The sequence below is a fragment of the Caretta caretta genome, chromosome 11 (assembly GCF_965140235.1).
Source record: "Caretta caretta isolate rCarCar2 chromosome 11, rCarCar1.hap1, whole genome shotgun sequence".
In the NCBI taxonomy this organism is placed as follows: Eukaryota; Metazoa; Chordata; order Testudines; family Cheloniidae; genus Caretta; species Caretta caretta.
Genome location: NC_134216.1, coordinates 50,849,372 through 50,993,380, shown reverse-complemented (window position 1 = coordinate 50,993,380; position 144,009 = coordinate 50,849,372). Strand labels below are relative to the sequence as shown.

At 40.0% G+C, this 144,009-nt stretch overlaps 2 long non-coding RNA genes across 2 annotated transcripts; both read left to right on the top strand.

Annotated features, from left to right (window-relative positions):
- The first annotated feature begins 61,092 nt into the window (after positions 1 to 61,092).
- On the top strand, positions 61,093 to 141,660 carry LOC142068562 (uncharacterized). The gene is made up of 4 exons (XR_012664399.1): positions 61,093 to 61,191; positions 61,452 to 61,627; positions 85,661 to 85,753; positions 141,513 to 141,660. It is a non-coding gene; the product is annotated as an uncharacterized LOC142068562 (long non-coding RNA).
- On the top strand, positions 101,527 to 110,783 carry LOC142068460 (uncharacterized). The gene is made up of 4 exons (XR_012664291.1): positions 101,527 to 101,625; positions 103,092 to 103,241; positions 103,358 to 103,507; positions 110,652 to 110,783. It is a non-coding gene; the product is annotated as an uncharacterized LOC142068460 (long non-coding RNA).
- Positions 141,661 to 144,009: the final 2,349 nt, after the last annotated feature.

Below are 144,009 nucleotides of genomic sequence, written 5' to 3'. Positions count from 1 at the left end.
AATAGCCGTTGATGGACCTATCATCCATGAACTTATCTAGTTCTCTTTTGAACCCTGTTTTAGTCTTGGCCTTAACAACATTCTCTGGTAAGGAGTTCCACAAGTTGACTTTGGATTGTGTGAAGAAATACTTCCTTTTCTTTGTTTTAAACCTGATGCCTATTTATTTCATTTGGTGACCCCTAGTTCATAATCCAGACACTGAATTTTGACTTACTACAACAATATGTAGCCCGCTAACAATGCCCTGTCCTTTCACCCTTATTATTGGAGGGTTATTAATGGACCACTTCACCTTGAAATATGTGTTAGCTACTTATGCTAAACAATCTGTATATATCCACCTTGTATATAGCTATGACACTCTGAGTACCTTTCCCAGCCGAGATGAAGAGCTCTGTGTGAGCTGGAAAGTTTGTCTCTCTCACCAACAGATTTTGGTCCAGTAAAAGATATTACCTCACACACCTTGTGTCATGCCATCCAGTGGAGGTCAGTATCTAAGATACACTCTTTAACTTATTTTTTAGATGCTGACTGCCATTCCATTCAGGTAATTTACAGATGGGAGTGGCGTCACTTTAAAAACTAACTTAAATTGTGCTGTTCAGAGGTGATGCTTATGTTATGTAGGTGAGCCTGTCTTGTTCTTCCTCAAAATCATGACTGTTTTAATCATTCGTATATTTTATTACTGAAAAATAATAGGTTAATATATCCAACAACCTTAATGAAAATACGACGGAGCTATAAACAGCTATTCAAATGCATTGAATTATTATCTGCATTGCAGTCATCTGTATTTAAGCAAGCCATGCAATTGGAGCTTTAAAGTAATCATTTATATCTTGAGAATTAGCATCATGTCTTTTAAAGACAAGGATAACCTGTTTAAAAAGCCTGGGTAATGCCCTCTAGTTCATCTCCTTCCCCATTTAAAAAAAAAAAGGGCATCTTGTTGCAGAAAGTTCTTAACAAATTTGACACACTACTGTGTTTCCAAAAAAACTAAAATAATTTGAAGGGGAAAAAATGCCTCATTACAATTTTGCTGCAGCAGAAACTCAATTGCAGTGCCTTTTTTTTTTTAAACAAAACATATGTTCAAAGAACCTGTCAGTGAGTTAGAGTTGAAAAGCTGCTTACAAAATGGTATTTCTGGTTTGCTCAGGAGCTGTGTGTTCATAAAGCTGCATCTGCTTATTACAAACTTCAAATCTCCAGCTATGTATGTGTCGTGATCTGTCACTGTTGGGTAAAGAAATGCATAAGTTCATGTCAAAATGTTGTAGATTTACAAGTATTGTAATATCGTTTTTCTACTGTTCTATTTTCATACGATGGACTAGAAAACTTGAGTTTATTGAATCTATCCAGAGCAATACACATTTTTATGAAAACCTATACAGAATTTCTAATGGATTCTAAGTCCCCCCCCCCCCATTAACTGTCTAACACTACATGTTAGGAATATCTATCTTGTTCCCTATAGTGACTTTCCATAGGCTAGACGGTGGTGGTGGTGCCATGAGGCTGAACAGCCATTTCCTAGTTGAGATGCTTAATGTGTATGGAATAGAAAGCATATGTGTATTGTTTTGAGCTGCACACAAACTGAATATTCACTGAGTTTATCAACTGAAAAAATTATAAATTATATAAGAAACCAAGTTAAATGTTCACACTCCTGGTTTGCTACAGTGCTCCCCTGAGATGGCACTTAAACATTCGAAGGATTTCAGACAGCATAATTTCTGTGTCCTTAGAACACACTTTCCCTTGGAAAAATAAATTAAGAGGAAATTGTTACATAAACTTAGAAATAAGCTATGGCTACGTGCAGAGACAATTGCTATAACAAGTAGGATATGAAATTTGTGGCAGACAGAGCTTTTTCCCATCCAAGGGTGTAGGATCACTGCCACAAGAGTTGGGGATGACAACAGATCACATGTAACAGGGTTCAAAAAAGAACTAGATAAATTCATGAAGGATAGGTCCATCAATGGCTATTAGCTAGGATGGGTAGGGATGGTGTCCCTAGCCTTTGTTTGCCAAGCTGGGAATGGGTGACAGGGATCACTTGATGATTACCTGTTCTGTTCATTCCCTCCAGGGCACCTGGCATTGGCCACTGTTGGAAGACAGGATACTGGGCTAGATGGACGTTTGGTCTGACCCAGTATGGCCATTCTTATGTGTAGCCACCTTAGCTGTGCTCAAAAATATTTCTAATAGCAGTTCACCCACCCTGCTCCCAATAAATGAAATGAAAGAAAACAAAACCCTGTGAAACATACTAGTGAAAGGGAGAGAAGCAATAGCTTGTAGCCAACTTTTTTCAATAATGAGCAGTGATTTTTTTTTTTTTTGTGCTTCAGGTTTTAGGTGCTCAGCTGGCTGAAAAGGACTGGATTTTCAGGAAGTGCTGAACACCCATCCTCTGAAAAATCAGTTCTCTTGCAGATGCCTTAAGATAGGCATTCAAAAACTCAGGCACCCATCACGACTCACTATTGAAAATCTTGGCCTGCTTGTCTACTTTACATTTCTTTCTTTGTAATGCGTTCAAATACCACTGAGTGCAGTAGAGAAAGGGGTCTATTATATTAATTTGTGGTTCTGTATGAATCCCCTTAATTACATTTCACATTCTAGGTCTTCTATGCATTTCTACAAATCTACTCCCTAAAGCAATTATACACCTACATTTCTGATGGCTGACTAATGGGATGCTCTGTGCAGTGAAGCTAAGATATAGATGTAACAAGCCAGCCACTTTCTCATCCTGCTCCCACGATTAACTGAAGCCATTCACATTTATTCTAAGTCATTTTATGCACTTCCTTATTGCTACTAACATTATAAATGAGACAACTGAAATCACCACTGGGGAGGGTTTCAAAAGCACAAATGTCAATTCAGCACCAAACCATCATTGAAAGGCCATGGGAATTAGGCACATAACACCTAGTTCTGCCTTTTAAAAACCTTCCCTCATGACAGTAAATGCTCTTCTACAAGAGAAAATAGGATTAAGGGCGAGACTGATTTAGGTGCCTAAACACGCAAAGAGGTGCCAAGAAGCACCAAGGAGCCTTGCTATCATTGAAATCAATGCATCTTTAGGTGCATAAATCACTTAAAAAATCTGGCTCTAAGTCCTATACTCATGGCACGTCTACACTTAAAAACGCTGCATCGGCATAGCCTGCACCAATGCCGCACTTTAATGAAGATACTCTAAGCTGCCATGAGAGAGCTCTTCCGTCGGCTCAGTTAATCCACCTTCCCTAGAGGTGGTAGCTATGTCAATGAGAGAAGTTCTCCTGCTGACATAGTGCTGTCTACGTGGGGGGTGGGGTAGGTTGGTATAACTATGTCGCTCAGGAGTGTGGATTTTTCGCACCCCTGAGTGACGTAGTTCTTCTGATATAGGTCTGTAGTGTAGACCAGACCTCAATCTAAACTCTCATTAACTCCCAGAGTCAACTGATTAAGGAAAGCAGGATGTGATCTCTTTATATCGATTTTCCTCAAAATCACCCTTACCACGATAAATGCATGCATTTTGTGGCAAAGGAGGATTTCCATCAATGTTAGGAAGCAATACATCATGAACGTGTCATAATTAGAGCAGCACCAGGAACTTGCATTATTTATAGGCACAGAAATATTTCTAGTAATTTAACATCCAGGTGGTGTGTATAATGCCAAATATAAACTAAACTATGTAATTGCTAAATTCCCAAAAGAAGCTCATGACTCATAGCAACTGAGAGAATCTGGAAGAAATAATAGCTTCAGATATTTGCTAATTAAAGGAAAATGGCCAAACAAATACTAAATTCACAATTAAAGTAACATTTCTACTTCACTGATAAAGTAAAACTCATTAGCAGGTGATAATGCAGGTCACCTAATGGATCTGACATAACTGCTTCCTCTCAAAATTAGTCATGGGCTGAAGAAAGGCAGTGTTTGGATCTGGGTCTGGAGGAAGTTTAGGCAATGGTTTGAGGGTTAAATCAGAGTTACAGTGGGACCAATGGGATCAATATTTTGTGAGCCTATTTAATAAGACTCCCCCCCCCCCAATTCTAAAAATCTTATCAGATCTGTAGTTCAAGAAATTGTACTAATTTTGGATTGACTCTTATGAGAATGGACATTCTCATGAGGTTTTGGCCACATCCAAAGTGTGTCTTGAGGGGATGCAACTTCTGGTTTGGATTCAAATTGGAACTGAAACTGGAGAAGCAGATTCAGAAGCAGCCGATCAGATCAGAACCACCACCTCTGAAGTTTGAAGGGATTCAGATTGGAGGTTCCAGTTTTCGCCATCCCTATTCAAATTAAGCATAGTTACTGTGAAGTGCATAACATCAGGATTTTTGGTGGGCAGAAAATTATTTTTCCTGGCACACTTTAATGCCAGACTTCAAGAGCTCTACACAATCACTGCAATTAATCATGGGTTACCCGTGCAAGAGGAGGAGGCAAAGATTAATTTGTCAAGCAAAATTCCATTCGTGGAGGATTTATAGTAAATGAAATGCACTTGAGTCCTGATGTTTCATTAAATTCTGCAAAGGCTAGAAATATTTTAAAAAATTAAATATGCAAAGTAGGTTGAAGTAAAGACTAATGCCTAGTATTAAAGTTTACTTATTTGATTCAAAATTAATAGTTTTATTGATTTTTTTTTTGAGAATCCGTAAGTACTGTTCAACTAAAAAAATATATTCTCAAAGGGATGGTTCTTTCTCTAATAGCCTTGTCCTGAGGGCTGTGTTCAGACTTGACCTACTATCTTGGCCTGATCATCTCATCACAGGACAGCAAGCAGTCATTAGTAGAGCTGGACAGGAAACGGTTTTTCCATCCTATGAAAATCTTTGAGATTTGAGACATTTTCCCATTATATATCAGGAGAAAACTGAGACCCTAGTTCAAATTCCTGCTCTACTTGATTCGAGGAACTTTAACCTGGGTCTCCCACATCTCAGGTGACTTCCCTAACCACTGAGCTATTGACTATTCTGGAGTGTCCGTTTCCCAATTCAAATGCCATCCTGGACCTGACAAAGCTTCCTGACAAAAATTTATTCAAAACAAATACATTCCTGGTGGGGTGGGGTGGGGGACATTCCGGGGGGGAGGGGGGAAAGAAAGAAAGACCCCCTCCCGACTCCTAATCCTCCTGTTTCAGTGAATCAACATTTTCTATTGAAAAATTTTGACCAGCTTTAGGCTTTATCAGGCTTGGGCTGTGGAACCTACATCTCCCTTAACATCTATCCCACTTTAGGAAAATAAAGCAGTGTGGTGTTTATTATTTTAAGATGGTCTTTTATGAGATTTCCAACCCATATAAACTAGCTATGTACTGAGCAAAGTGGCTGAAAGAAGACAAATGGAAGAGGCAAAAATCAGGGAGGACAGGAATTGGCAGGAAATGATATAGTTTTTTTATTTTTGACTGAAAACAAATAATTGAAGCTGTCTAGGAGCAAAGGTTGGAAAACTCTTGCACAAACCAGGAAGCAAACACATATTAGAAGCTGCTGTTCCGGAGCAAAGAAAGGGAAAGGAAAATCCCTTTCCGATGCATAGAAGTTGTATAGCCAATGCTTGTTAGTGGCTATTATAGTTAAGGATGACAAATTGTTTCACAAGCTGACTTTTCATATATTCTTAACTCTCTGAAGCATTCACTTTTGGGATAACATTTTTCATGCTTAACCTTTGCTTACATGAGCTTTTCTTTTGTTTTTAAAGTAAGCGAGCAATTTCCTTGCAGCCACTTTTTAAGTTTGGTAAGTATGACTGGTCTAGGTGGAATACTAATTATTTAATGTTGTCATTTTTGTCTCATCCTATGATGTTGTACCGCTGGGGAAGTGGGAGACGGAGAGAAGCTCTTTAAATGTAATTATATTTGTCCCTGGGATTAAACATATTTAATTGCCCAAAATACTGTAGCATCTGAATGATTATTCTCCAGTGCACTTGTGCCAGGATATTTTGGTAGTAAAATAGTGAAGCAGGAGTTCTGCAACTGAACCCACAATCATCCCTTAGAATATAAGTGTGCCAATTTAATTACAAGAGAGATTTCCATAGACAGCGGTCCACTAATTCAAATACAAGAAGTTTTCATGCTATAAAATAGGAATCATGTCAACAGATAACTTCCTCCTCCACTCCATTATTGCCATTCACTTTAGGAGGGATGTCCATGTGTCCCAAAACTTGTAATTCAAGAGAATTTGTAGCAGGAGCGATTAGTGCTGGAAGAGTTATGGAAGAGCTACGACCAGGAAGAGCTAATAGAGTGCCTGCCAAACAATGTTCTTAGTTGCAGTTCCTTGGCCACCCCCTGCCAAGATCACTTAGAATGACCCAACAGACTTTTGAAGATCCTGCCTGAACCTCTGAGTAGTTTTATCTAAGGGTCCAGTTCTGTTCACAGATCTCCCAATATTTGGGACATTTTGAGAATCAAAGTTCTGTTCCTTTCCCTATGCCCGTGAGAAGATATGACTCTTACTGTGTTTTTAGCAGTAGGCTTAGCATTGAGCATGGATAGTTGATGTTATTTCTGCAGCTGAACAATCTGTCAATAGAGTCTGCCAATTAAAACTGGATGTTGATAATTCTTTTCCTCACATAAACTTGTCTTGAGCTGAAGTGTCTCATCAGGCTGAAGTTGTCCCATCATAACAGAGCAAGCCCCTATTAACCTAGAAGATCAGGCTGATTCATTGTTTATAGAAACATGTAAAATTGCAGCGTAGCAACAGAAACAAATGAAGTCAAGCACATATCTGTAGTTAATTCCCAAAGAGGAGAAACCCACTTATCTATAGTCAGCTGAAAAAAAGTAATCACTTCAAAGTGCTAATTAGCAAGGATGGGAGGCATCAAATAATAGATTTGCCAGACAGCATGAATATTAACTCTATTGAGCAAGCCAAACACTCCTGGAAAACATACACTCCCAAGAATCTTGAAGTTGTATGTCCCCCAAAATGGGTGAAGGAGGTAGAGAGAATATTCAAAGTCTCATGAAGTCATTGTAACATTAACTGCTGGAATCAGCGAAGACTGACGCCTATCCTATGACAATGCTATTTCAGAGGTGCTAACTCTCTGGATTTTATCATGAGACACAATATTTGCTGTGGGCGGTTTTAAACAAAACCCCAGCTCCTGAAGGCAAGGGTTTATGGGAGAAATCTCAGCTGTGGTGTTTGTTTGTTTTTTTTTAAAGGCAGGTTTCTAGCCCTTGTGATTTGGGAGAAAGGCCTGAATACATGTGACCCAAGTGTATTCTGAAGTTTCAGAAACCAGAAGGCAAATGAAAAGAACCTAAAGTGGGTTAGTTATTTAAATCTCATGATTTGAAAGCAAGGTGTATGAGTTTTGAATGGTTGAGGATGGCAATGCTGCTGTCAAGCTTTAGAGCTCATGTGACTCAGCTCAGGAAAAGGAGTTCCTTTTTTTTTTTTTTTTTTTTGCCACCCAGCACTCCTCTGTTTCAAAGCCTTATTATCTAGTTACTAAAAAGAAGAGAGACCACTCATGAGGGGAAATAAAAGGTGATCAGCTCAAAGTGCTAATTAGCAGGGATGGGAGAACCAAAAAATAAATAACCCTATCTGACAAGACAAACCACTTGTGCAAAAAGTCAGCTGTCAGGCACTGAAGTAGATGTGGAAATAATGAGAGACAAACACCCATTTGGCTAAATGCAGAGACTGCAACTTTAAGACTATTACCCACTGGGTAACGACCTCACAGTAGCCATCAGGTTCCAGTGCCACTCTCAATGGGAACCAGTTGTCTTGGGGAATGACAGGTTTAAAGGGGTGTGTGAAGGCCATGCCTCCTCTACACCCTCAGTCCTGCCAGGGAACCCTGATTGGAATCTAGAGTCCTGGCCTCCTCCCTCCTCCACAGTGGACATAGAAGCGTTCAGATGAGGAAAGCCACAAGCTGAACAAGACAGACTATGTCTGCACTATGGACAAGAGGCAATGGGTTCAAACTACAGCACAGCAGATTTAGATTAAATCTCAGGGAAAACTTCCTAACTATAAGGACAGTAGGACAATGGAACAGACTGCCTAGGGAGGTTATAGAAGTTCTCTCACTGGAGGTTTTTAAAAGGACACTGGCTAGCCATCTGTCTTGGGTGCTTTAGACACAACAAATCCTATATCTTGGCAGGGGGTTAGACTAGATGACCCTTGTGGTCCCTTCAAACCCTGTGATTCTATGAACTGGGGGTGAGATTAAAGCTAGCGTGAGTATAAATAGCAATGTAGCCGTGGTAGCATAGGCAGCATTCACGGCGGCACAGCTTACCTGGTATGAATATGCACCCATGGAGTTCAGGTGGTCTTATAACCAGCAACTCTAAACTGTTCTGCCCCTGCTTGTGCTACTGCAGCTATGGCCTCCCCTGACACCCGCCCTTTCTACGGCAAGAGGGAGGCCTTGGTGCACATAATGCAGGGTGTGCCAGATGGCAGCCCCTTTTCTGGCTCCTCCAGATCCTCCCCCTAAAGCTCTGGCTGCATTTTCCCCCAACACCTCCTGATCCATACACACCATGTCCGTGGCCCCATAAAGTCATGAGACCTCCTTGTCAGTCTCCTCCAAGCACTGGCCAAGGTGGCCGTCCACCCTACCAGGAAGAGGAATCTGGACAGGAGGAGGCCTTTGCTACTTTGAGGTCTACTTCCAATTTCTCCTTTATTTAGGTATCCAAGCAGAGTTCCTCTGGGCAGTGTCTGCTGCCTCCCTCAATTCTTGGATGCCTTTGAGGAGCAGTGGGCTATATCTGGGGTCCCCTGATTTTATCCCTGTAACCTTCATTCCCGTCCCTGTTTTTTCACTTGTTGTCCTCCAGATGATGAGATGGTGAGATACTGAGATGATGCCTGGGTTTGTGGCTCCTCCCCTTACAATGAGGGGGCCATACCTTTAGTGATGGGCAAGGTCACATCTGCCCCTCCCCAGTGCCTCAATAGGTGCACTGCTATTTATAGTTGCATTAGCTTTGATCGAGCTAAAGTGAGTATGTGTACATGACATGGGAATCACATCCCTAGCTTGGAGTGTAGCTGTAACCTTAGAGACACATCTCTTCACCATGAGTTTCAGTCCCGAGGCAGTCCAAGGGTCAGAGGGACCTGAATTGGACACTTTTCTAAACCATCAGCTGCAGTAGAACCCTCCCAGAGTTGTGACAATTCTAACTTAAACCCCAAATCTAGACCTATTAGACATTAGGTAGAAGGTAAAAAATCCCACAGGGCAGTTTGCCAATTTTTGAATATGGAAAAAAATCCCTTCTAAACCCCCAAACCAACAGTTAACCCAGCCCCAGAGATCCAGCTACTAGAAAAATGGGTGAGAAAGGTGGGACTGAAACAGGGAATCTGTTGGGGCTATCCCCTAGGCAGTAAACTGTATAGCCCTGCTCCTCCTCTACCACCACCAAAAAGGAGCCAATCACCTGGCCCCAGAACCATCTCACCACCCAATGGCAGTATCAGTGGGTGGGACAGGTCCCAGAACTCAATTCCCCAATACAGCATGTGACATCAAAGCTGTATCCCAGCTAGCAAGGTGAGCATTAGCGAGTATATATCCCAAATTGGGGTTAGAGAGAGAATTCAAAGTTTCTCAGTACCTTCATTCTGTTCAATCACTGGCTGGATTTGCCTGTGTGACTCAGCCATTTTGCACTAATCCTGTAATAGTTTTGCTGTTCCTTCTGTTTCTTTCCAGTGTCTAGAAACTAGGGTGACTGGTGTGAAATAAATACCTATGTGAAATAGTTTGGGATATTGGAGTGGAAGCAACTCACTGTTGTCAGTGTCAGAGGAAAAATAAATCTGTTAAACTTCCCAAACAAAGCAATTACAAAATATCACAGCAAAATTACATCTTATTTACCACTTGAGAAGTAGGGGAGAGAGACAGGCAAAGGGAGAGAGATTCTGGCTCTGTTCTGAGTGCAGTACATATACAGAGGTTTGTAGGGGCAGATAAAGGAGGGGTCAGGGAGTGTAGCCACAGCAGTGGTTAGGCAGGAATATAGAATGAATCCAACATCATCTTTACTGAGATGAGTCTGTGTTCTCAGCAGTGTGGCCAGCAGAATGGATAGTGTGGGTGGCTGTACTTAAGTAAGAATCAGACCAAGGTCAGTTGCTACAGTCATCTCATCTTACTTGGGAACTTATTATACTTGTATCTGTGATGCTTGTTAAATCTCTCCTGACTGCATAATTGAGGGGGATAGTGTGTGTATCACTTTGACTGAAATTTATAATTAAGCAGCAACAAAAAAGAGAAATCTCTTCCTCTGCCTGCTCATTTGTTGCTTCCCATCTTGTAACAATTCCCATTTATTCCTGTTGGGGAATCTTTTACTTGTAGGTTTCTCTTTGCTTACAATTTCATGAAATGTATAGACACTCATAATAGACTCTGGGATGTGTGTATCTATTGATAGATGCATGCATTTGTCTATTTTTCTTTGTTTTCCTGCTTTTGTGATGCAGCTCCTGCTGCTGCTTCCCTCAGTCCCCTGCCTATCAGAGTTCAAATTTCTCTCCCCAGTATTTCCATTATAGGATTCTTTTCTGAATGTCTGTTTCAGAGTAGCAGCCGTGTTAGTCTGTATCCGCAAAAAGAACAGGAGTACTTGTGGCACCTTAGAGACTAACAAATTTATTAGAGCATAAGCTTTCGTGGGCTACAGCTCACTTCATCAGATGCACAGAATGGAACATATAGTAAGAAGATTATATATATATAAAAATAATATACATACAGATAAGTTGGAAGTTGAACTTGGGTTTGAATAGAGAGTGGGAGTGGCTGGGTCATTACACATATTGAATCTATTTCCCTAAGTTAAGCATCCTCACACCTTCTTGTCACCTGTCTAAATGGGCCATCTTGATTATTACTACAAACGTTTTTTTTCTCCTGCTGATAATAGCTCATCTTAACGAATTAGCCTCTCACAGTTTGTATGGCAACTTCCAACTTATCTGTATGTGTATCATCAACCCAGTCCCTTGAATCGGTGCTCATGAGTTGAATTCTGCCATCCTTTAAACAGATTATTTTGTGAGACTGATTGAAGGCATTCGAACCCCCTCTCTCTTCTCAGTCTCTAAGCCTTTGACAAGATGAGGGGGAGAAAGGGCACCTCACTTTGTGTTCTGGTTTCAGTCTCTACTCCCACTCTCTCCCGCTCCTTCTGAAAGCAGGAGAGGAAATGCCTCTAAATATTCAGTTTCAGACCTTCATCCACACGTTTCTTTATTCCTTTTGAAAATCTCTTGAAGATTATTGTCAGACACTGGCCCCAGGCTTTTCACCATTGTGTGCGTGTGTACATACACACACACTCTGCAAGAACCACAACAAAAAACATTCAGGGAAAGGTCAGCAGGCAGTGCCATCTCATTTTCAGATTGACCTTTTAAAATGTAAAAAGCTTAAAATTTCCCTGCAATTGGTGGCCCTATTCTGAACTCTGGGTTGAGATATTTTAATTATAGGCTTGAGCACATTAAATATGAGATGAAGAGCAAGTGTGTTACATCAGCGGTAGTGAGCACAAACCACAGAAAGCACAGCAGGTTAAAGAAAGGGACTGGTGTGTTGTAGTTCCTGAAAGTAGAGGAAAGCTCACAGTAGGTCTGCTTAGCACTGCTCATCTTTCCCTAAATAACAAAAGCATAGTCCATGAGTTGTAATGTAATATTGAGAAATATGACCGTTTCTCCAGGACACTTCAAAATTACAATGAAAAAGAAGCAATTTGTTTAGGATCCTTCCTTGTCCGTTGCTGAAGCATTAGCATTTCATCTGCTAGGGGCGGGAGGCAGCCAGTAGTAGCATATCCTTGGGTAAGTTGCTAAACAACTTTTTAAAATAAATAAATAAATAAACAGTTTATAAAGCACTGTAGAAAAACATGAAGACAAGATTAACCTTTTCCCCTTTGACATATATCTGTTGTAATACTTTAGACCCCTGAAGTTAGAGATGATAGTGTCAGAAATTGGAACAAATTTTCCTCTTGAGCAAATGAAAGGAATAGAATGTTATTGCCCTTGGTTACAGAGCAGGAAAACGAGTATTAAAGCAAGTATTCACAAAAGTGTCACTCTGACTGAACCATTTAAGAATTTTTTTCCTTCTGCTTTTTGGATGAGGCAAGGAATCTCCAAATTCTTAAAGATAGTAGCTAAATGTATCTAACATTAAGCACCTAGAAACTCATTAAGCACAGCCTTGCAACTTGCATAGTTATTTACATTTTTGTGAAGTGCATGTGAAAAGCTACAAAGTAAGAACAAAAGTGCTTTTTACCACTTTGCACAGGTGTAAATGACAATACCATGAGCAAGGCAGTGGAGAATGCTTGATGACATCTCAGTTACTTAACTTTGTTTCCTTAAGGTGCTTGAATGTGGCGGGGGGGGGCAGGTTTGTATAATTTTTGGTGGTGTCCAGAATGAGTCCAGGTCCAAGTCCTGTTCCCCCTCACCTCCCACCTGCCTAAGGCTCTGGGACAGAGTTTGGATGCTTGGTGCAGGCTCTGGGCTGGGCAGGATGTTGGGGTACAGGAGGGGGTTTGGGCTGCAGCTTCTGGGAGAGAGTTTGGGTGCAGGAGGGGTGCAGGCTCTGGGCTGGGACAGGGGGTTGGGATGCAGGAGGGGGTGGAGGAGGTTTGGGGTGCTGGATGTGGGCTCTGGGCTGGGACAGAGGGTTGGGGCATGGGAGGGGGTGCAGGGAGTGAGGCTGGGCCAGGGATGAGTTTGGGGTGCAGCAGGCAGGCTGCCCCAGGGCTGGGGTGGAGGGACCAGAAGGGACTCCCCCCCAGCCCTCTCCCCGCTGGGAGCAGCAAGCTCCAGGGGAGAGGGGCCTCTCCCCAGCTCCCCCAGTATGACACTCACCCAAGCCCCCCTAGGCTGCTGCTCAGGAGGTCCAGCCAGAATAAGCCCCCCCTTCCCTCGGAGTTGACTCGGAGTCGTATGCTAGGGGGCAGGGGGCGGGGGGGCTGCCATGCGCTTCCTCCCCTCCTCCCTCCACAGGCACAGCAGCCGCCTCAGCCTGCTCCTGGCACTGCTCCCTTGCAGCCGGCAGCTGGGGGCAAGGGAGCGCAGCGCGGAGCTGCAGGGGGTAGCCGCCCGCTGCCCAGGGCAGGCAGGAACACTCAGGGGAGGTGTGCGGGGCAGCAGGTGGGGCCGGGGGAGAGGCCCGGCCCCAAACAATGGTGGAGCCGGGCACCTCGGACCCTCCATTTGCTGGAGCCCGGGCACTATGGGCCCATACAACTCACCGCCCCTGGGCAAGTGACAAAATAGCAGAATCCAAAATGTAAGAGCCATACTTCAAGCTTGTGAAATGGAGACCTTGTAAACTATTCTAAAAAGGAATTTCCACGTAAATCCAGAACATACCACTTAAAGGGTGTTTGATCAGAAATTGTGATATTTTAAGTTAATCAGTTTCAACAAAATCCAGGTTTTCTGTGTCCCTTGAAATCCTTCATGAAATCCTCTTAACCTTCTGTATTCTTAGAAAAGGCTTTCTTTGGATTATGGTCTCCACTCTCTTCTCTTTTCTTCCTTAATTTTCTTTTTTATAGTAATTCTCTTTGGACCCTTCTCCCCCCCTTTTTTTTTACTCTCCATTCCTTCTGCTGATCTATCTGTAATTTTATGATTTCTCCTTCTCCATTCTGTAGTTAGTCTGCAAACATATTTTCTTGCTTTCTTTGAATCTACATAGGGCACTCCTAGACCCTTTTAAAATATACCTGAAATTGTACATGTACTCTAGCTTTAAAAAACAAACAATAGATCTTATAATATTTTGATATGTTGCATCATATTACCAATGACTTGTGAAGCAAATACTTATGCTAGGCTGGCCATCAAGCAAGATTTCTTCAACAGCTTATAATGCCAAGACCTTCTCTCTAGAAGTGAGAGATTTGCTAGTAAATAGAGAGAACTCGCAAAGTGGGCTTTCCTACTGGCAAATGCACCTGTGGGGAGAGGGGGAAGAAATGATTGTGCACTAATCAAGATGCATTTCCAGAATCTCCATGTTTTTGCTTAAAATTAAAGTATAACACTTGCATGGACATCCTTACCTAAACATATAGTTTGCATGGTCATTTATAATAGTCCATAGTCCTTTACTTTAGAGGTTGAACCACCTTCTCAACAACTAAAGGGAACATCCACTGCCTGGCTCAGATAGTAGGCAAATAAGGAAATTCTCCCATTAGGCCACAGAGAAGTTTTATAAAAGCTACTCTATATCAGAGGTGAAAATAAGAAGACTGCAGAGGCACCTTTTGGGAAGACAGTTTTCAAACAGGAAAACTATAATTTGAAATCTTTAAATCATGATTTGAGGAATTCAGTAACGCAACCACAGGTTAGGTTTCTATTGCAGGAGTGGGTGGGAGAGGTTCTGTGGCCTGCAATGTGCAGGAGATCAAACTAGGTGATCATGATGGTTCCTTCTGGTGTTAAAGTCCTATGAGGAAGAAGGGGTGTGGGAAAAAAAATATGAAATAAATATTAACTATGAACTATTTACTCAGTTCTAATGGTGATTAGTGTCTCTGACAATAGTTGGTCGCCTGAGTTTATGATGGCTTTGAAAATGTTAGCTACATTGATCCGATGTACTTTGAGTCATCTGTCCTAGTGTACAGGTCAAATTCTGATATGTTACAGTAGTGTAAATCTGCCCTTGTACTTTACCATTCTGTTCATTCCCCCCGCTCCCTTTTTCACTTTTGATATTTGAAGATGTATGAGGAAGACACAATAAACTATCAAATTGCCTTAATTCAGGTTTAATCATTAGGCTTAATGATTAGGCACATTTTGATGTCTGTTCCTACATTATGGCTTCTCTTTCAGAATTATTATTACTCCTGTTTATAGACTGTATTATAGAATGTTTTGTAAGCCACTAAATAGAGCAATCAGCTATTATAGTCATGTAGAATGCAGGAATAAATGTCTTTTTTTCTTTAATTCTGTTCCCTAGTTATCTATTTCAAAAGCATAGTCACCACTTACACAAAGTTAATGACTGTTGCTTGAAATCTTTCTTGGAGCATATGGCAAATGGATGCACAATTTACTAGAACTGTGTTTTCCCATTTTTACACATTAGACAAGATCATGTCATTAGCACTTTGCTTTCTATTATAGGTTAATCATGCAGGGTAGCAGAAATACAATGTTAACATTGCCTTATGTCTTATGATTTTTCATTAGTACTTAAAACATTGCAGGTCAGTCTGAAGTCCTTAATGAGGCAAAATTGGTTGGCTTGATTGGTCTTTGTTAAATACATTAAAATGCATGTGCTAAATATTGTATATTCAGTCAAAAACATGACTTGGACTATTGGAAATGAAAGTATCCATATTTCATTATTAGGTTACTTATTTGGATCTATTACAGGTCAGTAGGAATCAAAAGTAAGTTAATATCCTTATGAGCTGGTGGTCTTAGTTTAGTTTTCAGTAGACATGTTGGCATCATACAAAAAGCATCATCATAACTAGAAACAGCTATTCTCAGCACATAGGATAAGTATGGAATGAGTGTAAGAGTACAAGTACCCTCTCACCCCTAAAGGTGGCCCCTGTGGGTTGGAAATGAGACTAATGGGACAACCTTCTGCAGAAGATTTTTTGGCCACTTCCTGAAGTAGGCCTGCTCATGGACAAATTGGAGACTTCAGTTTCTAGTGCCAACTGTAAGATGTACAAAGAAAGCTGAAGGAAGTTTATCAAGTCTCCTAATAGCCCAGCTTGGAATTGCTTGCTCTTTGGCTTGTCTGATACAATTAGTGCCTAGAAATCAAGAGGACCACATTTTGAGAGCTTATCTGCAATAATATGCAGTAGGAGACTCGCCCATGCTGTCTAGCAGTTATAGGTAGTGTTGTAGTTGCGTTTGTCCCAGCACATTATAGAGACAAGATAGTGAGGTGTGATATCTTTTACTGGACCAACTTCTGTTGGTGAGAGACACAAGCTTTCCTGCTTAAATGGAGCTCTTCTTCTGCACTGCTGGGAAATGTACTCAAAGCATCACAGCTAAATACAAGGTGGAACAGATTGTTTAGCATACATAATTAACAACATATTTCAATGGACCATTCAAGGTGAAGGGGCCTGTTAACACTACTCCAATCACGGGACAAAGGTCGGGGGGTGGCAGGTGGGGAGGAGAAAGCTGGTGGGGGACATTTGAGTGGTTTATACATTGTTGTAATAAGCCATAAATCCATTGTCTCTATTCAGTCAATGATTTTTTCAGTATCTAGCAAAGTTATGAATTTAAGCTCCTAGGCTCATCTTTTGAAGGTGTTGTGCAGGTTTCCTTTGAGGATGAGGACTGAGACGTCAGATATAGAATGATTGCTTTCTGAAAAGTATTCACACACAGATTATATGATGTTTTGTCTTTTATCATTTTTCTGGGTTAGTAACTTTTCTAGATACTAAAACCAAGGTCTCTCTCACCAACAGAAGTTGGGCCAGTACTTGTCTAGTCTTGCACCTTGTCTAGTCAAGCAGTGGGCAGACACAACACTGTCAGTCAGTCTGAGTTCTAAATTCAATTTAGAAAATAATGGAATTGATCATCATTTCTCTAACAGATGAAATCTGAGGAGATAGAGAAACTGTTATCCTGCAGCATCCTTAATAATGGACAAGGAAAAAGACATGACACAGGACCACTGCACCAGATACATGCCACTTTGTTTACTGGAAAACAAGAGAAGAGTGTGTGAGGGTTTGTTTTGTTTTTAAATCTGTTTAAATGTTCTTCATTTGTGATGTATTTAGCACAGGGGGTCAGTTTGACCGAGTAGCCTTTTTGAAAACATCATGTGATATCAAGCCTTTCAGAGTTGTAGAGGCAACCAGAGCACATGAGATCTCTTAAAGGCTGTGACACTTAAAGTTTTAAGGTCCAATTGTTACTATACCAGAGGATTTCTGTATGATTTTTAATTTTATATAGTTTAAAGATCCCAAAGTAATGTTAATTAGAAGGCCTTTCCTTTTTCCTTTCTCTGTGACCGGTTTGCAAGGCCAAACTGCTCAGCACATCCTGGGACAGAGTGTCTGTTCTCAGAAGAGATAAGACTTTTCAAAAACAACTGTTCCTCGGAACAGCACACAGAGACTCCCACCCTTCTCGCGTTCTTTATCTTGCTTGTTATGTATGTTATATGGTAAGGGGACTTATACCCAAAGAGTTGTTAAAGTCAGAAGAGATATATGTTGAAATAAAGCTCGAGAATGCATGTGAATGGATGTGGTGTGTAAATAGAAGATGAATGGTTAGGAGTGGCAGCCTAAGAGTTACAGCTTCAGTATTGATTGGCTGAAGAATGCGCTAAGTGGAGATAACCGGATGACCCTTGGAGGGCAGACTGGAATCCACCCAACAACCTCAAGGATGGGAGAACCGAAGAACAAGATAACACCTGGCAGCACAGAGCCATCAGGAATGTGTCATCTGCTGATTGATTCAGCAACAGCATGATGAAGCCACCTTCATAGACTGGCATAGGAATAAACACCTATAAAAACAGACCCTAAAGACTAAGGACTTTGAGTCTGGTTCTGCAACCACCCTCCAGGAGCATCGGATGCGCATCTGACAAAGACTTGGCTCCACCCTCATGCCCAAGTTACCTGGCCAGTAACTTAGCTTGAGCAACCTCTAGGCTGGTAACTATAACAACTTTGCAGAACTTGTATGTGTGGGAGTCAATGGGATGTAGTAAATATGACTGTTTACTTGCTTTGCCTCTTTTGGTATTTTGTGTGAGTACATGGGATAGAATGTTTATGATTACTTGTTTACTGTGCCTCTTTTTGTATTCACAATAAACGCGGCATTTTGTCTTATCCCCTTTCAAAAGATCCTGTTGGGTTTTATTTTATTGGTATAACACAATCTGGGGCCTCAAAATTTGAAAAACTCAAGTGTTGGTCCAGTCCTGAGCTAAAACAACTCACTTGTTTTGTAGCTGTCTTCCAGCAGTTCTAGGAAGATGGGGGTGGGGAGTTTTTGTGGTATCTACTCTAACAGTATATTTTTATGCTAGATTTTTTTTGTCATATTTATAAATATCTCAGGGAGGTTGATATTGATTAAATCTTGTATCACAAAGTATGGTATAGTGTATTGACCAATTCTTGTAATTTGCTTGGTATGTTGCTTGCATGCCAGTAGCTGGAGCAATCTGTTCCATCCCATTCTGTGTATGAACCATGATTCCCTGATCCCTACTCCAGAGTATCCAGTCATTATTAGTTTTGCCTGTCTGTGACTGCCCCTGTCTGTGACTGCCTATCAGTATGCCTCTGACTGTTCCCAATAATTTTTATTGTAGGAAGTATTACTCTATGCACCAGCTATTCACTGTCAAGGTTGGAAGTCTTAAGTTTTACTTCCTGTTTAATGTGGAAAGAATAGAGCTAAATTAATCTGGAGAAAAAGATGCACTGTCTACCTGCTGCAATGTCATCCAGATCCTAACTGTTTTGTTAGTGTCGCTCTTTGTTGCCCTGTCCATGTATACTGCAAGATGACATGTAACATAATGAATGGAACACTATTACACAGAGTTCTTAGTTCAGCAGCGAAGCAAAAATTCTACAACTTTAAGGTACAGACACCATTTATTAAATAGAAACCGTGGGTTTCCAAATGTCCCTTTCAGTGGGGTTTTCTAGAGAGTGGATAGGCGGCAGATATAAGACAGCTATACAATCCAACCTTAAACTTGTCTACCTAAAATTCCACATTTATCTGCGCACCATTTTCTTGAATGACGCTGGGATACATGTGTACAAATGCCCACTTACATACATACAGAAAACATACTCCTAAATGACTAGACAACCATCAGTCTAGATGATTACAATAGTCCCTTCTGACCTTGGACTCTATGAATACATTTTGTTGACACAGTTTAGATCAGTGGTGGGCAACCTGCGGCCTGCGGGCCACACATGGCCCGTCAAGGTAATCTGCTGGCTGGCCGCGGGACAGTTTGTTTACATTGACCGTCCATAGGCATGGCCACCCGCAGCTCACAGTGCCTGCGGTTTGCTGTTCCCGGCCAATGGGAGCTGCAGAAAGTGGAGCGGGCCACAGGGACGTGCTGGCCACGCTTCCCACAGTTCCCATTGGCCAGGAACAGCGAACTGCGGCCACTGGGAGCTGCGGGCAGCAGTGCCTGCAGACGGTCAATGTAAGCAAACTGTCTCGCGGCCCGCCAGCGGATAACTCTGATGGGCCATTGGTTGCCCACCACTGATTTAGATGGTCAGTGAGAGAAAATGCTACCTTTATAACCTTAAGTTTTTATATGGAGTTTGCCCCCCTCCTGAAAAACCAACTCCCTAGTAGTGTTTAACATGGGTGATTAAGCTAATTCCTGCTTCAGTTTATTGCTCCTGTTAGTTCTAAGATCTGATTTAGTATGCCATATCCCATGTCTTTTTTTTTAATTAATTTATAGCCTCTAATATTTCTAAAGTTTTGTATTTCAATTATCTAGATTTGGCCAAGCAGAACAGCTTTCACGCAGTTTATTTGAAGATCTGGGCCCCAAGCTAGCAATCAGAGCCTTTATTTGTACATCTAGCTGGTAGCTCGGTCCACTTCTCATTTTCATGGCCTGAGGGTTTTGACATTAGAAAATGCAGAAGGAGACTTCAGTGTGGTTTTCCATTAGTATTCTTTGCCCTGATATCTCATTTATACTCATAATAGTAGTAGCTTTGGCATAGGTCCAATGAAAAAATCTGAAGTAGAAAATGCAAATCAATCCTATTTAATAATTTTGAACACTGTAAACAAGCCAGCAAGTAACTATGCCATTTACCCAGGAATGTCAATGCCACTCAAAAGACTAGTGCTAATTTGATAATACTCTCGGAATATAAATGATTTTCTTGCCCTGTGGTAGTTACAGGATTTTAAAATGTAAAGCCTACTATAAATAGCTAATGATTAGGCTACTAGTTTTAAAATTTCTGTTGAAAGATATAACACTGATAAGAATCTGAACAACTCAGCTAATGGGATAACACCACCTTTTACATCAAGGCATTTGTTTGATTTCAGCTTGAGTTAGTAGTGGCTGAAAGCTCTCACTTTCTGATGGCTGTTAAGTGTCTTTGTGAATTGTTTGTGGTTTCACTCCAGTTCTCTAGTAGACAGGTGAAATAAAAACACAATGAGATCTGGTGGAACGTTTATTGGCTGCACAGAGTCTCCAGGGTTTGAATGGGCATGGGAACTCCCATTGACTTCAAAGAGACAAGGATTTCACTTCCTGTGTTTAGATTAAGTCCCTCCTGAGTCAGGGTATATGCATAACAATAGGGCACTATGCTGAAGCTTGCGCTGCAGCTGCCTGTACTGTCCATTTCTGAGTATAAAAACGCTTTCAATCTCAAGGACTCTTGATCTGGCACCAAACTGGTATTGATCTCGCATGGTGTAAATCAAAGGTAACTCTATTGAGGTCAGGTTTCAGAGTAACAGCCGTGTTAGTCTGTATTAGCAAAAAGAAAAGGAGTACTTGTGGCACCTTAGAGACTAACCAATGCTCAAATAAATTGGTTAGTCTCTAAGGTGCCACAAGTACTCCTTTTCTATTGAGGTCAGTGCAATGAAATCATTTTAAAACTAATGTGATTTGGAGTTAGGTACAGATTACATATCAGTAAATTAAGGATAAACAAAACATGAAAGAATGTTGTAACTAATAAGAACAAAAGAATGGCCATAGTGGTCAGATCAATGCTACATCGGGCACAATATCCTATCTTCTAACAGCAACCAGTGACAGAGGCTTTAGAAGGAATTAAGAGAAGAGAGCAAATTATTGAGTCATCCAGTCCCAGCTTCTAGAAGTCAGAGGTTTAGGTCCCTGACCATCTTGCTTTAAGAGCCATTGATGGACCTAATCTCCTTGAACTTGTCTAACTGGATTAAAAAAAGAATTAAACTTTTTGTATTCACAACACCCTGACAACGAGTGCCACAGGTTGACTGTGTGAATAAGTGCTTCCTTTTGTTTGATTTAAACCTGCTGTCAATTTACAGTTTGTAATTCTGTTTTATATCTAAAGACTGTATTCATGATTAAATGGATAATACACACAACTAATTCCAAAGTGCCTGAATGCACTTCATTAATATATTACTTTTATTAGTTAGTCACTGCATAAATAGAATAGCTTTTTACAATCTAACTTTATTTTGCTTTTATGGTTATTAATATTATTGTACAGGAACTCAAATTATAGTTTCCTCTCAACTGTGGTAATCATATCATCAAAGATTTCATAAGGAGAATTACAAGGTAAGCCCATGACTCATCTTGGCTCAGTACTAAGCCCAGCATGCTGCTGGCACTTGACATAATCATAATGCAAAATATATTGCCACAGTGAGGAATTTTCAGCTATGTAAACAATTGGAAATGTTGTTCTGATGGGATTGATGTGCCAAAGGATGATTTTTTTTCTCTCTCTCTCTTTCTCTCACACACACTCACTAGCATCAAGGCCCAATGGCCATCTGAGGTACACACCTGAGATTGTAGAAAGGTCTCATTGCTTATTATTGGAGAGCACAGAGAGAAATATTATTGTAGTTTTCCCATTTATTTGTTCCCATGATGAGCCTACAATGTAATGTTCATGAAGATGTTCTTGTTCTGCAGGTTTCCTTTAACCATATTTCTTCACCATAGCTTTTGCTCTGATCGAATCCAATGGGCCCGATTCTGCTGTCTGTTACATTGATACAAATAAAATGTAATTCCAATGAGAACTAAACTGTGGTAAAACTGGTATAAATGAGATCTGAATCAGGCCTAACATTTCTTACTGTGATCATTTCCATGCTATCAAAGCACTTAATTGTGATGAAAATAAATTATATTTATATACATATGGGAAGACTAAGGCTCCTTCATCTTGGATCTCCGTAGGAGAGTTCCTTTAACCTCTGTAATTTCTTGTGCTATAAATTTTAGAGAAAATGGCTACATCTCTGGCCAAGTTAAACCCTCTACTTCTATTGACAACATCTGAAATAAACATCCAGTTCCTGGAAGCAAGTTTCTTAAGTGAATACCAGGGCCAAATCTTGTTCAACTCAGTGAGTCTTGACCTCAGTGGGACTACTTAAAAGTGTTTGGCCCATTTTCCCTATCCAGGAGATGGACATAATTTTCTATTTGTGTAAAATCAGATGCAAGCCGTGTGAGCAATGGTGTATAGCTGGTACAACATACAGCGCCTGGGGCTGGTCTAATTCCATCATAAATCATCTTGTATATTTTATTTTAAAACCTGCAATCTTCCCATACAGTCAAAATAATTGTATTTGGATATATAGGAGAAATAATTGAATTAAAAACAATCTGTAAAAAGAACAAAGTTTGAAGTTTCCTTTATATCCTGCCTGTACAAGGTGTTAGTACATAATTCAGTTTGCTGTAGCCTATTAGATTTGAAATACCAGCCTGTCCATCTTCACATGTACTGTGCATTAGATAGATAGTTTGATTACATTAATTCTTGAGACCCTATTCAACTTATAATTCTAATTAATGAACTTCCAAGCTATATTTGTTTATCCCTTCTCTTTGACGTGCTTGATGCAAATAATTAATTCTAAGCTAAGTTAAACCCTTCAAGTGCAAGACATAAACAAATAACCCCTTTTAAATTTGCACTTCATATGCTACACTATATTCCTATGATATGGATACCTGAGGTTAAATACCTTAGCATATGAATAATTTGATTTTTAGTAATGATACAATAGATTTATTCTATCAGTCAGTTAGTAATTAAGTAAACATTTTTGTGTTCTTTCATATCTGTTCCACTGAAGTGGATATTTCATACTTGAAGTATCCAGAAACCAGGGGCACTTGAGCATGCTGCAGAATTTACTGTGCAATAATCTTTTTTTAAAAGGCTTTGAGTTTTTATTTTAAATGAGTCAAATTAGATTTTCTGTATTCCTCAGAAAATACAAAAGTGAATTGTTTGGGTAAACAGAAGGGGTGGTGATAGAATGCTGTTGGAAGGTTAGAATGGTGTTAGAATGCTGTACTCAGATGCTTAGTATTTTACCTTCCCTTCGTTCTGGCTAATATAGGCCTGCTACAGCTTCAAAAAAGAAAGAAATATAGTGCGCTGAAACAAAACTGGGTATCCCACCCTTCGGTCTGATGCAGACTTGATAGATCACTGAAAGAACATACTAGTGCCCTGGTTCACCTCTACATGATTTCCCACCTTTCAGCACAAATCAGTCAGGTATCAATAAGGTCAGATTCACTTTAGCATTATGAAGTGTGGTTTATTGGTAAGAGTGCAGGACTGGAGGCTAGAACTTCTGAGTTCCATTTCCTATTCAGTCGCTAACCTTGTACAGCCCTGAATAGTCTCTTATCCACTCAGTGCATTAGACCATGAATGCACTACAGCTTTCATTGGTATAATTTACATCGCTCAGGAGTGTGAATAAGCCACACCCTGAGTGACATAAGTTACACTGACCTAACCCACAGTATAGACAGCACTATGTTGGCAGGAGAATTTCTCCCACTGACATAGCTACCTTTGTACACACAGGAGTAATTAAATTGCTGGACAAGGTTCTGGGGCTATGAACTGCCAAGCCTAAAGGTGCTGGGACTTAATCTTGGCAAGTCCTGCCACAAAATAAGCACTGGAGGATGTGGTGTTTAAGAGGCTTCTCTACGAAAACCAATGAGAAATACATTAAAAAAGCATGTCTACAAATCTGCTAAGCATGCATTTTGTTATGTAATAATTGTATGCCCAGTTAAAACTTCTTGGTTGTCACAGTGTGACTATTGCCACAACGTACTTTTGTTTTGAAAACATGGGTTCCTTTCCATTTCAGAATAAGAAGGATCTCTATTAGCATTGACGTTTCAGGGCTGATGGTTAGAGCTGATCAATAAAAAGGGGGGAAATGGGAAATTTTATTCCATTTTCATTGTAGAAATTCTGATAAATTTGGATGGAAAATTGGAAAGTTTAGACTGGTTTTACTTATAACACAGTTAAGTTATTCTGCATCCATCCATCCAGGCAGGCAAAGACAGTAAAACACATACATGCTAGCCATTTTGTTATATTTAGTTAGAATCAATGCTATATTTAAAGTTCATTAGTAGTAGTTCATTAGTAGTATCACAAAATATGACTGATGTGCCATTACTTAAAACAAGATTTCAAATAAGTGTGGTAGTTGAGTTGGGGTTGGAGTTATCACCAGTAGTACCCTCTAAGGCTCTTTCAGGCATTCCTGGCACAGTCTGCTACTTGTGTAGACATACAGCTTGTTCTCACACTCACTTCAGCCATTGCCAGCTCTCTCTGATGCTCAGTGGACCTTTGTGGTCTTCTGACTGTTACCACTTTCTTTAGTTTTTGCCAGCTGTCCCTGGCACTTTCAATGATCCCTCTGAGGCTACTAGTAAACTAAACTGTTCCCCTTGCTACCGTAATTGGCTAATACACCTACAATTAAAATTTAATTGTATCTTGTGTTTAACACCATTTAATATAGCCATGAAGACATATATCAAGGGAAGAAATATCAACGGTTGTGCACCATGTTTCCCTGAAAAACAGGTTTTGGTGTGCACCTACAATAGTCCACCTATCGCCCCCTTAATCTATCTTTCCTCAGTTATGCTCTCCAGGGTAGCTAAGGAAATACTTGGAGGAAATGGATACAGTCTTCCAGTAATTGATTGACATAGGCAGCATTTTTTCCAAAAAAGTCATATTTTTATTGTTGCAAACAATAATCCCATATACAGTATTAATTTAAAAACATAAATCCCTTATAACAGGTTAAAGAGCACCCGAACTGCAGTAACATACAGTTGAGATGATTCTAAGTGGATGCGCCCTGTTATAGTGATCAGTCTGTCACAGGTTGCTGACAGCAATTCTTCAATGTACTTTAAATTTTATATATAAACATTCCCTCCACAACCAACACACACTCATACACCTTTATTAACCCAAACATACACATGTACACGTTGACACTAGACTATATTATAATTATAACTGATGGGCTTACTCTATTTGCTGACTTCGCTGCCTGCGCACTCTGTCTCCCTCTGCTGCTACATTCCAGCAGGGCCTCCTCTGTTGCTGCGGCTGCTTCTTTTCATCCACTATCAGCTGTCCAACCTGATACTTACCATCAGCTCTGCTTCTCTTCCTATCTTCTTCTCTGCAGCAGCAGCTCCTAACCTCTCTCTCTCTCTCCCTCCCAGCAGCTCCTAACTCCCTCCCTTATACTGTTCTGTGAGAACTTTCTAGATGCTTATCCTTACTGCACATGTTCAGTGCCAACATTCCAAGCATTCCATTGGCTAACGTCAGGTCTACTTACATATAAACATAGCCTATCACTGTTATTTACCTCAGTGTTCTGATCTGTCAGTTGTTTACCACTTTTTCTCCTGCCTATTTTATGTGACCTTTAGCCTACATTCAGTGATGGAGTGACCTTTCCCCTACTTTTGACCATATTACCTGAAGCTTCCAATGGTGTAGTGACTCCTGCTTATTCAATAGGGAGGTCAGAAATGCAAAATGGAGACTGGGGAATTTTCCTGGTATCACACCACACCTATTACCTTATTGATTTGTAGACTCCATTATTGTTTTTGAACTTTGAAACGTAATGTCCTTGTCATTCCCGTTATAAGGCATTGACTAATTTAATTCTTAAGGAATCCTCAGCGTTGTGGGCAGAAGACAGATCCGCCTGGAAGTCTTCTTTCCTGAGACTTCATTGGAGACAACTCCATCGAGTTTGATGTGATGTAGTTGGTGTCTTCTACTTCAGACAAATAGGGAATGTTGACACAAGAATGGCTCCTTTATGTATTTAGTATGCAAACTATTTATTCCTTGTAAAGACAGTCTTTCAAAACAGCCTGTATTTTGAAACTAAGAAATATTGGAAAGAGAGAGGTGCTGTGGCCTGATAAGTTACAGAAACCTTATAAATAGGCAGCTGTACCATATAAAGCATCCAGATTTTTTATATAACTATGTTATGATATTCTATATGGTGTATTTATGAGTCAAACATCTGCTCAGTTCTGCACACCCCTTTCATATATTTGTTACAGTTGAACATGTTCTGGGGCTTCTTAATGTGCATGCCTCAACTTCAATATTGATACCGTACCTTATTGTGTATTGTTCTGCAATTGATCTGACATACCATTGCAAAAAAAGTCACACAAAGCAAAACTAGTGAATTTTGTTTCCTTGCACCAATATTATTGCATTGTTTTCATGCTGAGAAGGGGAAATGGAGTACTTGTTTAATAGACTCTGTGTTAAATGATATCTAATAATAATCTAATAATGATATTTAACCTGTCTAATAGACTGTGTGTTAAATGATATCTTTGCAGAGAGGATGAAGACTGGTGCAATGTCCATTTTCTCCTTAATTGCTCCTTGCATCCGATGAAGTAAGCTGTAGCTCACAAAAACTTATGTTCAAATAAATTGGTTAGTCTCTAAGGTGCCACTAATACTCCTTTTCTTTTTACATCCTGGAAATCAATCAGACTCACTAATTCTGTCACTGGCTTCCTGCTTCTGATGCACAGAGAATCTTTGTTTTCATGTCCTTAGTTTAATGGTCTTTAAAATCCCACTTAACTTTCCTAATTTCTACCATAAATTTTATCTGAAATCTCTCTAATTGTTTCAGTTGCTCTGGATTTCCATTTTTCTGAAGGGTTTGTAAACATGTCAGCTGTAGAAGATAATAGTAGATTCAGCTCATCTCTTGTCAGTAACTGGCAAATGTTTGTTTAATTCTTCCCTGTCCTATTCAAATATCTTTTACACAATGCACAAAGGTGAACAGAGCTTTTTATGACTTTTGGTGAACTTTCAAAATAGAATGCTTTTGGACAAAAATTTATGGTTAGGAAGGGTGAAATTCATTATATCATATATCAACTAGACGGCCTAAGTGTCTAAGTTCTGTAAATCTACTGTATCTAGTTTTAGCATGAGTTTTCACATATTGGTAATTCTTTTCCCTTTAGTGCCAAAGAAGATACAAGTGAATGTATCGTAATGGAAAGGTTTTCTGAAGTATCACACTCTTCAATTACTATCCAAATCTCTAACCCAGTGTGTTTCAACACACTCACCATCCAGGAACTGAAGTGCTCAACTATCCAAGATTTTGTCCTATCAACTCTAGACACAGATTTAAGGATAAATGGTAGGGACCATTGTGGGGCTTGTAGGACCTTGGAGGATGACTCTGAGTCTCTGAAAGCACTCACCAGGAGAAGGGTCCAGGAAAACCCAAAGTAGAGATGATAGTCTACCTTTGTCACTTTGGCTGGATGTTAAACAGAATCCTGCTTAAAATAAGTGTCCTCAGTTTAATTCCTGTCCTTCTCTTCCAACCAGTATTTTGGGGTCACTTGCTGCTGCAACTCCTGCCTATCACCTAGTCTGAGCTTTCTAGGTCCAGATGCAGGCTGATTTGGGGAAATACTAGAAGTTCTTGAAATCAATCTAAAGCCTTGAGCTGGGGTCATAAACAGTAACTGGAACCAGGGCTAGCTGAATTAACTGTAAGCTAGTTCAGAAGAAAGAAAAATAAAACATTATGTATTGAATGAACCTATAACAACTTTGTATTGAATTCAGATGTTAATTATGGCAGAAATTCAAAGGTCTGCTTTTATTCTGATTTCATTGTCTCAAGTTGAATATTCAGCAAAGGAGCATTTATGGACTCGCTGACATACGGTACATTAAACAATCTGCGAAACTGTTAAAATAATGGGATGCATTAGAAAGTATGGTTTTGTGTACAGAGGTTAATTTATTTCTGCTGCTGCTTTGCAATGAAAAAATACTAATTCTTGTGCCCTCAAAGAGACGCATTTTATTGGCATTCCATAAATTACTGAGAGAATTAATTTCTGAAAATTAAATTGTTCATCTGGATCAAAGTGCCTCCTTTCCTTTTATTTAAAAAAATGAAGAGCTGAGTTATCATTTGTTCTTGTTACCTCCAGCAACAGACAACTTCATCCTCGACTAGACAGGAAGTGAATAGATGAGTGTTAGTGACTAATTATACGTGGGGTTTTTTTTTAAGTCTTTTATGCTTTTAGTTCTGTGGGACCACAGAAGGACTCAACATCACAGGGTATTATACTGTAAATCAAAGGAGAAGAAAAATACTTTCCCAACCTGCAGTTGCCAAATCACAGAATTTTATTACCTCTGATCAGGATTTCAGGGCTCAGACAAAAATATTTTAAATGTTTCTTTACCAGCAACAGTTCTGACTGTCACTGATCTGTGACCCAGACCAATCTAACCCTTGGTCAGTGGTAAATAAAGCCCAATGCTTTTGCCATGTTCGTCCTTTAGCGTGACAGTTCTCATTGTCTAATACTGCATGTTTGCCTCATTGAATGTGTACAGTTAGTGCTTCTTGAAGAAATGTTTTATATCTAAAGTGGCATTTGTTGTGTTTTAAAGTGACTATTTTTGTTCATTTCTGATATACAAAGCCCTCAAAAGTCCTCAACACAGTCATCACAACTGATGTAAAGATCACAGCTGGGCAAATAACTGACTTTTCAGTGTGGAGGCTAAACCAACCTCCCTTCCCCCGCAAAAATACAAAATCATTTTGAGTTGAACCAAGATGACTTTTTTTCCCCTTGCCAAAATAAAAACAAACAATTTGTTTCAGGTTAAACAAAATATGTTTGTTCAACTTCAAACAAAACATTGCTTTGTTAGAATGTTTTTAACCCATAAAAAAATCTAGCAATATTTCAAAATGAAAGGTTTGAAACATTTTATTTCAAAATGTAAAAACAAAATGTTTCTTCTGCTTGTGATTTTTATTCCCTGGCTGAAACTTTGGCAAACTAGACCTGAATTTGTGAACCGTTTCAGTCAAGCTGAATCTGCAAAAATTGGTTTGGAAACTGGTTTTTGTTCCAAATTAGAACAAAATCAAGACTCTTTGAAATCTCTCAGTAAAAATAAGGGAGGGGAAGAGACAAATGAACAGTAATAGTTTCATTGTTAGGGTACTTAACTGAGTTGCAGAAGACCCACGTTCAAGTCCTAGCTCAACCTGAGGTGAAGTAGTGACTTGAACCTGGTACATCCAAGACAAGTGCCCTAATCACCAGACTATTGTTTATGATGGGATGTGTTTCTTCCTCTCTAGTCTTGATTAGATATTCCATCATGCACCTGAGAAACCCCCTCAACTAAAATTTAGTCAAAAACTATATATTTATCTGAAAAGTTTCAGTTTCAATAAATAAGCATTTTCTGACGCGCACTGCCCCCCCCCCTTCGCCAAAGCTGTTCAATGTATTAAATGAAAACTATTACAGTAGAACCTCAGAGTTAAACACTAGAGTTACGAATAGACCAGTCAGCCACACACCACATTTGGAACTGGAAGTACATAATCAGGCAACAGCAGAGACAAAAATAAATGAATAAAACAAATACAGTACAGTTCTGTGTTAAACATAAACTACTAAAAAAAATAAAGGGAAAGCAGCATTTCTCTTCTGCATAGTAAAGTTTCAAAGATGTATTAGGTCAATGTTCAGTTGTAAACTTTTGAAAGAACCACCACACTGTTTTGTTCAGAGTTACAAACATTTCAGAGTTATGAACAACCTCCATTCCCAAGGTGGTCATAACTCTGAGGTTCTACTGTACCATAGTTCCAATATCTATTGTTATTAAAAGTCAGTCACATTAATACTGATTAAAGGAAAAGAGCTACTAAAATTACTGATTTCGGTAATCGGGCATAGGCCCCACCCAAGGCCTTTGTACCTCTTAACAATCAAATTGTTATCATATTAGCTATTTCTGTAAGTTTGAACTAGTATTTGGGCAGAAAAATCATACCTAGTGTCTAAGTGGTCTTCTTGCAATGGCTAAGATTCCCTAACTGACTTATTCTTTTAATGATATGTTTATTGTTAGCCATAAACCGTTTGCGCCTACAAGGAGCAAATTGCAAATAAGGTAAAAGACTATTTATTTTCTGGCAGTCTACAACTCCCCGTTCAACACAATTATGAAATTGCATCTAACTCATGAATCTGCATCTAATGCAATATTTACAACGTAGAAGTACATTATTAGCAGTTTGCCTTCCTCATGACACATTCAGTGGAAGCTCCGTAGTTTTTTCCTTCTTTTATTCTCTTAATATCATTTTGTATTTGGCTTACAGATCCTGATTAGGATTCTTTAATGAACATGTTTTCATTCATGCTCTATGAAATATTTATATGAAGATGAAATTTCAACAAAATAGAAAACACCTCTGACATGATTACAGTCTTAATTACAATGAGCTACCTTGTAGTTTCATAAAAGCCCGAGAAGCCTTATTTAGCTTATAGTCCCTCATAAGTCACTAGCAATATCTGCCTGGTTTTTATCTTATTTTGCACAATATATTCAATTCTTAATACAAGTCTTGAGGGAATATTATATGATATGGGTGGCTTGTGTTTGACTGAATGGAATTTATAGTACTCTGGAGAATGAATAACTGGTTAGAGGATATATTTCCATGCAATAGGTCTGAAGTAGCATTGGTGCACCTAAAAGCATATTGCTGAATCAGGATGCTGCTTGAGGAAGTGGAATATTTTGTGCTACATCCTTAATGCCACTGGACAAATTTGATGCAGATAACTTCTTTATTTTGTTGGCTGATGTGAGCATCGCCATTCTGAAATGCAAAGAATGACAGGCCTTCAGGTACTAACAGGTACCTGCTAAAATCAAATTAACATTGATTTGCTTGATAAATAATTATATATTGCAAAACCCTATGGCAATATTCAATACATATTAGATATTCCTGCTGAACCATGATGCATGTGGAGAAGCAAGAAATAAAACCAACCTCTGTGTGTGTGCGCACGTGCGCCAGGAACTCCCATTGAAGTCTGTTGGAGTTGTAGGCATTCATTTCCTTTATGTGGAGTAAAAGACGTAAAATGTATGTGCTTGAATTGGACTGGCTCACCAAACACTGTAGCTTGTTTTCTGCTCTCAGAGGTTGTGTTAAAATGTTGCCACAACAGCAATCCAGTTCCTCTTACTTGCTGCAACTAAATATGTTAAAAAAATAGTGCCTATGAAACAGAAGTGGAGTAGGGCTTAGTGGGGTCCTGGGCAAGAGCAAGTGGGGGCCCCTCCCCACCCTTTCCGCCTGCAGTCCCCCCCTGCATCCCTGGTGCTCCTGCCAGGGAGTGGGCTCAGGGTGCAGGGGCTTCTGCAGGATCACCGGGTGGGCAGAGCAGGTCAGGGCACAGAGGTGCCCATTTTTATGGGGCCCCCCAATTGGCCCGGGACCCTGGGCACAAGCCCAATTGGCCCAGTGGCTAATCTGCCATTGCTATGAAAGGTATGCATCATGATAGCACTAGAGGTTGAAGTGCCAAATTCATCAATGGGGTTGTCTATGTGCTGCGGCAAAGCGCACCAGAGTAGCGTGGTTTGTAGAGTGTTTTAATGTGTTGCTCTCTAGCTTCCCTGTGTAGACTCTGCTGGTGTGTTCCGAAAGGTACCTAGTTTGTGTTAACGTAGTCCAGTTTGAAACGTTAACACAAAGTAGATACCTTTTTAGACCATGCCACCAGTGTCTATCTGTGACAGAGTGCACATGTAACATACTACAAATCACACTCTTCTGGCAGACTTTGCTGGCGCTGCGTAGATAAGCCCAATATAACAGACCCAGCACAGCCAGTGGCCCTAAAAGCAGCCCCTCTCCCTGCACAAATGTGCTTCAATCCTCGGCTGCAAGGAACATTTCTAAAGTCCACATGAGAGTGCACTCTATGGGCCCATTCGGTTTTCCTTCTCTCTGCTTAGACTGCCAGCAAGGATGCATATCCAATTAATTCCACACACGATGATTTCTGTGACGTGCACACACATTCCTATTGTGAGTGTCTAGACCGAGAGCATCAGCCTACCTCACAGAGGCTATTGAACGCTCATCTGTGATGATTAAAGCTTTTAGCCGTTACTCACCTAGGCTGAAGCTGAATTAATGATGTAGAGATAAAAGGCTTTTTATCCTATTACCCATGCACTGAACTATCAATAAAGAAAACTAAATCAATCTCTGATCTTTTATTTCTTTTAATAAAGAGAATATATTAGGTCTGATCTCTACTACATCAAGGTAATTCCATTCACTTTGTGCTTGTTTATAACTGTTAAAAACCACTACATATTTTCTTGTTTTTCCAGCTCTCTTTAAGCTGAAAGTCTCACCTTAGAAGCTGGGTGCAGTAGACGATGACTCTTCATAAAATACAAAACTGCACTTACCTACATTTCAGTGCTATGTGGTTATACTGCACAATGCACTTCTAGGGTGTATAAGTTGTATCCTGTAAAATCAGGCCTTTCTGAGGATGTGGGAGGGCTGGTTTCATTGATGAAATACACTTTCTATGGGCATTCTTCATGCTCCAGTATATGGGTGGCACATCAAAAATGATAACAATTTTGTGAAATAGCCATTGCGCTAGTCACTTCATATGAATCTGTACAAAGCACTTGAAAACAGATTTTGGGAACAATCCTTTGTGTGGCAGAAAGTTGGAAAGCATTATTGGTAGGCCCTATCAGTCTCTATGGGTCAGGAAGTAATGGACTAATGTGGTCAGAAAAAAGGCTTCTTTTTTAACTTTTTTGCCAAAAAAAATTAAAAACTGAATATTTTGGCAGAAAACTGAAATTCTGAGTCGGAAATGCTGCTGAAGGACCTCATGCAATTTGTAATTCAGGTGCCTCATTCTACCATTTTTCTTTTTTGAATTATAGAAATGTGGGACTGGAAAGGACCTTGAGAAGTCACCTAGGCCAGCCCCCTGCACCTAAACCTAAACCATCCCTGACAGGTGTTTGTCTAATCTGCTCTTAAAAAACTTCCAAGGACTAGGATTCCACAACCTCAATGCTTAACTATACTTACAGTGAGGATATTTTTCCTAATATCTAATCTAAATCTCCCTTGCTTCAGATTAAGCCCATTACTTGTGCTGTCTTTAGTGGACATGGAGAACAATTAATCACCATCCTCTTTGTAACAGCCCTTAACATGTTTGACACTATAATCAAGTCTCCCTTCCTCTTTTCTCAAACATGCCCAATTTTTAACCAGTCCTCATAGGTAAGGTTTTCCAAACTTTTTTGTTGTTTTGGTTGTTCTCCTCTGGACTCTCTCCAATTTGTCCATATGTTTCCCAAAGTGTGGTGTCCAGAATGGGACACAGTACTCCAGCTGAGGCCTCACCAGTATGGAGTAGGATGGAACAATTACTTCACATGTCTTACATACAACACTCCTGTTAATACACCCCAGAATGATATTAGTCCGTTTTGCAACGGCATCACACTGTGGCTCATATTCAATTTGCGATCCAGTATAACCCCCTTTCAGTAGTACTGATTAGCCAGTTATTCCCCATGTTGTAGCTGTGCATTTGATCTTTTCCCTTTGAACTACTTTGTGCTTGTCTTTTCTTAATTTCATCTTGTTGATTTCAGACCAATTCTCCACTTGGTCAAGGTCATTTTGAATTCTAACCTTGTCCTCCAAAATGCTGGCCACCCCTCCAGCACAGTGTCATCTGAAAACTTTATAAGCACACCATCCACTCCACTATCCAACTCATTAATGAAAATATTGAAGAGTACTGGATCTTGGACAGACCCCGAAGGACTGCACAAGATATGTCTTCCCAGTTGACAGTGAACCATTGATAACTATTTTTTGAATACAGTTTTTCAATCAGTTGTGCATCCACCTTATACTAATTTAATCTAGATCAGTGGTTTTCAAACTAGGGCCACCACTTGTTCAGGGAAAGCCCTTGGCGGGCCGGGCCGGTTTGTTTACCTGCCATGTCCGCAGGTTCGGCCGATTGCGGCTCCCACTAGCCGCGGTTCACCACTCCAGGCTAATGGGGGCTGCAGGAAGAGCAACCAGCACATCCCTTGGCCCACGCCACTTTTTTTTTTATTTCCTGGCCCTCATTTCTTTTTGTCAAAGACTTAAATTATTTGAATAAAAAACCCGTTTTTTTTTCTGTTACCAAAAAAGGAAAAAATGATAAAACTATATTTAGGTTGAGATAAAAAACTCGTATAGTGCCCCCCCTTTTTGTAATAGACTAAAAAGGAACATCTATTACACAAACACATGCAGTAATTATACTCACATTTTGTACCCGATAGACCAAAATGGCTCTTTTGATCTATTGAATAAATCTATGATTAGGCCGTGTATTGAAAGCCATATTATGTATGTAATAGACCTGAATGCCATTATTGTATATTCCTGAAGCATAAGTTACATTGTAAAAATCCTTCAGAAAATGTGTGGATCAAAATATATTGCATACATGCAGAGAACACCCAAAAAGATTGAACCTTTTCACATGTTAATCATATACTTGATTTCTTTTTTTTAAATAGAGGCTTTTTGTATTAATAACCTGTTGCTTCCTCCATTCTGTTTGCCAGAAGCTGGGAATGAGTGACAGGGGATGGATCACTTGATGATTACCTGTTCTGTTCATTCCCTCTGGGGCACTTGGTGCTGGACACTGTTGGAAGACAGGTTAGGCTAGACGGACCTTTGGTCTGACCCAGTAGGGCCATTCTTATGTTCCTGAAATAAGTGAATTTTAAATATGTTTCTGAAACTCAAAAATTGCTTACCCATCGTTTTTGAAGTTGTCTTGTGTAAAAATGAGGAAACTGATCAGGGTTTTAATCTCTATGTCAAATTTCATCCTAGATAGTCCCCCTCCCTCCCAAAGACGGTATAGGGAGAATATTGAAGATTTATGGAATTGGAAAACTTTCACTACAGTGGTATGAACAATGAAGCTTTAATAATGGTTTTTCAAATGAAACACTGTCTGAAGAAATACAGGAATCTCCACAAAGGACACACTACCTACCTCTTCATAAAGTTCCAGGTATTCCCCAACCTCTGGTTGTACCTTCCTCCTTGCAAGTTACAAGGCTATGCTGCTCTATTGCTACTAACATCGGCTGCTGTTGGTTGCTACACTGTTGTGCTGACTTGCCACCCCTTTCCTCTGTGCTGTTTTGTCATATGACTTTAAAGAATAATGTGGTTTTTGGTTTTCATATTTTTCTACTGAGTGTAGTCATGAACCAGTAGTGTCAGATAGTTTTAATCGAGGCCTCTCCTGCTAATTTATGATTTGATGGAGTACTTTATAACCTACCCACCTTTGTCATTAGAAAACCATATCACTCTTTGCAAGAACAGAGTTGAAACTCTCTGCCGTGTCCTTCCCATATTGCAGAACAAGTAATTATGTTCTTCAGACTATCTAATATTTTCCTTAAAAAGTGGCAGAGAGTCCTGTGTCACCTTATAGACTAACAGACATATTGGAGCATAAGCTTTCATGGATGAATACCCACTTCATCGGATGCATGTAGTGGAAATTTCCAGAGGCAGGTATAAATATGCAAGCAAGAATCAGGCTAGGGATAACGAGGTTAGTTTAATCAGGGAGGATGAGGCCCTCTTCTAGCAGTTGAGGTGTGAATACCAAGGGAGGAGAAACTGCTTTTGTAGTTGGCTAGCCATTCACAGTCTTTGTTTAATTCTGAGCTGATGGTGTCAAATTTGCAAATGAACTGAAGCTCAGCAGTTTCTCTTTGAAATCTGCTCCTGAAGTATTTTTGTGGCAGGATGGCTAACTTTAAATCTGCTATTGTGTGTCCAGGGAGGTTGAAGTGTTCTACAGGTTTTTGTATATTGCCGTTCCTAATATCTGATTTGTGTCCATTTATCCTTTTACGTAGGGACTGTCCAGTTTGGCCAATGTACATAGCAGAAGGGCATTGCTGGCACATGATTGGGTATCTTATACCATGTATATTGCATATTTATACCTGCCTCTGGAAATTTCCAATACTTGCATCTGACGAAGTGGGTATTCACCCACGAAAGCTTATGCTCCAATACATTTGTTAGTCTATAAGGTGCCACAGGACTCTTTGCCACTTTTACAGATCCAGACTAACATGGCTACCCTTCTGATACTTAATATTTTACTTGTAGTTCAAACTGGATAAAATATTTTCTGTTCCTGATCTTGAATTGTTGTGTAGTGCTACTGCATGATATTAACCAGGGGCTAAACCCAAAGGTGTCTGTATTAGTTTTAGCAAGTTACAGCTAGAACCGAGGTGTGAATTTGCCTCAGGGTTATTATACAATTTTGATTTTTATCACCTGCTAGCTTCCCCACTCTAACCCTGCCCACACCTCGTCCTAATCGCTGTCTGGCTCTGCTGGTGGCGTAGAACAGTTACTACAGCAGGCCTTGTTTTCTTTGCTTTGCCTGACACAAGGTAATTGACCAGATGGGCATTTGTACAGTGCCAACAGGGGAAGCTACCAGAAGAGCATTTGTTCAGTGGTACCATTAAAAAATCAGCATTTGCCATCAGTACATAGTGATATCCTAGAGTAGGACAGTTTCCCTGCACTTGGAATAGGACTGATCCATGGTAATAACTGGGAAATGTTTACTTTTAATTAGCAATACTGTATGTGTTAAACAGACTTCTTTCCTAATTGATGCTTAGCTTTCTGTCTCTAGCAGAACAGGAAATACTGATGGCTGAAAGGAGTGAAATTAAAAACAGATTGGTAGAGCGTGTGTCGCATATCACTTCATAGTTCATTTGCGTAGATAAAATGGGAGCTTTGCACAGAAGGGAATGTTTACAGATGTCAAATTTTGTTGAAGTCAAGGGTGTTAAATGAGAGTGGAATCAGAGCCTTGTTTTCTTACTGCATGTAAAATTCCATGAATGTTATACAAATAATGGGTCAGAGTCTCATCTGGTATAGTCCATATGGCTGCACTGACATCAGTGAAGTTGAGTACCTGGTCCATATGTGATAGATGAACTGATTCCAATATGTGTAATTTTGAAAATCAGCTTGTACATTTTGCAAAGTTTATAAAATCTTAGCGATCATTCCATATGAAAAGAGAAATGTATATGTAAGTCATTATCATAGACATTGTCTCTTAACAGACACTTGTGTGTCACAGAAAACAAATACCTTGTTAGGTCAGTGCAATGTGTGCAATGAATTAGAGACGATTAAATTCTTGTTTGGTTGAGAACTATGTCTCCTGTGAAAGAAAAATAACTTTTTCTTTAATTATCTGAGGGCAATTTTGATATCTATTTGTTTTTTGTTTACTTCCTGTCTCATAATACTGATATCACACACTCGGAAAACACCCATTAACTGTGATTCATGCTCCAGTAACTGAAGTTAAATCATGTCTGCCCTCCCAATTTTACTTTCACTCTGCCTCCAACAGTTTATTCTTGCTTGCGTTGTGATCTAAGAACCAAGGAACAGTCTAAACTCACAATTAATTTGCCTTGTTTTCATATCCCAATGATTGGTGGACTAAAAATACTGACAATTGTCTTGTATATCAAGAAAAATAACTCAAAGAATAGAGTGTTCTAAGATGATCAGTATATGATTTTCTATTTATAATTGAATTGTAAACATACTTGACAAGTGTCAACACTGGCAAGTCTCAATACCCGAAATTGAGCTTCTGGGAACATTTAGCCATTAATCACTGCTCCTTTCAGCTTCACAATCCTTCCCTCCAGCCACAGCTGTTGCTTTCTTATGCTTCTATTAAATTTTCAGTTATACCCTTGGTTCACCTTGTCTGCTGTCCACCCTTCAATACTGATCAATATAGCTGAGCGAAATTTGGAATTTCCATGAGAGAACCTTCTCTCTTATCCCATGGCTATTTTCTTTGCTAAGGAACCTTTTGTGAGGGATCTAGTCCAAAGACTTTCTGGCATTACCGTTTCATGCCCAGCTCTATTAATAAACATTGCTGTCGATATCAGGGTAATTTAATTTTTTTTCCTAGAGATTTTATTGTAAAACCTCATTCCAGAAAAATACCTATGCACCTATTTAACTTTAAGCATATGGCTAATTCCATTAAACCTCATTAAAGTTCAGGCTGAAATGAGGCATTTGGGGATATGAAACATGTTTAAGGTGTTCCGTTAAAGTTATTTTGATAATTTTTCTGTCTCCGAGTTTTTGTTTCAGAGCTGTGAAACTTTGTCTAGAGTATTCAAGTGGGATATATTCTGGATCTTAATATTATTTTGTTGTATAGTTTTTAGATATTCTGAATTTTAATTGGGTTAATTTTCCAGTGGGATGGAAGTCTTTGGGACTCCACAGCTCAACATTTTCTGAAGGAATTAGCAAATCTATCTAGTGTTTGTTGGGAAGACTAGTAAGACGCCAATATGGCCCCAGCAGGAGCTCTTTAAAGGCTTAAAAATTGAGAGAGAATCCTACAAATAGTGGAAACATGGACAAATTCCTAAGGATGAATACAAAAGAATAGCAGAAGCATGTAGTGGCAAAATCAGAAAGGCTAAGGCACAAAATGAGTTACACATAGTGAGGGACATAGAAGGTAATAAGAAGAGGGTCTAGAAATGCATTAGGAGCAAGAGAAAGGTGAAGAAAAGTGCAGGTCCACTACTTTACAGAGTAGGAGAGCTAATAACAGATGACATCAAGAAGGCTCAGGTATTTAATGCTTATTTTGCTTCACTAAAAATGTTGGTTGTGATTAGATACTTAACACAATTAATATTAACAGCAATTGAGAAGGAACACAAGCCAGAACAAGGAAAGAACAGGTTAAAGAATATTTAGAAAAATTACATATATTCAAGTCATCAGTACCTGATTAAATTAATAATTTTAGAGTACTTAAGAAACCAGCTGAAGCAATTCCAAACAGTTAGCAATTATCTCTGAGAAATCATGGAGGATGGGTGAGGTCCCTGTAACCTTTAAGTATTTGCTAGGTAAGGCATAGGCATAAGTTAAGGTGGTAAAGTTATGATCCTACAGGCCTCAGTCTTAGCTAAATAAGATGTTAGGCACTAGTTAACCAGGAGTCACCCTAGATCATAAGATATCACGAGATTGAATGCTGTAATGACTAAACTGCTGACAGATAACCACAGGATGCTAGTTTATACCAGTTTGGGATATTTCAAGTTAGGAATGTCAGCAGATATCTGACCACAAACGTGCCATAGTTACTAATTGACATATATGCCAATAAACTTGAGGTAAATGGATTAGAAACCTATGCGAGAAGGGCACTCCAACATTAGTAGGGAGGGGAAGTACAAATAAGAAAAGGGGATGAAACATTGAATATGTATTAGGCATAATGGTGTCAGCATAACACATCATACAAGTTATATCTTGGCTTGTGTGACTAACATTTTTGGATCCTTTTTCAAGGGATGGTGAGAGTATATGGATGCTCAGACACACTTTCTAAATTATCTGTCTACTGCTGAGTTGAAGTGTTTGTAACTTTGCTAACTGTGTTAGGAAAAACCTTCATGAAAAACCTATTTGTCATAGTTTTATTAAGTGTGAGTGTTGCAACCATGCACATTGGGGTTCCCAACTGAACCGTAATTTTAATAATACAGGGCCTGATCTTGGAAGAAGAACCTACCAAATCTCAGAGTGTTAAGAATTCTCCCTTAAGTAATCAATATAATTAATACACAACAGACAACATCCCAGAGGACTGGAGAAGGGCAAACAGTATCTATTTTAAAAGTGGAAACAAAAAGGACCTGTAGAATTATAGACCAGTCAGCTTAACTGAAATATCTGGAAAGATACTGGAATAAATTATTAAACAGTCAATTTGTAAGCACCTAGATGATGATAGAGTAGTAAGTAATAGCCAGCACGGATCTGTCAATAACAAGTCTTACCAACTAACCTAATTTTCTTCTTTAACAGGGTTACTGGCCTAGTGCATGGGGGAAAAAGCTGAAGAATTGGAGTAAATCTAAAGGAGAGCTACAGAAGAAAGGTCAAGCTTTCTAAACTTTTAAGATGAGCAAATATTATAAAAAATGGATATGTTTAGTCTGCAGAAAAGCAGACCGGGGGATACCTGATAACAGTCTTCAAATAAGTTAAGAGGAGTTACAAAAAGGAACAGTGATCAATTGTTCTCCATGTCCACTGAAGGTAGGGACGAGAAGTAATCAGTTTTTAATCTGCATCCAGGGACATTTAGGTTAGATAGTTAGACTGTTTTTCCTAATATAAAGATAGGTAAGCACTGGAATAGGCTTCTGAGGGAGATTGTGGAATTCTTGTGATTGGATGTTTTTAAGAACAGGTTAGATTTTAGCTGGTGTATATCTGGTCTGGGTATACTTTGTCCTGCCCCAGCACAGGGACTGGACTAGCTAATCTCTCAAGGTCCCTACCAGACCTATATGTCTATGATTCTATTAATATTTCTGTTTCTAGTCCTTTTAGGAGGCCTTTTTGGGGGAAGAATTATTTGTTATTTATACAGTGGATTTTTCATGTTCTTGGGTGGGGGGGTGGGGCGGTGTTAAATGATGATCTGATGCTTCTGAGTAGCTAACCACCTCACCGTCTTACGCTGCTATGTATCTAGATAATTGTGCAATGCTAATTGTGAAATACCTTCCAGACTCCCACAGGTGATTAGTTTATGCTTTGAAGCAGGGAGTTTATTGTCTCAGATGGCATGACAGTTTTAGATAGTAGTGCTTTATTTTTCCTCCCGAATAAATGAACTTACTGTGAACTTCAGTTCAGTTGTTCAGAAACCTGCTTTGTTTTTCCTCACTGAAGAGTCTTGGTATCCATTATAAAGTTGTGTGATACCTTTTATTATGAAATACACAGACGTACAAAGTTCTCACAATTACATATCTAGTTACAAGTGGAGCTGGGTGAAAAACTAGTTTTTCTGTTCAGTGGCAGTTCCTTAATTTTATATTTTTTATTTTTAAATTCGTTCAGGTTGAATTCAAGCTAAAAATTCAGAAATCTTTTGGCAAATTGAAAAACTCCATTTGGGTCTAACAAAACATGATGTTTGACCCAAACCATTTTGTGTCTGGTATTTTTAAAGGACTAGATTAACAAAAGAGGAGGAGCGGTAGAAAGAGGTCGTAGTGATGTCCAGTTCTGGGTATCACATCTCAGGAACGATGTGGAAAAATTGGAGAAAGTCCAGAGAACAGCAACAAAAATGATAAAAGGTCTAGAAAATGTGACTTCTGAGGGAAGATTGAAAAAACTGGGTTTATTTAGTCTGGAGAAGAGAAGATTGAGAGGGGACATAACAGTTTTCAAGAAGGAGGTAGGAAAAATGTTTTCTTTAACCCCTGAGGATAGGGCAAGAAGCAATGGGCTTAAATTACAACAAGGATGGTTTAGGTTGCACATTAGGAAAAACTTCGTAACTATCAGGGTAGTTAAGCCCTGGAATAAATTGCCTAGGGAGGTTGTGGAACCGCCATCACTGGAGATTTTTAAGAGCAGGTTAGAGAAACACTTCTCAAGGATGGTCTAGATAATACTTAGTCCTTCTCTGAGTTGAGAAGATTGCACTAGAAGACATCTTGAGGTCCCTTCCAGTCCTATGATTCTAAATCTATAACTTTTAGGGAACTCGTGTGTAAAATGTGGGAGACCTGGGTTTACTTTGGAAAAGGGTATTTTAATCTGGGCCTTCCGTTCCTCAGGAGACTGCTTGGTTATGGAGAAATTTGGGGTAGCTCTTTCTCCATCTCGCCTGTTGCAGCTCATCCACATTGTAATAAAATACTTGATTAGTCATTGGGCCAGAGAAAGTGAATAAGAATACTCTCAAGCCTGGTTTCTTAGGGCATTCATTTGGGAGTGGAGGAGACCCAAGTTCAAGTCCCTGCTCCAAAGATTTATTGTTTGTACACACTGGACCAGCTTCAATAGGAAAGACTGAGTGTTCCACATCAGAATATCCCATAGCCCAGTGATTAGAGCTACCTCCTGAGAGGTTGGAGACTCAAGTTCAAATCCCTTCTCCCTATTAACAGGGAGGAAATTGAATCTGGGTATCCCAGGTGAGTGGTCTAGCCACCAGGCTAAAAGTTATAAGGTAGCTCCTCTAAATGTTATATGGTTAGCACCACCACCTCCTCCACTTGCCATTTTCTGACTCTAGCTCCCCTCCCCTTTTATTTTTTTGGCTGAAACTATTTAGTGAATTTCTGACAAATTTGTAAATAGTTTGGGGTTGACCAAAACTGCCTTTTTTTTGGCAAATAAACTATTTGTCAAAAAAAATGTTGCTCAGTTCAAAGCTCAAAATGCAGTCCAGATCTGCTGTCTTTCAAATGGTTTGTGATCCTTTTGATTGATCCTTAGTGCCATCCAAAGTGAATCCTGGACAGTTTGTCAAGGTCAATTAAAATATGGGTTTTAAACACAAAACCAAACAGTTTAACACTGAGTTTCTGTTTTAGTAAAACTTAAAATTCAAAATAAAACTCTCAAAATTCTAAATAAAATGTAGCTCAAACCCAAATAAATTTTTTATGAATCTCTGCTAGCTGAAGGCACTAGCATTAGCCAACCAATCAAAATCATTATCAAGAGATAATATAAGGAACATTTATGGTCCATTAAGTAATGGCGATGTATCCCAGTATAAGATGGAAAGTAATTTGACTTACCAGTTCCTGCTGACCTTAAAATATAAATGAATTTAACTAAGTAGTAATAAATGCTAATGAAGAAGAGGAAAACAAAGCAAACAAACAAACAAAACACACTGAAATTGGTGTCAGAAAATGTTTCTGGTAATACTTGAATATTTTAATGAATAATGTTGGGTTTGCAGCTTAGGATGCAAAACCAAACAAAATCTTGAAAACTTTTCAAAGTTTGATATGCAAGCAAGTCAGTTATTTAAAAATGTTTGCCAGGTTTTTTGGGATTTGAAGGACTGAGATAAATGAGATCCTCAGAAACCATTGTAGATCACTGCATAGTGCAGAAGCTCAGTATTGATAAAGCAGTGGGAGAGAGCCTCCTGGACTAGCATATAGAGCAACTTCCTTTTTCTAAAGAAACTCTGATGGCCTTGGTGGTATTCCTCCTCATTCATTCTTTATTTTTTCTGCATTGCTGAATTTATTCATTTTTTACTTTTGATTAGGGTCATGAAAAATGGATTGCATGAATACATCACATGAATAACAATCAGATTAACATTGTATAAACCAATATTAAACTTTGGCCTTCAGCTTTACTGCATTCAGGCACACGGTACACAATGGGTACACGCATGGCCCCACAGTATGCCAACATTTTTATGGCTGACTTAGAACAATGCTTCCTCAGCTCTCGTTCCCTAATGCCCCTACTCTACTTACGCTACATTGATGACATCTTCATCATCTGGACCCATGGAAAAGAAGCCCTTGAGGAATTCCACCATGATTTCAACAATTTCCACCCCACCATCAACCTCAGCCTGGACCAGTCACACAAGAGATCCACTTCCTGGACACTACAGTGCTAATAAATGATGGTCACATAAACACCTCCCTATACCGGAAACCTACTGACCTGTATACTTACCTACATGCCTCCAGCTTTCATCCAGGCTACATCAAAAGATCCATTGTCTACAGCCATGCTCTAAGATACAACCGCATTTGCTCCAATTCCTCAGACGGAGACAAACACCTATATGATTTCTATCAGGCGTTCTTAAAACTACAATACTCACCTGCTGAAGTGAAGAAACAGACTGACAGAGCCAGAAGAGTACCCAGAAGTCACCTACTACAGGACAGGCCCAACAAAGAAAATAACAGAACGCCACTAGCTGTCACCTTCAGCCCCCAACTAAAACCTCTCCAGCGCATCATCAAGGATCTACAACCTATCCTGAAGGACGATCCCTCACCCTCACCCTCACAGATCTTAGGAGACAGGCCAGTCCTCACTTACAGACAGCCCCCCAACCTGAAACAAATACTCACCAGTACCCAGACAACAAAACCACTAACCCAGGAACCTATCCTTGCAACAAAGCCCATTGCCAACTCTGTCCACATATCTATTCAAGAGACACCATCATAGGGCCTAATCACATCAGCCACACCATAAGAGGCTCATTCACCTGCACATCTACCAATGTGATATGTCATCATGTGCCAACAATGCCCCTCTGCTATGTACATTGGCCAAACCAGACAATCTCTACGCAAAAGAATAAATGGATGCAAATCAGACATCTAGAATTATAACATTCAAAAAACAGTCAGAGAACACTTCAACCTCCCTGGTCACGTAATTTCAGACCTAAAAGTCGCAATTCTCAAACAAAAAAACTTCAAAACCAGACTCCAACGAGAAACTGCAGAATTGGAATTAATTTGCAAACTGGACACCATTAAATTAGGCTTGAATAAAGACTGGGAGTGGATGGGTCATTACACAAAGTAAAAACTATTTCCCCATGCTAATTTTTCCCCCTACTGTTATTCACACCTTCTTGTCAACTGTTTGAAATGGGCCATCCTGATTATCACTACAAAAGTTTTTTTTTTTTTATTCCTGCTGATAATAGCCCACCTAAATTGATTGGTCTCATTACGGTTGGTATGACAACACCCATTTTTTCATGTTCTCTGTGTGTATATATATCTTCCTACTGTATTTTCCACTGCATGCATCTGATGAAGTGGGTTTTAACCCACAAAAGCTTATGCCCAAATAAATTTGTTAGACTCTAAGGTGCCACAAGTACTCCTCGTTTTGGGGTGTTTTTTTTTGCTGATACAGACTAACACAGCTACCACTCTGAGAACAGTACACAACTTGTGAATCTTTGCAGTCATATTAGCTTTTCAAAATTGTACAGACTTACATTCCATTTCAGATGATGTGGTGCACTTTGAAACATTTTTGTGGTCTGTGGACTTTGATACACTGAAAAGACTATACAACTGTATAGAATTTAAGCCTAAATCATGCAAAGTAATCCTTATGTCCATGTGAAGTTCCACTGAAGTTACAGGGAATCCACACAGGCTTGAGGGGTGAAATTCTGATCTCATTGAATTCAATGGGAATTTTACCGAAAAGGTCTAGGATTTCACTCAAGTTCTGCCTGTCCATTGTAGATTCAGAGCATTTAGCTGGACCAACAGCATGATGGAAAGATAATGATGGCTTTTTTTTTTTTGGTAAGCTAAGTACAACGAAATGTGAGGTATAATTCATCTAAATGACTAATCTGCAGTATTCACAACATTTCCAATCAGTTTTGTTTGACCTTGAGTTAAAAGTCTGTGGGTCAACTGACATTTGTTAATCCTTTGGATGGTTTATCAAGACAAGTTTCGCTGTATGCAATATGCTGTTTAACAGGAATTTACATCAATAATAGTATCCTTCCAGCTCTTAAATAACAGGCATTTTGTGATTAGGAGGGGGGATATAGCTGATGTGTAGTAAAATAATTCAACCATAGATCTCAAAGCCCTTTACTATGGACAGTAAGTATAATTCCCTCCAATTACAGATCGAGAATGTAAGACACTGAGAGATGAGTTGCCTGTTAGAGCTGGAAATAGAACCCGATTCTCTAGACTCCAAGTGCATTGCCGTGTAACCTGGACCATGCTGCCTAGTTTAGATTTAAAAATGGTTCTGAATCAAAACTCCTGCATCTGAACACCCCTAAACTTTATGAGGAACTTTGGATCCAGACACAAAGTCAAGGTTGGCTTCTTTATGTATAATGAACCAAGGCAAAATTTGGAGCTGTACACCAGTCAGTCTTTGAGAAGATTTTGATCTGGATTTCATCTTTTGGGCTGGGGCCTATCCTTATTTATGTAGTCATTGTAGCCATGAAAGTGCTATGGAAATACACTAATGAAATATGTACTGACCATGAAACTTAGGTGAGAAGGTTTTGGTATGCTGTTTTTTATTGACTTTGCTTCTGTAAGCATTATTTAGGGAAGGGGTAAAAATGCACTGACTCTGAATCTCATTAGCAAAGTGAGTTAACAGTATGAATGTAATGAAGTAAAATAACTCTAACATTAATTAGCATTGAAAAGCTGATGTGCCATTGAGTTATCTGGCTATGATGAAGGTGTCAGTGGAAAGCTAAATATTAAATATGTAGTTCCCAAGATAATTTGGTTGGTTTGCAATTCAGGTTGAATGAGAAAACACAAATGCAGTTTGTAACAAAATAAACAATTGACAAGCTTTTTCCTAAAGCTTTTTTTTTCTTTTTTCTTTCTGGACTGCCTTCTTCAGACATACCTTTCAGAAAAGAATAATTATGGTGGATAGAAGAAAGGAATGGTACGCTAAGTGTTTTACCTCTGCATCACAGATTCAAATATACTCCTTCTGTGTGACATAACCATGGTCTGGTGGCCTATGTAGAATGTGTTGCTTACAGATGTGAAATTCACATAAACCACCATTACAGCTTGGCACCATTTGACACTCATATTGTCAGTATTAGTGAGGTGTCAGGGTTTGAGTGGAAATAGACTCTTTCATCCCTAGTGGAGTAACAATCAGATCAGCACTGAGGCATATTGGCAGGATGGTGTCAGGTGGAGAAACTTGCTCTGCAACTTTATGCTGTACAGGTTGTGCTAGTAAACAGAAGACTTGAGTTTCCAGGGCTGTCAGTCTGGTACCACCCACGAACACCACATGTATCTGGGACTCTAAGGGAAAATGTTGTGATAGATGCTCATAGATAACCTTTAAATATGGCGTAATACCCCTACAATTGGAGGAGCTCCTTTACCAGCATGTAAGCAAGAGAATGATTCCTTATCAGTATATTCATCTGCAAAGGATAATTACCAGATCTAGTTTCTTTCTCAAATAATCTTCTGGTTTTAAATCTTGTGCATTAGTTTACTGCTGTCAGTGATCCTTAGTCATCTTCTAATCTCCTGGTAGCACCAGGTTAGAGTCTCCTACACTTACTCATGCTGAATGGTAAATACCTTATGTGACAGGTATGACAATATCCTAGACAAACCTTACTGAATTAAGTTAAACCTTATTGATTTAAGTTTGACATCTTTGAAGTTCAGAATATTGAAAATGCAAATGTTTATGTACTATTGTGGGAGTGTATGGAATTTCTTTAGCAGGAAGACAGGATTAATGCAATCTTTGGGAGATATTAAGAACTTCAAAGGACATTTTCAGACAATATGTGTGAAGTGAATTTCATAGGAAATGCTTGGGAATGAGAGGAATGCAAATGATCCACTTGTAATCCATCATTTTGAAGATGCACCCTGGGAAGAGAAACCTATTGTGTACTGCAAAAAAACCTAAAAGACTAACAAATTTATTTGGCTATAAGCTTTCATGGGCTGAAACCCACTTCATCAGATGGGTTTTAGCCCACGAAAGCTTATGCCCAAATAGATTTGTTAGTCTCTAAGGTGCCACAAGTCCTCCTCGGTGTTTTTTTTCTGACACAGACTAACAGGGCTACCACTCTGAAACCTATTGTATACTGATTACCTGCTCCTGAAGACTCCCGTTCAAAGACCTCCAAATTGTATAAAGAAGGGACTAAACTTTGCATGTGTGCTAGTTCTCAGCTAAGGCTGTTATGAACTTGTGACCATGAGAGACCCCTTTAGGGGTTTGAAGGAGACAGCCGGGTAAACTTATTAGCATGCTTGCAGGTTCTTTTATTTTTAATACTTTTTTTTCTGTAATGCTTTTACCTTAAGAATAAAATAGGCTTCCTTAGAAAGTATTGTATGGTAACTTAGAACTGATGGCAATTACACTGTGTACCTGAGGGAGAAGCAAGGCAGGCTTGCTTAGGCAGACTGCACACAGGGAAGGCTGGGATCTGTTCAGCTTGGAAGTACAGTAGTCAGGAGGGAGAGAGGATGTGAGTCTCCACCCAAGAAAGGGAGCCAGAAGCCAGGGGGTGCCCTTGTTGAACCACTTAAGGGAAATAGAGATACAATTGCTCTGAGCTGTGACACTTTTACTCCTTCAGTATTCCCACTGGAAGGAATAGGACTACAAGTGGAACAAGGCGCTATTCCGTATGAGTGAAGATGGCAAAATCGGACCTACTGTCACTCTGGCTGTACAGGCTCTGAGCCTGCATAACAATTTTCATCAATGACATTTGGGTACATCGTTTACTTGGCATTTTTCATTGTAAACGCTATTTTCCCACTGGCATTTGCTAGTTCTCATCATCACCACATTCTACTTGGCAGCCACCATCTATTTGTGTGGGGTGGGATCTGCTAGCTTTGACACTAATTTTCAGGCCCTTATAAGGTGTGTCAAGCTGGGCACCCAACATTTGAGATACCTTACTTTTGAAACTCGTGACTTCATTTCTTTCGTTTTAGCATTTTCTTTGGGGGAGGCAAAATATTCAGTCTAACAACTTTATACTATAGAATTAAGTTTTGTATATATATATATATAAAAGAATAAGAATATCTATTTGTAATTTTGTAAATATCACATCAGAAAATATGTTCTGTTGGCAATTCCATCCATTATCAAGTCATTTAAGGACATGAAAAAAATTCAATCACAGAGTCACTAACACATTTTCTGGCAATAAATGAGCTAAGTGAACACTTGGCACTTTCACTAATCTCTTTAGTCACTTTGCAAAAGCACTGTCAATTTTTTCAATAGCAATTCAGTATTGAACTGCTGCCATTTGCGTGTATTATAACATTTACTAAACAACTAAATAAAGTCCACTGCTATTACATCCCTTAGCTGAGATCCAAAATTAAGGCCAATAATTAATTGGACTTTATTGATACAGAACCTTGTGTCATCTCTTTTGCTTCTGATATGGCATTAGTATCATGGCCATAAATAACAAATACTGGTTAATGGAATGGTCCTGTTAGTAGTCTCCCTGAAATTCTCTGCATACAGAACTATCCACATGAGTGAGGGCAGCAGGATGGGGACCTTAGTAGGAAGATACCCAAATGGTAGAGCTGAATTTGCTGCATTGATTAATGAATATGTCTTCAGAACTATTATACAGGAAGCATGAACTTACTCTTTGCTATGTTTTTATCTTTCTAGCTAATTCTGTGTTTATCACTGATATCCAAGCATCTTTGGGTTTTGTACTGCCTGAGCCAAAAGTATGAAAAAGCTAGTGTTGACTACTGGTAGAATTTGAGTGATTTTTCCCTTTCAGAACTGACCGTTTTGTTGTTGTTGTTTTTTCTATTTTATCATTAGGTACACATTTATCTCCATCCATATGCATAACTTTCACATAGTTCACAAGCTAATTGAGTGACATCATACATACCTTGAATTGCAGTGATGGTAATGAGGTTTCTGGTACTTATGATATCCCATTCTGGGCCATCTTCTGTACCCCAGGAATTTCTGGGAGGATGTTTCATGGGGGAAAGGGAAATGGGTTATAGTGAGGCTAGCGAGAATTTATTTCTTTATTAAGGGAGTAAGTATAGGTCAATTTTTAATGCAGCTGGATCAGGCTTTAAAGTCCTGTGTGCAATATATCTAGTGGGGATATTCAGTACATAAATCTCTGCTTAATTTACTTTTCTGTCTTGCTTTGAAATTAAGCTATTGTATAAACCTAGAAATGAGCCAATCCCCAGATGACATCCACATAGCTGGTTAAACATAACTCCAATCAGAATATTGAGCTTTCAGAGAGTTCTGACATCTCCACCTACCTACCTTTACCAAATATCATGATCAGATGTACTGCATCTTTAAGGCTATTAGATTTGTTAATGTTTGTTCCATTTGTATGACTTAATTTCAGCCACAGAGGATCCGCTGCACAGGATATGTACAGGCTTATATTCCACACCACCAAAAATGACTCTGTTAGAGGAATGAAGAGGACATGGCATTTAATGTTCGTGGACTTACAGATCGAGTTTAGGGCATGTGGATACAGAGACCAGAATTAGCCATTAATTAGCAAGGAATTAATATTAAACGTAGGAAATATCTTGATCTGGATTTGCAGTCATCGGTATAACCAGACACTGTAATCATGAGGTCTCTATGTTTAGTATGTTTAAATCATCTGGGTAATATATGTACCAATTTTTGTTTAAAATGTGTAGTGAATCCACATTCACATGGATTTGATGAATGTGGAGACTTGTAAGTATGGTGCTTGGTTATTACTGAGATGTCAGAACCATGTTGACTATGATGAATGGCTTTCAAGGCGATTGTCACTTTAAGCAATAGAACAATATTGTGAGCCAGATGTATGCAGCTGATTATTATCCTTCAATTGTTACTTAATTTTATATGATTGACTATTTCAATAATTAAAATTAAATTACCTTTGGGGAATTAATTATGATGGGACTGACTACAAGGCAATTATCAATTAATAAAATGAATCATGACCTTTTTTGTTTGAAAGTGATGTGCTTTGCCTTTTTCTCTTTGCAAAATAGACTGCTCCATTGTTCACAAGTTATGTATTCCATTCCATTGTCATGTCTACATTAGATACAAGCCAACCTCAGAAGCATTGCAGTTTGGATTTAGTTTGAATGAATCTCCTCTATTTTGGAAGCTCATATGATTATTAAAACTATCTAAACCTGAGTCTATAAAATCAGGTCCCAGGCCTTCAAGGTGCTGATCACCTCCTGGAAGGTAATGAGTGCCACCAGCTCTCTTAAAATCACATGTAGTTAAGCCAGCTCAGACCTGACCAAGAGGCTCAGGCTGGACATCTAACAAGATGATGGTATTTCTACCTTTTCTATTTCAGATTTGCATCTCTTACATTATTGTGAAAGAAAAGCTAATTCCCAAAACTTCACTGTGTTTTAAAATGTGCTGCCAGAACTTGTACTCAGTTCAAATATAGCTGCGAAAATAGAAATACCTGCCGAGAAGCACATTCCCCAGTGACCTCGCTTTCTGATTTACGTAAGGTGTATGTGAAAAGTCGTGCAATTGACAAGATAAGCTTCTATTTTCATACAGAAACGTTTTAAACGTTAACCGAACCACTCAAAAAAGATGGCTGAGCTATGAATAATAGCAGTAATGCTAACCGCCAAATGGGATAGTAAGTTGTAACGTATAACTGAACTAAGACTTGCAACTCAATATAGACTTTGTTTCATTTTAATACGAGAAACACAATCAGCTCTGTACAATACTGAAGGAATCTATGGAAGGAACTTCACTGTGGGATGGAGAGAATGGTTAAAACAGTACCTCAGCATCAATGCAGTGGGGTGGGTCAAGCTGTAGGAAGGGGACTTTTTTTCCATGTAGGCTCAGGTACAATAACAGAGTTCTAGTTGACCTACCTAAGTAATTAAACAAACTCTGGACTTTATCAGCTGAATTCGTCCTACCTACAAGCAATATATCAAGAGTTGTTTCTTGTTATTTGCATTATTACAATTGCCTTTTTAGTCATTTTTTAAAGCAAACTTGATACTGAAGGTCAACTCTTAAGGATTTCTTTATTAGCATAGTTTTCTTCTTGGACTGCTGCTCACTAGATCTATAAACTCAGATTTATGATAAAGGTCCTGTGGTTACCCTGAAACTTTCATTAGGCAAGTTAATTGTAATTGTTACGTCTGTGTCGTGGTCTGATCACCATCTTGTATAATTTAGGGTTGGGACATTCATCCATTTCATGTGTCCAATACTGTCAAGGTTCCTCCCCCACTCTGAACTCTAGGGTACAGATGTGGGGACCTGCATGAAAAACCTCCTAAGCTTATCTTTACCAGCTTAGGTCAAAACTTCCCCAAGGTACAAAATATTCCACCCGTTGTCCTTGGATTGGCCGCTACCACCACCAAACTAATACTGGTTACTGGGGAAGAGCTGTTTGGACGCGTCTTTCCCCCCAAAATACTTCCCAAAACCTTGCACCCCACTTCCTGGACAAGGTTTGGTAAAAAGCCTCACCAATTTGCCTAGGTGACTACAGACCCAGACCCTTGGATCTTAAGAACAATGAACAATCCTCCCAACACTTGCACCCCCCCTTTCCTGGGAAATGTTGGATAAAAAGCCTCACCAATTTGCATAGGTGACCACAGACCCAAACCCTTGGATCTGAGAACAATGAAAAAGCATTCAGTTTTCTTACAAGAAGATTTTTAATAAAAATAGAAGTAAATAGAAATAAAGAAATCCCCCCTGTAAAATCAGGATGATAGATATCTTACAGGGTAATTAGATTCAAAAAACATAGAGAACCCCTCTAGGCAAAACCTTAAGTTACAAAAAAGATACACAGACAGAAATAGTTATTCTATTCAGCACAATTCTTTTCTCAGCCATTTAAAGAAATCATAATCTAACACATACCTAGCTAGATTACTTACTAAAAGTTCTAAGACTCCATTCCTGGTCTATCCCCGGCAGAAACCAGCATATAGACAGACACAGAGACCCTTTGTTTCTCTCCCTCCTCCCAGCTTTTGAAAGTATCTTGTCTCCTCATTGGTCATTTTGGTCAGGTGCCAGCGAGGTTACCTTTAGCTTCTTAACCCTTTACAGGTGAGAGGAGCTTTCCCCTGGCCAGGAGGGATTTCAAAGGGGTTTACCCTTCCCTTTATATTTATGACAAATACATTTCAGCTAAAGTATCCCTTTGAGCTGTGTTTTAGAGGTGATGAACTGAGGCTGGCTGTGATGCTGTGCATACTGGCTGTTCTTCCAGCGGATGTACAGGGCTGTCCGGTGGCTTTTAACACAATAAGAATGCTTCCGAAGGAAAGTGAATATCTAAGCAGAAGCTGTACTATTCTATAAAAGGAAGTGGTCTGCACTCCCCCATGCTAGCCCTGCTCCCCAGGCCGGTATGGGAGAGGAATAAAGACATGGCTGCACCATCGTGTCCTCCACTTCACTGTGGTGTACACACTGTACTCCTCCACACCTCTGCCACTGGCTTTACATGTACAGGGAGGCAAGGGCAGTGGTGGGCGGGGGGCAGAAAGGTAAGACTCCTTGTGCTTACCTTCCTTTCAGGATTGGCCACACAGTGGTCCAGGTATTGTAACAGTCTGTTGCAATTATGCAGTGAGTTATGCATACCATTCCAGGAAGCAGATCCTCATGCTTTATAAACACATTGCAAACTTGTCAAACTTGTGGTGCCCAGATTGTCAAATTCCCTACCCTACATTTTGCAGTGAACAGATGTTTAATAGTTTGTGCAAACACCAGCATTTAGGATGTGCACTCTCACTCATGCACTGACATGCACACTTGTTTTCTAATGTTTTTGTGGCTGGCTGTCGTCTTTTTCAGACCACTTAAGTAGCTCTTATGTTCACTAGTGTGACACAATGAGCAACCTTTCTTTCTCTCTCTCTCTCCCCCCTGCTGCTTTTTGTTACATGAAATGATAGGCTATTGCCAGACACAGCACAGAACCAGGATGGAGATCACAAGACTGGCTCCAATTCTTGATTTCTTCCAGGTAAAAGTTAGCACTAGAAAAGCTTTTATCATAAGGTGAAGTCCATGCCTGTACAGAAACCTGGCCGCAGACTCTATGAACTATTTACATCCTATTTAAGTCCTCAAAATAGGCCTTGTGCTGGGCTTCTGAACATAGGTGAATTCCACTCAGTTGAGTGAGCATTGCAGAGCTGAACTTTTAGTTGCTGTGCTGCCTAGTGGAATTCACTATCCTGAATTAGCTATCCAGGCTCCTTTATACGATGCATGGAGACAGTTAGGTGTGTAAGCATGGGATTAATGAAACCAACGTTATTTTCCGTAGCCAAGTGATTAAAGTATCCAACCAGGATGTGGGAGACCTGGGTTCAATTGCCTCCTCTGTGTGGTGAACAGCTGTAGGAGTCGAACTTGGGTGTCTGAATGCCCAGGTAAGTATGTTTACCACTGGACTATAGAGTCATAGTCGTGATCTCTCGTGCCTAATGTAGGTGCCTTGGTGATTTTAGTGGCAGAAACTTAAGTGTATGTTGATTGTGGATGCCTGCAGGGTTGGGCAGCAACCGAGTTGGACTTAGCCCCCTGAGTCCCCCTTTTGAATCCAACCCACAGTGTTTTACCAACCCTAGTAAGTGGAGTGGAGAAGTAAGTGGAGAAGCATCCACCATTTTTTAAAAATTTACCAGTTGTTGTTGTTGTTATTCCCAGTTAGGGTTCTCTTCGCTCCAAAGGATGAGCAAAGGTTTGGGTCGGATTCATTTTTTATTAAGATCCATATCCCCAAGTTTGGTGTCTATAAGAGTCCTTTTTAGTCTTCTATAATTCCATCTCCTTTCCTTATCAATCTTTGAGGGCCTCTTTACTTACTCTCCCTAGGCACAGAACAGTTTGACTGCGGCCTGAGTAAATGGCATAGCTACTACACATAGGGGACTCTTTGCAAAATGAATGTTGAGTTTTGAACACAATCAAGTTGAATATTTGTTTTGTTGGTAACTATGGCCTAGCAAACCTGGCATATAGCCTTAAGAGTTGGCACCATGTCATCCTAACAGATGCGTGTAAATACAAAGCCAAAAGAGAGTGCACAAGATTGTGAAGGGCAAGTTGCACAGCCAGAAAAGTCAAAACAGCCCACCCAGAACATATTAGCTTGTGGTCAAGTTAGGTATGTAATAACAACTCTTGTGTGCAGCTGAACAGACTTTAATACCCTGGGCAAGATCCTTAGATAGAATAAATCAGGTTAATTCTGTCTTCAGTGGTTTATATCCACTGAGGATCTGGCCCAACATGTTTATATATTGTAACACTGTGTGTATAGTGTTTTGCCGAGATGAAGAAAAGTTATAATAGGTTCCCACACCTTCTCTGATTCTGAACCCTTGAAAACTGAGCCAAAATATGTTTCCAAATGGTGGCCAGATTTCTGCAGAATAAGCCAAAAGAATGTAAGAAACCTTGTCTGAAATAAAGCTACCATTGACTTCAGTGGGGACAGGATTTCATTCCTTGTTTTACAACTTTCGGCAGCCAGAATTAGAAGATAGTGGCAGTGGAAATATTTGCCCTATAAATTAAAAAGAAAAAAAATCCCATAAAGGAAAATATAAACTACATGGAGAAGCGTGGAGGATGTTGTCAAAAATATATATGCTAATCAGGTTGTCTCTGAAAGCTACAGACAAAAACAGCTATCCTCCAGTGTCAGTTTGTTCAATACTTAATGGATTCCTAGCTCGTAGGCGGTCATAAGTTCTTCTCTCAGTTCAAATGTCTATGACTTAGCAGCAGGATAAGTATCATAATTGGGACAATGAAGAGCAGCTAGAAGACTTAATCTGTTTCCAAATACCACTTTCCACTTGCATGATGTCTCTCTCAAGGCACCCATAATCAATGTGGAAGAGGTTTATTAAAAGGATAAAAAACATTATTCCATTATAAAAAGTCAAAGAGAATCTGTAGCTGCTTTTTTCTCTGCAAGACAGTTGCAAGAACTGTCCTTGGAAAGTCCCAGCTCTAGTTCTCACTGTGGTCATTTCTTTTGATCCCCATTTTTCCAGGTGGGTTGAATGTGTAACAAGGAGTTTAAACAATTTGCTTAAGATCATAGAATGAGTCACGTTGGCTTGTTCAGAGTTAAAACCTACCTTTCTCCAGGAACCTGTGTGTTTTGTTTTGTTTTTTGTTTTCCCACCGAGACCATAGTGCACAAATCCAGAACACAAAGCAGCTGAAGTTAGTGAATAAATATGCAATAAGTCAAACTATTAATTGAAAATCTAATTTTTAAAACATATTGTAAACGTATGGTATTACTACAATAACAATAGAAGAGATCTAACCCTGGATGTTGAACCTTCTCCACTGGAATGAATAGGGCTTGATTTTCAGCTCTGGGGTCTGTGTATGCATCTTTGCTTCTATTTTGTATACACACTACTGTATGCGTGTGCACAAGTCCTTGGTTGTATATCACAGGGCTAACTACACAGTGATTGAACTGTGTGTATGCAGAATGTGTATTTGCATGAATATTCAGGACAGCTTATGTAAAATGGCTGTATATATGTACCTGGACCATAGCACAGAAAATCACGTGTAATATTTTAAACATAGCCTTTGTAGTATAAGGCAGACAAATGTTTTATAGCGACTTGTTAAAAATTCTATGTACGTAATGGTAATTACTACCTGATATGTTGGAACTCTGCTATAACATCCGCAAGAGAGATACAGTGGATGAGGTAATATCTTTTATTGGACCAACTTCTGCTGGTGACAGACCAGCTTTCAAGACGCACACGGCTCTTCTTTACATCGGGGAAAGGTACTCCCAGATCACAGCAAAATGCAAAGGGGAACAGATTGCTTAGTATAAATAGAGGAGGATTAGTGGGTTACAGATTGTTGTAATAAACCATAAAGCCAGTGTCTCTGTGCAGTCCATGATTTTTAGTGTTTAGCAGAATACTGAATTTAAGCTCCCAGGCTCATCTTCTGGAAGTGTGCAGGTTTCCTTTGAATGTGAGGATGGATAAATCGGATATAGAGTGATCACTTTGTGAAGTGTTCACCCACTGGTGACAGGGTGAGGTTTATTTTATTTTTTTGTCTTTTATAATTTTCTCAGACCTGAAGAAGAGGTCCGTGAGATTTGAAAGCTGGTCTCTCTCACCAACAGAAGTTGGTCCAATAAAAGATATCACACCTCACCCACCTTGCGTGTCTAATATCCTGCGACTCACACGGCTACAACTACACTGCATATAACATCTGCAAGAAATTTAAGGTTTGTTTTTATTTGTTTGCTCGCTTTTTTTTTTTAAGCTCACGCATATTTATTTTACAAGTAAACAATATCCAAAGATGCAGTGGTGTTCTAGATCAATTTCTTCAGGTTTTGGTTTTGATTGAACCCATGATAAAGGGACAGCCACAAAATGTATATGTAGATCGAGGTTCAAATTTTTCTGGAGTTCTTCAGGGATAATTGGAACTGGCTTTGTGGACTGGATCCCTCTCCAGCATTAACGGTCTAGAAACTGTGTATTATGTATGTCATAGCAACACTGTAAGTGCCACTGTAGTTAAGGGTTTTAAGAACTGTGCTAAGAGAAACCCCTATTTCATGGGTTTATAACCCGTGTAAAAATTGACCCTTGGCATCAATTTAGCATCTAGTCCAGAATACGTACGTGTCTGTGTTTCCCCTTTAACAAGCTCTGGTTAGCTTGTTTTTATTTACAGAGTAATTAATAACAGTTTTAAAGATTTTTAGCACATGATTTTGATGCATTTTTGTGTCATAGCAAGTAAAGTGATCAGGCTTTACTATTTGATATTGTGACATATTTGCTTTGTCTTCTCTTAAGGCCGTAATAGATCATGGTTTTGGTTTCTTAAGGTTTTTTGGTTTTAAATGATATTTGTCTTAAGGATCCAGCCTTGTTAAAGGTTGCTTTCCCTGGTTGATTTAATAGTAGAAATTCAGTTGCTGAGAGACAAAGTTAGTATGAGCAATGTTTGGCTTCTTTAAATCTCCCTACTGTATTTTCCACTGCATGCATCCAATGAAGTGAGCTGTAGCTCACAAAAGCTTATGCTCAAATAAATTTGTTAGTCTCTAAGGTGCCACAAGTACTCCTTTTCTTTTTTTAAATAAACTAATATCCTAACGGTAAAATCTTCTTTGTTCCTAAAGTCCCACGTCAGGGAATCAGCTAATTAGACTTAATTAGGTCAGTTTGGAGAGGTTGATGAGCATAAGTGATTTAGCCTTCGTACTGGTCCAGGGGGAGGATGATCGTGCAGACACTAGTTGAAATTTGGTGAAGAAGAAGAAGAAACATGTTGGGGGAGGAGGGGAAGTGAGTGCTATAAGAACAATACTGCAACAGGAGGGGAGCTAGATAGCATATTCCCAATGCAGTACTCCATATGTCTTTGAGAGCGAGGTGAGGAGGGCGCCCATTCTTCTGCAGCCCCCCAATTAGCCGGGACCCTGGGCATAAGCCTTGTTGGCCCTGTGGCTAATCTGCCACTGCTTCCTGGTCTTGCAAACCTTTTCATGTTTATTTTAGTTCCCTTAAGGTGCTGCCAAAGGCAAATTGTTTATGTTCTCCTTCACCATCAGATTAATACAATAAATATCTTGGTGTGAACTTCTTACAGCTTTAATAATAACAGTGAAATGGAGACTTCAGCTTAAAAAGTTATTTTTATTAGCAGAAGCAGCAAGCAGTAGATGAATTAGCCCATACAGTGGTCTTGATAAAGGCCCAAAGCTCTTACACTGAAACAATAACTTACATTTTATTTTAACTTACTGGTCACTGTCAAGACTATGAAAATATTCATGAATTTTAGCAAGAGGTGTAGCTGAACATTTTAAGGTGAAAGTGTAGACAAGTACGAACTACGTTTGGCACCATTCCAGAAACCGAGGACTAAGCCTTCCTTACCTGTAAGCTTTGTGACTAACCCATGCTCATGACCTATTTGGATCCAGGTTCCTTAGTTTGAACCTTACCACTAACAATAGGTTTTTAAACAAAAAAACTGTAAAGCTTTGTATACTTGTATCCAATGTATCCTTCCTCTGCAAATCATTCATAGAAGGATAAGGGAAAATGGCACTGAGAAGATCAAGATTGAATGGAAATATATTTGTTACATTGAACATGTTTGAAAAGAGAATATTTTTTAAAAAGGAATTTGTACCCAACAGCCACTTTACAAATTAACTTTCTGCTGAAAATTTGAAATTGTGCTCCCTCTGTAGCTGGTGTTAGTGTCCACAGAGTAACGAGATGGCATGGGTCATTGGCAACACCTCCCACAAGGAGAGTAGTTTTATATTCTCTTAAAGAAGCATTGATGTGGCCTCCCTTGAAGAAGCCATCACTTGACAAAGTGACTAGCTATAATCTATACCTAACCTTCCTTTTTCAGTTCAGATTACTGAAATCTTGTGGTTAGACAACTTTCACTTTAGCTAGATGCCTCGATTGAGGGCTCCTAGATCTCAGGAGAGCATATTTCTGATTTGTTTGTAGAAATCCAAATAAGTAAATAAATGCATTTTCTTAAATTACCATGAAAATTTTGTTCACAAAAGCAGACATCCAGGATCTACTTCAGGAAAAAATGAAATGAACTCTACTCAAAGTTTTGCAAGTTTTTCCTCAAAAGATTAATCGCCAAGGAATCAGGTATGAAAAGCAGCAGTTTTAGCCTTAATAATTTAAAATTAAAAAATGCAAACATTTTATCTGAAGCAGCTGGTACTATCTAACTTTTATCATGTCACTTTATCAATGTCACTCATATGTCACTCATATAATAGCACCATAGCAGCAAAGATGGCATAAATTTGGCAGCAACTCTATCATCATTTTTAAAGCTTATTTCATTTTAATAGATGCATGCCTTTCTTTCTAAACATAGGCAGCACAGAAAATGAGATCAAACCATTTGTACTGGACCATGAAATGCATATTTTAAAATTAAAGAACATGAGATTATTTTCCTCCATAACCACTTTTTCACCTTTTTCGTGTTACTCTTATTTCTCAATTCAATATACTCAAAATCTTCCTCCATTTCCTACTGGAGAGAGAGCCATTTAAATGAAATAATGAGCCTGGTTTCAAACTCTACCTTCAGTTGTAATTATTTAACTCATTACATATCATTCAGTTTGGACAGTTAAATGTTCATTCCTTGTAGTTTCTTACAGTGAAGCTTGTCATTTTCTCTAGTTCTGACTCGAGATGCTGTGCCTTTCATATGGATGCAGCATTGATTTCTTACCTCATTTCATAGCAAAATAGACCATAAGTGCCCGAAGGAACCAACTGTAACTTCAAAATGTTTCACCACTTTGAACTACAGCTCTGTGAATCAAGGACTGTGTGCAAACCTTTTCTTTTCTACCAAGAACTACCTCTGCAGGTACTTATTCTTGGGAGCACATACTGTCCTGCCATGAGTCCTAGAGCCATCTAGAAAGTTGTGAGCGCTCCCCATTACTGATCCAAATGTTCACAGACTCTGACCACCTCAGTTCTTCCCAGTAAGTCTCAGAATCTTCTCCTCCCAAGCCAGTGTAAGAATTGGAATTTTGTTAGCAAATAGTTATTTTTAGCATAAGCATAATCTGTGGGCAGGATTTTAAAGTATTTTTACTGGTCTGTTAGACATATAGAATGATTAGTTAGTTTAGCACAAGATCTGCACCATCTCATACTTTTCAGTGCATTGATAATGATGTGAAGTCTGGTTGCCCAACAGTGTATGTCATGATAGAATAAGAGTGAAATCCTTGTTCCATTGAAGTCAGTGGCATAACTCCCTTTGATTTTCATTGGGGCCAGGATTTCACTCAAAGTATCTGGCAGACCAACTCACCTAATGCTTAAAGTGCCCCAGGACTGGGGCTGCTTAGTGTTTGGTGGGGTTATGTGGTTGGGCATTCTTTGAGCGGGAGCGTCTTCTTGAGCGCCCAACCAAATATGACCATTTAAAAATTTTGGTTTATGTTTTTCCCTCATACTAAAGCACTACAAATCCCTGAAGGTGTTGTCTTCCCTGGGATCACAGCCAGAATGCTTCAGAGTATCTAAAGAGCCAATCTCAAGGAGCTTCATGTGTTTGCATATCAATGAAAATAAACACATTCCTCATTTAAAAAAAAATATGTACAGCTGTAAGACTGAGGCAAAGTCAGCACTTCTCTGGGTTAACACAAGGAGCAGAGTGACTGACCTCAACTGGGCCATTTTAAACTTGAAAGCAAAATGCATATGCGCATAGAGAGAGCTTTATTTGTATAGTCAGCATAACTGAAAGATGCATCTGATTAGCGGGCAAAGTTTCTGTGTTCAGTTCTGTAACATAACAGTGTGAGTCAGGATTCATTGTTAAGCAGTCTTCCCTCTTTCAGGTCAGTGAAATCATTACATTTATCCCAGGGGTAAAATGGGGTAAAATTTGAAAGAGGAATTATTGTGAGGTATTGGATATTTTTCGCTCATCAACAGTAGAGAACCATGAGATTTTGAAGCAGGCAGGCCAACCTAATATGTCCCTTCTTCAGGAGCTTCCCCAGAAAATGTTTGTAACTTTTCATGATAGCTGTTACCATGTAATTCATTTAATTCTGTTTGAAACCCACGTACCTTTTTGATTTGACTCGCATAACAGGAAGGCCTAACTTAATGATCTGAAAAATCTGAGAGGTACACACTAAAAAGCCACATCTTAATCACCTCCATAGAAGGAACAAGAAATGGGTTAGAAAGAGAAAACAAAGAAACATGAGGTGGGAGAGAAAGCAATGCAAGAAAAGAAAATGAGGACCTGGAGATAGAAAGACGAAGGTAGGTTCACCTGTAATTGTCAATGAAAAGTACTGCTGCTTAGGAAGTGAGTTTTAAATATTTACTAATGTATACTATTAAAGCTTGTTAGAAAATGGATTTTTTCCTTGTGGTAAATGTTGACAAAAGAAAAATGTTAGTTTTTATGAATTTCCTCTGAGGAAAAATTGATCTTTTTTTTTAATTGAAAAACAAAAAGTTGTAGATTCTTTTTTTAGTTGAAAAGGTAATTTTTTCCACAACAACCTCTTTCTAAGTGAAAACACAGTTTTTTCCTCTGAATATTTCTACAGAATATTTCTCAGCCAGCCATATATTGTGATCATTTTACCGTGCTAAACTTTAAATCAAGGCAACTTCATTCTTTAGCAAACAAAAAGCATGCCTTTATAAAGAAGGCAATAGCCCTTTCCAGAAAACGACTCTGGATTAGCTGCTTTCAACCATAGGGCAATGAACTGAAATTCAAAAATGAATCAAGTACAAAATAATCGTGTTTCCTATTTTAGTTTGTCAGGATAACCTTAAAGGTCCATGAAGGACATCAATAACGTAATTTCTTTTCAAGTAAGAAAACAATTGCTTCAATCCCCAAACCTCTTTTCACTTGAGAAATATAGTGTAGATCAGTCACCTCTGCAGCATTAGCCATCTAAAATGATTATATCCTTTTAAATTTACAAAACAAATGTAAAGTTTAGCTGGATGTAATCTGAATTTTGGATGACTGGTAGATTATTCATTACTCCTACTGCTCCCTATCTGGTTTGCGTTTTCTTCCAAGCTTTTTATTTTTGTTGGCAGAACAAATATCTATTCTTTCTTAAATGAAAGATTGAGGAAAAAGAGAAAAGTCAAAACTGAGGTAAAACAAGCAACTCCTAAATATATCATGCTGTTGAACATAGTCCATTTATTTCTTTCACTCAAGTTGACTTCAGATTTTTTTTTAAACTGCCATTATGTCTACTACACAGAGATAAATCTCTTAAGTGGTTTCAATGATTTCGTATCAGCATTATTTCTGCTCTTCATCTGACTGCTATTCAGACAATGTAAGAGCATCCAGTAAAGTAATTCAGGATCCGTAGTGATCCTGCATACTTCTAACTCCGTTATCATTAATGGGCATTATTCATGTAAGCCTCCCATGTACAATCATAAGGTTTCATCTCTAAATTAAGGAGATATAATTTGATTAAGCCTTAAAAAACTTGTCTTAAGTATTACAGGTACATCATCCCTCAGTTTCATTCCAAGTGCAGTTTAAGAGAGCTTACATTATGTTATCAAATACTGTATATATCTTCTGGAAAACACAAAGTTTTAAATAGCATTTGAAAACTTCATAACATCCTTTAATACAGTCAAGTGATATAACATTTGGCTTCTAAATTTTCTGCATTTTCCCCTCCCACACTTTTCAATCAGTCTTTAGTATACAGGTCATTTTATTGTTGTTTGCCACATGGAGTCATGGTTCTCTGTTCCTAACTTTTTAGTGGAAATGGTTATGAAGCTGGATGACTCAGTGCAGAAGTAAAGTCCATGATCTCTTTCCTCTGTAGGTCATTGTTTGAAACCTAGACAAGGCTGGTAACAACTGAAAATCTTACCATCTAAAGTTTTTTGTTTCTTTTTTCCTAAAAGGCAGTATATCTGTAATATGTTGGCAGAAGCCTTGCTTCAGCTCTTGGTGGGCACCACACAGCCTACAAAAACTATCCCACATGGTACCCTTATTGGTAATTTTGGCAAATAGGCGAGGACTTAATGGGCATGGAGACTGAACTTCAGTGAAAAATAGATGGTTCTGTGTTCATTCAAACCTTGGCTGAGACTCCAGTGAAGGTCTACGACATATATCCTTTCCCCCTAATCCCTAAAGGACTCCCACTGAGACAAGATCAATAGTAATACTGGCCCAGAGAAGGGGAAGCCTTCTCTTGTCTGATCTGACAAAGGATCCCAGTTTGAGTCTTGGTTGCAATGAACAGGCTGCAATGGCGTCAATGAACATGCATACGCACAAATATGCAGAGGGGTAACTGGTTAAACATGGCTTTTGACTGGCCTCTGTTTGGCAGTTGTAAGATTGTCAATCTTGTATGCTATCCCAGCATAAAATTCACTTCCAATATTTTTTAAAGATGGCTAGGATACCACCAGTAGCTGATAAACTAGAAAGGAATAAAAGAAGATGTTTTTTGTGTAACATCTTTAATACCAGACAAAGAACAGACCAATATATGGCCTGCTATAGAAGCAGATTGGTTTCCTAACGCACTCTTAATTTCAAAGATTTCCTTGAGACAGAAACAGATCTTTGAAAACTGGGTCACAGGCCATGGAAATATATTATTTGCTGCTGCAATAAAAAAAAAAAAAGGAAGGCTCCTACTGTACTGTAGAATGCATAATTAGCACATAGTCTTTGGGCTTGATTCTCCTCTCACATGGGTGCAAATGCGGATTCGCTGAAGTCAATGGAGTAAGCAATGTGAACAGCTGCAATAAGCGAGAGGAGAATACAACCCTTTCTGTCTAAGACAGTTGTAAGGACTTAGACTCTTATTGGAAAGATCTTGGTACATGTTCGTGTTTGTTTCAATATAAGTCCTTACCACCAAACTGCCCCCAAAGACTCTTTATTCACAGAAGAATTCCTCTGAAGTAGGATTTTTACAAGGTTCATTTAGCTGCCTTGTGGCTTCCTTCTTTGGGTCTCTTTCTCACTTCTGCAAATCTTAGTTGAGCAGCCAGAGTCTTTTGAAAGGTCAGCAACTGCTGTAATAAAAACACTTGTGTCATAAATATAAAGGGAAGGGTAAACACCTTTAAAATCCCTCCTGGTCAGAGGAAAAACCCTTTCACCTGTAAAGGGTTAAGAAGCTAGGATAACCTCGCTGGCACTTGACCAAAATGACCAATGAGGAGACAAGATACTTTCAAAGCTGGGGGAGGGGGGGGGGAAGAGTTCTCTCTGTCTGTGTGATGCTTTTGCCGGGAACAGAAAAGGAACAGAGTCTTAGAATTTAGTAAGTAATCTAGCTAGATATGCATTAGATTCTGTTTTGTTTAAATGGCTGATAAAATAAGCTGTGCTGAATGGAATGTATATTCCTGTTTTTGTGTCTTTTTGTAATTTGAGGTTTTGCCTAGAGGGATTCTCTATGTTTTGAATCTGATTACCCTGTAAGGTAGTTACCATCCTGATTTTATAGAGGTGATTCTTTTACTTTTTTCTTCAATTAAAATTCTTCTTTTAAGAACCTGATTGCTTTTTCATAGTTCTTCAGATCCAAGGGTTTGGGTCTGTGTTCACCTATGCAAATTGATGAGGATTTTTATCAAGCCTTCCCCAGGAAAGGGGGTGTAGGGCTTGGGGAGGATTTTGAGGGGAAAGACGTTTCCAAGCAGGCTCTTTCCCTGTTATATATTTGTTAGACGCTTGGTGGTGGCAGCTATAAAGTCCAAGGGCAAAAGGTAAAATAGTTTGTACCTTGGGGAAATTTTAACCTAAGCTTAAAAATAAGCTTAGGGTGTTTTCATGCAGGTCCCCACATCTGTACCCTAGAGTTCAGGGTGGGGAAGGAACCTTGACAGCTTGATTTCCAATCTGGATTGCTTACCTTAACACACAGTGAATCAGTTGGAATATCTCAAAACAAGGCTGTGAAGCTGAGTAATGCTTAGTAATGTTTTTACAAAATTATCAGACTTTGGTTTCCTTAAACTTAGGACAAATGCCAAAAAGCGGTTTACATGTTCGCAGGGTTCATAACTTTGGCTTAGAAAGTTCTGACAGAACAAGTACATTTTGGGATTCTTTAGACATTTGTAGATAGAACTGTATGTTCTTTGTTTTTTTTAAGTCAAAAGTTTAGAAGATTTCCTGGATAAATTCCTTTTGTGATTCTTTTGCTTTGCATTTAGTTTCTTATATAATATACTGTATCTAATTATCTGTTCATTCATATTCTATCATCTTTGTATTCCTGCAAGACATTTCCATGGGATCTTTATTTTTAAGCTTTTTATGCTGGCATTATATTGAAAGAGACACCAGTGAGATTATGAAATGACAGGACAGGTCTCCTCCCTGGAGAAGCAGGTCCTATAATCCTGTACAGAGCTGGGCTCTGCAACCTTTTTGTTTTCTTTTTCCAGTTGTCTGCTGTTACCTGCATGTAAGAACAAATCCAGGAGCCTTGGAATTGTTGGAAGAAATGGCCTCATGCCGTGGTTCTTGGAGGTGTGAAGAGGCATTGCAGAAAGTACTTCAGTGAGGCTAGCCCTTGCTCAGAAATTGAGAACTTTCCACTGATTCATTATTTAGGGTGGCATAGACTGACTTTCGCATAGGCTTGCAGGTGATATAGAGAATACTGTTTCTGTTCCTTAACTCTCTTTTCAATACTGTTCTGTCTTTCTGCCCTCTGACCTTTTGTCCTTTCCCTGCCTTATATTTTCTCCCTTCCATCTTTCCTAAATCTAACCTGTGTTTAACCTTTCCCTGCCATGGCTACTAGAACGCTGGTTCTCACTGAGATGATTTAGCTCTCCTGATGCCAGCAGTTGCTTGCAAAAGGTCAAATTCTACCTCTTACACCTTTTGTGAAGTGAGTGAGGTTGTACAAGGGGTAACTGAAGGCAGAATTTAGCTGAAAGATTTAAAGGTGATGTTACCTTGATGCTGTTTAGGAACAGTTAAAATTAGGAGTGGAAGATGTTTCACTCACAGCTAGAGAGAAGACCAGGAAACCATCTTAAAAACAAAAAATATTGCACATAAATCTTAATATATACAATTGGACCAGTTTCCAATAATTGTTGGAAGGGACTGTCTTACTATATTTGTGCAGTGCCTAGCACAATGGGGTCCTGATCTCAGATGGGGTCTCTAGGTGCATAAAATAGTTGCATATTTTGTGTTTCTTATTTCTACTTGTAAAATGGTTCTTACTGTGTTCATATTTCCTTATAATTGAGTTAAGTTTCTTCTTCAAAGCATCCCAGCATAAGAATAAACCATGACATTGCATTGGCCTTTTCTAGGTTTTCTTCTATTTGAAGTGGCGTATTTGTGGACTAAGGCAGGAGTTTGCTTTTGGGAAAGAGACAGAGAAGAAACTTTATCCTTAAAGTTTCATTGGTTTGAAAGCACAACATCTGCTATACTCTGAACCTGCTTCAGTACTAATGTCACTGTAGGGAGATCTCTTCTTCTAAATCAGTGCTGCTCTTATCAGTACATGTCAGAAAGATTTGTAGCATTTGGGTAACCAAAGGAAAATTGAGCGATTTAAAAGCATGTTAGAGGAAAAAGTCTGAGAAAACCAAGAACTTATTAATCTTAAAAATCTAATACATTGGACCTCAGGAAAGGACTAATTAGGGAATCAAAACAAATGTTAATTTTCTTTGAAGATATGTTTGGTAGCCATGAGGCGGCCTCCAGTCCTACAAGCTGATCCCCATAGACTCTGCAGGGACTGGCCCACATGGAGCAGCTTGTAGGACTTGGGGCTAGGTTTGTATGTGAAGGCAATTCCATGCTATAAAGGGAAGATTTAGGGCCTGATCCTGCCAAATCTCTGGCACGTCCCTTACTTTACTCACAGGAGCAGTCTCATTAATTTAAATAAGAATGCTTTAGTTCTGCTGAAATTAGAGTAAAATTTGAGCTTGTAACAGAAATCTAGTTAGGACTGAGGCTCTGGAGACACTAGAGTTCCTCTATAACAGGGGTGGCCAAACTTACTGACCCTCTGAGCCAAATACGATAATCTTCAGAAGGTTGAGAGCTGGGCGCACCTGCTGGGGATTGGGGCTTCAGCCCTGCAGAAGGGTCGTGTACCTAGGGTCTTCTGCCCTACAGGGAGGGGGTCTTGGGGCTTCAGCCCCACAGGAGGCATCTGCCGGGCCTCAGGGCTTTAGCCCCGCTCCCGCTGAAGCACCCAGCCCCAGCAGGTGTGCCCCACAGGGCTGAAGCACTGAGCCCCAGCAAACTCCTCCTGCAGGGATGAAGTCCTGAGACCACCCTTTCCGCTGGGCACAAGTCCCTAGCCCCACCATCCCGCCGCAGGGCAGAAGCCACAAACTCCCCTCCCACCTATCTGGAAGTGGAGAATGTGGGGGCATGATAGGCTCCACGAGCCACACTTTAACTGTAAAAGAGCCCCGGTTTGGCCACCCTATAATTATGCCCTATAATTATGGCTGTCTTCTTCAGAAAACTTCATTTTTTAAAGTTTCAGATATAGATATTTATAAATATTATTTATGAATTCCTGTATACTTACTATGGTGTTATATATCCCCTAAGCACACATTAGGCCACCTGATTATAGATCTGAGCTTTTCCATAAGCACTATGACTGTGTCACTTATTGAGTCTACTCTAGAGGAACCCAAGGGTACTGTATACAAGTTGTAGTCAGATGTAGGACATGTATTTTTTCTTAAGTATTGAGCTATGCTAAATAACTACTATATTACATAAATTTAACCTTGTACTGATTATACTGTATGTCAAAGGTGATGTCTTTTTATATGGCCAGAGCATAGGTAGTAGCTAAGGAATGTATGCTTTAGTTATCCAAAAATGATTTCATTTGCACTCTTCATGTTTTAGTTTCCAGGATACTCATGATATGAGCAGACATAAGGACGTTAATGTAAACCACTTCTAAGGCTAAATTTATTTACTTCCATCCCTTGGAAGCACCTGTTACCTTGGCCAAATAGTTATGGTTGATGCATTTTGTCACAAAGGCCTATGAATTCACTCCCTTCATTCATAAAGCTGGTCTCAAACTTCAGTGAGCCTCCACTTCCACGATCTTTGTCTTCCTGGAATGGAAAAATCCTGCATAGAGGATCATCCGCAGTCTGAATCTTTGATTTCAACTTTGTTTTCCAAGATCTAACATTCTTGAAAAATACTTCAATCACAAAGACACTGAACCTCACGTTTAAAGTGAGTTTTTATTCACATGATGGCAGTTAGAGTAAATTTGAAATATGAACATTTATAGCTCCAGCAAAGATTTTGCCATACAGCAAGAGTGGTTGGGGAGGAAAAGAATCTCAGCAACCTGTCTCCACTGACCCTACTTTATAAGATAGTCTCAGAGGGCCAGTTCCTGTCAGAGAGGAAAGTGCTGCTTAAGTCAGTGTAAACTGCACCATTCTCAAAGGTTGAAACATGTCTATTTCAAACTGAAGCTACACAATCTCATTGCTATTGACCTATCTCCTCTCATCAATATAGTGTCTCATTATCTTTTACCTAAAAGTAGTACTTCAGTAGAGCAGTAGTAAAAGCCCCCACTATCACCAAGACCTTATACAGCACCGAGTTCCATGCTGAAATAGTGCTGTAGGCAAACTAAACCTAATCAGCTCATAGTAAAACAATCTGATTAGCAAAGAATAAATCCTGGTTATAATAACCTTCAAATTGTCTTCTGGGATTCTCCTTCCAGTGTTGTAGTTTTCCATGCAACTGTATGAAATCTATCCCTTTATTTGAAGTGCCTGTATAATGTTGTCCTCCCCCTTCTGGGGTATAAGGTGTGATCTCCTAAAATGGTTGTCCCAATAACTCTTCTAAAAAGCCCCTTCTTTTGATACTCTCTCTTTCTCAGGCAATTTTCCTCCTTCCTTTTGTCTCTAAACTTTTCCAGTATGTGATCTATTTCCATGACCATAAAATCCTCCTCCCCCACCCCGCCCCTTGGATCTCCTTCAATCTGGCATTTCTCTTTCTTGCTCCTCTGAAACCAAAGATGCTAATGACATTTTACCAGACAAATCTAAAGGTCTCTCTTCTTTCCTTGTTCACTTAGAAATTTCTGCTGCCTTGGATGGAGTTATGTTTACACCCTACCCGTTTCCTTGCCGAACATCTGTCTTGACTACTACAACCTCTGATTCATGGATGACATCTACTCTTTGCCTTACAGTTCATTGAAAATGTCACTACCAAGATAACTTCCCTCCTCCCCAGCTTGGATAACAGCTCTGCTCTTCAATATCTATATTGGCGTCCTCTCTTTTTCTGCACCTATTAACCTAGCTGACATGTTCATAGCATACCATACTAGTCTGAGGGCTATTTCTCCAGCAGCTGTGAAGTGCAAACAAGATTCCCTTGCAAAGCAATTTGATTTTTTCATTTTAGTGCTGGCTATCCATTTAAAATATGGACCTTCACTCCAGTAAATAATATTTTTATTAAGGATAATTATTCTACTATTGATTTTATACTATGGTATCGATACGACTATGATCAATTTGGCTCGAGTGACCAGACTTTTTTACTCCATAGACTTACCCTGCATTCGTCCGAAAAATATGTTACCCTTCAGTCTGCCATTTTCCGCACTGGCCAGATACAGACAGTTGAGAAGTGCACATCCCTTTGGTTCAGGGGGTGTGGGTCAGGTACAACCAATGACACACACACACACACTTGTGCCTTTGCCTTTTTCTCTGGTCTGACGGCCGTGTTTTAGAACAGACCAACCAATCAGGGTGGGCCACATTGTTTATGTGGTTGCCCTCATTGTATAATTGATGCATAATTAATTTTTAGGTCTATCTATTTTTTGTAGCCAATTAGATTTTGAATGTGGGTAATTTTGGATTGATAAGTACATAGGAGTCAGCATAAATCACTATCTGGTCACCTCGTTTCCTGACCATAAGTCACAAGCATAAGCTTTATTTTTGCAAGGCTTGCATTTTGCAGAATACGGAAGTTAGAGGCCTAACATTTGCAATACTTCTATTATGTCAAGCTTGACATGACAGTTGTTCAATTTATTCACACTTAGATTACCTTAGTCTCTTAGATTCACCTCTGAATTTGGCCCACTGTGTCCAATATGGCTTCTTCCTATTGTCTTTGTCTTTAGTGGCTGCCATGAAAGTTGAGCTAAGTGCTGGCAGGTAATGTATGATTACTACATGATGCTAGCCAACATTGTCACTTGTTTGCCTCTGGACAAAAAGATTTTCACTTTGTCACTCTTAAGTACAGAATGAAAATTCATCTTTGAGAAAACCCCTGTTGCATATGAATCAAGTCCTCTTTTTAAATGAATATAACGTAGACAATGCCTTCTTATAAAACAGACTATATACCCCATAAACATTCATTAGGACACAAGAAAAGTAGTCAAAATGTAATGTATTTCAAGCCTATAATATTTCATAATTTTTATTTCATTTTAGAAAAATCCATTGTTATATTGAGACAAATCCTAAATGATTAAACTAATGAACCCTAATGAAACTAATCCTGCTTCCTTCTGTAATGTGTTTACAAGTAAAATTAAAGAACTGCCAACTGATTTATTCTGCCAAGCAAATTGTCCAGCCACAGTGCTATGTAATGAAATACATCAGTCTTGTTTGAAGCAGGAGCAGAAATTGGAGATCAAGCCTGTTGGAAAGACGATGATCTCAGACTTTTCAATTAGTAAACGGATAAGAGAAATATTCCCTGAGGCAGTGGTTCTCAACCAGGTGTCTAGGGATCCCTGGGGGGTTGCGAACAGGTTTCAGGGAGGCCACCAAACAGGACCAGCTTTAGACTCGCTGGGTGAAGCCCCACTGCATGGGGCTGAAGCCCTGAGCCCTGCCACCTGGGGTTGAAGCAGAAGCCTGAGAAACTTAACTTCTCATTGCCCCCTGTGGTTTGGGCCCTGGGCAATTGCTTAATGCCAGCCCTGGCTTTTATATGCAGAAAACCAGATGATGTGGCACAGGTGGGCCATGGAGTTTTTATAGCATGTCGGGGGGAGGTAAGGTGGGGGAGCTCAGAAAGAAAAAGGTTGAGAGCCCTGCCTGTTGTTTCCTCATCTCGGGTGGAATAACCCAAGATGCAGCAAAATATAAATGGTGCTATAGCATGAAATGCTAAAAAAGGAAGAGTGCAAAATGAGACCTAGAAGTAAGTAGGAACTATTAAGAAGAAGAATGTAATTCAAGTAATAAATTAGAATTTCAAAGTAAACTTCATTGTCCCTATGCATTCTGGGAAAAAACATTAGATCATTCTCAAAGAATTAAAAGATAAACCTTTTTTTAATTAAAAAGTTTGTAAACAAAGCGAATAATAAGAACATGAGACTAATAAGAATATTCACAATACAATTAATATGATCATTCTGCTGGAAAGACTCTTTTCAGTTTTAATGCATTTATTCTGTCTTTTGGCCGAGAAATTGGTGAGTATGCACTTCTAAGGATAAGAATATACCTATATTTCTTAATGTATGGATCGCTGTACACAATTTTGTTCATGAAAAACTGATGCCAGAGACCAAGGCTTGCACAAAAGAATCCTTTGCATTAGGGTGTTCTCTTATTTAAGTAGCCACTTCAGAGTGTCCCATTTGAAGCTGGTGGGCTGCTTCATCAGGAAAGAACCGGTGCCATGACTCAGGTTGTTCCAGGCCCTTGTCTTGGGGCACAATTTATTATTCAAAACCCCATGAAGGAACACAAAACAAAACCATTCCCCTGGCTAACGCGGGTGGCAGTCCCAAGAGGCCTTTCCTGCTTTTCCTCTCTCAATGTCCTGAAGGAAGTCATACCTAGGCAACCTTTAATCCTTTCCTGGCTGTTACACCAAGGTTTCTAGTACAACTTTTTTAGGTCTTTGGTTAGGGCTTGATCCTGCACCCGTTGAAGTAATGGCAAAGCTCTCATTGATTAAATGGTGCAAGATCAGGCCTTTTAAGATCACTTTTACCGGGCAGCCAATTTTTTTCTGCATCCTTTGGATGGTTACTTGAAGACAAGTTTCACCATATGTTGCATGCTCATGTAACTTGCATTCAGTTACAGTAATTTAGCCTCAATTTAGCATGTTGCATAAGTTTAAGCATCAGTGGGCCTACTCACTAGTTTAGAGGTAGAAAAGTGCTTAAGTACTTTGCTGAATCAGGGCCAAAGTATGTACAGTATTCTTTCTTCTTTTTCCTTTCTATGTATTTCATAAATATTCAATTGGTTTTGTAACACTGCAAAAAAGTAAACAGTCTGAAGAGAGAGGTGCCTGTCACAGTGTCACAACTTTATAATAACTCTCTACAAAAAATGAGAGCTCACCGTGCAGACAGTTTTAACAAATAATGATGAGGGGGGAGGATTCTGTGACCATTGGCTTTCAGCTCCATGAGGAACTACCTTGTACTGTAAAATCATTGGCCCAAACTCCCTCCAGTTCTCTGTCCCCTTTTTTGGTGCTATAAAACTTCCCTAAATGGGTAGGAGGGATTCCAAGGCAATGTAGAGCTGGTGTAGGCCTCCCTCCAGATTTGCATTTCCTTCCTCCAGTCACGCCCAATAGAGCTATGGATCTAGGCCATTAAGAGTTTATTTGGGGTTGGTGTGTGATATTTGTCATTGACAATTCCATAACTTTTGACTAGCATATACATTTTGATTATCAAATTGATAAAGATGTATTATAGTGCAGCCGTGTCCATTGCTGGCTCGACCTCTGGTGGCCCCTCAGACAGCTTGTGCATTTCCTCTGGTAGGATTGCAACTGGATGGCCCCCAACCACTAATGATAGTAGGGCCAGGATAGGATAGAGTTGCAATGTAAACACATACATATGAGTGTTTAAATTCTACAGTTATGTATCTCCACTTGCTGTAAGTGCTTCAGGGCAGAGATTATCTTTTTTGTGTGTTAGAACAGTGCCTTGCAAAATGAGACTGGAGCAACTAGGTGCTACCACAGTACAAAAAATAAATAGTAACATAATAACAGCTCAGCTGACATGAGAAGAAGCATCAAACTCACTGTCTTATTCATAATATAGTCCACATGAAGGATTGATTTTTATGGATTACTTATCAAAGAAAACCTTTGTCAAATGAATATATCTAGTGTAGAGTGGCAGAATATTCATTTCAAAGGTTCATTTTTTCACTTGATTAGAAATTTATGGTTAGTACAGCTGGCTGATAGATTATTTTGTGTGTGTATGTCCTGTAAAAGCATAAAAATCAGTATTTTCCAGAGCCACTTGAATGATAAAAAGAATTACATCGTGCATTTTATTTCCCAATTGAACTTTACCTTTTAAATGAAATTAGACCCAGTCTTAAAACCATTGAAGTCAATGGGAGATTTGCCACTCACTCCAGTGACCGCAGGGCTGGACCTATCACGTTACTGAGTACTTATCAATTAACAGTGTCTTTTATAATCAGACTGTATATTCAAAATAAATGAAGTTTAACCAGATAATAGGCAATATGTGGTTTTGATCAGAAGGTATATAAAGACTCTGAGTGAAAAATCCTGACCCCACTGACATCAATAGCAAAATTCTTATTGACTACAATGGGATCAGGATTTCATCCTATGTGACGATATGGTATAAAGCCTGTATCATCAGGGGGATGGGGGTGACTGCATTATTCACTATTATTATTTTGAGTAATTGGTAAGCAAAAATGTCTGAGCCATCCTCTTTAATGGACAGGGTAATCTTTTCCCCATTCACTAATGACAAATGCTTAGAGACAAGGTAGGTGAGGTAACATCGTTTATTGGACCAACTTCTGTTGGTGAAAGAGACAAGCTTTTGACCTACACAGAACTTAAGAGATTTGGCTTAAACTTCAAAACAAAAGAATTGCCTTTGGACTGAGAGACCAAGCATGGAAACCTTTGCTCCAAAGGACAATTTCTGAGAAAGCTGTGAAAGATTCAAAAGAGGCGCTTAGAATGGAAGTTAGAATGTAACCTGAACTACGGCTTTCTCTCCAATAAAAGCTATAACAAACTGTCTGGAAGCACATGGGCAGTCCCTCTTGCCTATAGAAATCATTGAGACTCTGCAGGTGCCCATCTGTTCGTATTCAATTGCAGGGTCAGAACTTGTATTGAGAAACAACAACCAAATTTTTTAAAAAGTGGCTACTTTCAAGGCTCACAAAAAAGATGGAAAAGTGAGAAATTTAAACCAGCCTTTTGTCCTAACTGTAATATGTTTGTCTTGTGCTGACGACGCATAAAAGATCAGTAAATCTTATTATTTCTCAAACTTCGCTACAAGCATGCCCCATTGTACTAACAAAAAGTGAACGAATAAATAAAAAACGCACGTTTTCCCCATCACTCAGAAGAAAACCAGCTTACTCCTACCACTAGCAAGCCTTTATTCTCAGCTGCAGCAAATTAAAATATATTCTGTGCTGCTGATCTGCTTGAGTTCTCTTGGTGGTTTTTGTAGAATGAATCTCTGCCATTTGACAAAAGTACAGTCTGCTTAATGCATTTGGAAACAATTATGAAGTGAAACTTGTTTCCTACATGAAATAATGAGAATCTTCCCTAAGTTGATTCAGACTGGAGCTGTGTTAAGACTGGCAGCTACAGATTTGTACAGATCTTTTTTTCCATTTTGGATCTAAAGCGCTTTCACCCCACTGAGATTCAGTGGGAGTTGTGAAATCTGGAAAACTCATCTGAAACACTGAAATTATGCATGGTTTCCACCAAGCCTATAAAATTGGGAGCTTCCCCAACTTCCTTCAGGATCATTTCTCCCACAGGCCCAAGTTTCTGATTTTTCTTTGACTCTCCACCTCCCGTGCCCCAAGACAGTGATTGACTAACCAAATTGAGCCCTGTGATTCCATATTCAGCCAACAATCTCAGCCTTATTAAACACAGAGAAAATGTATCCACTTCTCAGTTACAGTAAATGGGGTAGAAATGTCTCCCCATTTGGCATAGAGTCAATATAAGGAATGTACAAGCTCTGCTTCCAGCCCCAGCATAAAGGGCGTGTCTGACATAAGTACTAGGTAGATGGAGAGGACAGGGCTATTCTCTACTTACCAGACCCCATAGGGAATCATAGGAAGCAGAGTATATATTAGAGTAGCCTTGAGTCTGCTCTGAATTACAGCTGGGCCTGGCCTTTTGTTTCCTGTGTTGTATTGAAAACTGTAAAAACTACAAGCCATCACTTTAAAACCTAAGGAATTTACTGTTCTGCTTGCAGGGTAGGGGTTCTGTAAGAAAGCACACAATCCAGAGTCAATATGCAGAAAGCCAGCAGAGTAAAGTGTAAAGAGTAAAGTGTGTGTGTGGGGGGGGGGATGAGTTCTGACTCTCTGTTTTAGGGAGCAGCCTGCTTTGTCTCTCTCTGTTTTGGGGTTCATGTGTGTTATTCTGAATACTAAGAAATAAAGTAGTAGTATGGTACAATCTCCAGTGGGAGTCTTTTATGTTTCCATCAAAATTCTCTGTGTGTATGCTGTGAACAGAACCCTTCCCTCATTCCATTCCTGCCCCAAGTGCAGGAAAATGATATGCAACAATGTGACCAATCACAGTGTTCACACATCGTTATGATTGGTTCAGCTTATGCACAAAGCTGTCTGTGAGATCAGAGAATTTGCTTGAACAGAGTCAGAATGGTGATAGCAAACCATCACATCAAGAATGAGAGACAGATTTTTAAAAAATCAAATATAAATTCAATGGTCAGTCGTACACATTTCCAAAGAAAAAGCAATATCAGACTCCCATCTTCCTAAGCGTGGGGAGAAGAGTTAAGGTAGTTTTGACTGTTTTAACTCTGAATTTCTATACTTTCAAATATATGTGGGTACCAGTTTCTTTATCCCCACTTCTCCACCTACAACCAGGCACTCACTTCTCATCCCCCTCTTAGTACAAATGCGAAAATTCCTCCATTTGTAAAACTAAACTCAACTTCTTTCTGAGGTTTTGAAATACTCAGCTAAATGTTTTTACCTCCTTCACTTCCCCCTCTTCCGCCCTGTTGTATGTCCTCCCCAATTCCAGCTGGGCCTGGAAGTACACCAAAAGTGTCACTAGGTTTGTTTTTTCTTGGGAGATTTCTAGCCCAGTTTGGCAGACTCAAGAAGTTTGAATAAGCATCTGTATTTCTGAATGTTTATCTGAACCAAACCCTAATTCAGAGCTGTTTAAGTGTTACCATTGCTAGGAAAAAAATCCCTAAAACAAAACCTTATAAGCGTCTGAAATTTGAGATCAGGGTTAATGAAACCATAACATAAGCTGGCTCCATTTCAAATGATTTTAATAAAACTCACATGTTTTGGTGAACAAGTTAGACTCTTTTTTTTTTTTTTTGTAAATAACAAGCCTGTTTTCTCTGTTTCAGTGCAGTTCCTAATCCCTCTGGTCATGTACGGAAAATATTTATGAATGTTGGATGTAGATTTCTGTGCAACATTGTTCTGACAAGTATTGTATGAATCTGTAAGCTATATAACATCATCGGTTAAAAGGTTTGTTCATTTTTAGAGTGCCTTTTTGGGTGTCTTTTTCTATGGAGCAGATAACACATCATTTGTCTTCTCAATAAACTATCACTGATGCAGGATGTGTGTTCATCTTCCTAGAAGATTTTTTTCTCATAAGCTCTATTTTTAAATTTTATATATTTTATTTATTTTATTAATCTCCATAATTATTTATATTATATAAATAATTATGGAGATTAATAAAATAAAACACAGACAGGTGAGCCTCAGTATTTTACATTTCTTTTATTCACAGGAATCGGTGTGTTTTATAGCTCTTTGGATTTAGAGAAAGTTACAAATCTTAAATGATATATTTCTGCCCTTAAGCTATACCACACCATCAGATTTTAAGCAGAACTCACCACTGATTTCAAGGAGTTGTGCTTTAAAACTAACAGCACACTATGGCCCCTTGTTTTGAAAATTCTGGAGGTGAATCTGAATCTTGCACATAGAGAAAATTAAATATAGTGTCATGCAGCATGACAACACTTAGAACAGACATTGCTAAAAAATATCCCATGACATTTCTAGAATCAGATGAAACTGGGTTATTTACAATCAAACTTGAGGCCTGTTATACTTCCAGTAAAGTCAAAAGTAGTTTTGTCATAGAATTCATTGGGAGAGTGGGGTCAGGCTCTCCTGGAAGTGTTCCAGTTTTTCATATGCCATCAGAAACTACGAGGTTACTTTTCATCTGCCCTCATTCTGTTACATGTAACTGAGGTTGAGCAGCTTCCTCTGTTTGTAGCAAAATATTCTCAGAGGGCAAAAAACTGCAGAAATCTACTGCAACAATGGGAGAAGCAAGTTACAATGTACAGTGCATCCATTCCAGGAGGAAAAGTGGTGTTAATAATGTGCATGGATATAACGGATGCTTCTCTGTGTCCAACGCCCCAGCTGTGATAGGGGGCAGAGATACACATTGTACTTCCTTCTAATCCTCAGAAAAAAACTTCAGAGAGAGCATCCATGCAGGGGCCACTGCCACTGGGGGAGTCTTGTAGTAGGGTTTCAATGAAGTCACATTGCCAGGGAGATGAGGGTGGTAGTGGGTGTCAGAGCCAGTGTGAGTCACTGGCCTTCCATGGAAATCCCTGGAAATCCACCAGGGTTGGGAGTACACCCTGCAGCCTTTTCCACAGGGGGGCAAACCCAGCACTATGGTGGAAAAAGAATTTAGCATGAGTGGGGATAATTTGGCCTGATAATCTTAGGAAAAGCCATAAACCAATGGTAATGTTCCCCACCTCCCAGTCACTGTCTTTAAGCAGAGTTTAAAAATGGAAATGACAATCTTCGTCATTCAGCTAATGTTTGATGGCAAAAACTTCTCACCATATGTCAAAACTCTAGCCAGACAATAGTTTAATCCCACCCTTTACACTCACACACACAACAGGTCAGTATCTTAGAAATGAAATTCACTACCATGTTTTTTTAAAATGGCACGAAGCAAAGTTTAAAACAAAAGCCTTGCCATTAAAAATGCCTTTATACTTAATGAAAAGTGAAGTGTTACTTATATTAAACAAACAAACAAACAAACAGAAAGCCTTCCTGGAAAGTACTGGGTCTGATACACTGAGGGGTTAGGCCCTCTCACCTTCCACTGATTTTGGTGGGTGTTGAGGGTACTCATTATCTTGAAGGACTGGGCCTAATGCAGGTATTGAATGGTATGGTGTTGGTACACTTTTCATAAATGGGTAAACAAAATCATCTGGCACCACAGGTAGGAAGAAAAGGAGCCTACGAAACCCCTTACAACAACTTACTTCAAGGATTCTAACCGACAGAGGCTGTCGTGTGTTTTGAATGTGCCTTAAAATTCTAATGAATTCCAATGGTTTTGAGCCATCTCCCATAGTTCCTAGAAAGGACAATATTCCACTACAGTCAATGGGAGTTTTCCTGCCTTAGTATCATGCCCCATAGAGTATTCATTTGGTTATACTAACCCTTTAAGGTCCACCCATTGTTAATTATCAACAAAATCACAATAAGCAGACTCCAAAATCTCCTGATTTTACAGTACAAAGCTATTAAAATCTCAATGTTAGGGAACCTGCCTGCTTGATTTGAAAAGCTTTAAAACAAAACAAATCTCTTCATATCTTCCTGAACCATATGGACAAACATCCCATCAATGAGCTATGAAAGCTAGCTACTTCCCTCCTCTTTCACTTTACCTTATAACTGTGTTAATCTGGTTAGCTAGATCCTGTTCACAGAAGATGTGTGCACTAGTTACTTACAAAGCCATTTGTGATCTAAAAATAGAAGTCATTAACAAGGAAATGATGGCTGTTCTCACAATAGCTTTGGTAAAAATTTCTTGAGACAGCTGTCAAGTTCCAATTTCCCTGACCTTTTTTTAAAAAATCATCTTCCTCACAGATACAATATTAATTCCACCAGCTTTTGGAGCAGACAAGTCCTACTGTTGAGGAAAGGTCTCAGCACAATGAAATTGATTCCTAGTCTGCCTGAAGGGTTGATCTCACTGAGGTGAGAGCAATGTGACAACAGCCTTTTCAGCAGGACATGTATAGTTCAGGCTCTTGAGATCTGGGTTGCAATAGTGCAGTCCTATCTTTAGCCCTGATCCAAAGCTCGCTGAAATCAATAGGAGTCTTTACGTTGACTTCTGTGGGTGTTGGATCAGACCATTCCATCATGAATTGTCAACGTGGTGATTGTGAAGAGTTTTTTCGGTGGATTGCAACCACCCTCCCTTGCTTTGTTGCTTAGATGGGTCCTGCAGCTTTTTTTCTTGTTGCAAAAGTGACAGTACAGAAAAGGAAGAGAATCACTGCCTTAGGCGCAAATCACATTGAAATCCATGTGGATTTTGCCCGACTGAGGACTACAGAATCAAATAATTGATTTAAAGGGTGTGTGTGTGTGGGAGGGGGATTCTCCCCCCACTGATTTTCAGAAATGTCCGGCACCATTTGCTAAAATAAAGAGCATCCCAACAGGCAGCACTACTATAGTACAGGAACGTAGAGAACACTACTTTCAGGAAGGGCTTGATGAGAGAGAACAACATAGGAGGAAGGAATAATGCTTGAATGTTGCTCTGTCTTAGCTCACTCTCATTTTACGCTTGAACAGCGAATGCCATTTTTAAACATTTCTCTTATTTTCCTAGTCTCTGTTGTCTTTATTTACATGCCCCAATAGTCTACTGGTAAGTGAATAGCTCTGCTTACTTCTGCATTATGAGCCCATGGTCTCTGTAATCCACGTAGGAGCATTAGAGGGAATTTTACTTTCTCTTAATCCCGTATGTGGATACGCAATTCATGTCACAATCTAGTCCTAAGCAAATATGAATATAAGAACAGCCATAGATGGTAAAAACAATGGTCCATCTAGCCCAGTATCCTGTCTTCCAACAGTGACCAATGTCAGGTGCTTCAGAGGGAATGAACAGAACAGGAAGTCATTGAATGATCCCCTGTCATCCACTCCCAGCTTCTGGCAGTCAGAGGCTAAGGACATCCAGAGCATGGGGTTGCATCCCTGACCATCTTGGCTAATAGCCATTGATATACCTGCCCTCAATGAACTTATCTAATTCTTTTCTGAACCCTGTTACAATATCCCATGGCAATGAGTTCCACAAGTTGACTGTACGTTGTGTGAAATTCCTTTTGTTTGTTTCAAACCTGCTGTGTATTAATTTCATTGGGTGACCCCCCAGGTTCTTCTGCTATGCAAAGGAGTTAATAACACTTTCTTATTCACTTTCTCCACACCATTCATGACTTTATAGATCTCTATAGTATCCCCTCTTACTCATCCCTTTTCCAGTATGAAAAGTCCCAATCTTTTTAATCTCTCCTCATATGGAAGTTGTTCCATACCCCTAATCATTTTTGTTGCCCTTCTATGTACCATTTACAATTCTAATATATCTTTTTTGAAATGGGGTGACCAGAACTGAACGCAGTATTCAAGTTGTGGGCGTATCATGGATTTACATAGTGGCATTATGATATTTTCTGTCTTCTTATCTATCCCTTGTCTAATGGTTCCTAACATTCTGTTAGCTTTTTTGACTGCTGCTGCATATTGAGCAGATGTTTTCAGAGAACTATTCACAATGGCTCCAAGATCTCTTGCTGGAGTGGTAACAGCTAATTTAGATCCTGTCGTTTTGTACGTATAGTTAGGATTATTGTTTCTAATGTGCCTTGCTTTGAGCAACAAAATGGCAGATGAAATTCAATGCTGATAAATGCAGTCACCCAGTTTTGTGAGATTCCTTTGAAACTCTTTGCAGTTAGCTTTCGATCTAACTATTTTGAGAAATTTTGTATCATCTGAAAATTTTGCCACCTTACTGTTTTACCCTTTTTTTCCAGATCATTTATGCCCATACTGCTCCCAGTACAGATCCTTGCAGGACACCACTGTTTATCTTTCTCCTTTCTGAAAACTGACCATTTATTCCTAGTTTTTGTTTCCTATCTTTCAACCAGTTACAGATCCATGAGAGGACCTTCCCTCTTATCCCATGACTGCTTACTTTGTTTAAGAGTCTTTGGTGAGAGACCTTGTAAAAGGCTTTCTGAAAGTTCAAGTACATTATATCCACTGGATCCCCCTTGTCCACATGTTTGTTGACTGCCACTCAAAGAATTCTAATAGATTGGTAAGGCATGATTTCCCTTTACAAAAGCCATGTTGACTCTTCCCCCACAAATTGTGTTAATTGCCCACCCCATGAAATCTCTCCTTATGGTGTCACCAATGGTTTTCCTGAAAAGCTAAGGTGTGATGCTGTATGATTGAAATATGACCATTATATAATTAATATTACCACTGTTAGACAATTGTGACAAACTTATACAAAATATATCATGTAAGGTATCAACAGAAAAGTTAATATTTGCTAAATATGGTTATCTTGTTTAAATCCATGTATCATCACTGTATCTGAAGTTTTGAATATTGGCTGTGTAATCTATGGTTACATGGTATGGTTCATGGAGTAACACCCACAAGATAATTTACATATGCTCTGGCCACACATTATGAATGACTCTTCAAGTTTGATGGCCCATTAGGACAGTTCATTCTAACCATGGGCCAAAGAAGAAGCCTGTCGCACCTGGTGAGCCTTCCTGTGGATGCCCCAGCCAAAATATGCATAATGGCTGCCCCTATGCATTAGCAAGCCATGTAAGGGCATGTGACTTGCTCATGTGACCCTGGACTCCATCTTGTTTTCCACAAACTGTGCTGTAAGCTCTGTTTTGGGACAGTAAAATTCCAAGTACATGGTAGAGGGTATAAAAGACCCTTGAAACATCTCCATGTTGCCTCTTTTTTGCTCGGATTCCCCGGACTGTGGATTAACAATAAAAGGAGCATATTTGAACTATGGACAGAGGACCATTGGAGTCCATTCCAATCTTTAGGAAGTTACCAGAGATTTTACAAGCCAGCAGTCTATAACATCACTGCTATAATTCTGGTATAAGAACATTGCCATTATTGTTGTACATGATCTATTAACCATTTTAACTCTCTTCTTCTCTTTTAAATAAACCTTTAGATTTTAGTTAGTAAAACCATGTGATTATTGGGTAAGATGTGAGTTATATAATGACCTGGCTATGTGGCTAATCTTCTGAGATCAGAAGCCCCCTTATTTGATTAAATTGGTTTTCAATAACTATTCACCATAAAGTCTAGTGTCTAGGTGGTGAAATAAGTGCTGGAATACCTAAGAAGACTGCATTTTTAACTTCTTGTTAACCAGTGTGGTGACTCAGAAGTTTAGTTTTGTCATTGGCTTGGTATATCTAATGATCGAATAACTACTAGTGTGGGGTAAGTCTGCCATATTTCTCAGCAGTTTGTCCTGAATCTGGCATCTTCAGCTGCGACACACTAAGGCACAATGACACAAGACTTAAGGCTATGTACCAAACATTGGCAGCAAAGGCTCTCTAAGAATGTAAAATCTGGAATATGGTTAGATGATTTTCTGAGTGATATAGGCTATTGAGATTGTTATTTGTTACTGGCTTTTGTTAAAAATGTAAGCCCACATCTTAGCTTCTTAGCATATTGAAGTGGAAATTGACATTGATATATATGATATCAGACATTAAAATGGATCGTAGTTTGTAAAATGTAGTAAGGTGCAGAGTATATTCTTGCCAACACTCAACTCATTTTTGAACTTCTAATGTGTTTAACTTTTAAAAGAAGGACCTAAAGATAATTCAACAATAAGTATTTCAAAGCCCAAACTCCTGCCATTCTTCCAGCTGTTTGCAGGAGTGAAATCTAATATTGACCAAGAGATGAAACATTCTGTTTGGTTTAAAATATGTGCAATTAACACAGACTGCAAAAGTCAGAGCTATTGCACAGCATAACAACTATCTCTTCTGCAGGGATCCACAGAGAAATATTCAGTATGGTACTTTTCCTTAGTTGCCTGAGAGATTTTTGAGGGTGTTTAATAATTAAAGAACAGAGCTTTATTGACTATGGTGCTCAAGAACAGCATCTTAAAAGGGCCAATCTATAAAAAATAGCTTTGTTTGAAAATAACATTGGGCTCCTACTGACTTAACCATATTGTACCTTTACAGTAACTTTTTTTTGTACTGTCCTATTGGTTATAACTCTTTGGAAAGAAATCTAAAAAATATTTCAAGACAGGCTTTCTTGCTTAGTGGCTTTATATATCCCAGGGTGTTTTTCTGAGGATCAGGACTGAGGATCAGGCCTGGAGTTCAATTAGATAAATGTTCTGTCCTTAAAATTTGTCTGAACACTGTGTGAAAACAAATATTAGTTACTGTGCGTAAAGGCATAGGGCCTTACAGATAAAACCTTAAATATTTGACGCTAAAATCTGGCACAGAAAATTGCAAGGGTGAAGTTAATCCAAAATCTGTTTTGTTCTTCAAGGACCCAGTCCAGTAACGCACTTAAGCATATGCTTAGTTTTAAGCATGTCCCATTATTTTTTCAGCTTGCTGCACCCAAGCCTAATTTATCCCTTTGAATCCTTCTACCAATCTCATCTACATGCCTTCTCCCATTCTGTCCCTTATGCCCATCTTGTTTGTAATATAATCACTCCCTCTTCGTTTAAATCCCTTTCTTAAAACACAATCCTTCCATTAAGCTTTCAGTAATGGTCAGTTAAACAAAGACATTTTATTTTTAAAAAGGAAAAACTGCATCATTTTGAGTTTGGAATTTATCAGGGTCTATATGTGTTTGAGTTTGAGCCCTGTGTGGCTAAGATTGTGCATCCTCTCTATCTGTATATCACTGAGACTATTAGTACAATTAATCAGTAATTATAAAGCTGTAGCCCATACCCTAATGTTACTCGAACATAGGTTTCATAAACTGATTTTGGAATAAGTTAAGTTTTACAAGTCAACTTTTGCCCATATGTTTTGTAGGGAGAAAAATGACCCATATGTTGTAATATTGTCGCCATAATACACATCTATTCAATATGTTTCAGTTAAAGTGCCTGAAGTGGTACAGATAAATGAGAGCTGATCCATATCTATCTTTTTAAACAAAGTACATCTTCTGAGTGTTACAGACACTGGAAAAGAGGATATTCCACAGGCCCAGGGCTGCAGAGGCAAAGACACTGGAAATTCCCTAGGTTCCATTCTCCTATTACCTTCCATTTTAGAGGATATATTTCGCTAAGCAAGATATTTGTATTGTAATAACTATACTACATCAGGCAGAGCCAGTCACAGTTCCTGCAAAGGGAGTAAAGTTACTAAGTCTCACTAAAGCATATAAGATGAAGGAAGTCGGAAAAGGACAGGGAAATGTTTAAAGAAAAGTGAAGTGATGAATATGTACAGTTCAAGTGTGGATTTAGGCCAAAGAAGCATTTTCCAAATGTTTTAGCAAAGTAGTTATTAGTTTAAACAGGAAGAACACAAAAACAGGAGCACAATACTAACCAGACATACACTGATTCGTGTTATGCTTGTCAGAACTAATCAGATTAGTTCGAACAGCCTGCTTGGATATGATTATGTTCTGAATCATGAATTTGCCTTGTTCAGATAATGTGATGTGTTCTAGGCCCAACAGAAGCTAAATTAAGAACTTTATTTGAGGGGAATAAAACCCACAAGAGAACTATGAACCAAGCCACTATTTTTAATTGGATGTGTCTGAAACAGAATAATAGTGACAGACTATCACTGAATAATTACAGCTTAGGATACAGGAGTGTAAGAATAGAGTTCATGAAAACAAATCATGCTTGTTTGCCTTAAAGGTGACTTGTCAAAATGTATTGTAGCACCAGGGGTCTCTAAGGGAATCGGGTGAGACCACCTTGTCTAAAATAACTTTAATGTAGCCAGAGTCCACACACAGCATTGCCTGCCTCCCCTAGAACTATTAACAGGCTACTCTATCCCTGCAAAATATACTTTTGTTTAAATTTTTCCATTCCCCCAGCATCTCTTTCAAACCCAGCTCAGCTAATTTGGGATAAAATATCTGTGCCTTTAAAAAACAAAAACAAAAAAACCCAACTAATCATGATGTATTAAAAGGCCGGTGTGTGTGTGTGTGTGTGTGTGTGTTGGTTAATTTGTTTATTTTCTTGATTTCGTATTTTTGTTTTATTTTTTCTGTTTGTTTTTCTTTTAGAAACCCTATATCTCATTTTGCTGAGGTGGTCCTTGGAAGACTGAAGAACCAGCAGATTTATTTCACCACAAGAGACTCAAAACACCTGAGCAAGTAAAAAGGAAAATATTTGTATTTAAATCTTTAAAATTGTATGGGCCTGTGTCCCTGTTCTGGCTGATAGGCAGCTCATACTGCAAAAGAATGTGCACTTCTGGAATTCTGACTGCCAGAAAAAATAGCAGATGTGTGGCTGTAACTTCTGCGACAGTGATTGTCAGTGGAAAAAAAGTATGAGTCTTGTCTTGCTGACCTCCCTCTTCGGCCCTTGTATGAGAAGAATCTACAGAGCGGTGCATACTAATACCTTTACAAATATTTCTCCATATGTACTACAGCATAAGCACTAATTTTGTGAGCATTTCTCTTTTCTGTAAAGCAGTATGTATAGCAAATATATGGAAGTGGGGCTCTACTTTCTGAGGGCCCAATCCTGAAATCACGAAAGGACACGAGTAGCTTTGAATAGTTAATTGGAATCACATGAGTAGGTGTTTGCCAATCTGGCCCAAAACCTTAATATACCCTTTGACTCCTGTCATAAATATAAAGGGAAGGGTAACCACCTTTCTCTATACAGTGCTATCTATAAAAGCCCTCTTGGCCTTTCACCTGTAAAGGGTTAAGAAGCTAAGGTAACCTTGCTGGCACCTGACCCAAAATAGCCAATGAGGGGAAAAGATTCTTTCAAATCTGGAGCGGGGGAAAAAGGCTTTTGTCTGTCTGTCTGTGTGATACCTTTGCCGGAAACAGATCAAGGATGCAAGCTCTCCAACTCCTGTAGAGTTAGTAAGTAATCTAGCTGAAAATGCATTACGTTTGCTTTGTTTTTTGGCTTGTAAATTCGCTGTGCTGGAGGAATGTGTATTCCTGGTTTTGTGTCTTTTTGTAACTTATGGTTTTGCCTAGAGGGATTCTCTATGTTTTGAATCTGATTACCCTGTAAATGATTTACCATCCTGATTTTACAGTGGAGATTCTTTTACCTTTTCTTTAAATAAAATTCTTCTTTTATGAATCTGATTGATTTTTCATTGTTCTTAAGATCCAAGGGTTTGGGTCTGTGTTCACCTGTACCAATTGGTGAGGATATTATTATCAAGCCTTCCCCAGGAAAAGGGGTGTAGGGCTTGGGGGGATATTTTGGGGGAAGACGTCTACAAGTGGTCTCTTTCCCTGTTCTTTGTTTAAATCGCTTGGTGGTGGCAGTGTATCAGGTTTTTAACCTAAGCTGGTTCCCAAGGCAAGAAAGAAATCTGTGCCTTGGGGAAGTTTTAACCTAAGCTGGTAAGAATAATCTTAGGTGGTCTTTCATGCAGGTCCCCACATCTGTACCCTAGAGTTCAGAGTGGGAAAAGAAACTTGACAACTTCAATGTTTATTTGTGGCCTTTAATAATTAAGTAAACTTCACTTTCATTGTAGGATATTGTAATAGGCAGGATTCATGTTAGTAGACTGGCTAACCTAGTGAGGAAGGCTTTAAACTAGGTTTGAAGGGAGCAGGTGATCAAAGCCCACAGGTAAGTCAAAAACATGGAGACCAGGGAGAAGGGTGGGAATTTGGGGGGAGCATGGGCTGTTATAGCAGGGACAAAGAAGAGACCAGACAGAACTGGGGGTCAGGAATCAAATCCGCATCTTAGATATCTGTATACTAATGCGAGAACTATGGGGAACAAGCAGGCAGAACTCAAAATGCTAATAAATAAACACAACTATGACATAATTGATATCATAGAATCTTGGTGAGATAATATGCATGACTGGAATATTGGTATCAAAGGGTACATTTTGCTCAGGAAGGACAGGCAGGGCAAAAAGGGAGGAGGTGTTGCCTTATATATTAAAAATATATACACTTGGACTGAGGTTGAGATGGAAATAGGGGACAGACTTGTTGAAAGTCTCAGGGTAAGGATAAAAGGGATAAAAAACAAGGGTGATGTCACGGTAGGGGTCTACTCCAGACCACCTAACCAGGAAGAAGAGGTGGATGAGGCTTTTTAAAACAACTAACAAAATCATCCAAAGCACAGGACTTGGTGGTGATGGAGGACTTCAACTACTCATACATCTGTTAGGAAAATAACACAGCACGGCACAGATTATTCAACAAGTTCTTGGACTGTATTGGAGACATTTTTTTTCCAGAAAGCTACTAGGGGAGAGGCTGTTCTAGATTTGATATTGACAAAAAGGGCGGAACTGGTTGAGAATTTGAAAGTGGAAGGCAGCTTGGGTGAAATAAATCATGAAATGGTAGAGTTCATGATTCTAAAGAATGGTAGGAGGGAGAACATCAAAATAAAGACAATTGATTTCAAGAAGGCAGACTTTAGTGTAAGCAGAGTCAGGATGAGCTCTACCCTGACATCTGGTGGCAAGTTGTGGTGGGTTGTGGAAAAGAACTTCAGGGGCTGATCTCATTTGCATAGGGACACCCACCCCGCCTAGATGGTCTTTTTGGCTGCTGTAGGAGCCCCAGTTTCTTTGTAATTGGGGCAGGAAGAAAAAACTGTTATTATCCTGATTATGTGACTCAAGGACAGTGGAACTGTACTTGGCCTTTTGTTATGATGGAGGGACTCACCATCAACTAAGCAGCACTCAGTAGGCAAGGGTTGTGGGTTCCAAAACCCAGTGAATTGAGAGCGAGAGAGGCTGGGGATAGGTATTAATGCCTGGTGGTATGGGCCCTGGTGGGTGTCCTACATGCCAACTGTACCTTCTCCACTGTGGAATATCAGAGCTAGTTTTGATTCCACTAGGAGTCTAGTTACAGGCTGCTGAGCTGAATTCACTTTGGGCCAATGGCGCACCAGCACTGAGGCTCCCCTACTACAAACTGAAATCACTAAAGAGCTGAAATCACTGAGTGTTGTGTTAAGTAGTGGGGGGAGGGCTGAAGATATATTGCAGAGCAGTTCGTGGGACAGCTGGAGCAGCTGGCAGAGCAGAGTGGCTGGCATAGCAGAGCAGTTTGCACGATGGCTGGAGCAGCTAATGGGATGGCTGGAGGGGCAGAGTGGGGCGGCTGGTGGAGCAGAGCAGTTTGTGGGATGGCTGGAGCGGCTCATGGGATGGCTGGTGGGGTGGGGTGGAGCAGAGCGGCTGGCAGAGCAGAGCGGAGCACAGCCCTACAGAGAGGTGGGGCAGTTGGCTTCGGACCATGTAAGGTGCCTCTTAACCCCCCCCATTTCCACCCAGGTTGGGAGGTAAAACTCTGCAGATAAACTTTCGAACTCTGGGGCTGCACTGACCAGGGACAGAGACTTTTGGGTTGTTGGACTTTGGGTGACTTTTGTGTTATGAATCCTGTGGTGGTGTTTCCCCAACATGAGGCCACCTTGTTTTCCTCTGTTATTAAAAGGCTTTTGCTACACTCTGACTCTGTGCTTGCAAGAGGGGAAGTATTGCCTGTTAGAGGCGCCCAGTGGGGGTGGTATATATTCCCAGGTCACTGGGTGGGGGCTCGAGCCAGTTTTGCATTGTGATATTGGAATGGAACCCCTAGATATTGAACCCAGCCCTTGTTGCTGCCAACTCGGATGGGCAGAAGCAAACTCTGGAAGTTGGTACATTGTTACATTAGCAAACTCTGGAAGTTGGTAGGTACATTGTTACATTAGCAAACTCTGGAAGTTGGTAGGTAAGATCCCATGGGAAGCAAGTTTAAGGGGAAAAACAATTGAAGACAGTTGGCAGTTTTTCAAAGAGACATAATTAAGGGCACAACAGCAAACTAACCCACTGCGTAGGGAAGATAGTAAGTGTGGCAAGAGACCACCCTGGCTTAACCAGGAGACCTTCAGTGATCTAAAAAAAAAAAAAGAGTCCTACAAAAAGTGGAAACTAGGTCAAATTACAAAGGATGAATATGAACAAATAAACAAGTATGTAGGGACAAAATCAGAAAGGTCAAAGCACAAAATGAAATCAAACTAGCAAGAGACATAAAGGGTAACAAGAAAACATTCTACAAATACATTAGAAGCAAGAGGAAGACCAAGGACAGGGTAGGTCTGTTACTCAATGGGGGGGGAGGGGAAATAACAGAAAATGTGCAAATGGCAGAGGTGTTTAATGACTTCTTTGTTTTGGTTTTCATCAAGAAGGTTGGTGGTGATTGGACATCTAACATAGTGAATGCCAGTGAAAATGAGGTAGGATCAGAGACTAAAATAGGGAAAGAACAAGTTAAAATTTACTTAGACAAATTAGATGTCTTCAAGTCTCCAGGGTCTGATGAAATGCATCCTACAATACTCAAGGAGTTGACAGAGGAGATATCTGAGCCATTAGTGATTATCTTTGGAAAGTCATGGAAGACCGGAGAGATTCCAGAAGACTGGAAAAGGGCAAATATAGTGACAATCTATAAAAAGGGAAATCGGGACAACCCAGGGAATTACAGACCACTCAGCTTAACTTCTATACACAGAAAGGTAATGGAGCAAATAATTGAGCAATTAATTTTCAAACATCTAGAAGGTAATAAGGTGACAAGTAACAGTCACCATGGATTTCTCAAGATCAAATCATGTCAAACCAACCTGATAGCTTTCTTTGACAGGGTAACAAGCCTTGTAGATGGGGGAAAGCAGTAGATGTGGTATACCTTGACTTTTGGTACTGTCTTGCATGACCTTCTCATACACAAGCATGATACAACCTAGATGGAGCTACTATAAGATGGGTGCATAACTGGTTGGAAAATCGGTCCCAGAGAGTAGTTATCAGTGGTTCACAGTTATGCTGGAAGGACATAATGAGTGGGGTCCCACAGGGATCAGTTATGGCCCTGATTATGTTCAATATCTTCATCAATAATTCAGATAATGGCATAGAGTGTACACTTATAAAGTTTCCAGATGATACCAAGCTGGGAGGGGTTGCAAGTGCTTTGGAGGATAGGATTAAAATTCAAAATGATCTGGACAGATTGGAGAAATGGAAGTAAATAGGATGAAATTCAATAAGGAAAAATACAAAGTACTCCATTTAGGAAGGAACAATCAGTTGCACACATACAAAATGGGAAATGACTGCCTCAGAAGGAGTACCGCGGAAAGGGATCTGGGCGTAACAGTGGATCACTGTTGCAAAAAAAGTGAACATCATTCTGGGATATGTTAGCAGGAGTGTTGTAAGCAAGACACAAGAAGTAATTCTTCCACTCTATTCCATACAGATTAGGCCTCAACTGGAGTATTGTGTCCAGTTCTGGGCACCACATTTCAGGAAAGATGTGGACAAATTGGAGAAATTCCAGAGAAGAGCAACAAAAGACTGAAAGGGGACATGATAACAGTTTTCAAGTACATAAAAGGTTGCTACAATGAGGAGGGAGAAAAATTGTTGTTCTTAACCTCTGAGGATAGGACAAGAAGCAATGGGCTTAAATTGCAGCAAGGGAGGTTTAGGTTGGACATTAGGAAAAACTTCCTAACTGTCTCAGTGGTTAAGCACTGGAATAAATTGCCTAGGGAGTTTGTGGAATCTCCATCACTGGAGATTTTTATGAGCAGGATAGACAAACATCTGTCAGGAATGGTCTACATAATATGTAATCCTGCCATGAATGCAGGAGATTGGACTAGATGACCTTTCGAAGTCCCTTCCAGTCCTATGATTCTATGGTTAATACAGTGTTAAGGGATACATTTTCAGACTGGTGCATGTGGGATCAGAAGTAAAGTTTCACTTGACAATAGCAACAGTGGGTGTACAATAAAAATCTGATATATATCCATAAGTGCAAAGAAATTCAGAGTTATGACTGGCACACGATTCTCAATCAGGTCCTCCGAATGAATGGTTCCATTATAAACATATATATCATTATTATTGCGGCACTGTATATGGTCTGTGAAATCACCTACTCCTGTGATGGTCATGCCCTTAATGTTGTTTTAAGTAATCTTTTATTTTTTCTAGTTGTACCATAACACAGTCTGAAAAGACAGTGAAGAGATGAGGATCAGTGTGGTTGAGTGACCAACTTTGTGGGTGTTGTGTAGATGGGCAGAGTACAAGTTGTAGAACACTACCTGTTAGCCCATTGGACAGGGAAAATGGATTGAGTATAAATAAGAGTGCAATAGTGAAAACTCGCACCCATGAGGGTAATGCAGATTTACACCATTTTTATACTAAAGGGGCTTGTTAGTTTCACATCCTACTGATCTCTGGCTTTAGGCTCTGTTTGGACAGGCAAAAAAATGTTTTGTAAATCATGTTAGCCTGTGCTAGTGTTAACCCAGCTAACAGGTCTGAAGGTGTTTGCTATCTATGTTTTAGCCTAGGCCTGTGTTTTAACAGGACTTTTCAGTCATGCTACAGTAGCTCAGCTGAGCTAATATGACTGAAATACAGACCTTTTGTGCAGGTCAAGACAGGGCCTCACTAGTTTTTGAGGTATAGGAGATTAGTGAAAACGCAAGTTTTTTGTTCTTTGTATTTAGTACGTGATACAACAAATTTCAGTTCTGTGGAGCCGAAAGTTTATGCAGATATCTTTTTTTTTTTTAATTATTGCAACCTTTCATGCTTACCTAAATCCGAGTCCCCCTTGAGATTTATAGAGTTGAGCCCTCTTTTAAGGTACAATATATTTTGGTGTTTACATTCTTTTCTGCTTGCAAGATTAGACAGCATTGCATTGTTTTGTATGAATAAACATGGGGAGGTGGGTGCGCCTGCAAGTTGCTTGCTAACGTACTTTCTAAATGTCTTCTGGCTCACAATAGCAAGTCAACTGTATACTTGGGCTGAACAGGGACAGAAAACTGCAGGGACATGAGGAAACAGGTAGAAGGTCTACAAATGTTTTAGGCATTTTGCCTAAAGGACAAAAATCTGAACTAATAAACAATTTTAGAGAGACTCTGACAAGTTAAAATGTGCAGTACTTTATTTTAAGAAAAAATTGAGCCTAGTTTACTTTTCACTGCTTATGCTGTTTCTTTAATTTTGCATTTTTCTCATCCTTGGCATGACAATAGAGTAGCAAGTTTCACTTCTGTTTCTTAGACAATTTCTAGTTAATTCCAGTTTGTTTCACCTTTTTTTCCTTTGTATTTAACAAATTGATGGAAACCTTTTTCATTGGGTCTTTAGGTTTTGTAAAATTTTATTTTTTACAATACCTAAATTTGAGACAAAATTTGAACTTCATGATGCCCCTTTAATTACAGTCATTTCTGAAAGAAATATTCACAGCAATATTTCCAGAAAAGAACTGGAACTTTGGAAAAGGCAGGCTGAAGCTTAGATTTCTGGGACTGTTATAAAAATAAGACATTTCATCATCATTCATTGTACAGGGTTTATGACTATTAAAGAAATTAGAAACCTCCTAAAGGCATTCATATACACGTTATTCCTCTATTACAGCCTCATTAAGCACACTAACAGTAACATTTAAAAATACATTAGTTCAATGGTCAAAAATGACATTTAAGAACCCACAAACAAAAGAGAAAAAAATCACTCTACTTAACCAACCTTCTCAGCAAACGCCTGAATAACTACCGTAGAGAGGTTGTGAAATGAGCCTTCCATTGACAATACCTTCTCCTGATCCCAATGTGCACGAGGGATTGTTAACTTGAGCATCCCAGTTGATCTTAGCTCCCAGGAGATAGGTGGTGTCTAATGTACACAGGGCCAAATCATAAAGGGCATTTTGATTAAACTTTCTTTAGAAAGGTTTCTAAAGGCGGTAAGTGTACCCAGAATAACCAACAGCCTACTGGCTAAGGAACCCGCCTCAACGAATTGAGGCCTAGGTTCAAGCGCTCATGCTGGCTAATTTGTATCTTGTACACCACAGGTGAGTGCTTTTCTGGTGTGGGTGGGCCTTTCTCACTGTTTCTGGGTTTTTTTAGGAATTTTTCAAAGAGTCTCACTTTCATTCTGCATCAGAACAAAATCAATTTTCATAATTGCAGGGTCTTTTCTTTTTTTCAAAACAGGATTGTTGTTTTCCAGACAGACCTCGTTCTTTATTAGCATGAAACACCTCTAAGATCTCAATCCTGCAAGAGGATCTGTGCGTGGGTGTGTCTGCATGAATTAGCTTGCCGGATTGAAGCAGGCAGCTCTATTCTCTACTTCAGCGGTTCCCAAACTTGTTCCACCGCTTGTGAAGGGAAAGCCCCTAGTGGGCCGAGCCAGTTTGTTTACCTGTCGCGTCCACAGGTTCGGCCGAATGTGGCTTCCAGTGGCCTCAGGTTCGGCCGATTGTGGCTTCCACTGCTCCAGGCCAATGGGAGCCGCTGGAAGCGGCGGCCAGTACGTCCCTCAGCCCGAGCCACTTCCAGCAGCTCCCATTGGCCTGGAGCAGCGAACTGCAGCCACTGGGAGCCATGATCGGCCAAACCTACGGACGCGGCAGGAAAACAAACTGGCCCGGCCCACCAGGGGCTTTCACTGCACACGCAGCAGAACAAGTCTGGGAAACACTGCTCTACTTGGTGACATTTCCAAGTGGTCTTCAATCCTATGTAGAGTGAATCCAATGTGTGAGTGACAGATTCATTGGTAAGTATGGAGAGGATCTCATCCAGTAGGAAAGGTCACAAACTACTTGGCAAGCAAAGATTTCCAGAAAATTACTGGTCATTGCTGATGATGAGACAATCAATAGGACTATTACATTGTGAATCATGGTAGCAAAAAATGGGCATCCCTCTTTGACTACCAGTGCACATATAATCTTAGTTCACCAGCATCATCTTTGTCTTCTCTGGACTGAGTCTCCACCATCTAGCTCCTATCCAAGCGCCAAGCTCAGACACTGGAAAAGCATCCTATCTTAACAGGATGATTACTTTAAATATATAAGAATGGCATTTTTGGGTCTGACCAATGGTCCATCTAGCCCTGTATCTTGTCTTCTGACAGTGGCTAATGTCAGATGCTTCCAAGGGAATGAATGGAACAGGGCAATCATCAAGTATACATCTCCTGTCGTCCAGTCCCAGCATCTGGCAATCAGAGACTTAGGGGAACACCCAGACCATGGAGTTGCATTCCTGACCATGTTAGCTAATAGCCACTGTTGGATCTATCCTCCATGAACATATCTAATTCTTTTTTGAACCCAGATACAATTTTGGCCTTCACAGCATCCCCTGGCAACGAGTTCCCCAGGTTGGCTGTGAGTTGTGTGAAGAAGTACTTTCTTTTATTTATATTAAATCTGCCCCCTGGTTCTTGTGTTATGTAAAGGGGTCACTGTCTCTACACCATTTATGATTTTATAGACCTCTATCATATCCCTACTTAATCATCTCTTTTCCAAGCTGAACAGTCCTAGTCTTCTTAGTCTTTCCTCATATGGAAGCATTTCCATGCCCCTAATCATTTTTGTTGCCCTTTTCTGTACCTTTTCCATTTCTAATATATCTTTTATAACTTTGACACAGAAGAGACACACAAGGTGGCTAAATGACATTTTTGAAGGCAATTATTGGTCAAAAGAAATTCTCATTTTAATAGGCATTTCATAAATCGTACAATAGGGTGCTTATAAGAAAATACCTGATGTATTAGTGTTCATTTAATAAAAACTATGATTGCAAATATATTTCAAAATGCTCATGGTGCTGGCTGAGATACACAGAGATTTTGCTTGGCCACCACCGATAAAGTGATTCATTTTAAATCTTATAAAGTGTAACACACTTCATCTGTTTTATCATTGATTAAACAAAGTGATGATGCAACAATTAATGCCAGGTGGTCACAGCCAAAAGTCATCTGGCAGTGTTCCACTCAATGAAGTGTGCAGTTCAGCACTTTGTTGTACGGCTGAGTCAAAACTGTGAGTAAGAGGCACACAAATGCTCTCATGTGTATATGTGTGGAATTTATCTTTTTTTCATTGCTATTTTCTATGGAGAAATAACTAACATATACACTTTGAGTCTCTGATTTTGTTTCTTTTTGTTGTTGTTGCAGATAGGCTTATTTTTATAACCCAATATTGCAGATGTATCTAATGAATGCAATGCTATGTGTGTGCAGTTTTAGCTACATGATCCAGTACTGCTTTTAATTAAAGCTGTGTTGGAATTTCCATTTGAAGAAAATATTTTTGAGTTTCATCAGGAAAAAATTTACCCTGGACTCAAATATAAGAGATTTTTGATGCGTCTAAAAATAATACTAAATAAGGTTCATTGTTAGTGACTAGAGGAGAAGGATGTTCTTGTGGAAACTTCAGGACTGAGAGTCAGGAGATCTAGTTCCATTCTAAACTCTCTCATAAACTACTTGTGTGAACTTGTTTTTTTTCTGGTCCCAATTCAGCAAAAGACTTAAGCTCATGCTTACAATTAGACATGTTCTCAAATCCAACTAAAATAAATGGGATTTAAGCACATGGTTAAATTTAACACATACTGGAGTGATTTGCTGAATCAGAATGGTTTACTGACTTGGGGCCTTAGCTGATAAAATCAGCAGTGAAAAAATTTCGTTGGGAAAAATACACAGGACCAGATCCTAAGGTGATGCATAACTCTGCTTAAATCGGTAAAGCGTTGCCAGCTAACACTAGCTGAGGATCTGGCCCATCCTCTGAGTTCTGTGCAGTTTGTAAAAGTAAGACAGAACAGTAACATTTTGAATCCAGCAGTCTTGAAATTTTCCCTTTAAAGTTTCTCTCTAAAAAATGGTGACCAGTCACTGGAAAGACGGACTAATGTGAGTTATGCTTCAGTTTTCTGGGATTGTTATTTATTTTTTTTTTTCTTCTCAGCTTGAGCCGTACTAAGTGCCCTAACACAATCAAAACATGAACTCTTGCTAAATATCTTGGGCGTGTGCCACATATAACTCAAGGAATGTTTTAAGTAACTTAACAATCAAACTTTAAAAGAGCGGTTTCTGATAATCTATTAAATATACACAATTGAGAGGACTCTCTGAAAACATTTATATAGATCCTTTATAGAAATAAACCCTTTTTTCTTCAGAAATCTTTCCAGAATATGTTCCTTTTTTCTTTTGCAGCCTTGAAAGCCAGTTTTTAAAATTTTATTACTGCTATACAATGTTTTATAATAAAGAGCAACTTTATAGCTGTCTTGTGAGTTTATTTGCACATATAATAGATAAATGTAGAAATTGCTAGTTTTTATGGGACTAATCCTCATAGTTTTAAAACCAACAACAAAATCCCCGCTGACTTCAGTGTTGCAGAATCAATACTTAGATGCAAAGGGATAAAAAGAAAAATAATAATAATCATACTTTCTTGAGATTTTTCCCTTTCTTAATATGTTTTTGAACATTTTTGGTAAGGTGGAACTCCTCCAGGTTTGACTTGGCGTGCAGTGACAGCAAATGAGCATATAAAATTACTGCAACATGAGCTGTGCCATATCTAGACACAAATGATTGAAATAAATGAAGACACCAGGCCAGATCCCCAGCGAGTGTAAACTGGCATATCTCCGGTGAAGTCAATGAAGCTACAGCAAGCTGAGGATCTGGCTCACAGTTTTTACATGTTAACACTGAACTTTGTGCTGAGATCCTGGCAAACTCCCATTGACATCAGTGGGGCCAGGACTTCACTCTGTGTCTGGAAAGCTAAACTGTGAGTGCTTTCATACTTCACAAACGAAGAGAAAACTTTCTGAGTGGGTCTATACAATCAATGGGAGAATCCCAGAAATATTACACAGAGTCCCCCGAATCAGTAGGGTAAATCAAACTGTATAGCAAATAAATATAGAACCAAGCATGTCAGCCCACCAAAGCTTTGACAGATGTTGATCTACATATTCTAAGTAGCAAGCAGCTGAATTAGCTCACATGGAAAATCTGCATTTACCCCTGGTCTTACACTATTAAGCTTGTGTCTGACTTTTAGAAATAGTGTTATAATTCGTCAGGGTGCATCCTTCCCAAGATTTCATATTTGATAACAGCAGATTGTTTCATTCTTATTGTGTGTGGCCAAGTGAATTCAGGTGAAATATCGGTGCTCCTGCAAAGCCAAAGAAAAATGTGTTTTGCATGGGGGAAAGTGGTTTTCTTCATCTTTTTGCATTGAAAAAAAAATGGGGTAATCTAATCTAAAACCCCATTACTATATTAGTCAGCAAAGTGCCTGGCCTTGTCACTGCTAGATAAAATATTATCATACATATTGTAATTTTGCTTTCACAAGTAGGAGTTAACATGTGGCACTTGGGTTGTAAAAATGCTCTTTCTTTAAGAATGAAATATAGTAAAAATCTAAAGTCCTAAAACAAGGCTGTAGTTTTGTTGGCTTGCTTTTGAGTTCAACAATTCCTCCAGTAATCATATGTACAGTAGAAAATAAATCTCTGTGCTAAAGAGAAGAGGAAAGATTTTGCTACTGAGATATCTGTGGTACCTGGCTATATTAGAGCTGGTAAGTAATTTAATAATAAAAGAATTCTGAACCACTACTATTTCCTGAATAATAGTGCTAACTTCAGCTCATTCTAGTTCACAGAGTCATTTTATTTTTAGTCACATCTGTTCAGACAACTCCAAAGTATTTGGAAAATATTTGTGATGGCTGTGACGATTATTTATTCATTTTTTTTTTTACCAGAAAGTGTATTATTCACAATTTTTTATTTTTCTATTTAAAAATATTCAGTCATCCAATCAGGAAGCAGAAACAATACAATGTGATTAAGATCAGAAGCAAAATACACAATGTGAACTACGATTTGATAACCTACTATCTGAAAATTGTTCTCACAAACTATTCAGGGTGTTATGAACAACAAATACATCTGATCAGTTTGGGAAAGATTAATGGTCCATCAAAGTAACTAGCATGGTCATGACTAGTTCTAGACTGGACACTGGGTGAATAATACATATCTTTTCATATTGTCAAAACAGGACTAATTTTCAAACTTGGGCACCTAGAAATAGCTTAAATCCATATTGATGCTCCTAAATATCTATTTTAATCACTTAACTCAAAAGTGAGGTTCCTAAATATCAATTTAAGTATCTAACTCTAGGTCGTTACATTTGAAAATAGGGCCCAAAAGTGTGCCATAAGTAAACTAGGTGAGTCAGAATTTGAATTGCATTGTGACTAAATTCTGATTTGGCCTCACACCTTCCAGTACTGCCTTTGCAATCAGATACAGTTACCACAGCACTCAGATTACCAAAATGCTCTGTACTGAGTCCTGTGAATAACTCTGAGGCAGCACCTTTTCATGACCTCAGCCAAATTGACGGGTTTTTGAAGACCTGTTGCAGTAGTTGATCAGTTGTTTTAAGTTAGGGCTGTCTTAAAATCCACTCCTGTTCTAGTCTTAAAAATGAATATGAAAAGCTGCCCCAAACAGATGTAATAGATTTAGAGTGCTCACTAGTTTACTTACAGATGAATCTTCAATATGTAATGTAGGCGTGACCTTGTGATACAGCAATAGAAAAACAAGATAGATTTCAGATGTATGTCACCTATGCATTAGTGACCCGGCCTCTGCTTGTGAATTAACAACTGTGTGTCTTGTGTCAAATGTTTTTCTAATACCTGAGGAGCTGAGAGCTTCTCTACATTACAAAGGTTAATTGAGGAGCATGCATTAGTTTCTTTACTTGCGTGGCAGCTCCAGGACAGACTAGAAAGATGAGACTGGCTCCTCCTATGTACAAGGAGGGTTTGACGAGTCTTCCTGATTGATTGTGCCCCTCTTTTGGGGCTGGGCACAAGCACAGTCTTTGCACTTCCCTGAACACAGATGATGTAAACTTAGCGCCATCACCTGCATTAGATTGTGCCACATAAAAGCATAGTTGTGGCAACGTTGGAGGTGCTCTTTACTAATTACTGATACTGTGTCTGGATCTGTCACTAGTGTGCTGGTCTGTACCATGATAGCGGGTATTTCACCCTAGGGTCTGACTGAGTCGCAGACCTTAATCCTTCTCTAATAGTTGCCCTTAAAGGTGGTTAAGAGGTGAGGGCAGAGTGAGTAGCCTTAATGGCTCTAGACCACTCTCATGATTAGATCAGAAGCCTTGTGATACATGAGGAAACCCAGTGTTTGCACATCTCATCGTCTAATGCCACATTTCTTGCTTTGTCACAGTCTCTTTCCATTACAGCAGCATCTTTCTCAATAGTTTTCGTATGTGTCATCTGTTGTCCTCCTCTTTTCCCTCTTCCACCAGATGGGTAACTGTTCAAGGGCTTGTCTCGGAATACGTTTTTGACATCTGTACAACATGTCCAAATCACTTCAGCCTTCTTTCTTTAATCATTGGCTGCACCAGGGGTGGCCAACCCGAGCCGGAGAATAAGCAAGAATTTACCGGTCTGCATTGCCAAAGAGCCACAGTAATATGTCAGCAGCCCCCCATCAGCTCCACTCCCCGTTCCCAGCACCTCCTGATCGGCTGTTTTGTGGCATGCAGGAGCCTCGGGGGGTGAGGAGCGAGGGCATGGCAGGCTCAGGGAAGGAGGTGGGAAGGGGTGGAGTGGGGGCAAGGCCTTTGGTAGAGCCAGGGGTTGAGCACCCCCCCGGCACATTGGAAAGTTGGTGCCTGTAGCTTCAGCCCTGGAGTCGGTGCCTATACAAGGAGCCACATATTAACTTCTGAAGAACCACATGTGGCTCTGGAGCCACAGGTTGGCCACCCCGGTCTACACAGTCTGTTGACCAGTCCTTTGTTACACATCAGTGTTGGTCACTTTATGCCACCAGCGGACACCAAGTATTCTCCTCAAACATCTCTGATGGAATTAAGTTTCCTGTTCTTGTAAGGATCTCCTCATTTTTTCCAGTTATTTACCAGTGTTGAAAAAGCTCCACTTGCTTTCCAGATTCTTGCTTTCACCACCTTATGGAGTTGTGTGATTGTGCTTCCAAGACATTCAAAGTTGTTAATCATGATGCACCCATTGCTATCAGTCACATATGTACTATCATTACAGACTCCACTTTCAACTATCATGATTCATTTTCTTTTGGCTGGTTCTTAATCCTACTTTGGCAGATTCACATTTGACATTGGTAGTGATTTTTTTCATGCCATCATCGCCTGTGTTCAATAGAACAATGTGATTTGCAAAGTCAAGATCTTGACATTTTCCTCTACTTCACTCCAGTATCTTCTTTTGAGGTTGCTGTTTGCAACACGTAATCTATCACAATGCAGAAGACAAGGGATGATAACATGCAACCCTGCCACACTTCAGTGATGATATCAAACCAATTAGTCTCTCCACTTCCTGTCTTTATACAGCATTTTTAACCTTCATACAGCATTGTGATCAGTGACACTGTCTTTCTAGAAAAGCCCATATTGTCACAAGATCTTCTGTAGTGACTCTATGAAGGTGCTCTAAAGCTCTGGTGAAAACTAAGTTCAAAACTAGTCTCCTCTGGCAGGCAAGCCCTTTCTTAATCAATCATTTCAAGGTAAAGATGTGATCTAATCACAGTCATTTCGATCTGAAGCTTGCTTGCTCATTACGCAATTTTTCATCTGGATCTAGAGTGATTCTGTTCTATCTACTGTACACAACACTTTTCTGGGTACTGCAAGTAGAGGTATCCATCACCAATTATCATACACAAGGTAGTTACATTTCTTTGGTAATTTACAGATCTCACTGTCTTTCAGTCTCCAGGCAGAATTCTTTCTCCCAGCCTGTATCACCAAGTTTATGCATTTCATGTGTTACCATGTCCTCCTCAGCTTTAACAGTGACCTTATCTTAATCAGGGACTCTGCTGTTTTTCAGCTGCTTAATTGCTTTCCCTCTTTCTGCTTCTGAAATTTCTAGCAGTGAAATATTGAACTATTGCTCTCATGGGGAGGATCCAAATCAGTCTGAACAAGAGAGAACCAGAATGAGTTCTTCAGATGCACAGGAAAATCTGGGCTTGCTAGGAGCATGTAAGTTGGTTCTGTTCTGTTCTGTTCTGTTCCTGTAACTGAAGAGGAAATCCCAACTGATTTATCTTGTAGGAAAGTTAAAATCAGATTATACTAAATCTGCTGGCTGTAGGCTGTTGCTTTAAAATCCTTTTTTCTCTAATGCTTTGTTCTAATTGCTGAATAAAAATAAGTCTTTTGGTTTCTATCACTGGTCTCAGGTTCCGAAAGGGAGGAAATACAGGTGCCCAATACCTAATCATATCTGCAGGGTGATGAACAGTTGGTATTCATGTGGTATTATACCCAGGCTCCTGTCTAAGAGTGGAAAAATTATGAGATTTTACCCCAAGACTGTAAGGGACAAGAGGCTGAGCACCTGAGGCAGTTGCTGCCAGAGAAACCAGAAAGGGGACTGCTAACCCTGCAACTGTGACCGTAGGAAAAAGTGTGGGCCACTGCTGACCCTTCCCCCCGAACTGGCCAGCAGTAGTGGAGCTGCAAGATGGGGCAAATGAATGCTGCACCGCCCGCAGGGAGGGGGGGGAAGGAGCTGCTTTCTCTCTCTCCACCATTTCACATGCTAAGTAGAATGAAGAGAAATAGCTTGCAGAGGACTGTAGGCTATGTTCCCTCTAATTTGTTACATCCACATGCAGAATCAATTTTGTTATGTGCAACAATATGGAGGTCAGGTGTGGCAGGGGATGGGGCCGAGGGATTCGGAGTGTGGGAGGACACTCAGGGCTGGGCAGAAGGTTGGGGTGCAGGGGGGGTGAGGCTCTGGCTGGGGGTGTGGGCTTGGGGGCGGGGCCAGGGATGAGTGGTTGGGGGTGCAGGCTGCCCAGAGGCTGTGGTGGGGAGAGAGGACTCCCCACAGCCCCCTCTCACGGCAGCATCCAGGAACTGGGGGAGAGGTGCCTCTCCCCAGCCGCAGCAGCTCCAGGGCTGGGGGAGAGGTGCCTCTCCACCCTGTATGCCTGCGCAGCCTTTGATAGCCTGCTGTGTGGCCGCACAGCTTAGAGAGAATTTAGACTGTCGGAGGATAGTACCCTTAATTCCACACAAAAGAAGGGAAATCTTCCTCTCTATTTTTAAAAATAAGTAATTGTTAATTCAGTTGTGCTACAAACAGACCAGACAACCCAGCAGCACCCTGAAATACTCTGCTTTCCCTAGTAAACACACTTTAACTTAACCAATCACAAGCATTAATTCCCATAACAAATGGTTATCTAGTTTCTACACTGCATTTCTCAAAAAGCCACAAGCCTAAGATCAAAGTTCACAATTTTTCTCAGCTATAAGAAGCCTCGTTCTTTAGGTATTCCAAAAAACTGTAAAGGGGAAACTAAGGGATGCTATTTAGGACCTCTCCATCTCTCTGGATGTATTTCAGCATTATGATGCTCAGGATTTACAAACAACAATACACAACAATTCTCTTTGTGTTGTAACATTAATTTTATTTATTTTCTCCACCATAGAAAGGACAAAGCATTCTTCTTCAGCTGAAAAAAATCCTCTAAAGGCAAAGAACTTTTCCAACGTCCTTTTCATTCCCCTGGGCCAAAAGTAAGATCTGAATATTTCAGCAGTACGCCAGGGTAACCAAAATCTAAAGAAAAATTTGTCAGGTCAGTTAAAAAGAAGCCAGACAAGGCATTTGTACATGCACATTTAAACTTATGCTTGAAGTGACCCGAATTTCCTGTCACATGTTTGTTTTTTTTTCACCCCTGGACCTAGATAGTCATCTGCTTATAGGTCTTGATCCAGTCTCCATTTAAGCCAGTTGATAAACCTCCATTGACATAAATGGTGCAGGAACAAATCCACAGAAACCATTTGGACTGAAATTACATTAGCCAGCAGCTTAGACTCTCCTATGCCTGTCATCTATGTAAGTACAAAATGTTTCCATATTTTTTTGTGCTGTTTCTCATTTAACTAAGTGGGAAATTTGAATATGTGCCACTGGTGCAAAATTTTCAATAGACATCAAAGTGCATCTGTCTTCTAGGCCTGTTATTCTAAGGCTGTTGTATTTTATCTCTCAATGTGCTTGAGTAATATAATTCAAAGAGGACTCACATTTTGTGTGAAACTCCACAAAAGCAGTTGCATGGGTGTGCGTCTCTGCTGCACAATACAAAACCCGCATTGTAAACAATGATTCTGACTGTGATTCTGATGGTGGCACCACTTGGACGTACTGTGTTAATCACATTGTCATTAATTAATCCAGCCAGCATCAGAACTTTACTAGGAGGACCGGGATGTAACTCAGCCCTGGCAGGACAAATATTCAATTCTACTTGCCTGTTCATGAGCAAGTGTTTATGGTCGTTTCAAAGAAATATTTATGAAGCCTTCTAAAAATGATACTCATTGCTGACTAATGCCACTAGGCACTTGTACTATATGGTAATTCCAGTATTCACTGGCATAATTGTAATTCCTCTGTGGGGACAACATTGGACTTTGAATGTAAGTAGGGGGAGGTGTCTTTGAATAATTTTTATTGTCCTCCTGTGCCCGCTGTTCTTTAAGTGAGAGCCTGTCTATGAAGGAATTTCTGTCCTCCTAGACTCCCGCCCCCATGCCCCTGCCCCTACATTTAGAAGACTCTGAGCAAATTGGGAGGGGTGAACTTGAAACCCTACAATATTATATTGCTAACCTGATCACAACCCTACTGTATTTTCCTGTCTGGAAGTCCTATTGAAAGTCAATGGACATGATTCTGATCTCACTTATATCGCTGTAACTCCGTTGACTTCTGCTACTGATTTACAGTGCTGTACGTAAGATTAGAATCTAGTACGCTGCAGTATCTGATAACATTTGCTGTATGTCGGGACAGACAAATCACCTCAGATAAAATAAAATAAAAACTTTAAACTTAAAGGTCAAAACTCTCTTTAGAGGTTTGAAAATATTTGGTTAATGTTGGTTCCCCAGCAGTGGCCGCAGCAGCACTATGACAGAGAAACTATTTCCAGGGTATTTCCAGTCCAGCTGAAACTGGATATGATCAGAAATGTAATGAAAATGCCTAATCTTGGGAGACACCCAAACCAGAGAGATTTGGATATGCTTTGGGGACTCTGTATGCCTTCTAAAGTACACACAGTGTTCAAATCTTTTGAGGTTCACCCAGCATATGTTATCTAATCTGTTAAGTGACCTCACATTGGAGATAAGTGGTGATGCTACTACAAAGGACTCAGTGATGAATTTGATTAACTTTGCCTGTGCTGTGCTAGACAAAAAATGGCTGCAATCAGCTTTATACTCTTCAACCCTCTCCTCTATGGTAATTCTGTATAGCCCATGTGAGAAAAATAGGATGTTCTGTGTGATTTTAGGAATATGATGTTTTTTATTAACATATTTTAACAGGAGTTTGTTTCATGTATGTGTTGTGGATGGCTTTTCATGCAAATAGATGTTATGTTAAGAGAGTGAGCACGCAGGTTGAAGATGTCAGCTGTATTTACAAAATGCTTTTAAAAGAAGCTTCTTAACTCTGATGAAGACACACTTTTCTTTGAAACAAGTGATCCATTGATATCAACTTGAGGGATGCAGAAGATTTCACCCACTTAAATGGAGTATATTAAAAGAAGAATATTTTAATTATTAAACACTTTTTTCACTATTATAAATAGTGCCTCTTGGCAGTGTGCATCTAAATAGTCAATAGGCCCCACAAGTCTTGAGCACAGGTCTGGGAGTCATCACACTCCAATCTTCCACCTGGCAGCTAACAGACAACAGCTGAGACTGAAGTCCACAAAGCCCAAAAGGAGCACAAGCCCCACATCTATGCTCTGGTAGGGAGAATTCAAAGGCTCCTGATTGGGTCACAGCCAATTTATTTAAGCCAGAGGAGGGAACAGGAAATAGAGTTGGGCTCCACCCTACCATGGACTGCTTACCTGCTTGTCTACTGATTGTGATCTCCAGGTAGTCTGACTTAGCCTGACAGTTAGTACCTGGTTCCTGTCCTCTGGTTCTGTTGCCTAATCCTGATCTCCTAGTATCCTGACTAGGTCTGATTCCATAACTGATTCCTGATAACTGCCTTCTGGTTTGGATATTAGGAAAAACTTTTTCACTAGGAGGGTAGTGAAGCACTGGAATGGGTTACCTAGAGAGGTGGTGGAATCTCCCTTCTTAGAGGTTTTTAAGGCCCGGATTGACAAAGCCCTGGCTGGGATGATTTAGTTGGGGATTGGTCCTGCTTTGCGCAGGGGGTTGGACTAGATGACCTCCTGAGGTCTCTTTCAACCCTGATATTCTATGATTGATTCTGGAGTCTGATCTCCTGGCATTCCAGTTTGGCCTGATTCCTCGTAATTGGCTCCTGATTCTAATAGGGCTGCCTATGCCCTGGCCCTGACACCAGTCCACTCCTATTTCTATTATTAAGACACACTACCTGCTTGTATTATATTGGTTATCAGGTCAATCCTTCAAAGTGCTGAGCTCCTCCTGTGAACTGATGGGTTCTCTTCACTACCACTGGCTTTAGTGAGAACTGAGGGCACTCAGCACTCTTATCTATGCTCAGCATCTTGTAGGATCAAACCCTATCTGAGCATTAGGCAAATCACACTGAATTTTCCCTCAGAAAAAGTGATCATGGAGGTTGATTATTTCTTTGACAAATTTAATTCATGTGCATAAGGAATGACATGAACTTTGAAAAGAGAAAAATAAAAACAAAACCTTCAAGTTAACCTTGACCATGTCTGATTATCCTAGTGTATGCTGTTGTTTGTTATTTGTATTACCATTGGGCCTTAGAGCATGAGTCAAGGACCAGGATCCTGCTGTGCTAGGTGCTGTACAAACACAGAACAAAAAGACACCTAATGGTCTCCTTCATTGTGCATCCAGGAGATGACCTCAAAAGAGTTGAAAGTAGGGTACAAAATTCAGGAAAGGCTATGCTAGTGTGGCAAAGTTTATAATTTTCAAGTCTAACTTTAAATCAGGTTACTGGGCTATATTCAGGTATTATGATGATGGTGTCAGGGCCAGAACAGTACCCTCAGAGATAAAAACATCCCAGTTCAGCAAGAAGCCTGTGCTTCAGTCCCATTAACTTCAGTGTTAGACACATGCTTAATAATTTTATTAAGATAATGTTGAAGTAAAAAGAAAATGGTACAGAGTTTAGGCATAGAAGTTTCTGGTTATCAGGGAATAAGGTACAGATTATCAAGGGGTGCGAAATTCGGTTTAGGAGTGGGTGGCGTAAGGAATACATAATCTGCAGTCTACCTGATTGGGGATAAAAGTTTAACGGGTCAAAGTACAGACATTGAGCTCTGGGGGTATGTTGTCCATATAATGGCTATATTCAGGTGTGGAGTATAATGAGCGGGTACGATGATGGGGATGGATCTACCCTCATTTGGTGGGATTTAATGTTCAGTGAGTTTATGGTTCCAGTTTATATGGTCCAATGGAAAAAAGTCTCTCAGTTAAGCAGGCACTAAAGTGCTTTGCTGACGATGGATGGATTTAAGCACATACACTGATTAACTGGCCACAGGATCCAGCATATTTACAATGGCTGTGTATGTGCACCGAAAATCAATTTTTTTGGTTTCTTACTGACATCTTCTCTGAATAAAAAATAAAATCTCTCTGGACTGTAGAGACCGAGGTGGATGTCTGTTCAGGCTCAATGATTACTTTTGAGGGTTATGGAACAAGATCTTGATTCAAATTTCAAATACTGTTCCCTTCCCAAAGACATAATTTCCTGAGGTATTCCCACATTTCACCTGATAATCATAATGAACCTTGAATTACAGGGTATTTAGGGGGGAAATAATCTGATTTTTAATTATGAAATTTATGTGGTAACTGTCTGGCTCACAGACTTTACAAGTGAATATAAAAACTTTTATGTAACAGTTTGAATATGGCTCAGGTCAAAAGTGTATAAAAGTCTTTGCTACTTGATAGCTCTTCAGAGGTGTGACTAATCAGGTGAGCTATGGTCACATGTTGAATCAAAACCCTAGGGTCTTGAATTATAAACGTATGAGGGCTGTCTACAGGCTTGACCAAACATTTTTTTTCAGTAACTAGAGTATAAATGAGTAGTTCACGAGGCAATTACATCAGCAAAACCAACAGAAGAATGTTTCTGCACATCCAATGTACATATACATAAGAAAGAAAACATGTTTGTATAAAATCCATGTGATTTTGATCAAACAAATTGACTTGGACCTCTAATCACCTTGGCCTCTGATCCATCTTACCGGGACTTGTTTGATTAGGGGGGAAAAAGCAACTAATATAATCTACTTACTGACTTATATGACCTAAAATGTGAACGTGAAGCCAACCTAGAGTCTAAATGCCCCTCCCCTACCTTTCCCACCAGGTGGGGGCTACTGAGATAGACAGCTGGAACGAAGGGAGAATGCATATCTAAGAATGCAGGGGTGGGCTCCTCCTCCCCTCCTCTATAGGCTTCCAGCCAAAGGGAGCTGGTTGGCCCTGCACTCCCCCTCTAATTAGTTTGAACCTCCTCTCAGATTTATGGGGTCTTGCTGAGGATCTAGTCCTATAACTCCTGGCCATATTAAATAGTCAGTTGTCATTTATTAAGGCCAACCTGCTTGTTATTGAGAAGTGACCTTTTAGTTCCTGGTAGCCTGACACCAAAAAATGTACTTTTGTATCTTTTTGCATGAAGACAGTATCTTCTTGTCAATCAAACACTGTGCTGATTATGAACAAATTATCTCTAATTTTTCTGCTCATCAGCCCCTGGCAAAAAGGCAATTCAACCACTCTATCAATTTCCCCAAGAATTAAATTCTGAATACATTAGGGTTACTTTAGCTTAATGAATTTGAATGTTTATGGCATTAAAATTTAATATAGTGATAGAGTTTAAAGTGGTAACACAGGACATCTAAATTATTAGGCATTTCTAGTATCTGAGATTAGACTCGCAACAGTTATATCTTGTACAGCCTTGTCCACCAAAAAACATTAAAAATGCATAGGTGTTCATTTAATTAAAGATGGCATATTAACCCCTTTGCACAAAGGGGTTGAATAAGTCATCTTATTTCTGGCACTTAACATTTCCATGGTTGAATTTGCAACCTTATTAAAAAAGTCTTAATGTATTTTTGTATGCAATGTCCTAGTTTATTTTAAAAAGAAAAAGTACAACTTCTGTCATGTGCAGCTGTATGAGTTATCAGCTTGCTTGAAACCAAGATCTCCAGCACCACTGTTCAGACCTCTTCCACTGGAACTAAAGTATTTTGTGACATTATCTGGCAGTAGCAGAATGCTGTTATTCTCTGTGGACTAGCCACTTGAGGAGGATGTATAATGCACTGAAATAGTGGGTTACACATGCAGGAGTAAGCCACATTTTATAGACTGGTCAAATTCTTTCAGAGAGACAGTGTAACTATATTGGTGAGACTTGGGACTGCTGTCTGGAGAGATGGGTAAGTTCCTCTTCTGGAATAAGGTGGTATATCTTTCAGAATATTGACCCCGGGCTGTGCCAGAATTAAACTTGTGTAACCTCTTAGGCTATGTCTACACTTAAAGGTGGTGTGTAGAATACATATGCTGCACGCCCCCCAGTACAGGTATAAATAGCACTGTAGGCAGCGAGGCACGGGTTAGGTGAGTAAATACAAGCCAGAACCTGAGGGTACGTACCCTACACAACTCTCATGTCTCCCCCATCTATACTTCTATTTTTAGCAGTGTACTGGCCTGATGCCTCCCCTCCGCCAGAGCCTTTCGTTGGCACTTGTAGTTGCACAATCCAGTGTGGATGCAGCCTGCTTTTTCACTCTGGTATATGGTTTCTTACTCTACACACTTCTGCCCATGCAGACAAGGTCTTAGTTACTCCTGCTGTGAAATTGGGAGGGAAAGTTGAAACTTGTCTCCCTTCTTGGGTAGGGATAGAGGGCTCTGTTTAATAAGAGTTTTGAGCTGCACAGAATTATTAACAGTCAGATTTAGTGGCCTGATTTTTCAGAGGTGCTGAATACTCACAGCTCCCATTAGCAACAGTGGGAGTTGCAGGTGGTCAGCACCCCTGAAATCAAGTTACAAGAAGCCCAATTCTGGGGTTCTTAAATTTGGCCTATGAATTTAATTTTTGTTTTAAAAAACATTTTTTTTTTACAACGTAGTGAATGAGAAGTTCCAAGTGGAATCATGAAGCTGGATTACTAACACAAAGGGATATGCAAAAAGAAAAGGAGTACTTGTGGCACCTTAGAGACTAACAAATTTCTTTGAGCATAAGCTTTCGTGAGCTACAGCTCACATCATCGTCAGCTCACGAAAGCTTATGCTCAAATAAATTGGTTAATCTCTAAGGTGCCACAAGTACTCCTTTTCTTTTTGCGACTACAAACTAACACGGCTGCTACTCTGAAACCGGTCACAAAAGGATATAGCTCTTCTAATACATCCAACTGATTGTAAAGTTACTTTTTATGTCTTAACGTTCTGCAAAAGAATACTAATCTGATATCATTAAATGTCCCTAAAGAAATGATGAACTGGAATGTATCTTTCTCATTGAAATAAGAACTGATTTATATTCAGTTAGTTTGCAAGTAAATTACAGGGGTTTTCTGTTGCCTTGACAAAGTTCTCATTACCCCAGAAAGCTCTCTATTCTACTGGAAGCTATCTTTTTATTTTTAAGTACTCTTTTTTGCAATAGACTAATTAAGTGGTTCTCAACCTATTTACCATTGTGGGCTGCATACTCAGCTTTCTGTGTTATGTGAGCTGCATCTATACAATATATATACTACCTGTATGGTCCTGAGGGTGTCACATGAGCCGCAACTGTGTGCTGATTGGACTGCAGGTTGAGAACCACTGGACTAACTGTTAGTCAGTCACTCAGCCTTGTGTCTTAGTTCTATTTTCAAAGTCATCACATAAAGTGTATATTTTCTAATAACTGATTAGTGAATTGAAAACTCTCTAACCTGTATCTTTACTCTGTTAAGGAACACACAATTGTCCAGAAAAAGTCATAAGAACACAAGAAGAGCCATACTGGGTCAGATCAAAAATCCATCTAGCCTAGTATCCTGTCTTCCGACAGTGGCCAATACCAGCTGCCCCAGAGGGAATGAACAGAACAGGTAATCATCAAGTGATCCATCCCCATTGCCAATTCCCAGCTTCTGGAAATTAAATAGTCATCTCCTGACAATTAAATAGTGACTGTATATTTACACTCTTTTTCTTGTGCCTATTTTAAATTCAGAAATTTCAAACTGTCTTAATTAGTGAGAGGAGATGGGGGGGAATCTCTTCAGATAAGGTTTGTTTAAAGGTTGCTAAAAAAATACAATATTGAAACTTCTGTATTTTATAAAAGGTACAATAAAATATAAATTAATCCTTTATTTTATAATATGATCAAATGTTTAATAACTGTTAACAGACGCAGCAAATAACGTTGTTTTGGTTGTACAGAGGCTACTAAAAATCTGTCTTTAGGGGCTATTTCTTTACATCACCTTTCATGTGATTATATACAGAAAATAGAAAAGGAGTACTAGTGGCACCTTAGAGACTAACCAATTTATTTGAGCATAAGCTTTCGTGAGCTACAGCTCACTTAGCTCACGAAAGCTCATGCTCAAATAAATTGGTTAGTCTCTAAGGTGCCACAAGTACTCCTTTTCTTTTTGCGAATACAGACTAACACGGCTGCTACTCTGAAACCTATATAGAAAATATTAACACTCAGGTGTTTTTTGTTTTGTTTAGCTATTATCGTTTATTCTACAGTTATTTTGGAATCATAAATGTGACTGAAAATGTAAGACTCTAAAATAGATATGGTGGCATTTCAACAGAAGGACAAGAGACACATTTTTTGTCCCCTTTCATGTCTCTTACCTTTTTTAATCATCATTTGTTTCTCTATCCTTTCTCATTGGCCTGCACTCCATGGCTACACTGAATTGAATGGTGTTCTGTCTTCCCAAAACCTTTGATGGTTTATTATTTGCAACACTATAAATACTCCCCCCTAGCTAGGAGTGCTAGCAAAGAAAGGGAGGCTAGTAATGGGATGTCTTTTCTTGAAGCTCTGGTCATCAAAAATAGGGTAAACAACTGAGAAATGACAGGACCCCAAAAGCTCATATTCCCATACTTTTCACAACCACGCTATCTGTTGTAGACAGCCTCCATTTTATGTGGCCTTCAATAGTATAACACATATTATCACCAAACATTCTACAAAAATCTTAAGACACAATTTAAGTAATATTTAATTTGAATGCCCAATGTGAGAGACTTTGGGCCTGAATTTTTCAGGGTGCTGAGTATGCATGGCTCCCACTGATTTCAGTTAGAATGGCGTGCTCATGTCTTCTGAACATCAGGCACTATCTGTTTGAGGTTGGGCCTGGGCAACCAAAAACAGCAACTGCTCTTGAGAGGCATGGCCATGGCTTGCTATAGATCCAGCCCTATGCTCTAGGCAAAATTCTCAGTGAAGTTCAGTGAAGTTGCATTACAGAATTAGGCCCTATGACTCCTTTCCTTTTCTCCATATCCTTTTTCCCTCCATATCTTCATGTACAATTTTCCTCAGTAATTTTTATCATTTCTGTAGAATTCCTAATACCTTGTTCTCTTGGAAGCTGTTTTTGAAATGGCTTTGCTTGCATTATTTTTATATATTTATTTACACTGCAATAGAACTCAAACGGGATTGGGCCCTCTTGTGCTGGACACTGTATAAACATATGGGTAGATACAGTTCCTGTTCCAAAGTACTTACCGTCGAAAAAGAAAGGGGGGAAAAACAGATGAAGTGTTGGGGAAGGGGGTGATGAGATGCAAGTGAAGAGACCAGGTTGATGACAGGTGCATGTCATACTAGTTTTATATCTTTGGTTTCCTTTTTTCACATTTGTTTTATTTATATTAAAAAAAACCCTTATTTTAGGGAATACTGGTGGGGCAGGGGGAAGTTGAGTATGGTTAATGTGACAGAGAGGAAAGGATTGTAGGCATAAAAAAGGGGAGAGTTCACCTGTGGAGGTGGGAGGGGAGCTTCTGGTCTCTGTTCCCTAGATTCAGCCCTCTGGGTTTGGTTGGAGGGTGCAATCACTTATAAGGTGGCATACACCTTGTACTCTTAGCTAAGGTGCTATCTGCACTGGCAAAGTAGCCCTGAGAAACTGGAGACTCTCCTGGCCATTTCCTGGGAGTTCCTTCTGTCTCTTGCTGCTCACCATGTAGAGGATGGAGAAGAGGTCATTGAGCCCAATGCTTTGGAGTGGGTACCGCTAGGTCCAGCGGGGAAGGGACAAAGGAAGGCTGCCGGAATCTGTATCTCTCTCAGGCTGACTGTCTTTTAAAGTCTATTTACTTTTTATTCATTTTCCTTGAATTTCATATTTATTTTCTTTTTCCTCCTAGGAATTTTGTTTTTCCACTGTTCTTGTTTTCCTGTAGTTCCTTTAATTCCTCTTGCTGGTGCCACCCACATTTTTTGGACCTTTCACCTTTTCAAAAAAAAATTAAAAAGTAATTGGAACATTCTCACAAAATACAGTGTCTTGCTTGCTGTTAAGGGGAGCAATCCAAAATTTTATTGTTGCAGTTCTACGGATACTAGAGGCCCAACTTATCTAGGTGCACCACCACTGCACTTCTATCCACTCTTGCTATTCTACAGACAGAGCGTAAAACCCTGGTCTCATTGAAGTCAATAAGCTTTGCCATTGACATCGGTTGGGTCAGGATTTCACTCAGAGCAATGCACAAGCAGTGCATATTGTGCCAGAGGACTAAGATAAAGGGGCACAGAAATGGACCCCAAACTTGTACTAAAAATGCCCCATTTGTCATAATGGTTGGTTGAACAGCTACTTTTCAAAAAGTGGAATTTTCCTGCCAGACTAGCTGACTGCTCATCAGCCTGTTCATGAAGGGAAGTCCCTCTAGCTACATGGTTAAACTTGTTTCCAAGATTACTTCAATGGTGCATAATATGAAAGTTGCAGTGAGATGTTTGTCTGAGATTTGAACACTTCTGAACAAACTCCCCCAAGCATACAAGCTCCATCTTCTGAGTACACTGTTCACGTATCAACCTTGTGTCTGGCCTGACTTGCTCTTCTTGCATACTGAATTTATCTGATTGCTTCATCTGAGTATGGCAGACCCTGGTGCTAACATCCTTCTTAGCACCCTACCACTATGCTGCAGCTGTCAGCTGAAACTGACAAAAGCAGCAGCCAGTTGGAAGAATCACTGGAGTGAAATTGCTTTTTAGTGAATAAATTCCCATGAACTCAAGTGAAAAAAAGGATCAGGGCAGAATTCTGTGCTGGATAAGGAAGAGTGTGATGGGTCACCTAACCCCCTTTGCTATGTGATGTGCAGGGGAAGCATATCTGGCCAGAAAATCCAACTGAGATGCATAGTGGCAGAAGCAGGACACACTCCCTGCTTCCTGTGAGGCTGCAGATAATCCTAGAGTGATGATCACACACTTCTCCCGAGATTTTGGGGAAGGGAGCAGGGGTGGGAGTAGCTGGAGAATAGACACTTGCCCCACATGGCAGGATTATTAAAGGACCAAAAACCCCACCTAAACCTTCTGCCCCCAAAGATACGCCAGTAGTTAAGGTGATATGACACCTCAATGGATTGTAATCCAAAATTAGCATGCAAAATCAAAGTAAAGTTCTTTTGTCACCTTTCTCCCTGTCACCCCCACTAGATAGACACAGAGCCTTTGTGATAGTTTTGTCAATAATATAATAATATAGTATTATCTATATATATTAGATTGTAATATCTTCTGAGCAGGGACTTTATTTTAGTAGCTAAATCTTCAACTGATATAAATCATCATCGCTCCATTGATGGCAATGTAGCTGTGCTCATTTACATCATGAAAAGCTGGCCCAATATTTGTACCTACAATGAAATAAAAATAATTCTGCCCTCTTTGCCACACAGTTTCCAGTGAAAAAGGTCCACAACCCATACATCGCCTCCCAACTGGTAGTATTTCTACATATTCTATAGAAAGATTGAACTACCCCCCTCAGCTCTGGAATTGATCCTTTCGTAACATGGCTGATGGACAGTAAAGAGAGCATTGGACCACTGCTGTCTACGCAGTAACACTTGTGCATCAACAAAAGACTTGAATTTCCAATTCTGTTAGTTCAGGACAGATCCCGACATTCTTCCCCGTGCTTGCTGAGTAATACCTTACTTGCCAACTGTTCCCATTAATTTCAATGGGACTAGTCATAGGGTGGACCTCATGCTGAATGGTATCTGCCAGTATTTGGTTTGTAGTGATTTTTCACAGACACTAAAACTCCGTTTATACAAAGAAAAAGAGAGCACATAATCATGGGATTCAGTGTCAGGAGGCACAGGTAGTACAGTGAGAGCTATATATTTTAAAATCTTGTCTCACGTGTGCCCATTTCTGATTCAGTATAATAGACATTTAATTAAACTCTCCTATGGCTTGCAGCTATCTGAACTGCCTGGGAGACTCCAGATATTGTTCAGAAAATTGAGAGTCAGTAGAGAGGGAACAAATACAAGAGGGCAACATCCTGCAGTCCATCAGAAAGGGAAGTTGGGACAGTGGGATTTATTTTTATAAGGTACTTTGCTTGGAGGATTTTTCTGAGCTCTCAAAGTTGTAGTAAAAAAGGCTTATGCTGAAGTTCACCTAAGGTCATAAAGATGAATCTCAAGTACTTTATATAATAACCTTCCCATTTTCTAACTTGAAGTTTGATGAATAACACCATCTTATTTTTTCATTGTTCCCAGTCCACACTTCCAATCTTCTCCCTATTAAAAATGTCATATGGAAAGATTATGATTTATCTGCAAAACCCCTTGGAATACCAACCCAATATTCCAAAATGAAAAGGAGGATGTATTTTAAATCAATGAGCATATTTATTTGTAAATCAGTTCAGATAGGTTTTACGCTACCTGTTACAATGTTATAAATTACAGGACTTTGGGAACATTGTATTTTTACACTGGAGTGTCTGTCTCTCTCTCTCACACACACACTCTCGTTCTCTTCTCTTCTCTTCTCTTCTCTTCTCTTCTCTTCTCTTCTGCCCTTAGTTACCAACATACAGCTTCCATTATTTCAGTGAAAGCTGTTCATGTGTATCTGCGGGCAGACTTTGTTCTTTAGAACTTGGAATATTTTCAAGAAAGGATTTTGAAAGCCTAAGTTTAGCAAAATATAGTCTACAGTGCCTGGATATGCTATTTTATGAGGAGAACAGTGAGGAAAATTAGAACAAATACAAATAAAGGACCCAGGAGTCCTGTGGATTTCATATGGAGTAATTTCAGAATCAGTGCCAAAGGAAATAAGGGCACAATCCTATATTTCTTGTATGCCCGAATATACCATTGACTTCAGTGGCTCCACAGGGAATGCAGGACAGACTATGGTGTTATAAATTTTAGAATAAAAGAGGTTGATAGTTTTGTAAATGTTGAGTAAAAGTGTTTGGCAAAATATTAGACAAAATATTTAAAGAACATGTCTAACGTTAAGCCTATGAAGTATTCCTTTGAAATCAGTGGGACTGCTCATATGCTTAAGGTTAGGTACATGCTTATGTACTTCGCTGAGGGGCATGACAATGTATTAGCAAGATCATGTGGTGTGCTGAGGCCAGAGAGCTAGCATATCTGGCCATTAGAGGGTCACTCCATAGTTGAGGAACTGGCTACATAACTGGAGTGTGTGTTTTGTTTATACCCATGCATCTCATTTTCATCTTTAGGTGCTGGTGACATATACAAAGTACTCAAGGTTTGGGCCTATGCTTAATGTTGTCATCCTGAACTGAAGATAAAAATACAGCTTTATATCAGGGGTTCTCAAACTGGGGGTTGGGACCCCTCAGGGGGTCACAAGATTATTACATGGGGGGATCACAAGCTGTCAGCCTCCACCCCAAACCCTGCTTTGCCTCCAGCATTTATAATGGTGTTAAATATATAAAAAAGTGTTTTTAATTTATAAGGGGGGTCGCACTCAGAGGCTTTGCTATGTGAAAGGGGTCACCAGTAAAAAAGTTTGAGAGCCACTGCTTTATATCCTTCAGATGGTGGTTTTAGTTTTTTCACTTGGTGTGTGTATGTGATGGATATAATTTAAATTAATGAAATATTGAGGTGGTTTGAAAAGACCTTAGCACAGTGGTGGGCAACCTGCAGCCCATGGGCCACACACAGCCTGCCAGGGTAATCTGCTGGTGGGCCGTGAGACAGTTTGTTTACATTGACTGTCCGCAGGCACCGCCGCCCGCAGCTCCCAGGGCCTGCAGTTCACCGTTCCCAGCCAATGGGAGCTGCGGGTGGCTTCCTTGCTCCTGATTTGTACTGTGTGCTTGGCCACAGCTAAGAGTTGACAACTTTTTTTTTTTTTTTTACCATTATTCCCTTTTGTGTAACTTGCACTGAGGTCAGTGAAAGTTTTCCCTGTGAATCAATGAAAGGATTCACACACACACACACCCCGCTTAGGTTTGTTTCATTTATTTATATATTTGCTAATAGGGTGGCTTCTTCTCTCTGGCCTTTGGGTGAGCTCAGGTTCATTTCTTGTTCTAACTTTTCTACAGTGCTCAGATACTCTGGGATGAATGATATATAAATGTGATGTTACTTTAACTGAGTCTTGTATATGAAGAATCCCTGGCAAAGAAACCTTGTCTCTGGAAATGTTTCAGATTGCATTACTCATCCATTGACAGGAAAATCTCTTATTTTAATGAGAACAGTCATAGCCTCATAACCTTAGGTTTTGTTGTATTAATTAATGGTCCTGTTAAGATGCAAGGTACTGACTAAAACCTGTTAATTAATAGAAATGGTTGTCTAGTAAAGGTGGAGCAGCATTCCATTCCATTTTTGTGCTGGTATAACCGTGTGGCAAATGAGGCCCATAGCCTGTGTAAAGATTATCTGGGTGATCTCTTAAAACAAGTGGGTTGTCTATTATCCAGAATTCACTGGGAAAAGATCCCTAGCAATTGACAGGAAGCAGGAGTTACTGGTTAACTTAAATTACTATGGTTAACATTCAAATGAGTATGGAGAGTTGGGATAGGCCCTTTTCACTACATGATGGTGGAGGGAACAACAGCTATACCAAGTTTCTCCATATCCCTTTCATTGCACTGAAAGGGTATTTCAACAGGCTGTGCAATAGAGCTGTTGGAAATGGACGGAAAAAATGTAGATCCCATTGCCTATAAACTCCTTATGGGGGTTTTGGAGATGCAGAATCTGCTATTGTGGCCTCATGGCCTGTCGACAGATTTGGAAAGTGAATTTAATTTTGTTAACCTTGCTTAGTTCCCTGGACAGGTTTGATTTGTCTCTTTAAAGAGGGGAGTGAATTTCACCCTCAGTTACAAAAGATTTCTTCTTTATTACACAGAATCTGTTAATTAAAAATTAATAATTAACAATGTTAGTGAAATAGGCCATTACAAGAATTTAATGGCAGTTTCTTTTGTACCTTTTTATTGGTTATTGCAGAAATGAGTAGTTTAACTTGGATCCTGGGGAGTGGATGTGAGAATAAACAATAGCACTGAATTTCCTTTAAGATTTGGCACAATAAGCAGTTGCTGTTAACCATGGAGCACATTCTGTTTGCTCATATAAATATAAATTCCTGTGAGATTTTGGGATTTATTGATGTGAATCAAAGAACAGAATGTAACAATGTATATATTAGTGGATAAGAATCATCTTAATTGCTCATCAGGGCTCAAATCAGCCCCCTTCTTGGAAATATCCCTTGGGTCTGAAAGTTGGAAAATTCGACAAGAAGCCCTTAGCAGATGTTTTTTTCTTGAATCCTTCAATCAGGGTGAGGGGCTGCAGTTCTGTCCCAAACTCTTCTGGGATCCATAGGAAGCTAGTGCCCACAGTATTGAAACTCTGTTCTGGCTCCAGGGCACCCTGTGGCTCTCCTCGATAGTGTTAGGCAAAAAGTTTTTTTTTAAAAGAATTAGGCAAGCACAGACAATACTGAAGGGGCTTTATTTACGGTATTGGAAAGACTGACAAGCAGCTTTAAAGATATGGTGCCATAGCGGACAGTTATATACATGTTTTTATTAATTTATTTGCATTCATTTGTACGTACAGAGACAGACATTGTTACAAATCAAGAAAGAACCCTAAACAAAGATAACACTAAGAACAGTACATACGTATAGAGGTCATTTTATTGCATTAATCATCTATGGCTACCTTGCTGTAGCCATATATTCCATTTGTGGTCCATATATTCCACTTATGGTCCAGCTCCATTTGGCACTTGTGTGCAGTGATGGATTAGCCATTGGGCCAACAGCCTGTGCCCAGGGGCCATGGTCAATTGGGGGCCCCCCGAGAAAAATGGGCCCCCCCCCCGTCCCGACCCCATTCCCTGGCAGGAGTGCTGGGTGTGAGGACTGGGGCAGAACCCCGAGCCCCAACCCCATTTCCCCTGAAGGAGCGCTGGCAGGGACTGCAAGCAGAAGGAGAGGGGAGAGGCTCCCACTTCCTCTGGCCCAGGGCCAGAAACCCCTCTGCCTGTGTGCCTTGGAATTCTGTTGAGGCAGTTCTTTCTGTAGCAGTGAGGAGGGATATTATGAAGTCAAGTTGGGGATGGGATATCAACAGTCGATTCCATCCACCAACTGAATGACCCAAACCTGAGAATATAGCAAGTCATAGCCATTACTACCACTGTTAGCAGCTGCTGGGTGGTGCAAGACTTCTCCATGTGCTTACTCCAGCTAGAGAGGAAAGATTCATTCCCAGCCCCTGAGGCAGTTCTTCCCCAAATCAAACTTATTTTCTCTGGCTTTGAGGGATGTGATTTCTCCATGAAGTGAGAATGGAGATTGAATTTTCCTCTGACACCTAGAGATGGCCAGACCTTCTAAGAGACTTGGACACTTCTGGTGGGATAGTTTGAAAAACCTTAAGCTGGCAAAGTATGTGCTGAGCTTGGTCTGTGAATACAACAACATTTAGAGCCAAATGTTCAATGAGGAAGCATAAATAGCGGTTTGTGTGGGCTGATATATACTGCCCCAAATTTTACATACACATTAATTGATGGAAGTTGAAAATCCCGCTGAATTTTGTAGCGCTGTCAGTCTGGTGCCTTTTGTAAACACTTTCTATGCAAAATGTTCAGTGACTGTGAGCACTATTGGCACCATGAGTTCTAACAATTCTGTTCAGGTAGCATGCCTGCAAGCCTACTTACAGAGGTTAACAGGCGTTGACTGATATTTGCTGATATAAATTTCCTTTTGGGAGGCCTTTTGTTCATATCACAATACATCACTTCTTTAATATGACTGATAAATCAGTCAAACTAAGCTTAAATTTAACCTGTTGCCACATGTTGATTCAGACTTAGAGAATGCAGCTGCTGTGAAGAAAACTCTCTCCACAGCTCTCTAGGATATCTTATCTCTTTGAGATAACTGGATTGTAGTCTGTATAAGGGTTTGAAGATTATTGCTAGGTCTTTAAAAAGCATTGGGAATTGGAGGGGTAGCCAATGTAGTGTGGCATTCCTAGATTGTAAATCCAGAAATGACAACTCAGATCAGTCTGACCTTCCTTACACAGGCCATAGAATTATTTTTCTTCATTAGTTACAATACTTAGTAGATTTGTTGCTGAACCACCTTCTTCTAGTTCAGGTCAAGGTATAGTAAGAGAAATCCTGACTCTAGGTCAATGGAAGTTTTTCCATTGACTTCAGTGGGCCCCAAATCTCACCCATAGTACAGCAGTAAATCAGTCTTAATATGAGAGAAGCATGCCTATTTGTGCCTAAATCTGTAATTGAGAAAGAGAGAGATTAGTCTTCTGACCAGCTGAAGTCAGAAGATGTTTCTGGCCACTGCTGCTATTTGGGCATCCATCAGTAATGGAGTCCTGTGAGGGAGTATATCAGACCCTCTGAGGCCCCCTCTGAGGCCCCCTGCTGGAGGCTTCATGCCCCTGCCACACCCTGCACCCCCAAAAAGGGCAGTTGAGGGGGTTCTCCAAGCTGCCTAGAGAGGCTGTCTGGGACACAGCCAGTCAGGGCCCAACAACCTAGTGTAAGAAGAACTTCAGGATCAGAGGGAGTTCAGTTCCTTGCTGGAGCGGGAGGAGTGTGACTCACTGATGGAGCTCCAGAACCTCAGACCAGGGAGTGCTGCCAGAAGGCAGGGAGAGCGAGAAGGAGTCCTGAGCTGGTTGCTGGGACTCCAATAGGACAAGGCTCTGAGGTAAGGGAGAAGATGGTGGGGAGCCATGGGGAAATGGCCCAGGGAATTAGAGAAGCCATGTGACGTAATTTAAGGAACACAGCAGATGGCTGCTCTCTATAGGGTCCCTGGGCTGGGACCTGGAATAGTGGATGGGCCTGGTCCCCACCGTCACCTATTAGCCACTAGGGGGAAGTGGCCTGGACATTGAGGCAGAGAGTGAACTGAACTACAGCGGTCCCGTTGGAGAGTTGCAGCCAGAAAGCCCAAGAAGGTGAAGACATTGTCACCAGGGAGGGAGCCCTGGGGCACTGCTGTATCCCAGAGCAGGGAAAAACAGAGAGTGCAGGCACACACACTTCGCCAAGGGGGCGCTTACGAGAGGTGAGTGCACCCTGTTACAAGTCCATAATATGGATTCTGCAGTTTGGACCACCTTAACAATTGCAGGGCAGACCCGTTAATGTGAGGTGAAGTGAAATTTTCCTACTACTTTCTTTAGATACTTCCATCTTCTGCTCTTATCAAAGCTGAGACTGAGTGGGCCCTTCTTTACTCCAAATCTTTGGACAGCAGGGCGGACACACTGTCCATGCTAGAGGAACAAGATGCAGTGTATTGTTATTATATTGATGGCACTGTAGTGTCATCATATAGTGTCAGCAGCCTTGAATTATACATTAAATAAGCTGATCAGTTTGAGGACTGCAGAAACCTCCAAGGAAGAGAAGGAGTTTCCTGTCACCACCAGTGTGATCTCTGAGAGTGAGCAAGGAGCAAGCTGTACCTGACTCTCTAGTCTTGCTAGTTCCTACAATAATGTCCACAGCAGATTATGATCAAGTGTTGAAAGCTGCTGATAGCTCTAAGATCTCTCACATAGATATTTTGGCTTCTGCCAGCCCTGAAGAGATCATCTATCACTAGCTCCATCTCCATGCCAAAACCAGTACTGATGTCAGAGTGGAAAATTCAAGTAAGATATGAGTTATTGATGAAGTTGGTTCGTGGCCTCATAAGGTAATGATTATCATGTCAAAGGGGTTTAGAGGCAGGACAACAACTGGTGAGTTGAGGCGACAAGTTCCATGAGTTTAAATCGGACAATTGAAAGTTTTATGACATGTCCTTAGTAATCACTGGAATCGTCTGCTGGCTTTCACTAACTGCTTGGGACATGGGTCCTATTCACATGTAGTAGTGCAGCCTTCCCCTGTGCTTTCAGCACTCTTGCTTGACAGTTAGTGAGGCTGGTATTGTTTTGCCTTTGGCTGTATTTCTATGAAGCTGGAAAGGTTGTTCCAGATACTCAATCTACTCAACAACAGCTCTTTGCAGCAGGAAACATTTAAATCTGCAATTGTGCAGAGGTTCTCTGGCCAAGACTTTGGAAGAATGTGCTAGAAACAATTTTTTCACTGACATGGTATAAGATCATGATTCTTAACCTGTGTCTAATGAAATGGGAAGGATAAAAATTGTAAAACGACAGAACAGTGAACCATGGTGGTCTGCGAGGGAGGATCAATAGGAGAGAGATTTAGGGGGTAATGTATCCACATGCATACATAACAGATGGTTGCAGTGCAAGCAATTTCTTGAGGCTACTACTCAGATTTGCAATTTTCTTGCCAGTCCACTCATTCCCTACGTACCCAGTCTCTGCTTGGATCCCTGAAAATTGCAAGGTTGACCCAATTTGCATATTTCTAATCTTCAAAGCAATTCATGAAATAAAAATCTCCTAGCACAAAGTATTCCTCTGAGCTTTTGATAACTGGGACAATTACTTAACTTCCTCCAGGGTCTGTACCAGTTAAGAGGATGCTGTTGTTCTGGAACTCTCCCAAGCAACAACTGCTAACCTGCTTGACTGTGCCAAAAATAATTCTGTAACTGAGTAACATATGCATGCTCTTCATTTGAAATGCTACGCTTTGGTGTTCATGGTCTGTGAACAGCATTCTTCACTTGTACTGTGCATAATATATGAGCTTTCAAGTTGTAAAAAGAATCCAAAAATATCTCAATGCAGAGTCTGATCCTCTGTAGTGAAAGCTGGACCGGACACTTTCCTTGCAATTTTGGTGATGTTAGTTATACATGTTTCATTACAACTATATGATTCCTACAACTCTTTTATAACCTTGTAGTGTTCCCCCGGCACCAGAAATCAGAATCATGCAATTTGACTAATGCAGACATCTTTGCACCCTGAACAGGGTTACAGTAAACAATGCTCTTTCCAGATTCCTTTAAAAATATTTATTTTAACTTGCACAGAATCATTTAAACTCACAGTTTGTTTCTGGTTACACAAAATGAATCCTAGTCCTTTAAAAAAAAAATAAAATAAAAAGCCCTGCCTAATTTATTACAGTAACTCCCTAGAGGTATACATGTACTATTGACTTCTGTATTGACTCATAATTCTAGTTCTTTGTTCTTCCTTTCCCTGAGAATCTCTTTTGTAACAAGATTGAGCCTGTGGTTTTCTGCTTTGTTTTTTTTAACTTCTTGCAGATGTTTTGCAGTAATCTGTTCTGTTGCTTAGAATTCTATTGACACTAGACACTTAGGGCTCAGTCTTCAGTGATGCTAAACTTATGCTCAGTGCAGTTAGTGGAGGAAGCAAACTGTCTGTAAAACACCTTTCCCACTTCTCCCAGACCAGGGGGAAACTTGGGGCCTGAACTGATTCTTGATGCAAATTAGAGCATCCATAGAACTGCTCTAATTTTTATCAGCTTGAAAAGTCCTCTAGAGACGATTGTGTTTCTCAGAGATTAGTAAAGTTCTCTAAACTCCAGTCCTGCCACCACCCACCTCAGGCCCCCATCTAATTATTTCCCTGCCACAACCCCTTTCGTGCATACCAGAGTGAGCTCTCGGTACAGCAGGTTGAAAAATGGAATTTCCCATGGGATGGAAATTCCAAGGTTTTGAAATATGGTTTCACCCAGAATGAGGACAAAGTCAAAATCTCGAAATTTTCAGACTATTTTCTTATTGTTTTGACTTTTGTTATATTGTAATAATTTGACTTTATGAAAATTAAACAATTCCTGTGAATTTTTTTGATTAAAGGTATATGTTGCTGAGAAATATTTCATTCATCAAGTGAGTGTTTTCTGATGGAAAACTATTCCACTGGAAAATTTCACATCACCTCTGATTCTCAGCTTTCAGGTCACTTTGTGTCACTCTTGAGAGGTTGTCCCGTGGAGCATCAGTTTAAGGCTATAAAAGGCATATTCGGCAGGCGAATATGGGATGGAGGAAAGGGTAAATACTGCAAGTCGTTAAAAGTAATATGTGCAGTCAGGCATTGCTTCAGCTTCTTATTTTTCTTTAGTGATCATATAAAGTGCTACACCATTAGTTATATGATTTCATGTGTGTCCTTTTCAGTGCACATAATGTTGCTAGATTTTCAATCATGATTCAGATAGTTGGTTCATCAGTCTTGCTGTGGCTCAAACTAAATGCTTCAGAGAAAGCTAAAGAAATTAAAACAACATAATCAAATCCACCTAATAAATTGTGTAATGCTGTACATGGTGGGAAAATCCTTCCTGATCCCTTCAAAACATCAGTTTAAACCCTGAAGCATGACATTTGATAAACCACAATCAGTATATTTGTCATAAAATTATTTAGCTCTTTGAAAAAGTATACAGTAGGAAATACTGACAATAAGGTAAATAGGACCTCTTTAACTAGAGACCAGATCCTGCAGATGTTTCTTGCAAAATGATCCCATGAAAGTCAGTGCACACATTTGGTGAATAAGGTTTACAAGATCACATTCATTATGTATATTTACAGCAAAGTTCAAGGGATCACATAACAATGTCCCAGAAATAGAATGCCTGGGATTATTTTTTTCCTATTAACTTGTGTTAATTTAAAACAAAATTAACTATGCATAAAAACCTTATAATATATTATACCATTTGCTACCTAACTTTAGCTATACTTGAAACGTTTTATTCTATATATTGACTTATTTCTATTACACAATTTAAAAACAAAATTTGTTTATAATAAATCCAACTACTTAAAGAAAAAATATGAAGTAAGATAAAGCTAAATTCAGAGGAGAGGGATAGAGATGGGAAGGAAAGGAAGTGCGGAGAAAGGAGAGGAAAGTGATGAGGGCTCATGCATTTAACAGGATAATTCAGATGCTTCCAGGAAAGTATCTCATATCTCTGACATTTTTCTTTTACAATATACAGTTCTTCCTAGGGTGGCCAAGTTTACGATCTCTGTGCTCAAGACTTGAATTGTTGGTCATTTTTTGGATTTCCATTTTTGTAGTACTAGTCTTCTAATAATTATTAGTACTCTGCTTAGCCAATGTTTTTTTAAGCTTTATTCAGCATCCAATTAACACCAATTAAGTTTGAAAATAGATGTTTAGTTTGTAACACAATTTTATTTTATAGGAAAAATATTAACTCTGCAATTTAGTTCTACCCAAAATATATGGGTGTAGGAGCATTCCCAGAGCATATGGGTTAATGTTGGCCCTGAATCACAGGGCCAACATTAGTCTGACTTAGTGGCACCTGTTTTGAGCAGTCAGAGAGGTGTCCATATGATTTTACTGTTGGATTAATTTTAAACAGAGGTCCATGAACAGTTCAGAGTGCTAGCTAAAATGAGGTTCCATTGGTTAACAGAGAACAATTGGTCTAGTTCTTCCTCTCATTCCTTTTTTAGGGAATCTCTGTGTTTAATTCAAATTTGCTGGCCAAGTGTGCATATAGTGTTGCCATAGGTCTTAGCAATACGTGTAATATTTGGAGAAAATAAAGCAATTCAGGGGGGTTGGGATAGCGCATGTATCTGGACTAAACAGATGGGAGATGGCATGTTTAAGTTGGATATATGGCCTCTCCCTTCTTAGTCTCTCTTCAAATATCATGAAAGGGAGGAAGGTATCATTTCAATACATTGACTCATGGTCAAAATCCCTTTCTTAATCCAGTCTGGCTAAATGATGGGGTTGTCTGCTATACAGAGTTTTGAGTTACCCCAGGTAGAGGCCTTGGCATTTAGAAGGGGGTATTTTTGAATTTAGTAGACATCATACACTAAGTATTTCTGGCTGCCACAGTAGTTGGTGATTGTTCTTTAGGGAATTAGTAGTAATCCAAGTGCAGTCAATTGAAAAAAGGGGTAAAGGAGCAACCAATTCTGCTTCCAGCTGGAGCCAAGCCAGGACTGTACAGTATGAGGGAATGAGTCACTGCATAGCTTGGCTAAGAATTATTGCCTGATGGCAAAGTTTAAAATTAGGGAAGTTTAAAACCACCTGTTTTGACAAGGAGCTGTAATCTGTGTAAGGAGATTCTGGGTTTGTTTACCGTACAAGAAGGGCTTAAACATGGTTTTAGATTTTTGGTTAAAATAAAAGTGAGGAATGTAGATAGGGAAGGAATTCATAATAAAAAGGATTCTGGGAAGTGCATTCATTTTAGTAGTTTATTTTTCTCCAAAATGGGGAGAGGTAGCACCTGCCATCTATTTAAATAGTTTGCTAAATTGCATGATTAATGGGACTGGATTAACGTTGTCTATGCTTTTAATTTCCCTAGAGAACAGGATGCCAAGATATCCCAGGTTTGTCTGTTGCCACCCAAATGTCCCTTTTGGAGAGTCACTTCCAGCTAGATCTGATGAGATCCTTATTGCTTCTGAGTTATCCCAATGTATCTTGTAGCCAGAGAATTTGCCAAAGTTATCTATTTTTTTTCAGGATGTTTGGCACAGATTGATCTGGATTTTTAATAAATAGGAGGATGTTGTCTGTATATAGAAGGATTTTTTTTAATCTCCTGAGACCCTTGATTTCATCTCTTGAATACCTTGGTGTTCCCTAATTCAGTGGCTCCCAACCTTTCCAGACTACTGTACTCCTTTCAGGAGTCTGATTTGTCTTGTGTATCCCCAAGTTACATCTCACTTAAACTACCTGCTTACAAAATCAGACATAAAAATACAAAAGTGTGACAGCATACTACTACTGAAAAATTGCTTATGTTCTCATTTTACCATAATAAAATAAATCTATTGGAATATAAATATTGTATTTACATTTCAGTGTGCAGTACATACAGAAATACAAACAAGTCATTGTCTGCATGAAATTTTAGTTTGTACTGACTTTGCTAGTGCTGTTTATGTTGCCTGTTGTAAAACTAGGCAAATACCTAGATGAGTTGATGGACACCCTGGAAGACCTCTGTGTATCCCCAGGGGTACATGTACTCCTGGTTGAGAACCATTGCCCTAATTAGTATTGCAAATGGTTCTAATGCTAAATTGAACAGGAGAGGGGCAGGGACATCCCTGTTTAGTTTCCTGAAACAGATCACAGCAGGGCAGGCAGAAGGAGATAGGATTTTCTATTTATTAGGCTACTAGATTTGGGATTAGAATATAACATCTTTATCCGTGAAATAAAGGAATTTCCCAACCCAAATTTAGCCAGGGTAAGAAACAGATAATGCCAGTTCACTATGTCAAAGGTTTTCTCTGCATCAAGTGAAACGTTTGCATGGGAATGTCTAGAATGTTGGTGGAATGCCATAGCATTAATCAACTGATGTCTGAACCATGCTTTTTAAAATAAATCTCACTTGATTGGGGTGAACCATATCACTCACTACTTTTTCAAATCTCTTAGCCAATATTTTTGAAAGTATTTTATGTCAGTATTGATTAAAGATATGAGTCAGTAGATATTATACTTTCACACATCCTTTCCTGGTTTAAGTAGAACTGTAATTAAGACTTGCCTCATAGTAGGAAGTAACATACCATTCTCTAAGGCATTTTCATAAATGTACAACTTCTTAGGAGCCATAATTTCTTTAAGAGTGTGATAGAATGCTATCAGTAGATCATCAGGGCTGGGGGTGCGGGGTCTTGCCTAGACTCACTTCCTCCATGGCCGTGATTATTTCTTCCGACTACAAGGGAAAAGCCATCCTGGCCTGCTACTTTTCTCAGATTTGTGGGAGGAGAAGAGTTTTAACAAAATTATTCAGTTCTGGGTCAGCTGGGCTGGTATTACTTTTAATGCTTATTTACAAAGATAGCCCTGATCATTACCTCAGTGTTGACTAATCTGTGGAAAGAAAAACACCAAAAGAAATAATTTACACAGCGCTTAATATTTATTTCGAAATAATAAACCAGATCTTGGCACACAGTCACCGCATGCACGACTCTTGTGGCACAAAGGAACTATAAGGGAGGAAAATTTTCCTCAGATGGAGCAAATGTAGGCTGTCATATTTGGCTCTACACCACCCCCCTCTCCAGGCCATGAGATGGAGTGAGTTGGGGGAGGTGAAGTGGGGGCACTGCTGTTACCCAGCTTAAAAATTCAGGAGCTGTTACATAAGTTAGAACATCCCTAAGGTTGCTCTAATTACAGAGAAGGTTTGAACAAACCCCTGGATGTCCCAGGGATCAGGGGAGTGCATGTGATGTATTCTCAGCTTTGCCCCATTCCACTTCCCATCTGTTTCTATTCCCCATCCATCAGGTTCTGTGCCAAGCGCAGTTAGGCTAGAGCAAAGGATCAGGTATATTTTCTAGTTTTAGAGTACAGATAATGGGAAATCATAGCCCAGCACTGTGCTTATGATTGCCATTATAGAACATGATCTTTCCACTTGGATAACATTGCAAAATAAAAAAATGCAATCGAAGCTATTTTTTAAACAAAGAACTAATGGTATGGATCTTGAAGACGTAACACAGTCTCTAACACTTCCTTCTAAATATCAAGTCACTCTTCAGCCCTAAAACTATAGTCTCTTTCTTGTATGCAATTACTTTGGGGGGGTTCAGTTTCTGCACCCTTTAATGTTGCTCCTTGATCACGCATGCAGACACTGGTGAGTAATGTGACACACTATCTCCCCTCTATGGTTGCATTCGTTGCCTCCTTAGTACTTTGTGCCAGTTTACCTAGAAAAACCAGAGTTGGCTAGTTGCAGATCAGAGTTTTCTCGTGACCAATATTGGGTTTCACTGATAGAACATGAGTAAGGGGAGTGCCTTGCCGCATTGATGCTAGTTATAGAACATGATCTTTTCTACACAGTGTTATAAGGTTCTGAAGTATGTTTTGTGCCTTTGACCTGTTTGGGGGTGTACAGGTTTTGGTAGGACTTTCAGACAGTTATTTGCAGGTTGTGACACTGGAACTTCCACAAACCAGACCCAAGGATGTAGTGCTAAAATTGAAGCCTAGTAACTTGGGTTTGGCCTGTCATTCAGCTGTTCTTTCTAGCTCCTTTGCTCTTTTACCTTCTACTTTCTTTTACTTTTCTACCTTAAATTCTGTTTACCGTCTAGCTGGAGGCAAGAGGACACAACTATTCTACTCCTGGGATAAAATGAATTCAATAAGCATTGTCTAAAAACTATATATTCACTTTAATTCTTCTGTTTTCCTGGTGTGGTAGTTATCATTTATTTAAAACGTTCAGATCTGTGCACATAGTAAATTAACCACTTCGCAACCCTCTTTTACGAAACTTTTACCATCCTATTCAACTGCACAGAATAAGTATTAAATGGCACATAAGAATTACCATTGGCTAGTTAAGTGAACTCTTATTTGACGCATTAAATGGGTGTGCTGTATTCAGAATAGGAAAGAGAGTATGAGTTAGACAATAAGTTTGCTTCCCTTTACCACAGAGTGTCCCAGGAGGAGACAGCTCATGTGTCTCTAATAGCACTGGCAGATTGCATTGGCATTTGGACACAACAGATGTGCTTTTAGATACCCAGTGGCAATGAAGATAAATTTACCTCCTTTTGAAATAAAAATAAAAAATGCTTTCATGTAGTCAGCTTCAATATCTGAGTTTTATTTTGGTATATCATAGCAACCTTGATTTCTTTCCTAACCTTGGGCACAGGAGATCCCTAAACTGAACATACACAGGAACATCTCCCTCCTGTCCACTCAATGAAATGTGATGTACAGCGCAGAGAAACAATGACAACAGTGTTGGAAACCAGGTCAGCTCTCTCTTCCCCACAATGGCCCCAATCCAGCAAAGTACTTGTGTGCAGTAGTATTGCTGACTACAATGGGATTACTCATGTGCTTAAAGTTATGCATGTGCTTAACTGCTTTGAGGGAGTGGATTTAAAGAACTTTTAAAAAAGCTTGATTGCTGTCAAGGTTCCTTCCCCACTCTGAACTCTAGGGTACACATGTGGGGACCTGCATGAAAAAAACCCTAAGCTTATTTTTACCAGCTTAGGTTAAAACTTCCCCAAGGTACAAACTATTTTACCTTTTCGTCCCTGGACTTTATTGCTGCCACCACCAAGCGTCTAACAAATATAACCACTTGGAAACGTCTTTCCCTCCAAAATCCCCCCAAGCCCTACACCCTCTTTCCTGGGGAAGGCTTGATAAAAATCCTCACCAATTTGCACAGGTGAACACAGACCCAAACCCTTGGATCTTAAGAACAAGGAAAAAGCAATCAAATTCTTAAAAGAAGAATTTTAGTTGAAGAAAAAGTAAAAGACTTACCTTTGTAAAATCAGGATGGTAAATACCTTGCAGGATAATCAGATTCAAAACACAGAGAATCCCTCTAGGCAAAACCTTAAGTTACAAAAAGACACAAAAACAGGAATATACATTCCATTCAGCACAACTTATTTTATCAGCCATTAAAACAAAACAGAATCTAATGGCATATCTAACTAGATTGCTTATTAACCCTTTACAGGAGTTCTGGCCTGCATTCCTGCTGTGGTCCTGGCAAAAGAAAAAACACAGACAGAGAGAACTCTCCCCCCCCCCCCAGCTTTGAAAGTATCTTGTCTCCTCATTGGTCATTTTGGTCAGGTGCCAGCGAGGTTATCCTAGCTTCTTAACCCTTTACAGGTGAAAGGGTTTTTTCTCTGGCCAGGAGGGAATTAAAGGTGGTTAGCCTTCCCTTTATATTTATGACATGCCCCCAAATCACAGATAGGGTGAAACGCTGGCTGTGATTTCTTCCTGGCGCTCTAGGAGAAAACAGAGTTAATAAGACATATGCACCTCTAAATATACCACCAAGTATATAAAGACTAACAATATTTTCCACATCTCAAGGACGATTTTAACCAGTTGATTTTGGGAAACTTTCACAGGAGAGTTCATCAGCCACTTTGTTAGAAGCTCCTGAGATGTGTTGGATGTCGAAATCAAAATCTTGGAGAGCTAAACTCCACTGAATAAGTTTGTTATTTCCCGTGGCAGTATGAAGCCACTGTAGCACAGCATGGTCGGTTTGCAGGTGGAAACGCCGTCCCCAAACATATGGGCATAGCTTTTCGAGAGCGTAGACAATGGCATAACGTTCTTTTTCACTGACTGACCTGTTGCTTTCCCTCTCAGACAGCTTCTTGCTGAGAAACACTACAGGATGGAATTCTTGATCCAGTCCTTCCTGCATTAAAACTGCTCCCACACCATGCTCGGATGCATCTGTGGTTACTAGGAATGGTTTGTCAAAGTCTGGGGCCCTTAGCACAGGGTCAGACATGAGTGTCGCTTTAAGCTGGTTAAAGGCCTTCTGACACTTTTCGGTCCACTGAACAGCATTTGGCCATTTCTTTTTGGTTAGGTCAGTCAGTGGGGTGGCGATTTGGCTGTATTGCGATATAAATCGCCCATAATATCTGGCCAAGCCTAAGAAGGATTGGACCTGTTTCTTTGACTTTGGAACAGGCCACTTTTGGATAGCATCCACTTTGGCCTGTAGGGGGTTGATAGTTCCTTGACCCACCTGGTGTCCAAGGTAAGTCACTCTGTTTAGGCCTATTTGACACTTCTTAGCCTTAACAATTAGTCCTGCCTCCCTTATGCACTCAAAGACTTTTTGTAGATGTTCCAGGTATTCTGCCCAGGAATCCAAAAATATGGCCACATCGTCAAGGTAAATGACTGCATATTCTCCTAATCCTGCTAGGAGACCATCTACAAGTTTTTGGAAGGTGGTGGGTGCATTCCACAGCCCGAAAGGGGAGTACATTAAATTCATACAGTCTGACATGGGTGGTGAAGGCTGACCTTTCCTTGGTGGATTCATCTAGCGGTACCTGCCAGTAGCCCTTGGTTAAGTCCAAGGTAGAGATGAACTGGGCCCATCCCAGTTTCTGTAATAGTTCATCTGTGCGTGGCATTGGATAGTTGTCTGGGCGAGTTACAGCATTTCGCTTACAGTAGTCCATGCAAAAACGTATCTCCCCATCTGGTTTGGGAACTAGAACCACTGGAGATACCCATGCACTGCCAGAGGGGCAGATTACACCCATCTGTAACATATCCTGGATCTCCCATTCTATAGCAGTTTTAGCTTGAGGCGACACCTGGTAAGGTGGGACTTTAATCGGGTGAGCATTACCTGTGTCAATGGAGTGGTATGCCTGTTCAGTCAGTCCTGGGGTGGCTGAGAATGTCTGTGCATAGCTAGTGCACAGCTCCTTGATCTGCTGTCGCTGGTCATGGAGAGGTTCTCCTTTTCCACATCACCAGCACTTTTCCCTTCATAGTAGACACCTTCAGGCCACTCAGCGTCATCTCCTCCCTGAGCTGTCAACTGACAAACCTTTAATTCTCTGGAATAAAAGGGCTTTAGAGAATTAATATGGTACATTTTAGGCTTTCGGTTGGAGGTGGGGAATGCTATGAGATAATTAACAGCTCCCAGGCGCTCCTGGACCGTGAATGGTCCTTCCCATGATGCTTCCATTTTATGGGCCTGGAGCGTCTTTAAGACCATGACCTGGTCCTCTACTTTGAAGGAACACTCTCTGGCATGTTTATTAGACCAGGCTTTTTGCTCTTTTTGAGCATCCTTTAGGTTTTCTCTAGCAAGGGCTAAAGAGGTTCGGAGGGTGTTTTGTAGGTTGGTTACAAAGTCCAGAATGTTAGTTCCTGGAGAAGGTGTAAATCCCTCCCATTGCTGCTTCAACGACTGTAATGGCCCCTTAACCTCGCGGCCATATACAAGTTCAAATGGGGAAAACCCTAAACTGGGATGTGGTACAGCTCTGTAGGCAAAGAGCAACTGCTGCAACACTAGGTCCCAATCATTGGAGTGCTCATTTATGAATCATGGCCCCCAAAGTCCCATTAAATTTCTCCACCAGGCCATTTGTTTGATGATGGTAAAGGGTGGCAACCAAGTGATTCACCCAATGAGCTTCCCAAAGGCTTTCCATAGTTCCTGCCATGAAATTAGTTCCTGCATCTGTGAGGATGTCGGAGGGCCATCCTACCCTGGCAAAAATGTCTGCTAGTGCCTGGCACACACTTTTAGCCCTGGTGTTGCTTAGAGCTACTGCTTCCAGCTATCAGGTGACAAAAGCCATGAAAGTCAGTATGTACTGCTTTCCTCTGGGTGTCTTTTTTGGAAAAGGACCCAGAATATCCACAGCTACTCACTGAAATGGAACTTCAATGATGGGGAGTGGCTGGAGAGGGGCTTTGACCTGGTCTTGGGGTTTTCCCACTCTTTGGCACACCTCACAAGACCGGACATAGGTAGAAACATCCACTGGGAGGGAATAGGCAAGGAATGAGCTCCCCAAATGGTCTTTGGTCCTGTTCACCCCAGCATGGCCACTAGGATGATTGTGGGCTGAGCTCAAGAGCTTTACCCGGTACTTAGTTGGAACTACCAACTGTCTGAGGATTCCAGTCTTCCTGGTGTCCACCAGAAAGTTTCCTTGTATAAAAGCCCTTTTTCTACAACAAACCTGGATCGATTAGAAGAGCTGAGAGGCGGTGGATTGCTCTGTGCCGCCGTCCAAGCTCTCTGGAGGCTTTCATCTGCTTCCTGTTCAGTCTGGAACGGTTCCCTTGACGCTGGAGACATCAGTTCCTCATTGGATTGTGGACCTAGGCTTGGTCCCTCTGGAAGCGATTCAGGTGATGGGGCTGTTTCCACTTACTGTGAACTGCTCTCCACTGGGGCACTATGTTGGGTTTCAGGCTCCGGCTGAGCCTCTTGTGTAGGGTTATCGGCTGCTGCCGGTTCAGGTTCGGTGGGGTCCTCTGGTGTTGGGTTGCGAGTACTGGATTCAGTGCTGGCAATGGGTCTGGTGTTGGTTGTTCCGCTGGTTCCGGTTCTGGGGCTGGCTCTGTCTGGGTCTCTGGGATGGGATCCACTACTGCTGTTGCAGACGTTGGCATGGGGTGCGGTTCCATCACCTCTGACTGGGTCCTGGTAGAAGTTTCCGGAACAGAGCTAGGTGTGACAGCTTGCTTAGCCTGGCTGCAGGTGACCATTCCCACCCTCTTGGCTAGTTTTACATGATTGGCCAAGTCTTCCCCCAACAGCATGGGGATGGGATAATCATCATAGACTGCAAAAGTCCACGTTCCTGACCAGCCCTTGTACTGGACAGGCAACTTGACTGTAGGCAAATTGAAAGAGTTGCACTTGAAGGGTTGATTTGTCACTTGGATCTCTGGGCCGATTAAATTGGGGTCCACTAAGGAGCATGGATAACCGACACTTGCGCTCTGGTGTCCCTCCACGCGGTGACCTTCCCGCCCAAGCTCACAGTTTCCCGCCACTGAGAGGGTCTCTGGTGTGATTCCGGTGCAATGAACTGTAATCTGTTGGGGTTCTTGGGGCAGTTGGCCTTTACATGCCCCGGCTCATTACATTTAAAACATCGTCCAGCTGACGGATCACTGGGGTGAGGTGGGTTGCTGGAGAACGGTGTGGCAGGACAATAAGGTGTCTGGAGTATTTCTTGGTGTGTAGTTGGGGCCTCGGGCTGCCCCCAGTAGTAGGGAGTTGTCTGAGGGGGTCCCTTCTGGTATCCACTCCAGCTGCGACCAGGGTTGTTCCTCTCTCCACCCGTTTTGTTCCGGATTGCCCTGCCTCTCTGGCAGTCTAGGACTGTTCGTATCAATCAGCATAAGCAGCAAGACTTTCTGCTGAGTCCATTTCCTTATCCCATAAACACGGTTTTATTTTCTCCTTGGACATCGTCGGAATTGCTCCTAAGCTATCAAATCACACATGCCATCAAAGCTAGTGACACCCCTTCCTTGGACCTCTTTGTCTAACAGATCCTTCATCTGGTTTAGATAAGCCACATTACTTAGTCCAGGCCCTCTCTTAAGGGTTCGAAATTTTACTCTGTACGTTTCAGATGTAATTTGAAATTGCTTTAAAACCAAATCCTTGAACTTATTATAGTCAGAAGCCTCATCAATAGGCATCTTATTGAATATGTCCAGAGCTCTTCCAGTCAATTTTGCGACCAATGTGGTCATCTTGTGAGCTTCAGGAATTTTATGGAGAGTGCACAGTCTCTCAAAGGTGAGAAAATATTCAGCAATATCACTGGATTCATCATACTGTGGACATAGTCGCTCCCATCTGTGGATTGTTAGGGTTATCCAGTAGATTCCGCTCAGCCCTTACCTTCTCCATCTCCAGTGCATGCTTCCTCTCTTTTTCCCTTGCCTCCATAGCTCTCCTGTGGGCAGCCTCTAGGGCTTTTTCTGTCTCTTTCACTGCCTCCAGTCTGGTTAACTCCAATTTGTGTTGTGCCTTGGTTTCTGTCATGTTAGCCTCTCTGTTTTTAATTAACTTTACACCCAAGAGTTAGAAAGAAAAAACAAACAAAAAAAAACTTTGCTTGTCAATATATCTATATCTATATCTATATATAAATAGATTGTGCTGTAACCGGATACCTATGTTCTCTGATAGTGATGGTCAGCCTACAGAAAAATCCTTAAAAAAAAAAGCCCTAATACATTTGTCTCCAGGCAAATAGACAGAAAACCCCTCTATTTGCTCTCAGGTAAAAAAAAAAAACTTCTTCAGGTCTGTGAAGACCTGGGAATTTCCCTGCAGGAGGTTAACTACCCTGCCTTTAGGTAGAGAAAACTCCAGCTCACAAAATACAATTCCCCTTTGTCTCTGCTCTGGCCCCCAAGCAGAGACAAAAAACAAACCCTCTAACTGCTTTCAGCTTAAAACCCGCTTTCCAGCAGCCCAAAGGGAAAAAAATATATCCTTTTTTAAAATCTGTGCTTCTGGTTCAAAAAATCTCAAACTGATCTCAAAATGATTTCAAGTTAATCCCACCGCTCTGCGACCATGTCAAGGTTCCTTCCCCACTCTGAATTCTAGGGTACAGACGTGGGGACCTGCATGAAAAACCCCCTAAGCTTATTTTTACCAGCTTAGGTTAAAACTTCCCCAAGGTACAAACTGTTTTTCCTTTTGTCCCTGGACTTTATTGCTGCCACCACCAAGCATCTAACAAATATAACCAGGAAAGAGCACACTTGGAAACGTCTTTCCCTCCAAAATCCCCCAAGCCCTACACCCCCTTTCCTGGGGAAGGCTTGGTAAAAATCCTCACCAATTTGCATAGGTGAACACAGACCCAAACCCTTGGATCTTAAGAACAAGGAAGAAGCAATCAGATTCTTAAAAGAAGAATTTTAATTGAAGAAAAAGTAAAAGACTCAGCTCTGTAAAATCAGGATGGTAAATACCTTACAGGGTAATCAGATTCAAAACAGAGAATCCCTCTAGGCAAAACCTTAAGTTACAAAAAGACACAAAAACAGGAATATACATTCCATTCAGCACAACTTATTTTATCAGCCATTTAAACAAAACAGAATCTAACATGTATCTAACTAGATTGCTTATTAACCCTTTACAGGAGTTCTGACCTGCATTCCTGCTCTGGTCCTGGCAAAAGCAACACACAGACAGAGAACCCTTTGTTCATCCCCCCCACCCCCAGCTTTGAAAGTATCTTGTCTCCTCATTGGTCATTTTGGTCAGGTGCCAGCGAGGTTATCTTTAGCTTCTTAACCCTTTACAGGTGAAAGGGTTTTTCCTCTGGCCAGAAGAGATTTAAAGGTGGTTAGCCCTCCGTTTATATTTATGACAATTGCCATATATAAACAAAGCAAAATGTCACAATGGGATGAGCCATGTGTATTTCCTAATGCTTCAGTTCCTGAACTGTTAGACCTGTTGCATAACCAGGACCTACAACCTTCAATAATTACTAATACCATAGATGTACTGTGCTGGAAAGGGCCCTCTGATTCTGTGAATAATACTATTTTAGCAGTACTAGAATGAAAATGTTAACTTTTAAAGCAACTTCTCAAATTATTAGTTACATGCCCCTCTGCAATTCAACCAAAAATCAAGGTGTTTTCCAAATTCTCTTTTTAGAAGCATAATTATGCTTCAAGATATTCAATTCCAGCTTCTGAGTTGCTAATATTTCATTTTCTTTGTATGTCTGCCATACAGACATCGATAAAGCATCCAAGCAGCTCTGATAAATGCACCCTTTCAAAATGGTGATCATCAGAAATTTGAGCACTAAGTTCAGCTATATGAGGCAACTTAGATGGTTTATTATTTGTTAGAAGTATGCTGTACATGTGATGTGTGCTTAATTTTTTTTTAAATCCATATTAAAAATGTGGAGTAGCTGTAAAGAAATAGACTGGAGTATACATGGATATAATCATAGGTTCATTTATTTAATAGGCACTTAAAAAGAGAAAGGGGTTCTGTGACTCTTATTGTGTGGTAGAAGTATATTAAATCTTTTCCTTGAATGTTTTTTTTTCTTTGCCAGATCATACTGAGCAACTTCAAATCCTTTAACTGCTAGAAACTAACTACAAAGCTTTCTTAAGACATACTTTGGTCTTGTTGAGTGGATTATATTGTCCAGCTCCTTCACAGCTGAGCACAGTCCAATGTTGCTGATTTTTCAGTAACTCTGAACCGAATAAAATAGTTTCTATGGAAATATTTTGCCCCCCCCAGCCCCCTCCCAGGGGAGGAGTTATTGATTGGACCAGTAATGATGAGACACGGTGCCTGTCAGGGAAGTGGACAGTACATGCTTGGTAAGGCAAGAGCTGGGCACCTCTTTCTCCTGAGGGCCTCTACTTCATGTTGGCTTGGAATCAGGGGGCGGGGGGAAAGGAATGCTGATTGGCTCTCATGCTCCTTTCCCTGTACCCCACCACCACTTTGTCATGGTGTGCGTGTGTGTGTGTTGTGCTTTTAGGGTTCATGAGCTTGTGCACAAGCAGCAGGGGACAGTAGTGTATGCAAAGAGCAATGTCACTGAAATGGAGATATTCAAAAACTGATCAAGCAGGAAAGGGGGGAGAGCCAAAGGCATGTGCAGATGAACAATATTTGTCCCATCAAAGCCCTTTTTAGCCAACCAGACTGGACTCTGTTCATACACAGGGCTAGCAGCTACCCGATCAGGTGCCAATTTGCTGCAGTCATTAGAAGACTTAACCTACTTCGGTCTCAATCCAGCAAATTTTGGCATGCATTCCTTTGCAAATGGGGCAGCAACGTCAGCAGCACTGAAGGATTTTTACTTTCAGTAGTTCCAGGAAGTTAGGTCCTGTAATAGTCTGATTTCCTAAGCCCATGTCTGCCCTACTGATGGATTGCTGGGCATGCCAGGGTTTGAACTAACCATGTAATTTGTGATTGCAGGAGACCTAGGAAGGGCAGTGTCTGTATCTGTGGACACTCTATTATGCGTAGGCCCAAAAGCAGGCAGCCAGGTTGGCAGGTGGATCACAACTGAGCTTTAGGACTGAAGCCATCTGCCTTTGAGGGTGTGGTGGAAGGGGTATGTTGTGGGATCAGCTGATGCCCCTTTTGCATTCATTGATGGTCCATCTACACCCAGCTGATATCTTGGTGATTTATCTGGTAAAAATGATCTTGGGACTTGCACTGGAATACTTGAGAATTAGGATTCATTTGGGGTGTGGAATTGATTGAGGCCACAAACAAGACTAGTTTGGTCAGACATGCTCATGAGATGAGTTTTTTGGAGGGCCATGAAAAACGTGAACTGCAAAGTTGTCAGTTTTTGGTTACATGATGGGCACAGTAAAATTCCTGGCATGTGAGAGTCGAGAGGGTGAGCATACAACACCCCTTCTTTTTGTTAAAATAAGTTGAGGTCTTCTGCTTAAACCCATCCTTGTGTACCATTCATTCACCTACATATCCTAATCAATGAAAAAAATTGTTGCAGATAGGCCAGACTCATTCCCCAGCTGTAAGACCAGATTCTGATCTCAGTTACAGCATGCAAATCAGGACCAACTCCAGATTTCCAGTGTTATGAGGTCAGAATCATTATTCATGGGGATCACACCCCCGTAACAGAGGTTTATCTCCTTGCAAGCTATGATATGAAGCATGTATCTCCACATGACTGCTTCCTGGTGCCAAATAAGAGATGTCCCACTCTCACGGTCACAGATTCGATGGGGCACAACCTGGAACTGAGGTACCTCTGACCCCTCTGTCTTACCAAGCTATGCTTCCTCTCACACTGTGATGTTGTGACAAGCTGCAAACCTCTGGTAGGTACTGCACTTACCCAGACATCCACAGGCAGGAACAAACCCAGCTGAGTTACATGAATGCTTCTTCTAGCCCAGGGGTGGGCAAACTTTTTGGCCGAAGGGCCACATTGGGGTTGCAAAACTGTATGGAGGGCTGGGTAGGGAAGGCTATGCCTCCCCAAACAGCCTGGCCCCTGGCCCCTATCTGACCCCCCTCCCACTTCTCGCCCCCTGACTGCTCCCATTGAAACCCCTGACCCATCCAACCCCCCCTGCTCCTTGTCCCCTGACAGCCCCCTTCTGAGACCCCCTGACCCTAACCACCCCCCCAGGACCCCACCCCTCATCCAACCCCCCACCCCTGTTCCCCGACGGCACCAACTCCTATCCACACCCCTACCCCCTGACAGGCCCCCTGGGACTCCCATGCCTATCCAACCCCCACCCCTGACCGCCCCCCCGAACCTCCACCCCATCCAACTGCCCCCTTCTCCCTGTCCTCTGACTGCCCCCTGGAACCCCGTGCCCCTTATCCAACCCCCTGGGCCCCTTACCATGCCGCTCAGAGCAGCATGTCTGGCAGCCGTGCTGCCCAGCCGCCGCCAGACATGCTGCCATACTTCCCTGCAGGAGTGTGCAGACCTGCTGCCCAGAGCGTTGCCCACGCGGTGGCGTGGTTGTGGAAGAGGGGAACAGCAGGGGAGGGGTCAGGGACTAGCCTCCCCGGCCAGGAGCCGGGCAGGATAGTCCCGCGAGCCAGATGTGGCCTGCGGGCCGTAGTTTGCTGACCTCTGTTCTAGCCACCCATGAACCAACAATGGAGAGGCTCCAGCCAATTCCCCCAGCATCACAGCCTAAGACCCCAGGGCTATACAGTCATGCCCTGGTCAGAAGCCTGACCAATGTAAGTTTATTACCCAGTCTGCCACTTCTACAAAGGCAAGTGGACAGACTTCATAACTTCCCATACTAGGATAGTACATACAATCCAACAGGATATTAATGTTCAACACAGCAAAACTTTTAAAGTGATACCTTGCAAGGCATACCTTGTAGGAAACATTATATGACAGTGGTGAATATGGGGGTTTCAAGCTGTTGATTTGGGGTACAGAGTCTCACACTCGCCACTAGTTTAAATCAATGGAGTTCTGCCCATTATGCTGCTCTGGGAAATATCATTCAATAACTCTGCTTGAAACAGTACAAGACCTCAGTACAACAGTAACAGGCCTGTTGATACAGAGTTTTACAAATGCTGTCCAACTCAACAACATCTGCTGTGCCAGTGGCTACTGAATATACATGCTGTCTGCTCTCTTTCTCCAACACTTTAATCAATATAGCCACTGAAGTCTTTGATTTTCCATAAACATCTTTATCTCCTTAAGAAGGGTACTCTTGGTTGGAGGCAAGGATATAATAGCTCTGTATAAGAATATATTATGATGTTTAATGACTGCATTAATTCTTTGAGGCCATTTTTTCTTGATTTGGCAGATCTGTATGAGGCTTCTCACCTGGCATCCAGCAATGAAATATACATCTTTAGGTGTATACTAACTTACTAAATAAAAAATGATTCAAGGTAGTACAGAGTTCTAATAGATCATACCAACAGTAGCATCTAGTTGAGGACATCTTAAGCCTTTGATTGGAGTGGTTAGAGTTTGTAAACTGCACTGATTTAACATCTACAAGTCAAAGAACTTGCAAGTTCACTCCTGCCGATAACAGAGCTTGAAGGCTCCACAGGCTGAATAGCTCCATATCATGGAGCTTAATTAGTACATACTTCAAATGTCTGTGCTGATGAATGTGACAGAGTGAATGGCCCTCTAATTATCTGTAGGAAAGAACAATGACACACAGCTACACAGGTTCCCCCACATTTCCACACCAATTTGCATAGCCAGCTTAAGTAGTGAGAGAGGAATTCAATCTCCATATATCTTCTCTTGCTAACAAGGGCACCAAATAGTGCCACTTGTGTTTATATTAACACCTATCCACTCAGAATTAGACTGAAACCATCAGCTTCTTTTGTGTAGCCCACAGAACAGCCATGCAATAATAATGTGTTTTTTTTCCTCCAGTGACTACTGAACTGAGCTGGATTTGAACTATCACCGAGAGAGAAGATTCCACAGCTTTTCACCAATTCCTTGACTATTCATCTAGACCTCTTCAATGTAAACTCTTAAAATAAAGTAGTTCTGCAGAAACAGACAAAGAAAATTAGAACTCTTAAGTAGTTAAGGTTTTTTAATTGTTGTTCATAAGGAAACTGATGACCGTCCCTACACATCCATTATTGCATTCACTATATTTTATATGGAGAGTAAAGAATAATTTCCAGCTATGCATTCTATGACAATTTAATGTCAAAAATAATAGCGGAGTTTCTCATTATAATGGAGCTCTTATGTCAAGCCATTTAGCCTTATGGAAGAATGTATTAACATTTACTAGATTCAGTAACTGTGCAGTAATAAATTTGGTAAGATACAAGTTATTGGTGAAAAATGGCATATTTCAAAACACAACAACATTTAGTGTGTTCCTGATGGCCACTAAAGTAAAGGCTAAAAAACCCAGCTTATTGTATAATGTTTTGGAAAGTGGAACACAAGACAAGTTGTCTTTGGGATGAGATTTTTCCAAGTTAGATTCACCATGAAGTAGAAATCAATGTTTGTGAGTGTCCATGTAATGTTTGAGTGAAATCCCTACAAGTAAATTTTTGAGATGAGGGAAAAAAAAAAAAGCATGGAGGGGATATAACTCAAAAATTGTTGAATGGGGTTAGATCATTGAGGCGATGTATATTCAAACACTCTCCACAATTCCAATATTTGGAGTGGAATGATTTTGTTAAAATGATCAGCAGTGAAATGATTAACTATTTTGATGTTCAACTCACATCATTCTGTTTCAGAGTTAACCTCAATTGAGAATAGGAAGAGTTATTTCACACCTCTTCGGGGATTAAATGCTGACCCTCCACTGAGCAAAGCCTTAGTATACAAATGAGCTTTACACAAAGAAGCTTGTAAATTCTGAGGAAAAGACCGTACTTAATCAAGTGGCCTGGTTTAGAGCCCGTGTGTGTGTGTGTGTGTGTGTAGCCTTTCCCACAAAGCCCACTACAGCTTAATGGCATTGGTAGCAGCCGGGAACACTATATACTCTCTGCACAGGGGATGCAGATCTGTGCAAATATATAATGGCAGATCACCCACGAGTGTAGAGGTTTCCTGTGTAGTATTCAGGGCCTTCTGTTTCCCTGGAGCAAGTGGGGTTGGTAAGCAGTACTTGTCCCTTTGGGCTGTTACAGTCAAGCTGTCTGCAGATTCAATACTACATTGATTTCATCTTTGAAAGGGTTTCTTCATAATTTATACCATGAAGCATGATTAATTACTATAATTTTAATCCCAGGTACACTAGTGCAACTTCAGATCATAATCAAATTCATTTTTATTGAATTAGTATTGAGTTTAGTAATGTGCATGAAACTCTCTCTCCCACTTTCAAAATGTGCACTGTGGTCTTTAGTTGATTTTTTTTTTTTTTTTTTTTTTTTTTTGCCATTAACTGAGTTTGTTTTGGAGGTGAGGTTTATCATTTTCACACCATTTTCTTGAAGAATCAGAGCAATCAAGAGGGCAGACATAAAAAATAATTTGAATGTTTGAATCAACTCAAAACCATCAAAATTAAAGAAGTGGTATGAAAGTGTCCTATCGTGAATTAATGTAACCTTTGCCATAAAGGCTCTCATCATAATGTATTTTGATATTTTAGTGGATGTCACATCTCACTACACTACAGCTTCACTGTAATTTAACATAAGGTATTAGACAAATAGTGCTGATTAGGCTCCAAGTGCCAATCAAATTTTGCTAAGTCACAGCAGGCTTGCTGTCTTAGAAATGTAGCCAGCTATCAGGCTGCTCCAGATTTCCTCATGTCTCTGTGCTTACTGTGCTAAATACTTTTCAGAAAAGGCTATTAACTTGGACCTGGAAGGGATACTTCCACTCACATTAGAATAATGTTCTAAAGGTAGTGCTGCTTATTTCAAGGAAAGAAGAGCTCAGCTTAACATTGACCCAGATTCAAACTGAGATCCCACCCAAAAGCAGTGAATTAAATTTATGTAACACACTAAGGGTTGGTCATGCCTTTTGGGCACAGCCCATAGCAATAGGTTGCAAGAAACTGCTCTGCCCCATGAGATTTTGGCCTCAGGAGATGGATTGCTGCCTGAATTCCCTGGAAGACAGTAGGAGAGCACCCCCTCCTGTATCTCTTTTTGGGTGTAGCCTGCTCCTCACCTATGCTGTAGTTTTTCTCCAGGGCATGGTGATCAGGGGGAGGTAGGCCTTTGCCCCACATCCTTTGGGTTGCTGTGCATCCCTTGACAGCAAAGACTAATTGTGCCTGACTTTGTGGGCCACGCAAAGGAGGGTGCTGGGGTGTCTTGGGCTTAAGAAACTAACGTAAGACCAAAAAGATCTGGGCTCAATTCCTGGCTCTGATAAAAGTTTCCTGTAAGACTTTGGGTTAGTCAGTAAGGGCTTTCTCCAA